Source organism: Coregonus lavaretus (genome assembly GCF_964263955.1).
Source record: "Coregonus lavaretus genome assembly, chromosome: 6".
NCBI classification, from domain to species: domain Eukaryota; kingdom Metazoa; phylum Chordata; class Actinopteri; order Salmoniformes; family Salmonidae; genus Coregonus; species Coregonus lavaretus.
In genome coordinates this window covers 44429438-44573616 of record NC_139993.1, presented here as the reverse complement: position 1 = coordinate 44573616, position 144179 = coordinate 44429438, and the positions used below count along the sequence as shown (strand labels likewise).

At 44.1% G+C, this 144179-nt stretch overlaps 3 protein-coding genes across 3 annotated transcripts in view; 1 reads left to right on the top strand and 2 right to left on the bottom strand.

Moving 5' to 3' along the window:
• The window catches only part of LOC311130960 (glycosaminoglycan xylosylkinase), a 23513-nt gene extending 5817 nt beyond the window's left edge, over positions 1-17696 (bottom strand). Inside the window, exons 1-7 of the mRNA XM_084163791.1 lie at positions 17566-17696; positions 14375-14707; positions 14040-14287; positions 13728-13814; positions 13494-13603; positions 13095-13266; positions 12829-13020 (exon numbers count right to left, since the gene is read on the bottom strand). Of these exons, the coding sequence (XP_084019917.1) occupies positions 12829-13020; positions 13095-13266; positions 13494-13603; positions 13728-13814; positions 14040-14287; positions 14375-14503 (938 nt within the window). The 5' untranslated portion in view covers positions 14504-14707; positions 17566-17696. The remainder of the gene's footprint in view (positions 1-12828; positions 13021-13094; positions 13267-13493; positions 13604-13727; positions 13815-14039; positions 14288-14374; positions 14708-17565) is intronic.
• Positions 17697-37724: 20028 nt separating this feature from the next.
• On the bottom strand, positions 37725-138073 carry LOC311131294 (ras-specific guanine nucleotide-releasing factor RalGPS2-like). The gene is made up of 18 exons (XM_084164191.1): positions 137961-138073; positions 137466-137570; positions 119235-119285; positions 107798-107881; positions 103249-103338; positions 103020-103112; positions 101564-101690; positions 44489-44626; positions 44311-44401; positions 43974-44177; positions 43657-43808; positions 43513-43567; positions 42945-43022; positions 41697-41802; positions 40426-40518; positions 39607-39712; positions 38995-39086; positions 37725-38915 (listed from the first exon to the last, which is right to left on the bottom strand). The coding sequence occupies exons 1-18, from the start codon at positions 138012-138014 to the stop codon at positions 38886-38888; spliced, it is 1749 nt and encodes a 582-aa protein (XP_084020317.1). The 5' UTR covers positions 138015-138073; the 3' UTR covers positions 37725-38885.
• LOC311131295 (angiopoietin-related protein 1-like) lies at positions 70310-95429 on the top strand (the record flags this gene model as incomplete). The annotated part of the gene is made up of 6 exons (XM_084164192.1): positions 70310-70517; positions 70599-70927; positions 71171-71462; positions 90451-90644; positions 94763-95033; positions 95242-95429. The coding sequence occupies 6 exons, from the start codon at positions 70310-70312 to the stop codon at positions 95427-95429; spliced, it is 1482 nt and encodes a 493-aa protein (XP_084020318.1).
• Positions 138074-144179: the final 6106 nt, after the last annotated feature.

Here is a 144179-nt window from a genome sequence, read left to right as displayed (position 1 = left end):
GTTCTTCGGCTTGCAAGCGTCCCCCTTTTTCCTCCAAACATAACGATGGTCATTATGGCCAAACAGTTCTATTTTTGTTTCATCAGACCAGAGGATATTTCTAAAAAAAGTACGATCTTTGTCCCCATGTGCAGTTGTAAAGCGTAGTCTGGCGGTTTTGGAGCAGTGGCTTCTTCCTTGCTGAGTGGGCTTTCAGGTTATGTCGATATAGGACTCGTTTTACTGTGGCTATAGACACTTTTGTACCAGTTTCCTCCAGCATCTTCACAAGGTCCTTTGCTGTTGTTCTGGGATTGATTTGAACTTTTTGCACCAAAGTATGTTCATCTCTAGGAGACAGAACGCATCTCCTTTCTGAGCGGTATGACGGCTGCGTGGTTCCATGGTGTTTATACTTGCATACTATTGTTTGTACAGATGAACATGGTATCTTCAGGCGTTTGGAAATTGCTCCCAAGGATGAACCAGACTTGTGGAGGTCCCCAAAAAAATTCTGAGGTCTTGGCTGATTTCTTTTGATTTTCCCATGATATAAAGCAAAGAGGCCCTGAGTTTGAAGGTAGGCCTTGAAATATTTCCACAGGTACACCTCCAATTGACTCAAATTATTTCAATTAGCCTATCAGAAGCTTCTAAAGCCATGACATCATTTTATGGAATTTTCCAAGCTGTTTAAAAGGCACAATCAACTTAGTGTAAACTTCTGACCCACTGGAATTGTGATACATTGAATTGTAAACTTCCGACTTCAACTGTATGTTAAGTTAGCTGGAAAAAAACGCAGTTGACAGTGAGAGGACGTTTCCTTTTTTGCTGAGTTTATAAGGAAATAAATTATGAAGTGCAACGCTGGAGAGATGAGTTGCAGGCTCATGTCGATCAGAGCAGAGAGAGGTTATAGAAAGTGAAACTCATTCTAGTTCAGTGAGAGATACAGGCACGCTTCACACTGCCACGCTTTGATCTCAAACATAGGTTGAAATGTTGCGCAAGCCATAAACCATAATTTTAGTTGTTGTAATTTCTACCCCCCTTTTTCTCCCCAATTTCGTGAATACAATATTGTCTCATCGCTGCAACTCCCCAACGGGGTCAGGAGAGGCGAAAGTTGAGCCATGCGTCCTCCGAAACATGACCCGCCAAGCCGCGCTTCTTAACACCAGCTCGCTTAACCTGGAAGGCAGCTGCACCAATGTGTCGGAGGAAACACCGTTCAACTGAAGACCGAAGTCAGCCTGCAGGTGCACGGCCCGCCACAAGGAGTCGCTAGAGCGCGATGAGCCAAGAAAAGCCCCCCCCCGGCCAAACCCTCTCCTAACCCGGACGACGCTGGGCCAATTGTGCGCTGCCATATGGGACTCCCGGTCACGGCCGGTTGTGACACAGCCTGGGATTGAACCCCAGTCTGTAGTGACCCCGCAACACATGCGATGCAGTGCCTTAGACCGTGTTGGAGCTTCAGTCTTCTCTCCCGCTGCAATTTCGCTCCGGTAACGCTCAGCCCGAGCTCTGGGCATGGTTTGCCCAACATTTTTCATTTAATTCATCACTGTTCTTTTAATTAGGCTTATTCTGTTGTATTTATTTTGCCTGCCGCACCACTAATGCGTAGAGATGCTTATATGTGTCGACCAAGAAATAAGTCACACAGCTTGTGTAGCCTAATTGATAGCAAGGCAACGAATGAGCCCATGCAGCAGCACCGGAGATGTTTTGATTTCTATATAGGCCATTGTTAAAAAAAGAGCAGTGTAAGTTTGTAACAGTGCTACAGTTGCCTATCAACTGTAAAATGTGAGTGCAACAGAGCCAGTTACAACTGAAGTATCTGATCATCAATACATTTGAGAAAAAGCCATTTGTTTTTTTTTAAGTAGCCGCATATAAAATCAGGCAGGTCCTTGTTTAATAGCCTTCGACATGTTGTTGAAATGTTGAAGCTTCTTACGATAGCCTATTTCAAAACCAAATGGCACAGTCACAAAAGTAGATGGGCTCTTTGTTAAATATTCTTGTTAATTCATCCGTGAGGGATTTCCGACTGCTCCACTCGCTCAAATACTCTGCTCCAGCGGTTGCTTAGGCTACTTTTATTCCGGTAAAACAACATTTTCAACAGGACATTTAATAAAAACGAATAAAGTCTAATATCGCGCAAGCCATTTTACAAACATTTGAACATAAATCCGAGACACTGCATTTAGTATGATATGTTACATTTCGTATGGTATGTATTAATTTCTGGATGTCCATCACCCATTTCCTATGACATGTTACGAATTACAAATTGATTACAAATTAGCAAAATGTACAATATGTAACGAATTTGCAAAATGAATGATATGTTATGCATTCTAGCTAGGTGGCTAACGTTAGCTAGCTGGCTAATGTTAGCTGGGTTAGAGTTAAGGTTAGGGTTAAGTTTAGGAGTTAGGTTAAAGGGTTAGGGGAAGGGTTCGCTAAAATAGTTAGCATGTTAGCTAACCCTTCCCCTAACCCTAAGTATACTGAACAAAAATATAAAACGCAACAATTTCAAAGATTTTACTGAGCTACAGTTCATATAAGGAAATCAGTCAATTGAAATAAATTCATTAGGCCCTAATCGATGGATTTCACATGACTGGGGATACAGATATGCAACAAAAAATAGTTAGGGGCGTGGATCAGAAAACCAGTCAGCATCTGGTGTGACCACCATTTGCCTCATACCAGTGTGAGAAATCTCCTTTGCATAGAGTTGATCAGGCTGTTGATTGTCGATTTGCGAAGTTGCTGGATATTGGCGGGAACTGGAACACAGTATTGTACACGTCGATTCAGAGCATCCCAAACATGCACAATGGGTGGCATGTCAGGTGAGTATGCAGGCCAGGACATTTTCAGCTTCCAGGAATTGTGTACGGATCCTTGCAACATGGAGCTGTACATTATGCGGAAACATGAGGTGATGGCGGCGGATGAATGGCACGACAATGGGCCTCAGGATCTCGTCACGGTTTTTCTGTGCATTCAAATTGCCATCGATAAAATGCAATTGTGTTCGTTGTCCGTAGCTTATGCCTGCCCATACCATAACCCTACCGCCACAATGGGGCACTCTGTTTACAACGTTGAAATCAGCAAACAGCTCACTCACACAATGCCGTATACGTGGTCTGCGGTTGTGAGGCCAGTTGGACGTACTCACAAATTCCATAAAACAACGTTGGAGGCCGCTTATGGTACAGAAATTAACATTAAATTATCTGGCAACAGCTGTGGTGGACATTACTGCAGTCAGCATACCAATTGCATGCTCCCTCAAAATTTCAGACATCTGTGGCATTGTGTTGTGTGACAAAACTGCACATTTTAGAGTGGACTTTTATTGTTCCCAGCACAATGTGCACCTGTGTAATGATCATGCTGTTTAATCAGCTTCTTTATATGCGACATCTGTCAGGTGGATGGGTTATCTTGGCAAAGGAGAAATGCTCACTAACAGGGAAGTAAACAAATTTGTGCAAAACATTTGATAGAAATAAGCTTTTAGTGTCTATGGAAAATGTCTGGGATCTTTAATTTCATCTCAAGAAACATGGGACCAACACTTTACATGTTGCATTTATATTTTTGTTCAGTGTTGTTGCAAAGTAGCAAGTAGTTGAAAAGTTGCTAATTAGCTAAAATGCTAAAGTTGTCCATGATGAGATTCAAACACGCAACCTTTGGGTTGCTAGACATTCGCGTTATATGCCAACGCACCTTAACGGTGACTCGTTACATCCCTATTAAAGCACCTGCATACATATTGTCATAACACACAGTCTAGGACACACTCAGCTCAGCAGATTAATCAACAGGATCAGTGGGAAAAGAGTAGGGGTGTAATGGTAAACAGTTCGGTCCGCACTGTGAACCCAATGAATATATAAAAAATATATACTGCTCAAAAAAATAAAGGGAACACTTAAACAACACAATGTAACTCCAAGTCAATCACACTTCTGTGAAATCAAACTGTCCACTTAGGAAGCAACACTGATTGACAATACATTTCACATGCTGTTGTGCAAATGGAATAGACAACAGGTGGAAATTATAGGCAATTAGCAAGACACCCCCAATAAAGGAGTGGTTCTGCAGATGGTGACCACAGACCACTTCTCAGTTCCTATGCTTCCTGGCTGATGTTTTGGTCACTTTTGAATGCTGGCGGTGTTTTCACTCTAGTGGTAGCATGAGACGGAGTCTACAACCCACACAAGTGGCTCAGGTAGTGCAGCTCATCCAGGATGGCACATCAATGCGAGCTGTGGCAAGAAGGTTTGCTGTGTCTGTCAGCGTAGTGTCCAGAGCATGGACGCGCTACCAGGAGACAGGCCAGTACATCAGGAGACATGGAGGAGGCCGTAGGAGGGCAACAACCCAGCAGCAGGACCGCTACCTCCGCTTTTGTGCAAGGAGGAGCAGGCGGAGCACTGCCAGAGCCCTGCAAAATGACCTCCAGCAGGCCACAAATGTGCATGTGTCTGCTCAAAGGGTCAGAAACAGACTCCATGAGGGTGGTATGAGGGCCCGACGTCCACAGGTGGGGGTTGTGCTTACAGCCCAACACCGTGCAGGACGTTTGGCATTTGCCAGAGAACACCAAGATTGGCAAATTTGCCACTGGCACCCTGTGCTCTTCACAGATGAAAGCAGGTTCACACTGAGCACATGTGACAGACGTGACAGAGTCTGGAGACGCCGTGGAGAACGTTCTGCTGCCTGCAACATCCTCCAGCATGACCGGTTTGGCGGTGGGTCAGTCATGGTGTGGGGTGGTATTTATTTGGGGGGCCGCACAGCCATTAGGAGGTAGCCTGGCTGCCATTAGGTACCGAGATGAGATCCTCAGACCCCTTGTGAGACAATATGCTGGTGCAGTTGGTCCTGGGTTCCTCCTAATGCAAGACAATGCTAAACCTCATGTGGCTGGAGTGTGTCAGCAGTTCCTGCAAGAGGAAGGCATTGATGCTTTGGACTGGCCCGCCCGTTCCCCAGACCTGAATCAAATTGAGCACATCTGGGACATCATGTCTCGCTCCATCCACCAACGCCACGTTGCACCACAGACTGTCCAGGAGTTGGCGGATGCTTTAGTCCAGGTCTGGGAGGAGATCCCTCAGGAGACCATCCACCACCTCATCAGGAGCATGCCCAGGCGTTGTAGGGAGGTCATACAGGCACGTGGAGGCCACACACACTACTGAGCCTCATTTTGACTTGTTTTAAGGACATTACATCAAAGTTGGATCAGCCTGTAGTGTGGTTTTCCACTTTAATTTTGAGTGTGACTCCAAATCCAGACCTCCATGGGTTGATAAATTTGATTTCCATTGATAATTTTTGTGTGATTTTGTTGTCAGCACATTCAACTATGTAAAGAAAAAAGTATTTAATAAGATTATTTCATTCATTCAGATCTAGGATGTGTTATTTTTGTGTTCCCTTAATTTTTTTGAGCAGTGTATATTAACAAAACAAAAACACTAGGCCTATAGGCTATAAATAAAAATAAAAATAATATGCCATTTAGCTGATGCTTTTATCCAAAGCGACTTACAGTCGTGCGTGCATACATTTTTTTGTGTATGGGTGGTCCCGGGGTTCGAACCCACTACCTTGGCGTTACAAGCGCCGTGCTCTACCAGCTGAGCTACAGAGGACCACCCATACACAAAAAAATGTATGCACGCACGACTGTAAGTCGCTTTGGATAAAAGCGTCAGCTAAATGGCATATTATTTTTATTTTTATTTATAGCCTATAGGCCTAGTGTTTTTGTTTTGTTAATATACACTGCTCAAAAAAATTAAGGGAACACAAAAATAACACATCCTAGATCTGAATGAATGAAATAATCTTATTAAATACTTTTTTCTTTACATAGTTGAATGAAGGTTATGCGAACGATGGGGTGTAATGGACCTCAGTTCGGTCTCCTAGTTCTGTACGATGGCGAGTGGTGGGGTCGATAAACCAGAATTGGAGGATCCCCCATCATCGTTTAAATCTCCAGTTTGGGAATATTTTGGCTTCCCAGTAGATTACAATGGCGATGGACAGAGTTGTGGATAAAACGTTAACAGTATGTCGCCACGCTTAACGAGAATAGCATATGCAGCTGCCAACACCTCAAATATGTTGACACATTTACGCCGACACCAACCCAGTATACCAGAGCAAAAATGAAACGCAAAGAAACAACACATCGTCTCCCCTCTGCATTCAATCAACCCTTGGCAGCTGATTCTGACCGGGCCTAAGAAATTACACGAGAATTTGTACAATCTTTGGTTTATAGCCGTGGATATGCACCCATTCTCGGTGGCTGAGAATAGGGGGTTTCAGCACCTCGTGAAAGTGCTCGCGCCACATTACGAACTTCCCTCTTGCACCAATTTCAGGAAGACCAATTTTACCTGCTCTATTTGGGCTGTCCCCGACAAAAAATATATATTGGTAGTCCCGTTCTTTCGAGCAATCGATTGGTCAACATGTTTAAACTTATTTTTCCATATATAGACAGACACATCCTATGTGTTTGAATTAAACCAACTACATATGCACTGAGCTTGTCTGATGCTTTCAGCACACTGTTTGATTAAATAAACGCAAATTACTCAAGAAAGAGCCTGATGGTCACACTGTGTAAAAAAAAAAAAAAAAGACAGCGAGTGCCTGTGTGACTGGCGCACGTTGTCTCGCTCTCCTCCCTACTGCAGGGAAAAGGTACCACAGCAAGTGTTTATTGCGCTGTCCATGCTGAAGCTGCAACATCATTTCAGCCATTTAGTTTCTTACTTGTTTCTGACTGAAAAGTTCTGTTACCTAAATCCCATACACAAAGACTCCAGTCACCCAAGTCATAGACTGTTCTCTCTGCTACCGCACGGCAAGCGGTACCGGAGCACCAATTCTAGGACCAAAAGGCTCCTTAACAGCTTTTACCCCCAAGCCATAAGACTGATGAAAAATTAATCAAATGGCCACCCGGACTATATACATTGACGACCCCATCCCCCGCAGTTTGTTTTTACACTGCTGCTACTTGCTGTTTATTATCTATGCATAGTCACTTTACAAATTACCTCGACTAACCTGTACCCCCGCACACTGATTCGGTACTGGTACCCCCTGTATATAGCCTCGTTATTGTTTTGTAATTTTCTTGTGTTACTTTTTGATATATATTTTTTTACTTTCGTTTATTTAGTAAATATTTTCTTAACTCTATTTCTTCTGCATTGTTGGTTAAGGGCTTGTAAGTAGGCAATTCACGGTAAGGTCTACTACACCTGTTGTATTCGGCGCATGTGACAAATAAAATTAGATTAGATTTTGTTTAGGAAAACCCTTGCTCTCTTTACGTGAAACATGTAAACATTGCATGCATGTGACCAATAGGGCCTTAACTATAGCCTATCATAATCACATCAATAAATAGGTTATGCGAAATGGATGCGGAGGACGTGAAAAATAAACTTGAGTAGTAAACAGAATGTTTACTACTGGAGAAAAGGGAGGGTATAGGAGCAAGCGTTGCGTGAGTATTTTGTGTGCCAAACAGTTGCTGTCAGATTACAATATTATTTTCTCGGACCATTTGGAACAGTGTAAACAACACTAAATAAATAAGTGTACCAGAGAGTCTGCGCTAATGAAAAATAAATAAAATAAAGTCTTTATTACAGGAGACTAAAAACAGTTGCATGCATTCGTGAATTGCGGTTAATTTATGTTTACGCTAATTATTCAAAGCTCCATTTGTTATTTAATTTTAAAATGAAAATGATTGATTGCATTTCAAAGCATGTATGTCTCGTATACTGTGTGATGGCATGAACAAATGAATGATTGATTGATACAGTAGCTTATATATTGAAATATAGGCCTAAATACTGTAAGTTCCGGTATTAAGACTAAACAGGACGCGCTCTTATACCTACAGCTCGATGGGGGTTATACAAGGCTACTATACAAAGCCTACTAATGATAACGACATTACTTATTATTTTATTTTTTTACTTTTTTTAGTCATTTAGCAGACGCTCTTATCCAAAGCGACTTCCAGTTAGTGAGTGCATACATTATTATATATATATATATATATATATATATATATATATATATATATATATATATATATATATATATATATATATATATATATATATATATATTTTTTTTTTAAATTATACTGTTTATACCGTGGAAAACGAACCCACAACCTTGGCGTTGCAAACGCCATGCTCTACCAATTGAGCCAAATCCCTGCCGGCCATTCCCTCCCCTACCCTGGACGACGCTGTGCCAATTGTGTGCCGCCCCATGGGTCTCCCGGTCGCGGCCGGCTACGACAGAGCCTGGATTCATTTACATTTTACATTTTAGTCATTTAGCAGACGCTCTTATCCAGAGCGACTTACAGTTAGTGAATGCATACATGTTTTTTTTCATTCTGGCCCCACGTGGGAAACAAACCCACATCCCTGCCGGCCAAACCCTCCCCTACCTTGGACGACGCTGGACCAATTGTGCGCCGCCCATGGGTCTCCCGGTCGCGGCAGGCTGCGACAGAGCCTGGACTCGAACCAGGATCTCTAGTGGCACAGCTAGCACTGCGATGCCTTAGACCACTGCACCACTCGGGAGACATGATCATAATAATAATTGAATTATAACAAGAAGGAGATTAAGAAAAAGGCGGGTATAGAAACGAGAGCTGCGTGCATATTATGTGTGACAGAAATATGCTGTTAGATTATAATATAATTTTTCTGCCTGTTTGGAACAGTGTAAACAACACTAAATAAGTAATATCTGTCTGTTCTAAAGGGAAAAAATGGTAAAGCCTTTATTACAGCACAGCAAAGATTAAAAACAGCCACATCTGTGAAATTGCTTTATCCAACATTTTTCTGTTGCATGAGACTTGGTGCTCACGAAATCAGTAGGCTATTAAACAAACACTCAAACAGGCAAAACTATGAAATAACACATGGAATCATGCAGTAAGCAAAAAAGTGTTAAACAAATCAAAATATATTTTAGATTTTAGTAGCCACCTTTTGCCTTGATGACAGCTTTGCACACTCTTGGCATTCTCTCAACCAGCTTCATGAGGTAGTCACCTGGAATGCATTTCAATTAAACAGGTGTGCCTTGTTAAAAGTTAATTTGTGGAATTTCTTTCCTTCTTAATGCGTTTGAGCCAGTCAGTTGTGTTGTGACAAGGTGTGTGGGGGGGGGGGGGGGGGGGTATACAGAAGATAGCCCTATTTGGTAAAAGACCAAGTCCATATTATGGCAAGAACAGCTCAAATAAGCAAAGAGAAACGACAGTCCATCATTACTTTAAGACATGAAGGTCAGTCAACACAGAAAATGTCAAGAACTTTGAACGTTTCTTCAAGTGCAGTCGCAAAAACCATCAAGCACTATGATGAAACTGGCTCTCATGAGGACCGCCACAGGAAAGGAAGACCCAGAATTACCTCTGCTGCAGAGGATAAGTTCATTAGAGTTACCAGCCTCAGAAACTGCAGCCCAAATAAATGCTTCACAGAGTTCAAGTAACAGACATCTCAACATCAACTGTTCAGAGGAGACTGCGTGAATCAGGCCTTCATGGTCGAATTGCTGCAAAGAAACCACTACTAAAGGACACCAATAAGAAGAAGAGACTTGCTTGGGCCAAGAAACACGAGCAATGGACATTAGACTGGTGGCAATCTGTCCTTTGGTCTGATGAGTCCAAATTGGAGATTTTTGGTTCCAACCGCCGTGTCTTTGTGAGACGCAGAGTAGGTGAACGGATGATCTCCGCATGTGTGGTTCCCACCGTGAAAAATGGAGGAGGTGGTGTGATGTTTTGGGGGTGCTTTGCTGGTGACACTGATTTATTTAGAATTCAAGGCACACTTAACCAGCATGGCTACCACAGCATTCTGCAGCGATACGCCATCCCATCTGATTTGCGCTTAGTGGGACTATCAGCCAGGCTGCGTTAGGGCTATTTGACCAAGAAGGAGAGTGATGGAGTGCTGCATCAGATGACCTAGCTTCCACAATCACGCGACCTCAACCCAATTGAGATAGTTAGGGATGAGTCGGACCGCAGAGTGAAGGAAAAGCAGCCAACAAGTGCTCAGCATATGTGGGAACTCCTTCAAGACTGTTGGAAAAGCATTCCAGGTGAAGCTGGTTGAGAGAATGCCAAGAGGGTGCAAAGCTGTCATCAAGGCAAAGGGTGGCTACTTTGAAGAATCTAAAATCTATTTTGATTTGTTTAACACTTTTTTGGTTACTGCATGATTCCATTTGTGTTACTTCATAGTTTTGATGTCTTCACTATTATTCTACAATGTATGAGTAGGTGTGTCCAAACTTTTGACTGGTACTGTATATGGATGATTTATAAAGACAGGCACATTTAACAGTTAGGCTATTGATTATAGACCTAATTAAGTTGGGGTTTGCTCTATCCTCAATTTTCTTAGACAATTAGGCTAAGCCCTATTCGCATGGGACTAGTATTACTTTAGAACGTTGGTTATGTATTTATTACCCCAGAATGTCCGTTATTCCAGAGGATGATTTGGACAGGATTCGTTTTTCCAAACTGCCCCCTGTAATCTTTTCTTTTTTTCCAATAAATTGACAGTTATGATGGAAGCCTGGAGGTTATTTTCTAGGTGTGAAGATATTTCAAGTCCAGGCGATAACAGGGCTACACTGATAACTCTCGCTTGGTTCCCAAGTTAAACCATACCAAACCTCTTTGGTATAGTGCCCCATAATATTTGAATTGAGGAAGTGTTATCAGAATCATTAGGATATTTTAGTGATCCGCAATAGACGTCCTAAATGCCCCCAGCCTTCAGATGTGAGCTAAACAGTGCACTTGCACTTGAGATGCGTTTTAAGGCTATGAATGAGAAAGTGAACGTATCATTTCCAAACATTTAGGTAGGTTGTATGCTGCTTTGCGATCTATTAACAGCAAGGGTTACATTAAATAGGCACAATATGTTTTACTGATGCATTTGGCAATATTCTATTCATACGCACAAAACATATGAACAAAAGCATTCACTGTGAAAGTTGATACATGTATGCCCTTCATATATAGGCTATGCGCAGCACTTCATTCAATTTATCAAATCAATTATTGTTTTCTTGCTCAAACCGTGAACAAAACCTGTCAAACTCAGACATTTCTCTCAAAACACAGGGATGTCGATTCACACGGGACTTGTATTATCAGAGGACCTTGGAGTTCACCAAAAAAACAGTAGGTTATTCTAGCTGGAATTGTTATCTCTCATGCCATGTACAAATTACTGACATGGCAGATTCGGACAGGACTAAAATTACAGATGTGGTGTTTTGTGCTTGTGCACATAATTACATTACCGGACCACCCCCAGTAAAACTAATCCCGTCCAAAGAGGGCTTAAGGCAAGGGCTGTTTCCTCGTCTCGGCTGCTGTTGCTTCCACTGTATTGTTCTCAATCCCAATATGCTGGTTAATTTTGCTATTATGCACATAGCAAAATAGGGAAAGGCGGCAATTCTACAGCACACTAAAGATTATGTTTCAGAACCGCGGACAGCGACCATTTCCAAAGCAGGAGAAAGTGCATTTGTTATAAAATAATATTCAATTTATTAGTGTTGCACCATAATTTTTTTACATAATATAACCATATACAATTTCAGTATCAGATGTCTTAGAGTGATGGACTGTGCCATCGCTGTGGCCTCCACAATGGATTAGTCCAATGAGACAGGCATGAATTAGACAGGTGTTTTGTGCACCATAAAATTAAAATTGAGACTGCTCGACTAAAGAAATCTCGGTCGACCAACTGCCTATCAACCAAACAATCGGCCAGTCAACTAAACGGGGTCAGCCTTACGCTCTATATAAGCAAACTAAAGCAGGACGTTTTTAACCAATGCACCCTGTGTTGCGCTTACTTAACAGTGACAGCCCATCACAATACACCGGAGTGGGAGATGTACCGTGCTACAGACATGCCCCCTTTATGAGAGTCACAAGTGCGCATCTGGCACTGAAGGAGGCAGTGTCATGGTGCGTTCATAACCAAGTGGGAATTTACCACATGACTGGGAAAAATTCACTTGAACAGCTCTCAAACTGGTAATTACTAGTGGGAAACTCGTCAATCATCCTGAGCACCAACTTCTCTCACATGGTGACCTCTGACGTCCCCTACTTAGGAAATGGCCTCTATAACAGCATTTTCAGCAGTTAAATTTAACAAAACATTATTTATAAAAAGCTATCTATTAAATGTGGTTTTTGAACTCTATAATTTGTTTACAAGCATGATCACTGTACTTTAAGTTTATGGTTGACACAGCTTGTTGACCATTAGCCAATCTGCGTTTCTCAACAAGTTCAAATCACATGAATGCATACAACTGGTATCTACGACTTCACAACTGGTTAATTCCCACCTCCAACATGCAGCATCAGAGTGGAAACTTGAGAGGTCAATCATAACAATTCGGTCACAACAGACAATGCAAGGAACATTATGAATGTTGAACATTGTTAATTTTCGCTGTACCGAAACCGAACCGTAACCACAATATGTACCAAACCATTACACCCCTAGAAAAGAGGAGTGATGTGGGGGATGGAGAGATGAAGGCGGAGAGAGGTGAAGGAGAGGTCATCTTAGTCATCATGTCTAGAGTACCTAAATGTGTTTATACCATTCATGTGCTAACATTAGCTACAATAAGTAGAGTGTGTATGTGTTCCACCTCTTTGCGTTATCCAGCAGGATGAGCATGCTGGCTCCTCCATCGTCTTGGAAACTCTCATAATGATGTCGGTCTGCGTTGCCGATGAGATAATCAAAGATGGCCGTGTCGATGACGTCCAGCAGTCTGGGACCAGCGTCGTACGGAGGCATCTTCTTTACCGCATCACAGTAGTTCTCATCATACTCCCACCTACACACACACAAAATGAATACTCAACCACACACAGTTAACATATACCACAGACAAATAGTTAATACACACACCTGGCCAGTTTGCCCTCCCTGTAGGTGCGTCCCCAGGGGTGTCTATGTTTCTGGAGCGGCCAGACGTCTGGCAGCCAGAGAGTTATCGATCCCTCCATCTTCTCTCCCTCCGCACATGCCGGCTCACTCTCTCTACAGTAGTAACACTTCCCATAGAAACAACTATTATTACCTGGAGAGAGAGAGGGGGAGGGAGAGAGGTTAACCATTTCCATTTAGAGAGAGATCTAGCCCACTGCTGCTTGAACCCGGACACACATTATCTTATCAACGTTTAAGGAGTGGCATGTCTATTTGCAAACATATTATGGGTGGGACCGAACAGAGCCCTGTAGTGTGTGTGTGTGTGTGTCCAAGTGTGTATGTGTCTGTCCGTGTGTGTGTGTGCTAGCATCTCACCCTGCATTAGAAAGGTACTGAGTAGCTGGTCCGTAGTGACAGGTTTGATCTCAGTCCTCAGGTTGACAAACCTCCCTACCACTAGAGGTGCTCTCCTGAAGCCCAGGATCCTACAGCACATACACAGGACATACACTCAGATACAACTAGCAACACCAGTATCCAGATTCCCAATCCCTAATGTAAAATGTATATATTAATGCATAAGACCGATACGTGTGTGTGCGCGCGTACCTGTCCAGGTGAAAAGCTGCCACCTCTGCATTGTGTCTGTCATAACCTGCATACGGCTCTCCTTCTACCACATAGTCTCTACTATACCTAGAAAGAGAGGGAGGGAGGGAGAGATGGAAGGGAGGGAGTGATGGAGAGAGTTATCCTCTTACATAAACCACAGAGTAAAAGCACAGTGCCTATTCTGACCTAACAGAACCAGACAACAAACACACAGATGTCAGAGTGAAACAAGGACACTCAGTTCCTGAGGACTGTTCAGCAGCACAGAACCAAAGAATGGACTGTGTATGTGTGTGTTCTCGCTCTCACCGCTTGGGTTTAAAGACCACCTTCTGCCCCCCGTCCAGTACTAGTAGAGCTTTGAGCTGGGTGCCCTTGTAGCCCACGTCTGCCCGCTCCACCCTGGCAGTGCCCAGCGCGGTGAGGACGGCTGCCAGCTCAGGGGTCTCCTCAGGGTACACCTCCCTGGGGCCCACCCACTGGCCTGCAACCTCCCATGGAGACTGGAGAGTGTGTGTTAGCCGGGCACCGCGGGAGAGAGACAGGCCTGACTCCATCTGATAACACACACGGATAGAAATGTGTGTGTTACATGCAGGCACCAGCTACAATAAATACACACTGACACAAAGACACACCCCTACCTTGCGGAAAGCTCTGAGGTCTCGTCGGCTGGCTGCGGAACCTTCTCCTCCGTCCAACAGAAAAAGTTTGGCAAGCCCCAACAGGAGTAGCACGGCAACCAGCACCACCACGCGCTGCTTCAACTTCATCTCCTCTGCAACCTCAGCAAACACCCCTGACCTGTGTGTGTCCCCCTCTTCCCCACCTCACCCCTGGAGCATGGCACCTGCCTCCCACTCTAGTCGCCTCCCCCTTCCCAGCTCCCACACCCTTCTGTAGGGCAGGAGGTGTGGATCTCTGTCTCACCACAAGACCCACAGCTTGAACAGGCCCCTACTGTATCAGCAACCACCCTGTAGACAGAGGAGGAGAGAGGAGGTCAGAGAGGACATTAGTGATGAAAAACAGTTAGATATTTTTTTTAAAGTAACTTGTTGACAGACATACAGAAACAGCAGGAGCCTAGATGCTGGCCAGGCCGGCAAATGATAGGCAGGAGCATGATGACAAAGTAATGTATAATTATTGGGCTCAATTCATAACAGATTACAACTCTAATCTGTGTCATCAGAGCTCAGAGACACACCCATACCTAGACAAACCTGACTGACTCCTGGATCCACACCCGGGGTTTTAAACAATCACTTTACTGACAACATCAAACCCAGCCTAACCCACTGGCTGTTCTCCCACCAGTTACAGGATCAGTTACAGGATCCATCTAGCCTATCACTCCCTGTCTTTCAAAACAACGTTTTATGTTTTGAAATTGGATACCTTGCTTTTCTTCTCCCTTTTTATGTCTTCTCTGTTGTCGTCCCCCAACCCCTCTCTACTTCTTTCTTTTCCCGCCCTCTAGTCTCTGCTGCAGCCAGTCTGTTCTTCATGCCCAAACCCATGCAGTGTGATAAATGTACATTACTTGGTCATGTGTCAAGTGTAAGTAGACAGAAGGAGTATTATATGCCAGCTGAGCCTAAATTTACATTTACATTTTTGTCATTTAGCAGACGCTCTTATCCAGAGCGACTTACAAATTGGTGCATTCACCTTATGATAGCCAGTGGGACAACCACTTTACAATTATTATTTTTTTTTTAATAATTGTTTTTATGCTGCAATTGTGGTGGTGAACATGCACCCACATTACTGAAGTGTCCTGTTAGGGTGAAGGAGACAGAGGTGGCAAGAATAAGGGCTGTCCAGCATGTCTCCTATCCGGAGGCGGTGAGTAGAGTGGAAGAAAGGAGTGATGTTGATGAAGTAATGATAGTAGGAGTAGAGACACAAGACGATGTTCCTTGTCAACAGAGGGATCCTGACATGTTGCATGTTAAGAAGGTGGACTTTAGCGTTTAGTCATTTGGTTATCAACTGCACAGTGCAAACGGAGAGGAAATCAGAAAATAGGCTTCATTGTGAGTGCGGCTGAGCATTTCTTGGGACTACAAGGAATCCTGCTCCGTCCTCACAGGCACCTGAGCCTGTGTAGGGATGTGATTTGAATGTGACTGAAGGAGTGGGATGTTTTTATTTTGGGGGGTATTTTATATTATGTCGACCCCCCCCCTCCCACAATGGAATATTTTTTGTTTCACTACCCTGTACAGTCGGTGGCGGCAATACACCAATAGGTGTAGTCTGCCATAAAACTAAAAGAAAAAGAATAAGAAGCCAGTCTGTTTTGGGCTGTCAGACAGTGACCCTCGCCTGTCTGGCTCCACATCTCCAGGGAAACAGGAATATTATATCCTGTCCTCTCCCCCAACAGAGGAGAGTTGAGCTGGGGTAACAGACCCAGGACAGGACATGGAGGCTCCAGAGCAGGGCTCCTCTCATACAGACCCACATTAGCTGAGATGGATGTATTGATCGGTTGGTAATGGGTGTTTTCAGGACAAAGATATTGATGAGATTGTCCATAGATGGGGGTTGTTGTGCTATTTGGGGCAAATAAGCAAACTGCCTGCAACATGGCAAATGAGCCTGCATAACATGGCCAGAGCCATGTATTTATTCTAAATGTATGGCTCTGGTCCTTGCCATATGTCAAAGTGCCACTGTCAATGTCACAGAATCATCGCTGCTCTAGGCACCCCAATGGTGGAACAAGCTCCCCCACAACAGCGGAGTCACTGACCACCTTCCGGAGACACTTGAAACCCTACCTCTTTAAGGAATACCTGGAATAGTATAAAGTAATCCTCCTTCCCCTACCCCAATAATAAAAAAAAAAAAAGTGGTTGTCCCACTGGCTATCATAAGTTGAATGCACCAATTTGTAAGTCGATCTGGATAAGAGCGTCTGCTAAATAATGTAAATGTCAATCATCATAGCTAACAACAACATTCCAGTCAGCTAGATGATCAAATTGCCACCCTCATCAAAAACAGCAATCATGTTTCCACTCAAATTAAAGGGCTGTCATTTGAAAGGTTATTTAGGGAGCCCAAAATAGACAAGAAACGGACTTGTTGAGAATTAATAAAAATACATAACAGAAAAAGTAGATACTAGGTAGCTAACTACTGAGGACTCGTGAATTAGCCGGCTAAGTTAACATTAGCAACCCATGTCTAGCAGTGCCGGTGGCCACGCAGGCAGGAATGACTCGAGTTGCATTCCACACAATCGGTCTTTCATGGGACCAACAACATACACGTCCCAATACTGCGGAAACTCTACGCTAGTTGGCTAACTAGCTGTTTGGAAATCGCAAAGGCCCACAAAGTTAGTTTGCCATCTAGGAAACTCCTTGTTGGTTTTAGAATAAATCTGCATCGATAGCTGTTAACGGTACCGTGCAGTCGGTTTTGTTTTCGTCCAGCAATGCAGTAGTACTAGCTAGCTAGGTGGTTAGCTAGCCAGCTAGCAACGCAAATTAGCTAGAAAAGTAACGGTTAGTTATCTCACGTTAGCTAGCTGCTACTTAGAAGTTCAACCTGGTTAGCTAGCTAGTTAGTAGCTAACGTACTGATAGCTGACGAACTGCATCAATATTTTCCAAATCTAAGCTTGCGTTGAAAGCTGACAAGCGTTAGCTAGCTACCTAATTAGCGAGCAAGCTAACATCAGACATTATCAAACATTCTATGAATGTGATTAAAAGCTAACTTTACCGTTAGCTTGCCAACAACGTTGATTGCAAAGAAATGGCTGTTGTGAGGTAACGTTAGCTATCGTATCAGCAAGTCTGATAAAATGGCTTACCTTTACAATTACGGCTGCTGAGTGTCAAACCACATCAATGCAACGGTCAGTGTGTTTTCGATGTTTTGTTTGAAATTGTGTGTTATTCATCGATAGGCTGTCAAAAGAATCAGCGTCTCATCAGCAACACTAAAACAGGATTTCCGGGTCACGGAATTTAGCAAATTTTCCAAATAAAAGTCCCCCAGGTAATAGTAGAAAAGTGTAAATAACTTGTATTTATTTATGATATATGACAAATATTTGTCTAAACATTATTCAGGATTCATATTTGTTCATATTTATGTGACATTTGCATAAAATGTGGGTTTTAAAACAAGTTCCAAGGTCAAATAAATGCCCTCATTGCGAATCACTGTATATGGAATACAGTGGAGGCTGCTGAGGGGAAGACGGCTCATAATAATGGCCGGAACGGAGCCAATGGAATGGCATCAAACCATGTGTTTGATGTATTAGATACCATTCCATAAATTCCGCTCCAGCCATTACCACGAGCCCGTCCTCCCCAATTAAGGTGCCACCAATCTCCTGTGATGGAATACATATTGGCTTACAGAGCAAAAACTATTCTGGCTGCTGCAGTAAAAGTATTGTAAGGAATACTCAGTAGGGTCTGTAGAATGTATATATGGTGTCATTTCATGGGGCACTGAATTATATGGAGTGTTGCTGGCCTTTTACTCTACCCATTCCATTGGCCACAATGTGAATCACTGTATATGGAATACATATTGGCTTATAGAGCAAAAACTATTCTAGGTGCCACAGTAAAAGTAGTGTAGGGAATACTCAGTAGGGTCTGTGGAATTTATGTGTGGGTTTTAAAACATGTTCCAAGGTAAAATAAATGCCCCCAATGCAATACACTAGCTATAGTATAAATTACATATTGGCTTATAGAGAGAAAACTATTCTAGGTGCCAAAGAAAAAAGTGGGGTTGAGATTACTCACTAGGGTCTATAGAATCTATATATGGTGTTATTTCATGGGGGACTGAGGTCTATATGCCCAGCAACACTTTCTACTCCACCCATGTGTTTGTATATAAGACAACATGAAATGTATAGTGCATTCGGAAAGTATTCAGACCCCTTGACTTTTTCCACATTTTATTACGTTACAGCCTTATTCTAAAATGGAGTAAATCATGTTTTTACTCATCAATCTACACACAATACCCCATCATGACAAAGTGAAAACAGGTTTTTAGAAAAGTTTGCTAATTTATGTAAAAGAAAACTGAAATACCTTATTTACATAAGTATTCAGACCCTTTGCTATGAGACTCGAAATTGAGCTCAGGTGCATCCTGTTTCCATTGATCATCCTTGAGATGTTTCTACAACTTGATTGGCATCTACCTGTGGTAAATTCAATTGATTAGACATGATTTGGAAAGGCACACACCTGTCCAGATAAGGTCCCACAGTTGACAGTGTATGTCAGAGCAAAAACCAAGCCATGAGGTCGAAGGAATTGTCCCTAGAGCTCCAAGACAGGATTGTGTCGAGGCACAGATCTGGGGAAGGGTACCAAAAAATGTATGCAGTACTGAAGGTCCCCAAGAACACAGTGGCCTCCATCATTCTTAAATAGAAGAAGTTTGGAACCACCAAGACTCTTCTTGGAGCTGGCCGCCTGGCCAAACTGAGCAATCGGGGGAGAAGGGCCTTGGTCAGGTAGGTGAACAAGAACCCGATGGTCACTTTAACAGAGCTCCAGAGTTCCTCTGTGGAGATGGGAGAACCTTATAAAAGGACAACCATCTCTGCAGTACTCCACCAATCAGGCCTTTATGGTAGAGTGGCCAGACTGAAGCCACTCCTCAGTAATAGGCACATGACAGCTCACTTGGAGTTTGCCAAAAGACACCTAAAGGACTCTGTTACGGATACAGGTATCCTGTGTCTTTTTGTGTTTTTCCTCTCCTTCTACCCTAATCACAGGTGTCCTGTATGTTCCTGATTGGTGGTCGTTGGGGTGTCTGCTGATTGCTAAGGTGGACCAATCAGTGAACATTCCTCTGCATTGCACCACCTGTTTCTGATTTTTCAATCACACATCCCATTGTTTAAAAGCCGGTCAGTTGTGTGTGTTGTTAGAGACTATTTCCGTATGTGAGTATGGATACTGTGGTGTCCTGTGTTTTGTGTACGCACTCATTTGCTGGTTACTCTGTTTGGTAACTTTGTTAGAGACTATATTCCGTATGTGAGTATGGATACTGTGGTGTCCTGTGTTTTGTGTCCTCACTCATTTGCTGGTTACTCTGTTTGGTAACTTTGTTAGAGACTATATTCCGTATGTGAGTATGGATACTGTGGTGTCCTGTGTTTTGTGTCCTCACTCATTTGCTGGTTACTCTGTTTGGTAACTTTGTTAGAGACTATATTCCGTATGTGAGTATGGATACTGTGGTGTCCTGTGTTTTGTGTCCTCACTCATTTGCTGGTTACTCTGTTTGGTAACTTTGTTAGAGACTATATTCCGTATGTGAGTATGGATACTGTGGTGTCCTGTGTTTTGTGTCCTCACTCATTTGCTGGTTACTCTGTTTGGTAACTTCGTGTTTCTGGGAAAAGGGGAATTTAAGCAGGTTGCCCTTGGGCGTACATTACCCGTAGGAAGAAAACTGTCTAAAAACACTAGTTAGACCTGAGCGGACCACCTGCTGTATTTTTGTATGATTAGCAGTAGCTTAGCGGTTCTTGAGGCAGGCAAGATCAGTTTAGGGGTGTTTTACACTATTGTTTCATTTCTTGGGTCCTGCTCAGCCCTTTTTCCCAAACCTTTACCGTGTGTTCAAAAATAAACATTTTATGTTTGACGGTAGTTTATGGTTGTCGTGTAGTTTTTGTTCTCACTGTTCCATGTCACGCTTCTAATTTGCACGAATTATGTTACGGGTCTCTTGTCCATCCACCCTAGACGTTTAAAGCCACGGGGTTCGTAACAGACTCTCAGACAATGAGACACAAGATTCTTTGGTCTGATGAAATCAAGATTGAACTCTTTGGCCTGAATGCTAAGCGTCATGTCTGGAGGAAACCTGGCACCTATGGTGAAGCATGGTGGTGGCAGCATCATGCTGTGGGGATGTTTTTCAGTGGCAGGGACTGGGAGACTAGTCAGGATCACGGGAAAGATGAACAGAGCAAAGTACAAAGAGATCCTTGATGAAAACCTGCTCCAGAGCGCTTCAGGACCTCTGACTGGGGCGAAGGTTCGCCTTCCAACAGGACAACAACCCTAAGCACACAGCCAAGACAACGCAGGAGTGGCTTCGGGACAAGTCTCTGAATGTCCTTGAGTGGCCCAGCCAGAGCCCGGACTTGAACCCGATCTAACATCTCTGGAGAGACCTGAAAATAGCTGTGCAGCGACGCTCCCCATCCAAACTGACAGAGCTTGAGAGGATCTGCAGAGAAGAATGGGAGAAACTCCCCAAATACAGGTGTGCCAAGCTTGTAGCGTCATACCCAAGAAGACTTGAGGCTGTAATCGCTGCCAAAGATGCTTCAACAAAGTACTTAGTAAAGGGTATGAATACTTATGTAAAAATGTATGTATGTAAAAATGTAAAAAATCGTTTTTTTATTTTGTTTTTATTTTACAAAAATGTCTAAAAACCAGTTTCTGCTTTGTCATTATGGGATATTGTGTGTAGATTGATGAAGGAAAAATAAACAATTTAATCAATTTTAGAATAAGGCTGTAACGTAACAAAAATGTGGAAAAAGTCAAGGGGTCTGAATACTTTCCAAATGCATTGATTCACACTGCGGCCAATGGAATGGGTGGAAAGGCCAAAAACACTACTTATTATTCAGAGCCCCAAGAAATGACACAACATATACATTCTACAGACCCTACTGAGTATTCCGAACCCCACTTTTACATTGGCACATAAACGTTTTTTCTCTATAAGCCAATATGTAATTTATAGGCCTACAATGTATTACATTGCAGTGAATGGAGTGGGTGGAGTATAAATAATTGCTTGGTATTTAGACCTTAGGCCCCCATGAAATAACACCATATACAGTATATACTGAACAAAAATATAAACGCAACATCCAACAATTTAACGGAGTTACAGTTCATATAAGGAAATCAGTCAATTGAAATAAATTCATTAGGGCCTAATCTATGGATTTCACATGACTGGGCAGGGGCACAGCCATAGGCCCTCTCACCTGGGTGCCAGGCCCACCCACTGGGGAGCCAGGCCCAGCAAATCAGAATGAGTTTTTCCCCACAAAAGGCTTTATTACAGACAGAAATACTCCTCAGTTTCATCAGCTGTCTGGGTGGCTGGTCTCAGGCGATCCCGCAGGTGAAGTAGCCAGATATGGAGGTCCTGGGCTGGCGTGGTTACAGTTGGTCTGCGGTGTAAAATGCTTTTTGTGCATATGGAAAATTTTGGGGATCTTTATTTCAGCTCATGAAACATGGGACCAACACTTTACATGTTGCGTTTATATTTTTGTTCAGTATAGATTCTACAGACCCTACTGCAGTGCTCTCCAACATTGTTCCTGGAGAGCTACTGTCCTGTAGGTTTTTACTCCAACCCTAATCTAGCGCACCTGATTCTAATAATTAGCTGGTTGATAAACTGAATCGGTTTAGTTACAACTGGAGTTGGAGTGAAAACCTACAGGAGGGTAGCTCTCCAGGAACAGGGTTGGAGAGCCCTACTGAGTATTCCCAACACCCACTTTTACATCGGCAATTTCAAATCAGATCAAGCTTTATTTATACGGCACATTTCAGACATGGAATGCAACGTGCTTCACAGGGGAAAAAAACGAATACAAACTGAAATACTACACAACAAACATAAGAGGATAAAAAACGAAAGAATAACAATAAAAACTGAACGACTAAAAAGCACCCTAAGGAAAAGCAAAGCTAAAAAGGTGTGTTTTAAGATCTCTTTTAAATATGTTTCGGCCCCCCTCAGGTTCTCAGGCAGGCTATTCCAGAGGCTTCTATTGATTTAAAAACCAATAGAAGAATCTTAATATGAATTCTAAAACTCACAGGCAGTCAGTGCAGAGACCTTAAAACCGGTGTAATGTGTGCTCTCCGTCTGGTCTTGGTCAGTACTTGTGCTGCAGCATTGTGTATGTTTTGCAGTTGACCAATGGCTTTCTTGGGTAGACCAGACAGGAGAGCATTACAGTAGTCAAGCCTGCTTGTAATAAAAGCATGGATGACTCTCTCTTTATCAGCCTGAGAGAGAAACGACCGCACCTTGGCAATGTTCCTCAGGTGGTAAAAAGCTATTTTGGTCTCATTCCTAATGTGTGATTCGAAATGGAGTTCAGAATCTAAAATAACACCTAGATTTTTTACCTGCTGTTTTATCTTTATTGCCAGTGAATTAAAATGTGCGGCCAGATTCTCTCTCTGTGCTTTGGCTGCAACAATAAGTACCTCGGTCTTGTCTTGATTTAGCTGGAGGAAGCAGGGAGCCATCCAAGTATTTAAATCACTAATACAGTCTAATAATGTATCAGTGTAACTAAAATCCTCTGTTGACACAGAAATGTAAAGTTGTCTATCGTCTGCGTAGCAGTGAAAATCAATGCTGTGCTTTCTGATAACGCTGACAAGGGTAACATACTGTATATAAACTGAACAGTACCGGAACCAAAATCGAATCTTGTGGAACGCTACATGTGATATGTATTTTCTCTGAGTTATGTTCACCAAGAGTGACAAAAACTCTACACTGGTTAAATAGGTCCTAAACTAATTTAGAACTGGACCGGAGAGTCCAACCCACCTCTCCAGTCTGTCCAGAAGGACATCATGGTCAACAGTGTCTAATGCAGCACTTAAATCCAAGAGTACAAGGACAGAGAGCTGTTTGGCGTCTGTGTTGGCTCTAAGATCATTTATCACTTTAACTAAAGTGGCCTCTGTGCTGTGGTGGGCACGAAAACCAGTTTGGAATAATAAAAAAAATACAGTTGGCACTTAAAACAATAATTTAGCTGTTTGAAAAGCAAATTCTCCAGAATTTTGCTTAAGAATGGGAGGTTGGAGATTGGCCGAAAATTGCTAAGAGTTTAAGAATCTAGATTACTTTTCTTCAGAAGGGGTTTCAACATAGCAGTTTTTAGTGCAGCAGGGAGTGATTAACAATAGCCTGCACTTCTTCAGATATGCAATTAAAAACTGTTTTGAAGAAGGTGGTGGGGATAGGATTGAGAAGGCAGGTAGAATGCTTAAAATGTGATATCACTTTCCTGAGCATGTCTGTGTCAACCAGGGAAAATAAATACATAGTGCCTTTGCGTGGTTGGCTAAGGCACTCAAACTTCTCATCAGGTCTTGCTTGACTGATACCCAGCCTAATGTTTGTTATCTGACCTCTGAAATATGCCGCAAACTCATCACATTTAGATGTGGAGGAAAGTTCACATAGATTTGCAGGGGTAGGATTTATCAGGCCATCAATGGTCGAGAAGAGCACTCTCAAATTATTCTGATTATTCGTGATCAATTTAGAAAAATGAGCCTGTCTGGCATTTCTAATTGCCTTGTTATATATGCCAAGTTGCTCTCTCATAATATCATAATGGACCTGCAACTTTGACTTTCTCCACTTCCGCTCTGCAATTTCTCTTGAATTGATTAGTTTCCTCACTCATCCAAGGGGCTCTCCGTTTGAATGTGGCCTTTTTCAACTTTACGGGAGCTATGGAATCAATCGTTGCCCTTAATAATGCTATTAAAGTTATCAACTAAATCATCACAAGTGGAAGGCAGAATAGGTGGAGTATTTTTCATACACTCAATAAAATCTGTAGCAACTTCAGAGGTAAGATAGCGTTTCTTAATAATGCATTCAGTAATACCCTGTGCTATGGGCAACAAGGTAGTAAAAAATACACAGTGGTGATCAGATAAAGCAACATCAACAGTAGAGAATGTGTCAATAGAAAGCCCCTTGGTAATAACCAGATCCAGAGTAGGGCCGCGGTTATGGGTGGGCCCAGTAACATGTTGAATAAAGTCCATAGAGGTCAAAATATTCATTAATTGAATGGCCTTGGAGTCAGTCTCTTCGTCAACATGAATATTAAAATCGCCCAACACAATGATTTTATAATTGTTCTCAAGGACAATAGACAATAGTTCAAAGAAATCAGTAAGGAAAGTGGGGCAGTGCTTTAGTGGCAATATAGGGTTATGGCCAGCACTGGTGGCTGACATTTAAACAGTATAGCATGATGCACAAAAGACGTAAAGTCACCAAACGAAATGTCCTTACAGCTGAGAGCATTAGTACAAATAGAGGCTGTCCCCCCACCCCTTTTTCATTTTCTGATAGAGTATGAAAAGCTGTAGTCCGGGGGGAGGCTTCTATAAGAATGGCACTACAGTCTGAAGACAGCCATGTTTCAGTGAGAAACACTCAATCAACTTTGCACTCAGTAATGAGGTCATTCATGAGAAAGGTTATACTAGTGATTGCTCTAACATTTAAAAGCGCCATATTCAATGAGTGTGGACCACTCTGTCCCTGGGGCATCTGCCTCAAGGTAACTAATGGAATAACAACCAAATTATTAACATTACAACCACCTTTTCTGACAGTCTCCAATCTCTCAGAATGGTAGGAGATGACAGTTTGTATAAACTCACTAGAAGACATAGTTAAAGGAACATAAATTAGGTTACTCACAATAACCGTAGTGCCATTTCTACAGGAGTTGATATGGTTTCCAAGTCCTCTGTTGCTTATTCTGAAAGGGAGAACTGGAGCACTACCAGACCCTGTCCGTCAGTCTCTAAAACAGTGTGTGATGTTGCTGGAATTGAATAGTTCTCTCTATAAGCCAATATGTATTTTATAGGCCTAGTGTATTGCATTGGGACCAATGGAATGGGTGGAGTAGAAAGTGTTGCTGGATATTTAGACCTGAGTCCCCCATGAAATAACACTGTATATACAGTGCATTCGGAAAGTATTCAGACCCCTTCACTTTTTCCACATTTTGTTACGTTACAGCCTTATTCTAAAATTGATTTTTTTTTTTATTCCCCACCCCTAATCAATCTACACACAATACCCCATAATGACAAAGCAAAAACTGTTTTTTAGAAATGTTTGCAAATGTATAAAAAATAAATAAAATAAAAATCACATTTACATAAGTATTCAGACCCTTTACTCAGTACTTTGTTGAAGCACCTTTGGCAGCAATTACAGCCTTGAGTCTTCTTGGGAATGACGCTACAAGCTTGTCACACCTGTATTTGGGGAGTTTCTCCCATTCTTCTCTGCAGATCCACTCAAGCTCTGTCAGGTTGGATGGGGAGCGTCGCTGCACAGCTATTTTCAGGTCTCTCCAGAGATGTTAGATCGGGTTCAAGTCCGGGCTCTGGCTGGACCACTGAAGGACATTCAGAGACTTGTCCCGAAGCCACTCCTACATTGTTTTGGCTGTGTGCTTAGGGTCGTTGTCCTGTTGGAAGGTGAACCTTCGCCACAGTCTGAGGTCCTGAGCGCTCTGGAGCAGGTTTTCATCAAGGATCTCTCTGTACTTTGTTCCGTTCATCTTTCCCTCGATCCTGACTAGTCTCCCAGTCCCTGCCGCTGAAAAACATCCCCACAGCATGATGCTGCCACCACCATGCTTCACCGTAGGTATGGTGCCAGGTTTCCTCCAGATGTGACGCTTGGCATTCAGGCAAAAGAGTTCAATCTTGGTTTCATCTGACCAGGAATCTTGTTTCTCATGGTCTGAGACTGAGTCCTTTAGGTGCCTTTTGGCAAACTCCAAGCGGGCTGTCATGTGCCTTTTACTGAGGAGTGGCTTCCGTCTGGCCACTCTACCATAAAGGCCTGATTGGTGGAGTGTTGCAGAGATGGTTGTCCTTCTGGAAGGTTCTCCCATCTCCACAGAGGTACTCTATAGCTCTGTCAGAGTGACCATCGGGTTCTTGGTCACCTCCCTGACCACGGCCCTTCTCCCATGATTGCTCAGTTTGGCCGGGCAGCCAGCTCTAGGAAGAGTCTTGGTGGTTCCAAACTTCTTCCATTTACGAATGATGGAGGCCACTGTGTTCTTGGGGACCTTCAATGCTGCAGACATTTTTTGGTACCCTTCCCCAGATCTGTGCCTCGACACAATCCTGTCTCGGAGAAAAAACCTATTTTTGCTTTGTCCTTATGGGGTATTGTGTAGATTGATGAGGAAAAAATGTCATGTAATCAATTTTAGGATAAGGCTGTAACGTAACAAAATGTGGAAAAAGAGAAGGGGTCTGAATTTGAGCAACTAGCAAATGACAGAGCGATTTCCACTAGATAACACAGCCACAAAGTCCGAATTTTTACAACAAATGCTGCTCTGGCGGGAGAAATCAATAGGCGAATATCACAGCCAATCACAACACTGGCAGGTAAGTAATATATTATGGACATTTTCTGAAATTACAATGCAAAAATCCTGAAAAAGTATATGTGTAGCACCTTTAAAAATAAATTAGGAGCTCCACATAAAATTTAGGCGCACCAGAATGGTTTATATTTTTATTAATTGAAATATAGCCTACATTGGGTCTAGTCTGAGTACCATTCTCTTTAGCTAACATTCCACTCCTTGTCACTGCCAAAGAGACTTTCGGCAATAGTCACAGTCGGTATTAGATAAAAAGTCGCAGCCCTGCTTGCATGTGGGGAAAACAACCTGTGGTTACCTAGGTTTCTCCATTTGGCTCACAGCAAAAACTTGACCTTTTTCAAACGCAATTTTCTTGTTGTCTGCTTGTTTTAGTCCAATACAAAACTACATTTAAGAAAAGTACAACATATCTAAAGATTTCTTTTCAACATTGCATTCTCACAACTTAGAAAAATTGAATATTGTAGGGCTTCCCTCATGCCCCTTTTCATGACGGTGCTAGCAGCCACGTGAATGCTAGCTAGCTACCGACTGGAACATTAAGCTAGCCAAGACCAACAACACAAACAGACTATACAGCTATAAGTAGTGGGTGGAGTTAAACTGACTATACTAAACAAGTTAAATGTCTTACCTGTGATGAAATGTTTTCTACGTGTAGCCTACTTGGACACCGGGTCCCCACATTTCCCACTCTCCCATGCCGAATAGCCTGAAGCCACAGGGTTCTTCTCGCAGGCTCTATTTCGTGGGACGATTTGGAACCGTAGGTTGTTATTTTTTACCTGTTTACATGTACATTGAACAACACAGCAGCTTTTCGGCATGTTTTGTTATACAAACAAAAAACTGTTGATTAGCAACCGGATATCAATGTGTTCTGTGGAGAGGAAAAGAGTACCAATATTTGCTTAATCATTGTGATTTGAGGTTAGCTGTGAGGGTATCGAATCAGGATCACATCTTCTGTTCTCCTTTATCTCATTAATGGTAGAATGTTCATATTTGTAAATGGCAGAAAGGCCAGTCTCTTTGGCACATGACAAGGAGTACAGGGAGTACATTGTTAGCTAAAGAGACTGGTACCCTGGCTACATTGGACCTATATGTATCTTGCTTACTTTTGAAGCACATCTCTTGATGACATCACTTTTCCTTTCCTTCTTTGCCACCAAATGTTTGCATATACTGGTGAAGTTACCAGGTTGTTAGTAGGGCTGCACGATATGGGGAAAAAATGTAATTGCGACTTTTCAACCAAATATAGCGATTTGACTTGCGATATAGATCAAAACACTCAGTTTGGCTGGGCAGCCAGTTCTAGGAAGAGTCTTGGAGTTTCCAAACTTCTTCTATTTAAGAATGATGGAGGCCACTGTGTTCTTGGGGACCTTCAATGCTGCAGACATTTTTTGGTACCCTTCCCCAGATCTGTGCCTCGACACAATCCTGTCTCGCCGCTCTACGGACAATTCCTTCGACCTCATGGCTTGGTTTTTGCTCTGACATGCACTGTCAACTGTGGGACCTTATCTGGACAGGTGTGTGCCTTTCAAATCATGTCCAATCAATTGAATTTACCACAGAATCTTTTTAGATAAGGCTGTAACGTAACAAAATGTGGAAAAAGTCAAGGGGTCTGAATACTTTCCGAAGGCACTGTATATTTCGAGTCCTCCTAGCAAAGACAGTACTACTAATGCTACGTTCAAGACAACTAGGATCCCACCTAGTGATCTTCAGGTGGGAAAGTCAGAGTTCTAGAAAGATGCCAGAGTTTCCGACTTAAATTCAGAGTTGGATGACCTTTCAAATAGATTTTTCCCAGTCTGAGATTTCCCAGTTGTCTTGAATGCACTGAAGACGGATATTTCCGAGTTCCCAGTTGTTTTGAATGCGACAAAAGACAACACTGGGCTGTGTTCAGTACGTTTTTACATTCTGGAACGTTCAATTGTAATGGAAACGGTGGTGTACTGAACGACCAGTTGAAAAATGGGTCGGGTTGGGTTGTGGTTTGGGGAACGCTGTCAGCATGGTCACTACCCTTTAAAAAGTCACTCATTGCTTCAAGCCACACTCACCAACGGGAGCAAACGTACCTCAATGTCGGTTCAAGAACGTACAATAACATTTAGGAGGAACGTGTCATTCAGTACAAACTGTTCCGCAATGTAGCAAATGTTCAAGCGAACTGAAGTCACGTCTGTGCTCCTAGCTTGGCGTTTACGCCTTTATTCACACTAACCAATCACGCTGCCACCCCAATCTTAAAGTAACCACGACCCATTTAATTGTAGACTAATTCATTCAACACCCTGCTACCATTTAGAAGCGGAGACAGTACAGGTGCATCAAAGCTGGGACTGAGAGACTGAAAAACAGCTTCTATCTCCAGGCCATCAGACTGTTAAAGTCACCACTAGCCGGTCTCCGCCTATTACCATGACCTGAACTTTAGTCACTTTTACTAGCCAGCTACCACCCAGTACTCAATCCGGCACCTTAGAGACTGCTGCCCTATGTACATAGACATTGAACACTGGTCACTTTAATAATGTTTACATACTGTTTTACCCACTTTAGTCAGCCACCAATTGTGCAAGTTCTCCCACTTAAAAAGATGAGAGAGGCCTGTAATTTTCATCATAGGTACACGTCAACTATGACAGACAAATTGAGATTTTTTTTCTCCAGAAAATCACATTGTAGGATTTGTTATGAATTTATTTGCAAATTATGGTGGAAAATAAGTATTTGGTCACCTACAAACAAGCAAGATTTCTGGCTCTCACAGACCTATAATTTCTTCTTTAAGAGGCTCCTCTGTCCTCCACTCGTTACCTGTATTAATGGCACCTGTTTGAACTTGTTATCAGTATAAAAGACACCTGTCCACAACCTCAAACAGTCACACTCCAAACTCCACTATGGCCAAGACCAAAGAGCTGTCAAAGGACACCAGAAACAAAATTGTAGACCTGCACCAGGCTGGGAAGACTGAATCTGCAATAGGTAAGCAGCTTGGTTTGAAGAAATCAACTGTGGGAGCAATTATTAGGAAATGGAAGACATACAAGACCACTGATAATCTCCCTCGATCTGGGGCTCCACGCAAGATCTCACCTAGTGGGGTCAAAATGATCACAAGAACGGTGAGCAATAATCCCAGAACCACACGGGGGGACCTAGTGAATGACCTGCAGAGAGCTGGGACCAAAGTAATAAAGCCTACCATCAGTAACACACTACGCCGCCAGGGACTCAAATCCTGCAGTGCCAGACGTGTCCCCCTGCTTAAGCCAGTACATGTCCAGGCCCGTCTGAAGATTGCTAGAGTGCATTTGGATGATCCAGAAGAGGATTGGGAGAATGTCATATGGTCAGATGAAACCAAAATAGAACTTTTTGGTAAAAACTCAACTCGTCGTGTTTGGAGGACAAAGAATGCTGAGTTGCATCCAAATAACACCATACCTACTGTGAAGCATGGGGGGGGAAACATCATGCTTTGGGGCTGTTTTTCTGCAAAGGGACCAGGACGACTGATCCGTGTAAAGGAAAGAATGAATGGGGCCATGTATCGTGAGATTTTGAGTGAAAACCTCCTTCCATCAGCACGGGCATTGAAGATGAAACGTGGCTGGGTCTTTCAGCATGACAATGATCCCAAACACACTGCCCGGGCAACGAAGGAGTGGCTTCGTAAGAAGCATTTCAAGGTCCTAGAGTGGCCTAGCCAGTCTCCAGATCTCAACCCCGTAGAAAATCTTTGGAGGGAGTTGAAAGTCCGTGTTGCCCAGCGACAGCCCCAAAACATCACTGCTCTAGAGGAGATCTGCATGGAGAAATGGGCCAAAATATCAGCAACAGTGTGTGAAAACCTTGTGAAGACTTACAGAAAACGTTTGACCTGTGTCATTGCCAACAAAGGGTATATAACAAAGTATTGAGAAACTTTTGTTATTGACCAAATACTTATTTTCCACCATAATTTGCAAATAAATTCATAAAAAATCCTACAATGTGATTTTCTGGAATTTTTTTTCTCATTTTGTCTGTCATAGTTGACGTGTACCTATGATGAAAATTACAGGCCTCTCATCTTTTTAAGTGGGAGAACTTGCACAATTGGTGGCTGACTAAATACTTTTTTTCCCCACTGTATATACTGTATTCTAGTCAAGGCTATATATACACTGAACAAAAATATAAACGCAACATTCAACAATTTCAAAGATTTTACTGAGTTACAGTTCATATGAGGAAATCAGTCAATTGAAATAAATTCATTAGGCCCTCATCTATGGATTTCACATGACTGGGAATACAGATACAGTTGAAGTCGGAAGTTTACATTTAGGTTGGAGTCATTAAAACTATTTTTTCAACCACTCCACAAATTTCTTGTTAACAAACTATAGTTTTGGCAAGTCGATTAGGACATCTACTTTGTGCATGACAAAGTAATTTTTCCAACAATTGTTTAGACAGATTATTTCACTTATAATTCACTGTATCACAATTCCAGTGGGTCAGAAGTTTACATACACTAAGTTGACTGTGCCTTTAAACAGCTTGGAAAATCCCAGAAAATGACGTCATGGCTTTAGAAGCTTCTGATAGGCTAATTGACATCATTTGAGTCAATTGGAGGTGTACCTGTGGATGTATTTCAAGGCCTACCTTCAAACTCAGTGCCTCTTTGCTTGACATCATGGGAAAATCAAAAGATATCAGCCAAGACCTCAGAAAACAATTGTAGACCTCCACAAGTCTAGTTCATCCTTGGGAGCAATTTCCAAACACCTGAAGGTACCACGTTCATCTGTACAAACAATAGTACGCAAGTATAAACATCATGGGACCACGCAGCCGTCATACCGCTCAGGAAGGAGACGCGTTCTGTCTCCTAGAGATGAACGTACTTTGGTGCGAAAAGTGCAAATCAATCCCAGAACAACAGCAAAGGACATTGTGAAGATGCTGGAGGAAACAGGTACAAAGATATCTACAGTTGAAGTCGGAGGTTTACATACACCTTAGTCAAATACATTTAAACTCAGTTGGGTCTTCCAAATGGACAATGACCCCAAGCATACTTCCAAAGTTGTGGCAAAATGGCTTAAGGACAACAAGGTATTGGAGTGGCCACACAGCCCTGACCTCAATCCTATAGAAAATGTGTGGGCAGAACTGAAAAAGCGTGCGCGAGCAAGGAGGCCTACAAACCTGACTCAGTTACACCAGCTCTGTCAGGAGGAATGGGCCAACATTCACCCAACTTATTGTGGGAAGCTTGTGGAAGGCTACCCGAAAGGTTTGACCGAAGTTAAACTATTTAAAGACCATGCTACCAAATACTAATTGAGTGTATGTAAACTTCTGACCGACTGGGAATGTGATGAAAGAAATAAAAGCTGAAATTAATCATTCTCTCTACTATTATTCTGACATTTCACATTCTTAAAATAAAGTGGTGATCCTAACTGACCTAAGACAGGGAATTTTTACTAGGATTAAATATATGGAATTGTGAAAAACTGAGTTTAAATGTATTTGGCTAAGATGTAAACTTCCGACTTCAACTGTACACATCCTTCGGTCACAGATACCTTAAAAAAAAAAAAGCTCTCACAATGGGCCTCAGGATCTCGTCACGGTTTTTCTGTGCATTCAAATTGCCATTGATAAAATGCAATTGTGTTCGTTGTCCATAGTTTATGCCTGTTTACAACGTGGACATCAGCAAACCGCTTTCCCACACGATGCCATACACATGGTCTGCGGTTGTGAGGCCAGTTGGACGTACTGCCAAGTTCTCTAAAATGACATTGGAGGCGGCTTATGACAGAAATTAACATGAAATTCTCTAGTGACAGTTCTGTTGGACATTCCTGCAGTCAGCATGCCAATTGCACGCTCCCTCAAAACTTGAGACATCAGTGGCATTGTGTTGTGTGACAAAACTGCACATTTTAGAGTGGCCTTATATTGTCCCCAGCACAAGGTGCACCTGTGCAACGATCATACTGTTTAATCAGCTTCTTGATATGCCTATTGATATGCCCTTGACACATCTATCAGGTGGATGGATTACCTTGGCAAATGAGAAATGCTTAGTAACAGGGATGTAAACAAATTTGTGGACAACATTTGAGAGAAGTAAGCTTTTTGTGCGTATGGAACATTTCTGGGATCTTTTATTTAAGCTCATGAAACATGGGACCAACACTTTACATGTAGACACTGTTGCCCTAGAGCACACAGAATTACACCTCGGCCTAAACATCAACAAGACAGCACTTCCAGAAGGATGTGAACAATCTAAGAGACAAGACAAGGGCCTTCTATGCCATCAAAAGGAACATAACTCAACATCCCAATTAGGATCTGGCTAAAGATACTTCAATCAGTTATCAAACCCATTGCCCTTTATGGTTGTGAGATCTGGGATCCACTCACCAACCAAGAATTCACAAAATAGGACAAACACCCAATTGATACTGAATGCAGAATTCTGCAAAAATATACTTTGTGTACAACGCAAAACCCCAAACAATGCATGCAGAGCAGAATTAGGACTCTACCCGCAAGTTATCAAAATCCAGAAAAGAGCGGTTCAATTCTACAACCACCTAAAAGGAAGCGATGCCCACACATTCCACCACAAAGCCCTCACCTACAGAGAGATTACCCTAGAGAAGAGTCCCCTAAACCAGCTGATTCTGGGGCTCTGTTCACAAACAGACCCTCAGGACAGAAACACATTTAGACCCAACCAAATTATGAGAAAGCAAAAAGAGAAGTATTTGACACACTGGAAAGAATCAACCCAAAAAATGGACCAAATTGGAATGCTATCTGGCCCTTAACAGAGTACACAGTGGCAGAATACCCCAAATGAAGAAAATCCTTGACTATGTACAGACTCAGTGAGCATAGCCTTACTATTGAGAGAGGCCGCCATAAGCAGACCTGGCTCTCGAGAGAAGACAGGCTATGTGCCCACTGTCCACAAAATGAGGTGGAAACTGAGCTACACTTCCTAACCTCCTGCCAAATGTATGACCACATCAGACATATTTCCCACAGATCACATAGACCCACAAAGTATTTTGAAAACAAATCAAACATTGATAAACTCCCATATCTGTTAGGCGAAATACCGCTGTGTGCAATCACGGAAGCAAGATTTGTGGCCTGTTGCCATGAGAAAAGGGCAAGCAGTGGAGCACAATCATTGTAAATACAACCTATATTTATCTGTTTATTTTCCCTTGTGTACTTCAACTAATTTCACATTGTTACAACACTACATAGCCAATAATATAACATTTGAAATGTCTATATTCTTTTAAAACTTGTGTAATGTTTCCCTTGTTTATTTCCCTTTTGTTTGTCTATCCATTTGCTTTGGCAATGTAAACATGTTTCCCATGCCAATAAAGCCCTTTGAATTGAATTGAGAGAGAAATTGAGATCGAGAGTCAATTGAAAAACCATAACACCAGTTCAACAATTCAAGTAGGTTTATTTCAGTAGGAAAGATTGTAGATCAATCAGTACCTAAAGTGTATTAAACACCAGCATACACACACACAAGTTTTTTCTAATCACAAGCACTGTCCAGGACATTTAACAGTTCATGTTGTAGGTCAAAATTCCTGGCCCTACACACACATTCATACACCACATTTAGCTGAAAGCTGAAACCATGTTTAAATAAATAAAAAGCGAACCAAAGGGGCAGAGTATAAAAAGCGCAGTGTGTTTATTGGTTGTCTGGCTGAGACTCGGGTCACATCACTCAGTTCAGAGGTCATAGTGCAAACCTGGGCCACCTGACATGGGTGGGTCCTCACCAGGGTCAGGGTACAGGAGGTAGAGGGATGGCACATGGACACAACCCACAGGTCATGGGACATGGACACAACCCACAGGTCATGGGACATGGACACAACCCACAGGTCATGGGACATGGACAGAGCTTCAACACATCATAAACATCACTCTCCAACTGAGCCATATTTTTTACATTTTAATAATTTAGCAGACGCTCTTATCCAGAGCGACTTACAGTTAGTGAGTGCATACATTTTCATACTGGCCCCCCGTGGGAAACGAACCCACAATCCTGGCGTTGCAAGTGCCATGCTCTACCAACTGAGCTACAGGGGACCATATGGAGTAGAGTAGGTAGATATCACCCTAGACACTGATCCAAGGTCAGTTTCACATTTTCCCTATGGTTAAAGTTAGGATTTGGAGGGAATATGCTGAACTATGGCTACGGGCAACTTCTCCATCCCTACAGCACACATACAACACCACGACGCCCCCCTCTCTTGTAAACCAGTCACCTCAGCTGAACTGTAAAAAAATAAAAATACAAAAAATAAAAGAGTGCTGCAGACAAATCCAAAAAGCAACTTCACTCACAGTACACACACGGTTACGCATTTGTACATAGACACAGAAACCGCGTAAACTCTGGTTACAATGTGGAAACCTCACAAACCTTTTTGACATTCAGATAGTTCTCAGAAACAAAAGGCCCACCCTAACGGATTATAAAAACTCACTCCTAACCCTTTACATATAATAGTTAGTTATGACACTGGTATACATGCATCCACATCACTCACGCCCTGTTTGACACTACACTAACATGGGGGAATTATTTTCTTGCATTTCATCTCTCGCCCTCTTCATCCTGCATTGAAGCCCTCTATGTCCAGAGGAGAAAGATAAGGTGAAGAGTGATGTGAGAGGAAACGAGATGGGAGCCCAAAAGAGGACAACAGAGGGGAAACAGACTGCTTTCGCCTCTGCTGGTCTTCTGTGGGCAGCTTCTGTCCGATTGCTTCGCTGTCCAGCTCCTGTTGCATCAGAGTTCACTACACCCCTCCATCTGTACTAGATTCATTCAACTCTGTTCATACTCACTCCACAGAATATGCTATTCCACTTCCCATAGAGCTCTACCCACTGCTCAACAGTGAGGAAATAGCCTAGAGGCTCTGCCTATCTAATCCTAAATAGCAGGTTAAAAAAATTAGAGGTTTTACACACTCATACAATTACAACTACCTTCCTCTCTCATCCCTTCGTACCACTAACACTACCCCCTCTCATTCCTCTCTTTCTTTCTCTGGCTTCCCCATCCACTCATCTGTGTATGACAGAGCCCTGCTGGAGCGTAGCTGTTAATGGAGCTGGAGCTGATGCTGTAGATGTGTGTCTGTGTCATGCTGGGATAACTACCGGGAGCTGAGGAGTTGAACATCTGAAATGAGCCTCTGTAGGTCATTGAAATGGAGTATGTAGAAGTTGCCCTTAGCCACAGATCTAGGATCAGATTACACCAAATCCTAACCTTAACCATTAGGGGGTGAATAAATATCTGACCCTGTATCAGTGGTTAGGGTTAGGTTCTACCTACCTACTCCCATTAGCTCAGCCTCTAGAGGACCTAAGAGACAACGGCTGCCCCACTAGGCCCATGGGAGATGGAGTCTCTTGCTGCTAGAGTTCATAGTGTCAGTTTGAGGTATGTTACGCGAACTTGCTGGACCTCTGATTGTGTGTAGACAATAGACATGCTAACTAAACAGACAAACATAGCTATAGGAACAGATGGGAGATGTAAACCATTGTTACAAGTCAGGACCTAACCTGACTGTCAGGTTGAGACAGAGACACGAGAGAATGTAGGATTAACCAATAGTATAGCGTTAAGTCCTTTCTGAGATTACTCTAGTATCAGAATATGTTACTACACCATCCTTCATCCTTTCCCAAGAACGTATTCATTTAATTTGTTCTAATTGTAACACTTGCTCCCAAATCTGAATAAAAATGTGTGTTTGGTACATTGGCACACCCCTGTGAAGATGCCAGGAGTATGGACCAGGGGAAGGGTCTAGCGGCTGCCATGGAACTCAGTGGAGTAGGTCTGTACCGTACCCCTATGTGAGAGTCTCATAGGTGAGAAAACATTAAAAACGACAACAATAAAATCAAAAACAAGTAAATAAAAGGTATAAAATGTTTAAAAAAAGTGAAGAAACCAAAAATGAAATGTAACAGACAATTAAAACAAGCTAGACATGTGCAAGTCATCTACAGGGTAATACTGCCAATACATCCCACACAATGACACACCAAGGAAACAAACACTAAACAACAAAATCATTCAAATGAATTCTGAATAGCTCCAGATAGCTTCATGTGTTTGTCTGCAGCAGTGTGTGTGTAGCAGTCTGTGCGTATAAAACACACACACAGAGTTGTGAAGCAGGTTAGCTCAGGACCTGAATCTCCCACTCATGTTAAAGCAACAACAAAACAACAAGTTGAGATAAAAATCATTTTTCTGGAGTTAAAGGGACACTTGGGGATTTTGGCAATGAGGCCATTTATCCACTTCCCCAGTCAGATTAACTCGTGGATACCATTTTTATGTCTCTGTGTCCAGTACGAAGGAAGTTAGAGGTAGTTTTGCGAGCCAATGCTAACTAGCGTTAGCGCAATGACTGGAAGTCTATGGCTATCTGTTAGCATGCTAGTAGAAACCCATAGACTTCCAGCCATTGCGCTAACACTAGTTAGCATTGGCTTGCGAAACTACCTCCAACTTCCTTCATCCTGGACACAGAGACATAAAAATGGTATCCACGAGTTCATCTGACTGGGGAAGTGGATAAAGGGGCTCATTGCCAAAATCCCGAAGTATCCCTTTAACACTCCCCCATCTTTCACTCTGTCCTATCGTTCACCTTTTCACAGCTTTCAAGTCTTTAGTGTTAATGTGTGTGTGTGTGTTCTGGGGAATCTAGAGCCTTAACAAGTGGACAGCACAGACAGCTGTCCAGAGAACAACCCAAAAGCCTGTTTATAAAAGAGTTATAACTGGGTCCATAACAGTGGAATAGAGGAAAGCTTAGAGACTGGGTTTATCGTACCGATGATGTGACCTAGCATACGCGCTCACACACACACACACACGCTCTCACACACACATAGGGCAGAGAAGGGGAGGGGAGACTCTGGAATATAAAACAGTAGGAGACATTCAGGACATGTGTGTGGGAGCAGTTTCTGCTGGAATAGATTGAGAATCAGAGCCCTTAATGTTTACAATGCTGCAATCACACGCTCTCTCCCCCCGTCCGAGTGTGTGTGTTTGTGTTTGTGTGTACGTTTGTGCATATGTGTGTGAGTGTGTGCGAAAAGTGTGTCATAGTTTTGTGAGCCCAACTCATGTCAAGTGTGTGAAGACACCATTGGGGCCTTGTGTGTGGGTGTGAGTCAAAGTGTGATAAAGAAAAGTGTTTAAAATCCCGTTCCATTGAGTTAGTCCAGTGTTGTATGTGTGTGGTTGTGTATGTGTGTGAGTCCAGCCCTAGAAAGGGCAGAGTCTGTCTTCCACCAGACCACGGTGTGTCAAGAGTGATGGAAAAACGAGGATAAAGGATATACAATGTCCATACATCCCAAGAAAGAGGAGGAGACATCCCATAGTTCCACAGGGTTGATAGTCCACTGGAAAAAACTATGGAGAGAGAGAACGAGAAAGGAGAAGTGGTGTCGTTCCCCATTCAGTAATCTATGCAGCCAAATTAACCACTGCTTCAACACACACACACACACACACACACACACACACACACACACACACACACACACACTCGCACTCGCACGGCTCCTTAGGTTAAGGCAGTGGTGGCAGGTGGGGCTGCAGTGGGGCTGGGGTCAGGGTGTATAGGTCAGGGGTCATGGCAGTGAAAGCTCCTGCTGCTAAGTCACTAACCCTCCTTTCTTCTCCTCTCCTATTCCTTTATTTTATCTCTCTCCATCTATCATTCCGTCTTCTTCAGCAGCACTTATTCAAAGGACATCAGATTGGCTGGGACCTGGAGAGAGAAAAAAGTGTGAGGGCTGGTGGGTGTGGGTATATGTGTGGGTGATTGTGTATGTGTGTGTGTCTGTTACCTGTTGTCTGTTGCTCTGGCAGGCAGCACTGAGGTGTTTGAACCACAGCAGGGCATTCATTTTGTTCCCTGCCTGGTATTTATAGGTGTTACCTAGGAAACAGAGACACACGGTCACAAAATGTCACTGTAGCAGAGAACTGGGATTCAGCCCAGAGACTCTGTATCAGCCTTGCCCAGTCCAGCCGTGTACAGTTACAGTAATCTAGTCTCCCATCCCCATCTGTGTACAGCAGGAGCCGTAAAGCTGCCGCAATGCAGAACATATGAGCGACGGAGACTGTGTGTGTGTAGACAGAAAAAGACAGACGGTCAGATATGAAAGGCATGCAGTCCACATAGCAGACAGGGTTACTGCTGGGTCAGACAGACAGGAACCTGTGTGTGTGTGCGTGCGCTTGTCTTCATCTGTGTGTGTCTGTGCACACGTGTGTATGCATGTGATTGCATTTGCATACAATATGGGTGTATAGTGCGTGTGAGAGAGTATGTATGGGGTGTGTTGAGGTTTTACACTAAGGACATCCAGACCATCTGAGGAGTGGAGATAAGTAGTTTGGCGGAACACTCCTGTCTGTATGTGATTGGCTGTTTGATTGACAGGTAGTCTCACCATGTTCAGAGTCTGTGAGCAGGAAGATGTCGGGATGTTCAGGGTCGTCAGCCATGATGGCCATCAACCCCACGACACACACACTCTTACTGCTAGATGACTTGAACTGGAGAAAGAGAGAGAAAGAATTCTGATATTATTGCTGATAGTCCTATACAAGTATTCTTTCTGAAACCTAAGACAAACTACAGAAAATGTTTATATTTGTGCGAGTTTGAAAACAATTGTCTCTGCAGACTGCACTCAGTTTGTAGGGAAGATGGCGCTGTGTGTGTGTGTGTGATTGTGTGTGTTTCCCTGCCACGAGGTTCCCATTACCCTGTGAGTGACACGGAGGACTAGGATTATATCCTTGGTCTCATTATCCAATGAGTGCTACCAGCTGCCGCTCCACTCGTTTAAAATACTTCCATCCCTCTCTCCATCTCGCTCTCCCACTGCGCTAGCCCCCAGGCCCATGACAACATCCCTTCATCAGGCGCTCCACTAGTTTTCATTCCTCTCACTCCCTCCTTCCTCTGAGCTCCTGTGCAGTTTCCAATCTGCTGTGTGAGTCCTGTTCCCCTGTCAAACTGATACTGTCCAAACACACACACTTGTTTGCACCCTCCCTCTTTCCCTCTGCTTCATTTGCTGGCTGGCTTTATCACACTGGAACAATGAGGCAGCAACGGCCAGGTCTGGAAACCCAGTGTGTGTGGAAGGGGATGGTGTGAGGGAGGGAGACTGGATGATGGTGGGAGACTGGATGATGGAGGGAGGGAGGTGTAGAGTGGGAGGGCTGAGAAGATTTGATGTGAAGGGGTGAGAGAGACTTACATGCTTTCTCTCTGTGGCCTTTAGGGACTTCGCAGGGTAGAAGTAGAGCTGAGTTCCACACAGAGCCACCCAGAACTTGGTCCACGATGCCACCTATACACACAGGGGTCAGAGGTCAGTGTTTATAGGTCACACGCAGTAGTCACTTACACCAGTCTATCAATTCAATACAACTTTATAGATACAGCTAATATACACACAACTAGTTTCAGGGCAACATACCGTACACATAAATCAATAGGATATGCTTATAACTGTAGTCCATTATTGAAGATTGACATATCAGAGTTTAGGCTAACTACATAGACCAGTATGGACGCAAATATACATTATTTTAAGAGTGCTGTTATAGTGGAAATCTGTGGGTTATGTTGGCTGTAGATATAATTCTGTTTTCGCTTGTTTGCTTCAGCAGAGAGACCGGGACAAAGAAGTAAATATGGAGAGAGAGTGAGACGGAGAGCAAGACAGAGAGAGGGAGGGACGGAGAGAGAGAGAGTATGTTCATTGATGGTTTGGGTGGAGGTTTTTCCAGGACTGGTTGGTTGGAGAATAACATTTATGTTCTAAACTGCTGAGAGGAAACACAGGCTCAGAGATGAATAAAAGACTAATGGAGTGTGGCTTTGACTGTGTGTATGTTGCGTGTGAGCATATGCGAAAGAATGAGAGAGAGGGAATCATACAGATAGACCAAGAAGTTGTTACATCAAAGAAAACAGGTCTTACGTCACCTACAGTAACCCTTATGCCACCCTTACGTAACCTTATGTCAGCCCTGCCAGCCTCAGACATATAACCATGTCCAGATGAGTTTCCATCCCAGAGAGACAGCAGAGAGAAGCTCATTTAACACAAATAAGAGTCAGGATGATGGCAATAGATGAGACAGCCGAGAGAGCGGGAAGAGAAAGAGAGAGCAGGAAGAGGGCAGGAATACTGCAGAGAAAGAGCACAGAGAACAGAGGTAGCACAGTAACAGAGGTAGCACAGTGACAGGGCAGAGAAACAGAAAAGGGAGCTGGTGGTTTTAATGTATTTACGGGTCTCTGAGGTGTACTATTATGTTTAGTATTCAGAGTGTTTCTACAGCCTGGCTGTTGGCTGTTCCACACATCTCTACACGTGCAGCACTGCTGGGCTACAGGGACAAACCTGACAAAACAGATGGCTGGCTGTGTGTGTGTGTCCTTATCTGTCTGTACAGTACAAGTTTGGGTGTTTTCTCTCTGTCTGTACGTACAGTATGTTCTGTGTGTGCGTGTTCTCACCGTGGGTTTCTTGCCCTCCTTGAGGACAGTCTTGCGTCGTAGGACTCCCTGTACAGTGACGGCTCCAGGGTACAGGTGCACCGCTAACTCCTCAGACTCTGCCGAGCTACAGCAGAACACAGCAGGGTTACAACACACACACACTCAGAGAAACACACACAAACAGAGACACACACACTGTGATAAGGACATAAACACACACACACACACACACACAGAAACACAGGCACAAACAGACATGCACTCACACATGTGCAGAAATACAAAAAGTACTTTGTCTGAAGTAGGGCCAGTCGAAATCAGCAGGGAAGTTACCTAATTAATCAATATGTGAACTGTACTATCTGCATATTCAATCAACTGTGTAGCAGCAATATTTGGTTTGCTTTGAATCAATTCCACAGATGCATTTTCCTTTCAATAGATTCCTGGGAGGTTCTAGTGCAGAGTCTGTCTGGCTGTGATCACAGAGAGTAAGAAGAGGACAGCCAGTGGGAGCAAGAAGGAAACCAGTGAAGCATTAGAGAACACAATCCGTCATAACTGTATGGAGCTAGAATAGAAGTCTATGGCAGGTCATCCCTGACTGACACAGAGCACTGGAAACTTACTGGAACATTCTGAATCTGTCATCTCTTACAAAACCTGCAGGGTCCATATTGCATAATGATTCATTGACAATCCCATATAAATGTTTGAACAGTAAACAAGTCATTAAAATGTGTGTGAGAGATGCCATACAGGGAGAGCGAGAGTGTTGCTAAAATGGTCTGGTTTAGCGGAGAATCAACCACAGAGGCCCACCACCTGATTATAACACACACACACACACACACACGTTATGTTCTTCTTTCCTCGTGGGAACCTACAATTAATTTCCAATCAAAATCCTATTTTCCCTAACACCTAACCCTTACCATAACCCTAACTTTAACCCTAACCCCTAAGCTTAAAATAGCGTTTGTCCTCATGGGGATGTGGGAAAGGTCCCCACAAGGGAGAATTTTCCTTTTTACTATCCTTGTGGGGACTTTTGGTGATTTTAGGTCCCCACAAAGATAGAAGAAGCACCCCCCCCCCCAAACACACACACACACACACACACACACACAAGCACAGTGGCCCCAGGCAGAGATGGGGGCTGTGGGATATGGGGGCAGCAGATGGCAGGGTGGAAAGGGGGTTGAGAAGGGGGCGAGGGTGTTGAGAGGAGTGTAGAGGAGGAGAAGGGGCATAATGTGTGTGTACCTGCTGGGCCTCAGGCCTCCTCTGTAGGGGATTCTGGCCACGCGGGTCACAGGCCCCAGAGAGTGATAGAACCGAGTCCTGTTCAGCAGAGGATAGGGTGGGACAGGCACAGGGTGGGGGCACGGAACACTGTTAAGGTCGGGTTCTCTCAGCTCATTGTAGCACAATGTTAAGGTTCAGATTAGTGTTAAGGTCGTAAAGGTTAAGGTTGTTGTCGTTTTGGCAAAGTGTGAGGGTTGGGTTCAGGACGGTTGTTCTTTTGCAAAAGGTTTTTCAGGTTCTTTCAGGACTGGTGTTTTTGGTACAGAGCAACGGACGGTCGGACATAAGGGCTTCTGTGACCTGTTACTGGGATTGAACCTCAATAGTCTGCACACACCAAGACTGTGTTCGCCCACTGAGCTGAAGCCTAGGCATTACTAAAGCACTTCAATCACACTAGTATGGAGCCAGTGAGAGAGACTAGTAGAGGAGAGCAGCTCAGAAGGCAGCGAGTGCTGCTTGCCTGTAGGCTAAATTTTGGTCAAAGAGCTTCACAAATCGTGTGTGTGTGTGTGTACAGACTTACCTCTCGAAGGCTGGCCAGGACATCTCTTCACTGAGTTCTGAACCTTCACTGCTCCCTGCAGACAGACAGACAGACAGACGTGTTATTGTCAAAGTCAACAGACAGTAATCAAAACACAGTTGTGTGTGTGTGTGTCTATCTAACCCAGTGAGATGCCGCTAGAGAGCGTTGAGCTCTCGGCCTGTCCTCTTGTAGGGGTGTGGCTCTCCATGACGCTGTCGTCCAATAGATGACGAGAACCAGCATTGGGGAACGTAGCGCTCTTAAACTCCACTGTATTCATCTTATGGATAAAACTACAGAGAAACAAAAGAACTATTAGAAAACATATGATAATGAACCAATACAGTAAAATTTGCGAAACCACTAAAAAAAGCACATAGGGGTGATTATGGCATAGAATTCAGAGGATTATGGGGTAATGGATGCTAAAGTGAGCCTGCAGTGTTGAGGTGACTCACTTGTAGCCCAGGCTGTGACACTTTCTGTGTCCGTAGGGGAGGAGGTTCCTAGGGGAGGGGGGCGTGGGAGGGACTTTGGTTCCGTCTGCGATGGGGCCCTTATGGCCACACAGAGGAGACGCAGAAGCGTCGGGACCTACGAGGTCCTCTCTAGAGGCAGTAGAGCGAGGGGTGCTGGTGGCTGGCTCAATCTTCAACGACAACCTGAACACAACATTACACATGAGGACCACATTACATTCCACACACCTGAAGTAGACACTAAACACACCTGATTATGACTTCCAATAAATGTCACCTTATCAAACTCCATTAACGTAACAGAGCCACTACTCACTTGTAGTTGTCATCCTCCACAAACTTCTGTAGCTCCTCGATGTACCTGACTGAGTTTAGATACTTCTGGACATGAGGCAACACTGGTATATCTACAGAGACCGAGAGAATGGTCTTAGGATATGGAGCAGGGAGGTGTGTGTGTGTGTGTGTGTGTGTGTGTGTGCGCGCGCATGTACCGTAGGTGCAGGAGCGTTGCAGGTCAGATATAATCCTCAGGATGTTGTTCATGAGGTTGGATCTTTGTTCGTTCTCCAGGATGCTGCCAGTAGAGGGATACGCTGAGTCTATATATGTCAGGTCAGACAGATACATACCTACAGAGAGAAAGAGAGCGAGAGAGAAAGAGTAAAAGACTTGTAGACAACGTCATGGTTAAACACTCTTAAACACAGGAGATCCTAGGCTAAATAGAATCCTAGAACACTAACAAATACAAGAGTAACAAATGCAATGGCGAAGGTGCATAAAGATGTAGGAATTCAGATATTACAACATTGTTTTAGCACTACCCACAGAGTTCTTAAACTAAGGCACGCAACATGGTTCAATGTGCCAATCTAGTTTTTATTTTTTATTTTTGCCGCTGTCTTGGAGCTAGGATTGGGATCATGTGTAGTGCGCTAATGCCTTTACAAAAAAAGAGTAATGAGAGCAATGTACAATATGGCGAACTTAGCAAAAAAGGCATTTGTGGTAAGTACACGGAGGCCGCCATTGCCATGGGAACTAACATCACTTCAGCATTGATTTTCTTACAAACACACACACAAACAAACAAACATGAATGTAAACAGAAAACAGAAACTGCTGACTCAGTGAAAAAGATTGCATTAGTTGCCCTGCAGACCAACCAATCTTTCCTTCACTCCCTCCCTCTCCATTTCTCTTCCTCTCCATCTCTCAGACCTCTGTCGTTCCAGCCAAATGAGGACACGGCCCATCTGTCCGAGGCATGATACAAAACAACACCAGGGACCATTCTGATCACACACACACAGTTTAGTGGCACGATGGAGCTTGGCTGCCATACAGCTCTCTGTGTGTGTCTCCTGGAATGAGGACTCATGGGTAATTAATATGGCTGCCAGTCTGATGACATCACACTGGAGTAGTCATAAAACGGACATGAGTGGAATGTGTACCACACAAATACCACTAATAAACAAAACCACCCATGCAATTTTCTATCCTGCTGTCATTCATATATACATAAACATGAGTGTTGAGTGATGGTGTTAACTATACTGTATACAGTACCTTCAGAAAGTATTCACACCCCTTGACTTTTGTATCATATGATTGGCGGCAGGTAGCTTAGTGGGTAAGAGCGTTGTGCCAGTAACCGAAAGGTCGCTGGTTCTAATCCCCGAGCCGACTAGGTGAAAAATCTGTCGATGAGCCCTTGAGCAAGGCACTTAACCCTAATTGCTTCTGTAAGTCGCTCTGGATAAGAGCGTCTGCTAAATGACTAAAATGTAAATGTAAATGTAATGATTTACACAACATGCCTACCACTTTTTTTTGGGGGGTGAAACAAACAAGAAATAAGACAAAAAAAACAGAAAACTTGAGCGTGCATAACTATTCACCCCCCCCCCAAGTCAATACTTTGTAGAGCCACCTTTTGCAGCAATTACAGCTGCAAGTCTCTTGTGGTATGTCTCTATTAGCTTGGCACATCTAGCCACTGGGATTTTTGCCCATTCTTCAAGGCAAAACTGCTCCAGGTCCTTCAAGGTAAAAAAAAAAAAAAGTCATTTAGCAGATGCTCTTATCCAGAGCGACTTACATTATTTTTAATAAAAAATGTATATACCCCTCGTGGGAATCGAACCCACAACCTTGGCGTTGCAAACGCCATGCTCCACCAACTGAGATACATCCCTGGAGCTCGATTCGAACCAGGATCTCTAGTGGCACAGCTAGCACTGCCTTAGACCACTGCGCCACTCGGGAGGCCAAGTTGGATGGGTTTCGCTGGTGTACAGCAATCTTTAAGTCATACCACAGATTCTCAATTGGAATGAGGTCTGGGCTTTGACTAGGCCGTTCCAAGACATTTAAATGTTTCCCCTTAAATCACTTGAGTGTTGCTTTAGCAGTATGCTGAGGGTCATTGTCCTGCTGGAAGGTGAACCTCTGTCCCAGTCTCAAATCTCTGGAAGACTGAAACAGGTTTCCCTCAAGAATTTCCCTGTATTTAGCGCCATTCACCATTCCTTCAATTCTGACCAGTTTGACAGACCCTGCTGATGAAAAACATCCCCACAGCATGATGCTGCCACCACCATGCTTCACTGTGGGGATGGTGTTCTCAGGATGATGAGAGGTGTTGGGTTTGCGCCAGACATGGCGTTTTCCTTGATGGCCAAAAAGCTCAATTTTAGTCTCATCTGACCAGAGTACCTTCTTCCATATATTTGGGGAGTCTCCCACATGCCTTTTGGCAAACACCAAACGTGTTTGCTTATTTTTTTTATTTAAGCAATGGCTTTTTTCTGGCCACTCTTCCGTAAAGCCCAGCTCTGTGGAATGTACGGCTTAAAGTGGTCCTATGGGCACATTGGATACGCCAATCTCCGCTGTGGAGCTTTGCAGCGCCTTCATCTTTGGTCTCTTTGTTGCCTCTCTGATTAATGCCCTCCTTGCCTGGTCCGTGAGTTTTGGTGGGCAGCCCTCTCTTGGCAGGTTTGTTGTGGTGCCATATTCTTTCCATTTTTTAATAATGGATTTAAATGGTGCTCCGTCGGATGTTCAAAGTTTCTGATATTTTTTTATAACCCAACCCTGATCTGTACTTATCCACAACTTTGTCCCTGACCTGTTTGGAGAGCTCCTTGGTCTTCATGGTGCAGCTTGCTTGGTGGTGCCCCTTGCTTAGTGGTGTTGCAGACTCTGGGGCCTTTCAGAACAGGTGTATATATACTGAGATCACGTGACAGATCACGTGACACTTTATTTAACTAATTATGTTACTTCTGAAGGTAATTGATTGCACCAGCTCAAGTGGATATTTGGCCTTGTGTTTTAGGTTATTATCCTGCTGAAAGTTGAATGTCTCCCAGTGTGTTGGAAAGCAGACTGAACCAGGTTTTCCTTTAGGATTTTGCCTGTGCTTAACTCTATTCTGTTTCTTTTCATCCTAAAAAGCTCCCTCGTCCTTGCCGATAACAAGCATTCCCATAACATGATGCAGCCACCACCATGCTTGAAAATATGAAGAGTGGTACTCAGTGCTGTGTTGTGTTTGCCCCGAACATAATGCTTTGTATTCAGGACAAAGTTAATTTCTTTGCCACAGCGTTTGCAGTTTTACTTTAGTGCCTCATTGCAAACAGGATGCATGTTTTGGAATATTTGTATTCTGTACAGGCTTCCTTCTTTTCACTGTCATTTAGGTTAGTACTGTGGAGTAACTACAATGTTGTTGATCCATTCTCAGTTTTCTCCAATCACAGCCATTCAACTCTGTTTTAAAGTCACCATTGGCCTCATGGTGAAATCCCTGAGCGGGTTCCTTCCTCTCTGGCAACTGTGTTTGGAAGGACGCCTGTATCATTGTAATGACTGGGTGTATTGATACACCATCCAAAGTGTAATTATTAACTTCACCATGCGCAAAGGGATACTCAATGTCAGATTTATTTTCTTTCCATCTACCAACAGGTGCCTTCTTTGCGAGGCATTGGAAAACCTCCATGGTCTTTGTGATTTAATCTGCGTTTGAAATTCACTGCTCATCTGAGGGACCATACAGATAATTGTATGTGTGGGGTACAGAGATGAAGTAGTCAATCAAAAATCATGTTAAACACTATTGTTACACACAGAGTCCATGCAACTTATTAAGCTAATTTTTACTCCTGAACTTATTTAGGCTTGCCATAACAAAGTGTTGAATACTTATTGACTCAAGACATTTCAGCTTTTCATTTTTTATTAATTTGTATACATTTCTAAAACATAATTCCACTTTGACATTATGGGGTATTGTGTGTAGGCCGGTGACGCAAAATCTAAATGTAATACATTTTAAACTCAGGCTGTAACACTCCTCTTCTGAGCCCAGCCAGCTCCCTCTTTCTCGGTCTCTCTCTCCCTGGCAGTACTACAGCTCTAAGCTTCTCAGTCTCTCATTACACAAATATTATCATTAGGAGACAAAGGCAGTAGCTGGTTTTCATCTCTGGAAATTGAGATGAATTTACAGCACCATTTAACTGCCCGTCTCCTACATCTTCCTCTCCGTGTATCTGTCATTATCTTCTCCTCTCTACTGCCTTCTATCCCTGTTCTATTCATCTCCCCTTTCCCAGCACCACTCAACATAGAGCCTTATGACTGTCATACCATCATACTCTGATTAGAAGCAGAGAGAGAAGGGGAGGAAAGGAGGGAGATATAGGGAAGAAGAAAGAGCGGTAGAGACAGTGAAGGCTTAACCGCCATTACTGGTCATTTCATAGCGGATGACCACAGTTAGTCATGCAAGAGTGAAGTCTGCCCAGAACGCACGTGGACACACACACAAATCTGGGACAAGAGCAGGAAGCAGTTACTAAGTCCTAGGGAAAAAAGGGCCCTCTTCTCCTACTTTACTCTCCCCTGATTCCCTTCTTCTCATTCCAGCGTTCTATCTGGAAGTGTGTGTGACATGAAACTCCCCATCTGGTGGGTTACATGTACATCATCTGCTCTCTTTCTGACATCTCACATGGCTGAGGGAGGGAGGAGGGGAGGTGAGGAAGAGGGTCTCTCCATACACCTGGGGTCTCCTTTGCATCTCTCTACAAATCAGTGTGACCTACAAACACCACACAAACATCCACTCACGCACAGCTGTCTGTATTACATAGTGTCTAAAGGAAGCTGCTGTAAACCCAGAGACGACATCAGGATTACTGTGGCACAGCATGAACTCTATCACTACAGCCTGGGGAGGAAGGGATGGAGGGAGTCTGACTGACTCACACAGAGGGGTCTAAGCACAGAGGAGTAACCCAGAAAGAGGCTGGTGAGTTTGGAGTACTAGTGCGATGGGGGTTACTGGGGCAGACCTGGACCTGTGTGTGTGTGTGTGTCTGCTGTCCCTACCCCCAAACAAAGAGAGTTCAAACTGATTTCCTTAAAAAAAAGAAACCGGGACAGGAATGGTGGAAGATGTGAAACTTTTAGGAGGAGGTTCTTCTGATATTTACTATTTTTCTCAGACCAGTGACATCAGAGGTGGGCTGGGTCATTCTAAAAAAGACAGGGAGAAAAGGAGGTAGAAAAACAGCCTCCCTCCCCCAAACCCTCCTCTCTCCCTCCCTTCCCTCTCCAGCCAATCCTTTGTGAAAACCTTGAGGCACCAGAGCTCAGTAAGTAGAAGTAACCGGTAGTTTAGCCATGGACAGAGAGCTCCAGCTCTAACCCCTAACCCTAGCCTCACTGAGCCCACAGAGAGGAGACTTTGCTGGGCAGCAGGCTTCAGACAGCGAGCCTCTAGATTCTGAAGCTCTGGAGATCCAACCACAGGACAGAGATGAGCACCTGTGTAAGATGGGAGAAGTGTAGATGAGCAGAGCCTGAAGAGGGGACTGAACTGGAGCACCGAGGCTCACTGAGGATTGCCTGACTGACATACTGACTGACGACACACACCTACATCTGCTGCAGGATACGCTCTTGCAAACACACACTGAGGTAAGCAGCTGCATGTCTCCAAGTTTGTTGTCCCACCCTCCCCCTCCCCTCTCTTTCTCGCTCCCTGCATTGTGTTGTGTAGCTATGTGAGCAACTGGGAGAGCTCTGCTCTGCAGGAGAGGTTAGAACGTTCTGTTAGGCAGTTATTTTCTGGGTGCAGAAGAGTTAGAGGAGTTTAGCAACGCTCTGCTTCTCCAGGGGACTGGGATCTAGATTGGTCTAGCTTTACCGTGAGACTCTGTACCGTGTGAGTGAGAAGGATTCCTCAGACAGAGAGCCTGAGACAGACGGGCTGTATGTGGACGTCACTCATGGTTTGAGTTGGACTGCAGGAGAAAAGGGAACTAGCTACACACAGGAGCTCAGCAACAGGTAGCCTGCTACACTGTACATGTCCATTCACTGCTGCTAGAGCCTTTATTGGGCTTCTGAAACTTTACCATTCAAGTACCTCTAGATCAATAAAGGGCATATAGGGAACAGGAATGAGTCAGTGGACATTTACTGTATTTCACTGGAGTAACTTCCTTCTCTCGGTCGAGCTGGAATTTTTCCATAACTCTTATTGTTCCAGAGGAGAGGGAGGAAAAGAGGAAAGAGGGAGTCAAGTAGGCCAACAAACTGAGTTCAGAGCACAGCATTCCTCTCTAACACTTCAGAGAGAGCGAGAGCGAGAGAGAGAGAGAGAGAGAGAGAGAGAGAGAGAGAGAGAGAGAGAGAGAGAGAGAGAGGTCAGATGGAGAGATCCGAGATATGGTGGTGGTGTGTGTGTCGACTCTTGCTCCTGTTTATTTCTTTAAGCTTTGGTTTCCTAATATCCTTTCTGCCTGAGAATGAGAAATGGTTGTTAAATTAACCAGGACAGATTAGGGTTAAATAAACAAGTCAACATAATGAGGTGGTGACACGCTCTACAGTGAGTGGCTGAATGTTACTCACACACACACACACACATTTTGTGACCACCAATAGTGAATGGTGTTGTTTCTGAGTGAATAGAGGGTCCCATTCATGGCGTCTTGTTTGAAGAAAAAGAACCCTGATAATACAATGTAATTCTACTCTGACCACATCCTCCTACAGCCAACGCAACCCTCCATCCATACATCAGATAGCAACCGCTCTAACCCTCACCATGACACTGGGGGCTTGGAACGCTAATAATATCAGTCTGCTAGCGTTCATATCGCCACTCACAATTATGTTAAACTGCTTTCATTTACACATGCTCTGCTGTCAAGTGAGATCCATGGAAAACTCTCCACTCACTGTGGATGCACATCTGTTAATGCTGTATGACTGGGGATAGGGAATGCACGTACGAGCACAGCCACACAGTTCACATAGGCAGTCTTAACAGCTAAAGCAGATCTTAAAGAGAAAATGAGGGCAGGGCTAGAGGTTATGAAAACATTTCGTGAGGCGGAGGGTTTTTCAACGATCGATAAATCAGAGCAAATCACAGCACTAACTCATCTGACAAACACACAGAGGGGAGGGAGAGATAGAGGGAGGGACAGAGGGGGTAGAGGGAGGGATAAAGAGGGGGGGAGAGAGTTTATATCCAGTGTGTTTTGTCCAGTACATTCTGTGCAGAAGGAGAAGTGCTTGGCTCCCAGTTCACCTGAAACACGTGTTGAGGGACATAAAATGGGTCAGCACTCTGGCTACAACAACCCTAACCAATCCATAAACAATTTTAGATGATGTGGCTTGTGAAGGTCCTGTAGTTGAACTACAGACAGACAGATGGCTAGTGGAGTTGGCTGGCCATAACAGCAGGCATGGGGCCAACCAAAACTATACCTCACAGTGGGGTGCTCCCTGTGCTGCCCACCACAGGGGCCACACATGGCCCCAACATCACTCTCTCCCTACCTCAGTAAGACACACAAGAGCTCGTGGTTCCCAGCACAAACATGACTTGACATCCAAGTTTTGGAGAATATTCAAACGTAGACTTTGGAGGAATAGGTGTATTCATTCGTGAATCTGAGCAACTTAAACACACAGAGCGGTCAGCCCACAAACACAACAGGTTTACGCTCTCGCTCTGACCACAAGCGGTTTACCCAGCCACAACATACACACACACACACACACACTCGTATAACTGACCTTGTGGAGACACACAATTCAGTCCCATTCAAAATCCTATTTTCCCTAACCCCTAACCCCTCTATAAATAGCATTTGCCCTTGTGGGGACTAACAAAATGTCCCCACAAGTATAGTTAAACAAGTACACACACTGTGTTGTCCCCTGAGCCTATAATCCATCACCTCTTTAAAGTGGAACTGACAATGTTTTAGTGACATGAAATCTTAAAATCTGTTTATATACACCCCCAGGAAAAATGACATTTTCTGACAAGGGAGCACTTAGATATGGTCATTTTCACGTCTTCATAAATTCATAGAATGTTTGGGAATTACATATAGTAAGGCATTTGTGAAAATTCTATAGCAATAGCCAAATCAGAGCTACAGTAGGACATTATGCAAATAAGCCATTTGCCACACGGGCCTGCCTTCATTCACTTTTAACTGGATTGTGTGTTTACAGTCAGTAGCAACAGCGCGACTTTAGATCATTAGAATGCATTCGCCAAAAGCCACAAAATACACCTGAATGGATTTCTGTAAATACCACAGGTGTCCTCTTACATTTGGGAACTTCACAGTCCTATTGATCAAACAACCATGAAACGGTTGACTCACTCGCCCTCAGTTGCTTGTGCACATCAACAAGATGAACAACTAATGCTAGCCAGAGCGAGATGAGCTAAAATCTAACAAGAGAACATTAGATAAACCCTCTCAAACTGTTCAGTTAGTTGGCCGTCAAAATTGCACTGATAAACGATGGGGAATAGTAGCCTGCTCGTGCTTCTGCAGCTTGCCTGCCAATGCATGCTTGTCCCAACTGAATGGGAACTTGCCTGCCAGACCATTTGATCGGTGCCAAATACATTTGATTGACAACTAAGAGATATGCTAACTGTGGATAACAGTCGTTCCAAGTTCAGTATAGCTAGCTAGCAAAGCGATTCACATTTCTTGCTAGCTAACCAAATGACACCTTAATCTCTAGCTGTAGCCAGCGAAAAACGATGAGGGGAAAAAGTCAGTCACTCACCCACTCCTCCAATGACATGACATCCTCCCAGCAGCTAGCTAGCTAACGTTAGGCTCCGTGTTTTTAGCTTGCTAAATAAATAGCTATCTACATAAATAGATACACAAGCCCAGATTTGTTTTTACAAAAAAACGTGCAACTGCGACCCAAACTGCCCATTATTTTATTCGAAAAAAGATGGCCCTTTATAATGTCTACTGCTGTATATAGCATTTTAACATATTGTAATGACCTGACTAGATCATAAAAGAACAACTGTCCAGACAGAGGATTGAGTTTACGAATGGACGGTTTATTAAACCAACTTTACACAGGCTACTGTTTGGCCGTAGCCCACGCCAAATAAATGAAAGATAACCCACAAGCCAATCATGACCTTCTCTTGTGAAGCCCAGACGTAAAGAGAGAGAACAAAGGCTAAACCTGGTCTTAACTTCCAATGCTCCATCCCCCTGCCCAACCCCCCTCCACGCCACTCCGCCAACCGCCAGGATGCCCGGCATCAGAACATTCCAGGCATTCCCGTGATTGGCAGATAGCAGGTTGATTGACATGTCGGACCCCGCGAACACTGGGTACTGGTAGGTACAACACAAGCATCTACTAGCCTAACACATAACACACAGCTGTCTGTGCGGGTCGCTACAATATTAAAACAAGAGATAAATAAAATGTGTCCAGCCTTTGCTGCTATGCTTGCTGCGATGCTAATCAAAAAGTATTAACTCCAAATAACAAAAACGTAGTTATAGGTTGTTGTTAAACTTAAAACATGTTTTACATTTTTTTTGCACTGCATGGCTCACCGGTGCGGTTGAATGCAGCATTGTTGTATAGTGCACTCAAAATGTATTGTAGTTGAGTAGCCAGCCTAGGCTACTGCTCAAATGTTGCTGTAATAGGCCTACATGTTTCTCCATTGCATGGTGTTTTGTTTCTGTACACTTTCCCTCCGCTGCACGCTGTAAACCGGACACGAAAGCAGCGTAATTTAAATTGAATTCACCGATGCTAGTGCATCAGTTTGTAATTTCATAAAGTAGATGACTCAACTGTTGACTCATTTATACGCGCTTGTGTGTCCTATACGGCCCGCGGGCCTTGTGTTCGACACATGTGCGTTAGCCTATTAGCCACGTTATGACTGACTTGTGATCATTGCCCTTGCTAGTTTGATTGTATTGACATTCCCAGCCTTAGTTACAGTCGTCCATTTTTGTTTCAAAATATTGAGTCATTGGAACTGAAACAGTTCATCCCGAATGGGTGGAAGCAGCAAACAATGTGCCAGAACAGCTGTGATTTACAACCTGATTGCAATCTTTTTTGGGGACTACCAAGAAATGTATTGATTAATTATATAAATCATGCATTGAACTGTATCCATCTATTCTGCCAACAATGCCTTACTGTACGTCATGGAATTTGTCAGATAGAAACGATTTTTAGAGATGAGAGTGATATAGCAGATGAAAAGAGGTGTTAGAGCCATTCCAGAGCTCATTCAAAGATCTGTTATATGTTAAGGAATAATCAAACAGAGATGAGTTGAGTGTGTGGAGTCAAAACTACTCTGGTAGGAAAGGAGAGAGGAGGAACAAAGAGTTAGAGGAAGGAGAGCAGGAAGAGGACAGACGCAAGACACAGGCACACACAAACCAAGAGTCAGAGGGCACTGTGTGTGTGTGTGTGTGTGTAGCGGAGTACATAGAGGTTGTGTTCGGGGTGAGAGGACAGTTGTTATCTTGAGAGTGAGTGTGTGTGATGGAGAGAGTAAGGGAGGCCTTGTAGACACAAACAAACATGGTGAAGCCCACGAGGGAGCTTTGTGTGAGTGTGTGAGACATGCTAGGGCTTACGCCACACAAAGAGTGATTGATTTTGGTGGAGGGTGAAGGCAGAGTGGGGCCACACCCTACTACTCTGAGACTCCCACATTTGAAACTGAAACTCAACTAGGGTTCCAGTCTACACGCACACACACAGTAGAAGAACCAAAACATCTTGACTCCAGTCTCTTAAAAGGCTTTCTGGGTTTGGGAGATCCAACCAGAGACCCAAAACCATATCCTTATAGCGCTCTTCCTCTTCCTCTCGTTCCCGTTTTCCTCTTCTTCATCCTACAGGTCGGCTCTAGGACCAATTACAGTTGTGGTTTAGATTGACTTTCACAACATAAGTCTTTTGGACAGTTTCTCTCTCTACTCCTCATTCGCTTCCCCCTTCCTCTCTCGCTTCCCCCTTCCTCTCTCGCTCCCCCCTTCCTCTCTCGTCTCTCTCCCTCGCTCGGTGGCGAAGGACTCGGTCGACTATCATTTCCCCCAGCGCTAGTTTACACAATGACTTAAATCCCCCTACTCAGGAAGAGGTGACCACTATAACCCCACTTTCCCTCTCCCTTCCATCTCTGGTTCTATCAGTTAGTTGTTAGTATGACAGGGTGTCTAGCGTGTGGAGGTTGCCTGGGCTGTTGATCCTTTGCTCTCTCCTCTGACTGTTCCAAGTAATTGCTAACATGTTGAGGGTGCGTGACGGGACGGGACCAAGTGTGTGTGTGTGTGTGTGAACAGTAGGGTTCTGACATGGCCATGTTTGTAGTAAACCTTTTTACAACTGTGCTAAAGCATCCTCTCCCCTTCCTCTGATCCCTCTCTTCTCTCCTACTCCCTCTGTTCTTTCGGGAGATGGATGTGTTGTGTGTTTGGGGGGTTTGGAAGCGGACTGGGAATGTCTGAAGGCCAGATGGGATGTTGGAAGCTGGAACCGCCAGGCTGGGAAAAACATAGTCTCTAAAAAAATATAGATAAAATATATCTTCCAAATATGGCCCCTCTCTTCCTGGTGTTGCCATCCATCAGACTGGACACTGACACATAGATGGAACCTGCTCCATCTGAATCACAGCTGGGCATGACTCATACACAAATCTGATGACTTCAATAAAAAATGAAGGGGAAAGATGGAGGGCATCCAGCCACACACACATATATATATATATATATATATATATATATATATATATATATATATATATATATATATATATATATATATATATAAAAAAAGATTTCATATCTCTATATATGGCGTAGGAATGGGGGTTGGAAATAATTTCACTATTCAAACAGTATTATTCATTTTTGCCAGATATCTGGATATTCGAAATTCATGTGTTTATTAAAAAGCATGTTTTTAACCTGAGCACTGATGCTCGAGGGAGAATCTGGCGCTCTATTGCTGCAGCTGCGGTCAGAGGTATATAGGGCGGTGTGTGTAGCGAGCAGACGGAGAGCGAGAGAGACCCCAAGGCAACTCTGCTACAGCCAAGACTAGCTAACTTGTAGCAGCCAGTGTTATTTATCATCCCATATAGTACCATATAACCAAATATTTGTATAACTAACCCAACATAGACCACAGCCTGTCGTTTCCAATGGGAGCAAATGAATCATAGTGGGCAGAACAAGCAAGGAGGTGGGCAGAGCCAAGCACGAGCTAGCGAGATCCTATTGGCACGTTATAGCGACTACTCTGAAGTGTTTGTGTGCATTAACTCAATTCGCCCTTGCACTCCGAAACAACGCAATATTCTGAAACTTTGGCAAAGGGTAAAGTCTACAAAACCTGTCGTAACAGATTGTAATTTATTAAGCTAGCTAGGCTTTTGAGGTCACATGCTGCGCTTTCTCCCCAACTCCATTCATATAAAACAACAGCTGGTTGCTCGTTGAAGCCTACTCCTTCTCATTTCGCTAAATTTTTATTCCGTAATTTTATTCAGTCTTGCATTTCATTAGTGAACTCCCAACATAAACAACAAGTTACACATGAAGGCTACCGGTCTTTTTCTGGTGCGCACCGTGCACGTCATAAAAACGGCATTCTATTTTTTAAATTAATCATTTTAAATGACAAGGTATATCCTTGTATGTAACAATGTCACATGGATACTTTTTTTCATTTAGAAAAAGCCTTTCCAGTGTTAAAAATCAGGTTAAAATAGGCCTATACATTTTTTGCTTGCTAAAATAAATACACACAAGTATTTAAATACTAACTTTAACATTTAGTTAACTTTAACACTGGTTGATAGCAGCAGCGATAACACAATCCTTCTCATTCATGATTGTCAGACTGAGTGGCCAGAGCAGCTCTCGCCCTCTTCCCAACCCCCCAAAAAAGTGTAGCATAGGTTGTGAGTTCTGCAAACACAAATTACCTTAACCAAACAAACATTGCAGATGAGAAATTATGGGAATTAACGGTAAATATAGGCTACTACTTGTGATATATGTAATGGGGAATTGATAGACACAGCAAACAATGCACACAATGAAGTTATGAAACAATGAATATGCACAAAATGGCGAGAGAGAGCACATTCTGGAGAGAGACGTGCCTTCTGCATCTGCGCCACACTCCCCTTATTCTTGGACCATGGCATCCCCGCGGCCTCCTCAATGGAATAATCTACTGAGACGGGTGCAAATTATGTCCCATAAAAACAATTATATTTGCGACTGCTGGACTAAAAAAATCCTAGCTCGACCAACAGCCTATCGACTAAACAATCGTCCAGTTGACTAAATGGGGACAGTCCTAATTCAGTAATACTGTAACAGAGAGAAAGGGCGAGATGGTGAGATAATGTCTCGTTCCGTGACTGCTCCATTAACAGCTCGTTGTGTAAGTGAATGGGAGCATATGGCTGAGAGAGAAACAGAGGTTTGTGGCCAAAGTCATAGGTCAGCTGCCTATTAATAACCATTAGCAAGGTGAGCAGCCAGAGAGACTGATGGAGGTCCCACTGTTTCCATCGTGTAAGGCTGGGAGAGGGAGACAAGCCAGGGCAGTTCCAGAACATATAGGCACAGTTTCAACACACACACACCACTAAGCTAGTTTTCCTTTGGCTGGGGTTGGACATTGCCACATCTGTTAGGGGATACACGAACCGTCCGATGTGGCTGATTTGCCTGAGACAAAAACACATTTTTATTGAATTTAGTTGAGAAGTGGGAGAAAGGGAAGAAAGGGTTGTGATTTCTAACTGGCTGTGTTTTCTGCTTTTCCAAGTCTGTCCATCTTCCCTCACTCTGTCACCACCCATTATCTACTACAGCCTCAATACTGACCCAGAAAGAGGGGGGAGGGAGGAGAGGACAGAAAGGGGACAGAGAGAGAGCAAACCAGAAGAGAGGTAGAACAGCGTTACATCAGTACAATACAATATAGGTGATTGTTGGGGCGTAGTGTTCTGGAGAGACAGCCAGGGAGAGGAGTAGTGTATAACACACTTTCTCCAGATCCAACTCTCCATCTTACAGTCAGTCTGCATTTACCTACGTCTGTTTGCCTGCCTCCCTTGTCCTCGTCAGCTATGCGGCTCTGGGTGTGTTGTGCAGGTCGGAGTCGCTTTCGTTTAGTCGGCTCTGGTTGGTCTGACTGGTCTGTGATTTAATCTGGCCTTGATGTCTAACTGAAAGAGACACTTCTCTTCTTCAGCTCTTCTCTACACTAACCTCTCAAACCTCCACCAGTCTCTGTGTATGTCCCAAATGGTACCCTATTCCATATAAAGTGCATTCGGAAAGAATTCAGACCCTTTCACTTTTTCCACATTTTGTTACATTACAGCCTTATTCTAAAATTGATTAAATAAATGTTTTTCCTCATCAACCTACACACAATACCCCATAATGACAAAGTGAAAACAGCTTTTTAGAAAAAACGGAAATACCTTATTTACATAAGTATTCAGACCCTTTGCTATAAGACTCGAAATTGAGCTCAGGTGCATGCATCCTGTTCCGATTCTTCATCCTTGAGATGTTTTTACAACTTGATTGGAGTCCACCTGTGGTATATTAAATTGATTGGACATGATTTGGAAAGGCACACACCTGTCTATATAAGGTCCCACAGTTGACAGTGCATGTCTGAGCAAAAACCAAGCCATGAGGTCGAAGGAATTATCCGTAGAGCTCAGGGACAGGATTGTGTCGAGGCACAGATCTAGGGAAGGGTACCAAAACATTTCTGCAGCATTGAAGGTCCCTAAGAACACAGTGGCCTCCATCATTCTTAAATAGAAGAAGTTTGGAACAACCAAGACTCTTCCTACAGCTGGCGGCCAAACTGAGCAATCGGGGGAGAAGGGCCTTGGTCAGGGAGGTGACCAAGAACCCGATGGTCACTCTGACAGAGCTCCAGAGTTCCTTTGTGGAGATGTGAGAACCTTCCAGAAGAACAACAATCTCTGCAGCACCCAACCAAATCAGGCCTTTATGGTAGAGTGGCCAGACGGAATCCATTCCTCAGTAAAAGGCACGACAGCCCACTTGAAATTTGCCAAAAGGCACCTAAAGGACTCTCAGACCATGAGAAACAAGATTATCTGGTCTGATGAAACCAAGACTGAACTCTTTGGCCTGAATGCCAAGTGTCAGGTCTGGAGGAAACCAGGCGCTGCTCATCACCTGACCAATACCATCCCTACGGTGAAGCATGATGGTGGCAGCATCATGCTGTGGGGATGTGTTTCAGCGGCAGGGACTGGGAGACTAGTCAGGATCGCGGGAAAAATGAACGGAGCAAAGTACAGAGAGATCCTTGATGAAAACCTGCTTCAGAGCGCTCAGGACCTCAGACTGGGGCGAAGGTTCACCTTCCAACAGGATAACGACCCTAAGCTCACAGCCAAGACAATGCAGGAGTGGCTTCGGAACAAGTCTCTGAATGTCCTTGAGTTGCCCAGCCAGATCCCGGACTTGAACCCGATCGATAGCTGTGCAGCGACACTCCCCATCCAACCTGACAGAGCTTGAGAGGTCCCAATCTGCAGAGAAGAATGGGATAAACTCCCTAAATACAGGTGTGTAGCGTCATTCCCAAGAAGACTTGAGGCTGTAATCGCTGCCAAAGGTGCTTCAACAAAGTACTGAGTAAAGGGTCTGAATACTTAGGTAAATGTGATAGCAGTTTTTATTTTTTAATACATTTGCAAAAGTTTCTAAAAACCTGTTTTTGCTTTGTCATTATGGGATATTGTGTGTAGATTGATGAGGGGGAAAAAAAACAATTTAAGGCTGTAACAAAATGCAGAAAAAGTTAAGAGGTCTGAATACTTTCCGAATGCACTGTATAGCGCACTTCTTTTGACCAGAGCCCTATGAGCCCTGATCAAAGGTAGTGCACTAAATAGGCAATAAGATGCCATTTGGGAGGTAGTCTGTGGCTGAGAGCTGGTTCTATTTACATTCTGCCCCCCGCTACAGACAGGCCCTTCTTGTAGGCCTTCACTAGGCGTTAGGACACAGTGTACTGACACAGAGTACAGGCCACTGACAGGTCTGGTCTGGATGCTCTACTGCTGTGTTGTGCTTTACTTAGTGTAGACAGACAGACAGACAGACAGTGACAGGTATGTGTATTGGTTTGTATGGAGTTAAAAAGGTAGAGTAAAACTCCTTTCTCTCACAACCTGGAATGTCTTTCCTCTGGTGTTCCAGTTCTGAGAACCGCCCCAGAGGAAATAAAATGAGACTAAAGCATAGAGGGGGAGAGACCGAGAGATGAAAAGAGAGAGAGTAAAAAAGCAGTGACACTCAGGAGAGGGAGCAAGAGTGCAAGCATGATGGATGAGAGAGAGAAACATGTGCATGTGAGAGACAGAAAGAGAGAACGAAAGAGATCGAGATGAGGCTTGCGAGTGAGTGAGAGTGGGTCCATCCTGTAAAATTACCTGTCACATTCCAGACACCTCCACCCCTGCAGAGTGTCTCAGAGGGAGCCTGATAATGGAGCAATATGGGCATGGATGAAGTAGCTGCTAAACTACACTGATCAAAAATATAAAACGCAACATGCAACAATTGCAAATATTTTAATGAGTTACATTTCACATCAGGAAATTAGTCAATTGAAATAAAATCATTAGGCCCTAATCTATGGATTTCACATGCCTGGGACTGGTCACAGGTACCTACATTTTTTAAATCAGAAAACCAGTCAGTATCTGGTATGACCACCATTTGCCTCATGCAGCGTAAAACATATCCTTCGCATAGAGTTGATCAGGATGTTGATTGTGGCCTGTAGAATGTTGTCCCACTCTTCAATGGCTGTTGCTTCAGTTGCTGGATATTGGTGGGAACTGGAACATGCTGGTCATATACATCGATCCAGAACATTCCAAACTTGCTCAATGGGTGACATGTCTGGTGAGTATGCAGGCCATGGAAGAACTGGGACATTTTAGCTTCCAGGAATTGTGTACAGATCCTAGCGACATTGGGCCGTGCATTATCATGCTGAAACACGAGGTGATTGCGCAGATTAATGGCATGACAACGGGCCTCAGGATCTCATCAAGGTATCTCTGTGCATTCAAATTGCCATTGATCAAATTAAATTGTGTTCGGTGTCTGTAGCTTATGCCTGCCTATACCACGATTATTCGCAAATGGAAGAAACACAAAATAACTGTCAATCTCCCTCGGCCTGGGGCTCCATGCAAGATCTCACCTCGTGGAGTTGCAATGATCATGAGAACGGTGAGGAATCAGCGCAGAACTACACGGGAGGATCTTGTCAATGATCTCAAGGCAGCTGGGACCATAGTCACCAAGAAAACAATTGGTAACACACTACGCCGTGAAGGACTGAAATCCTGCAGCGCCCGCAAGGTACCCATGCTCAAGAAAGCACATATACAGGCCCGTCTGAAGTTTGCCAATGAACATCTGAATGATTAAGAGGAGAACTGGGTGAAAGTGTTGTGGTCAGATGAGACCAAAATCGAGCTCTTTGGCATCAACTCAACTCGCCGTGTTTGGAGGAGGAGGAATGCTGCCTATGACCCCAAGAACACCATCCCCACCGTCAAACATGGAGGTGGAAACATTATGCTTTGGGGGTGTTTTTCTGCTAAGGGGACAGGACAACTTCACCGCATCAAAGGAACGATGGACGGGGCCACGTACCATCGAATCTTGGGTGAGAACCTCCTTCAGCCAGGGCATTGAAAATGGGTCGTGGCTGGGTATTCCAGCATGACAATGACCCAAAACACATGGCCAAGGCAACAAAGGAGTGGCTCAAGAAGAGGCACATTAAGGTCCTGGAGTGGCCTAGCCAGTCTCCAGACCTTAATCCCATAGAAAATCTGTGGAGGGAGCTGAATATTAGAGTTGCCAAACGTCAGCCTCGAAACCTTAATGACTTGGAGAAAATCTGCAAAGTGGAGTGGGACAAAATCCCTCCTGAGATGTGTGCAAACCTGGTGGTCAACTACAAGAAACGTCTGACCTCTGTGATTGCCAACAAGGGTTTTGCCATCAAGTACTAAGTCATGTTTGGCAGAGGGGTCAAATACTTATAATAATAAATAATAATAATAATAATAATAATAATAATAAGCCATTTAGCAGACGCTTTTATCCAAAGCGACTTACTTATTTCCCTCATTAAAATGCAAATCAATTTATAACATTTCTGACATGCGTTTTTCTGGATTTTGTTGTTGTTATTCTGTCTCTCACTGTTCAAATAAACCTACCATTAAAATTATAGACTGATCATGTCTTTGTCAGTGGGCAAACGTACAAAATCAGCAGGGGATCAAATACTTTTTCCCCTCACTGTATCTACATAGGCGTAGAGGCCCATTATCAGCAACCATCAGTCCTGTGTGGCGCAGTGGTCTAAGGCACTGCATCGCAGTGCTAACTGTGCCACTAGAGATCCTGGTTCGAATCCAGGCTCTGTCGCAGCCGGCCGCGACCGGGAGACTCATGGGCGGCGCACAATTGGCCCAGCGTCGTCCAGGGTAGGGGAGGGAATGGCCGGCAGGGATGTAGCTCAGTTGATAGAGCATGGCGTTTGCAACGCCAGGGTTGTGGGTTTGATAAAAAAAAAATATATATATGTATTCACTAACTGTAAGTCGCTCTGGATAAGAGCGTCTGCTAAATGACTAAAATGTAAATGTAAATGTAAAATGTGTTCCAATGGCACATTGTGTTTGCTAATCCAAGTTTATCATTTTAAAAGGCTAATTGATCATTAGAAAACCCTTTTGCAATTATGTTAGCACAGTTGTGCTGATTAAATAATCAATAAAACTGGCCTTCTTGAGACTAGTTGAGTATCTGGAGCATCAGCAATTGTGGGTTCGATTACAGGCTCAAAATGGCCAGAAACAAATAACTTTCTTCTGAAACTCAGTGTATTCTTGTTCTATTCCATGCGAGAAATTGCCAAGAAACTGAAGATCTCGTACAACGCTGTGTACTACTGCCTTCACAGAACAGCGCAAACTGACTCTAACCCGAATCGAAAGAGGAGTGGGAGGCCCCGGTGCACAACTGAGCACGAGGATAAATACATTAGAGTGTCTAGTTTGAGAAACAGACGCCTCACAGGTCCTCGACTGGCAGCTTCAATAAATAGTACCCGCAAAACACCAGTCTCAACGTCAACAGCAAAGAGGCGACTCCGGGATGCTGCCCTTCTAGGCAAAGTCGCAAAGAAAAAGCCATATCTCAGACTGGCCTATAAAATGAAAAGATTAAGATGGGAAGTCTGAGATATGGCTTTTTCTTTGCAACTCTGCCTAGAAGGTCAGCATCCCGGAGTCGCCTCTTCACTGTTGACGTTGGGTAGTCACATAGGCCAAACTCAGATTGTAAAATGGAGCCGTGTGTGTCTGTGTGACAGACAGAGGTGTTGATGAGAAGCAGACACGGTAGGCACCAGCAGAGAGACAGAAACCACAATGGGAGTCAGAGCAGGGCTAGGGAACTAGGGCAGAGTGGTGGGGAGGGCTGGGGAGGAGCAGACACTTCCAGAGGTAAATTACATTTTCTACTTAACATACCTGTGTGCTATGGTGTCTGGAGCCATGGTCTGTGTGTGCATGCGTGGGTGTTTGTGTGTGTGTGTGTGTGTGTGTGTGTGTGTGTGTGTGTCTGGGTGTTGTGTGTGTGTGTTTGTCTGGGTGTTGTGTGTGTGTGTGTTTGTCTGGGTATTGTGTGTGTGTTTGTCTGGGTGTTTTGTGTGTGTGTGTGTGTTTGTCTGGGTGTTGTGTGTGTGTGTGTGTGTATGCTGGTGTCTGGAGCCTCGTTGTGCTGAGGTGCGTGTTTACAAAACCTGTCTGGCAGGAGGAGCCAGAGCAGACGAAGGGTGTACAGCCAGGGGTTAAGAGGGGGGCAGTGGGGCGGGGTGGAGGGTTGGAGTCAGTCAGGGGGTTAAACCCTGGGAGGGAGCAGCCAGGCAGAGAGCGCTCCTCTCCTCACTCATAGAACTGTCCTGTTAACACTGCTCCATCTGCAGGGAGAGGATGTATGTCTCAGAGCCCTGCAGCACCAGGGAAGCCCAGGGGACTCAGCAGTCTGAGTGTTTAGGAATCAGCTCTGACAGAGAACAGACCTCCTCCTGCAGAATGACTGAACGGCAATTTGTTCCCCAGCTCCCTGGGAGACCAGCTAGCCCTCCTACTGCTTGGTTTTAACATCCTAGATCATTAGATCATTACAAAAACCCTGTTTGTCCGAGTATTGTTCTGGACTAAATGTCTGGCTTTAGTACTAAAACGTCTGTTATTGGGAATTATTCTGCCGCATGACTAATCGACTGCCTTGGGGATCATTGACGTTTTATACTACAACTCCATTTCCGCCAGGGCATTCACATAACGTCTACCCCTACCCTGGTGTTTAAGTTGTATACGGTCTACTGTAAATGTCCACTGTTGGCGAGCTGGACTATTACTTCTGACTGAGGGAATATGTCTGCTAGTAATAAGCTGTAAACATTTGTTGAACTCCAACCCTGTGTGTGCAAGCTACTTGTGTTCTTCACATATTGCTGTTCACAATATCCAGCATATCCAAGATGGCGTAGCAGTGCGGTCGTGTTCTCTTGTGTGTCCATGTAAATAGCCTGTTTTTTGTATTTTACGTATATATTTCCCTATCACACTTTTCATCCTTCTACTAAATATACTTTCCTGCAACCCGCCTCACTCAATGTGGAATGGATTCTATTATTTACTCATCTTTATCTATAATCTCCAGTTGAAACTAGCCAGCCAGCCAGCTAACTAGCTACATGCTATTAGCCACCGTTAGCGGTTTTCACCCAGAACATCGGATTTTCTGCCGGAATAACTGAATCACTGGACCTTAACACCGGATCTTGCTAGCCGCAACCGAATGGATGTTGAATGGATGTTGCTGTAGGCCAATCACCACTGCCCGAAGCACCAGTTAGCCTTGAGCTAGCCTCGAGCAGGCCCATATCCCGGCTATCTACATCTCTGTCTACCGGACGGGAGTAGCCAGCTAACCAGCTAACTAGCTACTTGCTATTAGCCACCGTTAGCGTTTTTTCACCATTGTCCGTGGCCTGCACTACCTACCAGCCAGCTCTAGCCTGGACTATTATCGGCCAGTCTGCACTGTCTGCACAGCGCGTTATCGACCCAGAACCTATCGGATTTCTGCCGGAATCACTGAATCACTGGACCTTTAACACTGGGTAATCGCAACTAGCTAGCTGCAACCAAATGAACGTTGTTGTTGGCTAATCAGCCTTGAGCTAGCCTTGAGTCAGGCACATCTCCCGGCTATCTACCTCTCTGTCAACCGGACGGGACCTCCTAGAGTCGACACGGAGCCCCGCCGATCCATCACATTTTACATTTACATTTTAGTCATTTAGCAGACGCTCTTATCCAGAGCGACTTACAGTTAGTGAATACATGTTTTTTTATACTGGCCCCCCGTGGGAATCGAACCCACAACCCTGGCGTTGCAAACGCCATGCTCTATCAACTGAGCTACATCCCTGCCGGCCATTCCCTCCCCTACCCTGGACGACGCTGGGCCAATTGTGCGCCGCCCATGAGTCTCCCGGTCGCGGCCGGCTGCGACAGAGCCTGGATTCGAACCAGGATTTCTAGTGGCACAGTTAGCACTGCGATGCAGTGCCTTAGACCACTGCGCCACTCAGGAGACATCACGACTGGTCTGCCGACGTAATCGTCTGTGGTTTCAACAGGCTTCCCGTTGCGACGACCACGAAGATCCATCTGCTAGCCCCGGCCCGCTAGCACACGCAAACAACAACAGTGCTTCCTGCTCGCTGTGCTGTAGCACCAATTCGAACTGTTCTCGGACTCACATATTGCTGTTCACTGGACCTTATGATCACTCAGCTGCACAGCTGATGCCTGCTGGACTGTTCCTTTACACGGTACCCTGTCCTGTTTATCTATTTAGCCTAAGCCCAAACTTTATCGCCATTACCAGCTGTTGTCTTAGCTCTCTCTAATAACACCTGTGATTGCTTTATGCCTCTCTCCCATGTCAATATGCCTTGCCTATTGCTGTTCCAGTTAGTTCTTATTATACAATTTCACTGTAGAACCCCAAGTCCCTCTCAAACTGCCTCAAATAGTTCATTTTTTCCACCCCCCATACACGCCGAGACCGGCTCAATCGGTGCCTCCAGTGATGCTATCGCTTTCATTGTTACCCAACGCTTAGGTTTACCTCCACTGTACTCATATCCTTCCATATCCTTGTCTGTATATAATGCCCTGAATCTTTTCTACAACGCCCGGAAATCTGCCCCCTTTATTCTCTGTACCCAACGCACTAGAAGACCAGTTCTTAAAGCCTTTAGCCGTATCCTTATTCTAGTCCTCCTCTGTTCCTCTGGTGATGTAGAGGCTAACCCAGGCCATGCAGCCCTCAGTATCACTCCTACTCCCCAGGAGCTATCATTTGTTGACTTCTGTAACCGTAAAAGCCTTGGTTTTCTGCACGTTAACATCAGAAGCCTCCTTCCTAAGTTTGAGTTATTCACTGCATTAGCACACTCCGCCAACCCTGATGTTCTAGCAGGGTCTGAATCCTGGCTTAGGAAGGCCACCAAAAATTCTGAAATTTCCATCCCCAACTACAACATTTTCTGTTTAGATAGAACTGCCAAAGGGGGTGGAGTTACAATCTATCATACTATCCAGGTCTGTGCCCAAACAGTTTGAGCTTCTACTTCTAAAAATCCACCTTTCCAGAAATAAGTCTCTCACTGTTGCCGCTTGCTACAGACCCCCCTCAGCCCCCAGCTGTGCCCTGGACACCATTTGTGCCCTGGACACCATATGATTGCCCCCCATTTATCCTCAGAGTTCGTACTGCTTAGTGACCTAAATTGGGATATGCTAAACACCCCGACCATCCTACAATCCAAACTAGATGCCCTCAATCTCACACAAATTATCAACAAACCTCCCAGGTACAACCCTAAATCCGTAAACATGGGCACCCTCATAGATATCTTCCTGACTAACTTACCCTCTAAATACACCTCCGCTGTCTTCAACCAGGATCTCAGCGATCACTGCCTTATTGCCTGCGTCCGTAATGGGTCCGCGGTCAAACGACCACCCCTAATCACTGTCAAACGCTCCCTAAAACACTTTAGCGAGCAGGCCTTCCTAATTGACCTGGCCCAGGTATCCTGGATGGATATCGATCTCATTCGGTCAGTAGAGGATGCCTGGTTGTTCTTTAAAAGGAATTTCCTCTCAATCTTAAATAAACATGCCCCATTCAAAAAACACAGAACTAAGAACAGATATAGCCCCTGGTTCTCCTCAGACTTGACTGCCCTTGACCAGCACAAAAACATCCTGTGGCGTACTGCATTAGCATCGAATAGCCCCTGCGATATGCAACTTTTCAGGGAAGTTAGGAACCAATCTACACAAGCAGTTAGGAAAGCAAAGGCTAGCTTTTTCAAACAGAAATATGCATCCTGTAGCACTAACTCCAAAAAGTTTTGGGACACTAAAGTCCATGGAGAATAAGAGCACCTCCTCCCAGCTGCCCACTGCACTGAGGCTAGGAAACACTATCACCACCGATAAATCTACAATAATCGAGAATTTCAACAAGCATTTTGCTACGGCTGGCCATGCTTTCCACCTGGCTACCACTACCCCGGCCACCAGCTCTGCACCCTCCGCTGCAACTTGCCCATGCCCCCCCCCCCGCTTCTCCTTCACACAAATTCAGACAGCTGATGTTCTGAAAGAGCTGCAAAATCTGGACCCCTACAAATCATCTGGGCTAGACAATCTGGACCCTTTCTTTCTAAAACTAGCCGCCGAAATTGTCGCAACCCCTATTACTAGCCTGTTCAACCTCTTTCGTAATGTCTGAGATCCCCAGAGATTGGAAAGCTTCCGCGGTCATCTCCCTCTTCAAAAGGGGGTGACACTCTAGATCCAAACTGTTACAGACATATATCCATCCTGCCCTGCCTTTCGAAAGTTTTTGAAAGCCAAGTTAAACAGATCACCGACCATTTTGAATTCCACCGTACCTTCTCCGCTATGCAATCCGGTTTCTGAGCTGGTCATGGGTGCACCTCAACCACGCTCAAGGTCCTAAACGATATTATAACCGCGATCGATAATAGACAGTACTGTGCAGCCGTCTTCATCGACCTGGCCAAGGCTTTCGACTCTGTCAACCACCGCATTCTTATTGGCAGACTAAATAGCCTTGGTTTCTCAAATGACTGCCTCGCCTGGTTCACCAACTACTTCTCAGATAGAGTTCAATGTGTCAAATCGGAGGGCCTGTTGTCTGGATCTATGGCAGTCTCTATGGGAGTGCCACAGGGTTCATTTCTTGGGCCGACTCTTTTCTCAGTGAATATCAATGATGTCGCTCTTGCTGCTGGTGACTCTCAGATCCACCTCTACGCAGACGACACCATTTTGTATACATCTGGCCCTTCATTGGACACTGTGTTAACAAACCTCCAAACGAGCTTCAATGCCATACAACACTCCTTCAGTAGCCTCCAACTGCTCTTAAACACTAGTAACGACTAGAATCACTACTCTCGACGGGTCTGACCTAGAGTATGTGGACAACTACAAATATCTAGGTGTCTGGTTAGACTGTAAACTCTCCTTCCAGACACACATTAAGCATCTCCAATCCACAGTTAAATCTAGAATCGGCTTCCTATTTCGCAAAAAAGCCTCCTTCACTCATGCTGCCAAACATGCCCTCGTAAAACTGACTATCCTACCGATCCTTGACTTCGGCGATGTCATTTACAAAATAGCCTCCAACACTCTACTCAGCAAATTGGATGTAGTCTATCACAGTGCCATCCATTTTGTCACCAAAGCCCCATATACTACCCACCACTGTGACCTGTACGCTCTTGTTGGCTGGTCCTCACTACATATGACGGCAGGTAGCTTAGTGGTTAAGAGCGTTGTGCCAGTAACCAAAAGGTCGCTGGTTCTAATCCCAGAGCCGACTAGGTGAAAAATCTGTTGATGTGCCCTTGAGCAAGGCACTTAACCCTAATTGCTCCTGTAAGTCGCTCTGGATAAGAGCGTCTGCTAAATGACTAAAATGTAAAAATATTAGTCGCCAAACCCACTGGCTCCAGGCCATCTATAAATCACTGCTAGGCAAATCCCCACCTTATCTTAGCTCATTTGGTCACCATAGCAACACCCACCCGTAGTATGCGCTCCAGCAGGTATATCTCACTGGTCATCCCCAAAGCCAACACCTCCTTTGGCCGCCATTCCTTCCAGTTCTCTGCTGCCAATGACTGGAGCGAATTGCAAAAATCTCTGAAGCTGGAGACTTATCTCCCTCACTAACTTGAAGCATCAGTTGTCAGAGCACCTTACCGATCACTGCACCTGTACACAGCCCATCTGAAATTAGCACACCCAACTACCTCATCCCCATATTGTTATTTATTTTGCTCATTTGCACACACTGTATATATATTTTCTGTTGTATTTTTGACTTTATGTTTTGTTTTACCCCATATGTAACTCTGTGTTGTTGTTTTTAAATCGCTTTGATTTATCTTGGCCAGGTCGCAGTTGTAAATGAGAACTTGTTCTCAACTGGCTTACCTGGTTAAATAAAGGTTAAATAAAAAAATTATTCTGCTGCAAAACTATTTTCTCTTTTTAGGGATAAAATATACACTAGCACTCCTGATACTTTGTTGGGAACAGTAAGCCATTATTTCACACCAACTCCTGTTCCTTCATCCATTGCAGGGAAGCCCAGAGGAAGTCCAGGAGTCATCCAGCCAGCCAGTAGAAGTACACTATGCAGTGTGTGGTGGGTGTGAGGCAGGGGGTGTTGTGGAGCCTGTGTGCCCTGCTTTGCCTCTCTTTCTGGGGGCAGAGCCAGTGCAGAGGCTCCAGACAGGCCAGAGAAACCAAGGTCTATCCCCTGCTCAGGGTCAAACGAGCTCCAGCAGAGGACGTCAAGAAGTGCTCCTACACCTTTCTGATTCCCCAGCAGAAGATCACAGGTCAGTGTTGTCTTCTGTGAAGACGTAGTCTATTTTACATCTTGTCACGTTACTTTGAATTAATCTAATGTCCATCATCAGGCCCCATCTGTGCCAGTGCAACGGGCCCCGAGCCGGACAAGGAGCGCGTGACACGGATGGACATAGCTGACGTAAGAGGGGTGCTGTCCAAGCAGAGACGGGAGATTGAGACCCTGCAGCTGGTGGTGGACGTGGACGGCAACATGGTGAGCGAGATGAAGCTGCTCAGGAAGGAGAGCAGGAACATGAACTCCAGGGTGACCCAGCTCTACATGCAGCTGCTTCACGAGATCATCAGGAAGAGAGACAACTCTCTGGAGCTGGCCCAGCTGGAGAACCGGGTTCTCAACGTCACCTCAGAGATGCTGAGGCTAGCCTCGCGCTACAAGGTTAGAATGTCAAGGTGGAACTTGAACGCAACGTTACTTTCATGTAGAGGTAAAATCGAATGAAGAAGTGTGCTAGAAGCAGAACAACAGTGCCATAATAGGGAACTTTAGAAGTCCATCACTCACTTGATATAGCTGGGGACAATATTTAGATGTCCCTATAGCACATGTAATGTTGATAAAATATCTGTTAGAACTATATCACTTCTGGCCTTTATGTTAACTTCTCTGTCCTGCCACAAGGAGCTGGAAGGGCGTTTTGCAGCGATGGCGGGGGTGGTGAACAACCAGTCGGTGCTGATCGCTGCTTTGGAGGAGCAGTGTCTGCGGACCCTGGGGCGCAGTGAGTTGCAGGTGGTCCCCCCGCTGGTCCAGGTGGTCCCGGAGAACATACCCGTCAACAGCCGCTTCACCAACGAGATACAGAGGGATCACAACAACCGGGCATTCCCACGGGGGTCACGCATGGACTCCCCCACCGCCTCCCCATTTGAATTCAACCCACCGCCGCCACAGGGCACACTCACCTCAGACGGTACGTACCAAGTAGCTCCAGGAGGGGTGGTTAGTGTTATTGAGAAAAATATTGAACAATTGTGTCCATTTATCAGAGCATGTGGAGTTGGTTGGAAGCAGTGCTGGTACGGCAATTTCTGAATTGGGCAGAAGCTAAACTCACAGTAGGCCGTGCAGACATTTCACGTCTAATTGTCAGAGACGCTAAATTAGCATTGCGGCGACCAATGGTGCATGTAATTCGATGAATGTCTGGCGAATGGGGAAACGATCTGGACAATGGGCCGGCTGTGGTCCAGTGGGTTCATCCCTGGCAGGACAGACAGCGCAGTGAGATCACACATTCCTCTCAGTGCCTCTGCGACAGCTGGACTGGCTATAACCTACTGCTTCTGCTGGTGTGGGAGTGTGCCTGTGTGTGCGTACCTGTGCCTGTGTGTGTGTGCGTGCGTGTGAGCATATGGAGTGAGTTCTGGAGAATTACACAGGGACCTGAGAGTATGGGTTCATCTGAGCTCTGGACGTAAATATGTCTTTCTGGGCGTATGGCCGGACTAAGCTCAGTGCTGGCTTAAATGGGCCTTTGTGAGGACTGGCAGATATACAAACCAATAAAGAGAGCTCTAACTGCAGTGCAACACTGAGCAGGCACTCACAGTCGCAAACACATTCACACAGCTGGCTGGTTGGAGCCAGGCTATAACCTGACCTCTGGGTGGATGATGTGGGCATATTTTGGCGTATGGGCCAGCTTAAGTATGCCTTTTCTGAGACCAGGCAGATATACAGTTGGGATAAAGACAGCTCTACCTGCAGTTAATCACTGACCAGACACCCACACCACTGAAAACAAATCATAGAAATCTGGATGCAGGCCCCTATATGTATAGGCACATGGATAGAAGGAAATGTATGTGCAACATATAGGCCTAAATACAGTCGCTAGTAAAAGTCTACAGACCCCTTGCACACACTTTTCATTTTGATGTTTAAAATGTAATCTAAAAAGGGATTAAATTAAATTAAAAATCCTATTGATCTACACAACCTACTCTACATTGAAAGATGAAATGAAATACAAATAAGCAATGAAAGAAATACAAATAAGCAAGTATTGTTTACGTATGTCTTCATACTCCAGAGTTAATACTTGGTGGAAGCATCTTTGGCAGCCATTACAGCTCCGAATAATTTTGAAAAAGATTCTACCAACATTGCACAACTCTTACGGCAACATATATCCACTTCGCGGCTGAGCCGTTGTTGCTCCTAGTCGTTTCCACTTCACAATAACAGCACTTAACAGTTGACCGTGGCAGCTCTAGCAGGGCAGAAATTTGGCTAACTGACTTGTTGGAAAGATGGCATCCTATGACAGTGCCACATTGAAAGTCACTGTGTGCTCGATTTTATACACCTGTCAGCAACGGGTGTGGTTGAAATAGTCGATTCCACAAATTTGAAGGAGTGTCCATATACTTTTGTATATATAGTGTATATTCCGGGATTCATCTGATGGCATTGAGGAATTTACCACATCAGTCACCGGCTTCAATAATAAGTGCATCGTCCCCACAGTGACCATACGTACATATCCCAACCAGAAGCCAGGGATTACAGGCAACATCCGCACTGAGCTAAAGGCTAGAGCTGCCGCTTTCAAGGAGCAGGACACTAATCCGGACGCTATAAGAAAATCCAGCGACTGTGTGATCACGCTCTTCGTGGCTAGTAAGACCTTTAAAGAGGTTAACATTCACAAGGCCGCAGGGCCAGACGGATTACCAGGATGCGTACTCAGCGCATGCGCTGTCCAGCTGAGAAGTGTCTTCAATGACATTTTCAACCTCTCCCAGACCCAGTCTGTAATACCTACATGTTTCAAACAGACCACCCTGTGCCCAAGAATGCCAAGGTAACCTGTCTAAATGACTATCGCCCCGTAGCGCTCTCATCTGTAGCCATGAAATGCTTTGAAAGGCTGGTCATGGCTCACATCAACACCATCATCCCAGACACCCTGGACACACTCCAATTCACATATCGCCCCAACAGATCCACAGACGACGCAATCTCTATTGCACTCCACACTGCCCTTTACCACCTGGACAAAAGGAACACAGAATGCTGTTCATTGACTACAGCTCAGCGTTCAACACCATAGTGCCCTCCAAGTTCATCACTACGCTAAGGACCCTGGGTTTAAACACCTCCTCTGCAACTGGATCTTGGACTTTCTGATTGGCCGCACCCAGGTGGTGAGGGTAGGCAACAACACGGGGGCCCCTCAGGGGTGTGTACTCCTTGTTCACCCACGACTGCGCATGACTCCAACACCATCATGAAGTTTGCCGACAACATGACGGTGGTAGGCCTGATCACCGATGAGACAGCCTATAGGGAGGAGGTCAGAGACCTGGCAGTGTGGTGCCAGGACAACAACCTCTCCCTCAACATCAGCTGAGCTCCCTGACATCCAGGACCTCTATTCCAGGCGGTATCAGAGGAAGGTCCTTAAAATTGTCAAAAAGACTACAGCCACCCAAGTCATAGACTGTTCGCGCTGCTACTGCACGGCAAGCGGTACCGGAGCGCCAAGTCTGGGACCAAAAGACTGCTGAAGAGTTAATCAAATGGCTACCTGGACTATTTGCATTGACACCCTTTTTTTGCACTGACTCTCTTGCACTGGCTCTATGCACACTCTCCGGACTCTACCCACGCACATACTACACTGACACGCCAACACACACATATACACACTACATACGCTCTCACACACACACACACAAAACACATGCATATTGATGCCACACACTCACACAGACACTTCACATACGCTGATGCTACTCTGTTTGTCTATCCTGACTGGCTAGTCACTTTTACCCCTTTCTACATGCACATTGACTCGGTAATGGTACACCTTGTATATAGCCTCGTTATTGTTGTTTTATTGTGTTACTATTTCCTTTTTTTGTGCTAATTGTTCTTACTTTTTAACTCTGCGTTGTTGGGAAAGGGCTTGTAAGTAACCATTTCATAGTAAAGTCCACTATACCTGTTGTATTCGGCGCATGTGACAATTAAAATTTGATTTGACATAGTATTCTTTCTAACAGAGCTACAGTTGAAGTCGGAAGTTTACATACACCTTAGCCAAATACATTTAAACTCAGTTTTTCACTAGTAAAAATTCCCTGTCTTAGGTCAGTTAGGATCACCACTTTATTTTAAGAATGTGAAATGTCAGAATAATAGTAGGGAGAATTATTTATTTCAGCTTTTATTTCTTTCATCACATTCCCAGTGGGTCAGAAGTTTACATACACTCAATTAATATTTAGTAGCATTGCCTTTAAATTGTTTAACTTGGGTCAAACGTTTCGGGTAGCCTTCCACAAGCTTCCCACAATAAGTTGGGTGAATTTCGGCCCATTCCTCCTGACAGTGCTGGTGTAACTGAGTCAGGTTTGTAGGCCTCCTTGCTCGCACACGCTTTTTCAGTTCTGCCCACAAATTTTCTATAGGATTGAGGTCAGGGATTTGTGATGGCCACTCAAATACCTTGACTTTGTTGTCCTTAAGCCATTTTGCCACAACTTTGGAAGTATGCTTGGGGTCATTGCGACCAAGCTTTAACTTCCTGACTGATGTCTTGAGATGTTGCTTCAATATATCCCCATAATTTTCCTTCCTCATGATGCCATCTATTTTGTGAAGTGCACCAGTCCCTCCTGCAGCAAAGCACCCCCACAGCATGATGCTGCCACCCCCGTGCTTCACGGTTGGGATGGTGTTCTTTGGCTTGCAAGCAGCCCCCTTTTTCCTCCAAACATAACGATGGTCATTATGGACAAACAGTTCTATTGTTGTTTCATCAGTCCAGAGGACATTTCTCCAAAAAGTACGATCTTTGTCACCATGTGCAGTTGCAAACCGTAGTCTGGCTTTTTTATGGCGGTTTTGGAGCAGCGGCTTCTTCCTTGCTGAGCGGCCTTTCAGGTTATGTCAATATAGGACTCGTTTTACTGTGGATATAGATACTTTTGTACCCGTTTCCTCCAGCATCTTCACAAGGTCCTTTGCTGTTGTTCTGGGATTGATTTGCACTTTTCGCACCAAAGTACGTTCATCTCTAGGAGACAGAACGCGTCTCCTTCCTGACGGCTGCGTGGTCCCATGGTGTTTATACTTGTGTACTATTGTTTGTAAAGATGAACGTGGTACATTCAGGCGTTTGGAAATTGCTCCCAAGGATTAACCAGACTTATTGAAGTCTACCATTTTTTTTCTGAGGTCTTGGCTGATTTCCTTTGATTTTCACATGAGGTCAAGCAAAGAGGCACTGAGTTTGAAGGTAGGCCTTGAAATAAATCCACAGGTACACCTCCAATTGACTCAAATGATGTCAATGACATCATTTTCTGGAATTTTCCAAGCTGTTTAAAGGCACAGTCAACTTAGTGTATGTAAACTTCTGACCCACTGGAATTGTGATACAGTGAATTCTAAGTGAAATAATCTGTCTGTAAACAATTGTTGGAAAAATTACTTGTGTCATGCACAAAGTAGATGTCCTAACCGACTTGCCAAAACTATAGTTTGTTAACAATACATTTGTGGAGTGGTTGAAAAACGAGTTTTATTGACTCCAACCTAAGTGTATGTAAACTTCCGACTTCAACTGTATCTACATATATTTCAGGATGTTGTGTATCTCTGGAAATAGTCAGAATTCATGTAAACATTGCAGTTTTGAAAACATATTTTATCCAAAATAAGTGGTCTCTTGGCACAACTTACCCCATACCCGGGGTAAGTTGTGCCAAGTTGAGCCATGGGACAGGGTAAGTTAAGCTGCCTACAAATGTCTGTTTGTGGTGGCAGCATCATGTTATGGGTATCCTCGTCATTGGCAGGGACTGGGGAGTTTGTCAGGATCTAAATAAATATGAAAGGAGTAAAGCACATGTAAAAAGTAAAAGGAAAACCCGCCTCAGACTTCTGAAAACCTATTTTTCATTGAGACAATTACACACATTTTAATGCCAAAGACACACAAAAATGGCTTTCCAAGAAGTGTTGAATGTTCCTGAGTGGTCTAGTCTCAAAATCAGAGCCAAGATTTGAATATTGCTATCCATCAATGATTCCCAACCAAATTTACTGAGCTTGAGCAATTTGGACAAAAACAAATGGATATTATACGTTACCCTAAGAGTTGTCCAAACTTGGTATAATATGATTCAAAATTATTCACGGCTATAAAAGGTCCTTCCACTAAGTATTAACTCTGGGGTGTGAAGACATACGCAATCAAGATAGTCTGTTGTTGTTTTTTTACAGTGGTGTAAAGTACTTAAGCAAAAATAATTTTAAGTACTACTTAAGTCGTTTTTGGGGGGTATTTGTACTTTACTATTTATATTTTTGACAACTTTTACTCCACTACATTCCTAAAGAAAGCAATGTACTTTTTACTCCATACATTTTCCCTCAGCAAAAAGTATGTTACATTTTGAATGCTTAGCAGGACAGGAAAATGGTCCAATTCACACCCTAATCAAGAGAACGTCCCTATTCATCCCTACTGCCTATGATCTGGCGGACTCACTAAACACAAATACTTTGTTTTTAAATTATGTCTGAGAGTTGGAGTGTGCCCCTGGTTATCCATCAATTTTTTTAAACAAGAAAATCGTGCCGCCTGCATTGCTTAACATGAGGAATGTGAAATCATTAAAAAAAAATTACTTTTGATACTTAAGTATATTTTAGTAATTACATTAACTTTTGATACTTAAGTATATTTAAAACCAAATATTTTTACTCAAGTAGTATTTTACTGGGTGACTTTCACATTTACTTGAGTCATTTTCTATTAAGGTATCTTTACTTTTACTCAAGTAAACTCAGCAAAAAAAGAAACGTCCTCTCACTGCCAACTGCGTTTATTTTTAGCAAACTTAACATGTGTAAAAATTTGTATGAACATAAGATTCCACAACTGAGACATAAACTGAACAAGTTCCACAGACATGTGACTAACAGATATGGAATAATGTGTCCCTGAACAAAGGGGGGGCGGTCAAAATCAAAAGTAACAGTCAGTATCTGGTGTGGCCACCAGCTGCATTAAGTACTGCAGTGCATCTCCTCCTCATGGACTACACCAGATTTGCCTGTTCTTGCTGTGAGATGTTATCCCACTCTTCCACCAAGGCACCTGCAAGTTCCAGGACATTTCTGGGGGGAATGGCCCTAGCCCTCACCCTCCGATCCAACAGGTCCCAGAGGTGCTCAATGGGATTGAGATCCGGGCTCTTCGCTGGCCATGGCAGAACACTGACATTACTGTCTTGCAGGAAATCACGCACAGAACGAGCAGCATGGCTGATGGCATTGTCATGCTGGAGGGTCATGTCAGGATGAGCCTGCAGGAAGGGTTCCACATGAGGGAGGAGGATGCCTTCCCTGTAACGCACAGCGTTGAGATTGCCTGCAATGACAACAAGCTCAGTCTGATGATGCTGTGACACACCGCCCCAGACCATGACGGACCCTCCACCTCGATCCCGCTCCAGAGTACAGGCCTTGGTGTAACGCTCATTCCTTCGACGATAAATGCGAATCCGACCATCACCCCTGGTGAGACAAAACCGCGACTCTTCAGTGAAGAGCACTTTTTGCCAGTCGTGTCTGGTCCAGTGACGGTGGGTTTGTGCCCATATGTGACAACGTTGCCGGTGAGGACCTGCCTTACAACAGGCCTACAAGCCCTCAGTCCAGCCTCTCTCAGCCTATTGTGGACAGTCTGAGCACTGATGGAGGGATTGTGCGTTCCTGGTGTAACTCGGGCAGTTGTTGCCATCCTGTACCTGTCCCGCAGGTGTGATGTTTGGATGTACCGATCCAGTGCAGGTGTTGTTATACGTGGTCTGCCACTGCGAGGACGATCAGCTGTCCATCCTGTCTCCCTGTAGCGCTGTCTTATGCGCCTCACAGTACGGACATTGCAATTTATTTCCCTGGCCACATCTGCAGTCCTCATGCCTCCTTACAGCATGCCTAAAGCACGTTCACGCAGATGAGCAGGGACCCTGGGCATCTTTCTTTTGGTGTTTTTCAGAGTCAGTAGAAAGGCCTCTTTAGTGTCCTAAATTTTCATAACTGTGACCTTAATTGCCTACCGTCTGTAAGCTGTCAGTGTCTTAATGACAGTTCCACAAGTGCATGTTCATTAATTGTTTATGATTAATTGAACAAGCATGGGAAACAGTGTTTAAACCCTTTACAATGAAGATCTGTGAAGTTATTTGGATTTCTACTAATTATCTTTGAAAGACAGGGTCCTGAAAAAGGGACGTTTCTTTTTTTGCTGAGTTTATGACAATTGGGTACTTTCTCCACCAGTTTTTTTTATTTATTTGGACAATTTTCTATAACTTTCTTTCACTTTTAAAATGTTGAGTAGGTTGTGTAGATCTGTAGAGAAAACATTTGAAGACTGTGCAAGGGGTGTGTAGACTATGCACTGTATTCTATCCCTACTCAATCAAACCCATCTGGTGGGCCAGGCCTAGATTACAGTAAGCCAGAAGCAGTAAACCAGAGACCAGCTGCAGAAAGCTGAGAGACCCTCTCCTTATCCAACTCAACTATCTCTTGACTAGCGCCCACAAAAACACAACATCTCCCATGTGAGCAAGATCATTTTCAGCATAAAACCAATTTGCAGGGTCATAATGCTTCTTGGAAATGCCTCTGAAAGATTGGGAAAGAGCATTATATTATGACTGGAGATTTGACCGTGGAGGTTTGAAGACCGCAGAGTGGGTTTAAACAAACAGATGGCTGACAATGAACTTAGTGCCACTGTCACTTACTAGAATAATGAGCAAGGGCTTTCAGATACAGTGGGGAGAACAAGTATTTGATACACTGCCGATTTTGCAGGTTTTCCTACTTACAAAGCATGTAGAGGTCTGTAATTTTTATCATAGGTACACTTCAACTGTGAAAATACAGAAAATCACATTGTATGATTTTTAAGTAATTAATTTGCATTTTATTGCATGACATAAGTATTTGATACATCAGAAAAGCAGAACTTAATATTTGGTACAGAAACCTTTGTTTGCAATTACAGAGATCATACATTTCCTGTAGGTCTTGACCAGGTTTGCACACACTGCAGCAGGGATTTTGGCCCACTCCTCCATACAGACCTTCTCCAGATCCTTCAGGTTTTGGGGCTGTCGCTGGGCAATACGGACTTTCAGCTCCCTCCAAAGATTTTCTATTGGGTTCAGGTCTGGAGACTGGCTAGGCCACTCCAGGACCTTGAGATTCTTCTTACGGAGCCACTCCTTAGTTGCCCTGGCTGTGTGTTTCGGGTCGTTGTCATGCTGGAAGACCCAGCCACGACCCATCTTCAATGCTCTTACTGAGGGAAGGAGGTTGTTGGCCAAGATCTCGCGATACAAGGCCCCATCCATCCTCCCCCCAATACGGTGCAGTCGTCCTGTCCCCTTTGCAGAAAAGCATCCCCAAAGACTGATGTTTCCACCTCCATGCTTCATGGTTGGGATGGTGTTCTTGGGGTTGTACTCATCCTTCTTCTTCCTCCAAACACGGCGAGTGGAGTTTAGACCAAAAAGCTCTATTTTTGTCTCATCAGACCACATGACCTTCTCCCATTCCTCCTCTGGATCATCCAGATGGTCATTGGCAAACTTCAGACGGGCCTGGACATGATCTGGCTTGAGTAGGGGGACCTTGCGTGCGCTGCAGGATTTTAATCCATGACGGCGTAGTGTGTTACTAATGGTTTTCTTTGAGACTGTGGTCCCAGCTCTCTTCAGGTCATTGACCAGGTCCTGCCATGTAGTTCTGGGCTGATCCCCTACCTTCCTCATGATCATTGATGCCCCACGAGGTGAGATCTTGCATGGAGCCCCAGACCGAGGGTGATTGACCGTCATCTTGAACTTCTTCCATTTTCTAATAATTGCACCAACAGTTGTTGCCTTCTCACCAAGCTGCTTGCCTATTGTCCTGTAGCCCATCCCAGCCTTGTGCAGGTCTACAATTTTATCCCTTATGTCCTTACACAGCTCTCTGGTCTTGGCCATTGTGGAGAGGTTGGAGTCTGTTTGATTGAGTGTGTGGACAGGTGTCTTTTATACTGGTAACGAGTTCAAACAGGTGCAGTTAATACAGGTAATAAGTGGAGAACAGGAGGGCTTCTTAAAGAAAAACTAACAGGTCTGTGAGAGCCGGAATTCTTACTGGTTGGTAGGTGATCAAATACTTATGTCATGCAATAAAATGCAAATTAATTACTTAAAAATCATACAATGTGATTTTCTAGATTTTTGTTTTAGATTCCATCTCTCACAGTTGAAGTGTACCTATGATAAAAATTACAGACCTCTACATGCTTTGTAAGTAAGAAAACCTGCAAAACCGGCAGTGTATCAAATACTTGTTCTCCCCACTCCCCACACCAGTACCAGTCAAAAGTTGACAGACCTACTCAAGGGTTTTTCTTAATTTTTTTACTATTATCTACATAAAAAATATGAAATAACACATTTGGAATCATGTAGTAACCCCAAAAACTGGTAAACAAATTCTTCAAAAGTAGCCACCCTTTGCCTTGGTGACAGCTTTGCACACTTGGCATTCTCTCAACCAGCTTCATGAGGTAGTCACCTGGAATGCATTTCAATTAACAGGTGTGCCTTGTTAAAAGTAATTTTTGGAATGTATTTCCTTCTTAATGCGTTTGAGCCAATCAGTTGTGTTGTGACAAGATAGGGTTAGTATACAGAAGATAGCCCTATTTGGTAAAAGACCAAGTCCATATTATGGCAATTACAGTCCACCATTAAAGAAATTGCAGCCCAATTAAATGCTTCACAGAGTTCAAGTAACAGACATCTCAACATCAACTGTACAGAGGAGAGGCGTGAATCAGGCCTTCATGGTCGAAATGCTGCAAAGAAACCACTACTAAAAGGACACCAATAATAAGAAGAGACTTGCTTGGGCCAAGAAACACGAGCAATGGACATTAGACAGGCGGAAATCTGTCCTTTGGTCTGATGAGTCCAAATTTGAGATTTTTGTATCCAACCGCCGTGTCTTTTTGAGACGCAGAGTAGGTGAACGGATGATCTCCGCATGTGTGGTACCCACCTTGAAGCATGGAGGAGGTGGTGTGATGGTGCTTTGCTGGTGACACTGTCAATGATTTATTTATAATTCAAGGCAACTTAACCAGCATGGCTACCACAGCATTCTGCAGCGATACGCCATCCCATCTGGTTTGGGCTTAGTGGGACTATCATTTGTTTTTCAACAGGACAATGACCCAACACACCTCCAGGCTGTGTAAGGGCTATTTGACCAAGAAGGAGAGTGATGGAGTGCTGCATCAGATGACCTGGCCTCCACAATCACCTGACCTCAACCCAATTGAGATGGTTTGGGATGAGTTGGACAGCAGAGTGAAGGAAAAGCAGCCAACAAGTGCTCAGCATATGTGGCTACTTTGAAGAATCTAAAATATATTTTGATTTGTTTCACACTCTTTTGGTTACTACATGATTCCATTTATGTTATTTCATAGTTTTGATGTCTTCACTATTATCCTACAATGTAGAAAATAGTGAAAAAAAAGAAAAACCCTTGAATGAGTAGGTGTCCAAACTTTTGACTGGTACTGTATATATATGGGAGATTGGAAATTATGCAGACAATTACATTGATGGAAGCCACAATCTATCTGCAATATTAAAGCTTATCTACTTTTTTTTACTCAATCAAATAAGCTTGAGCTGCTGAGCGCAGACCAATCAGATTTTTTTTTTAGGGGGTAGATCAGCTTTAATATTGCAACTTCCATCAATGTAATTGTCTGCATCACTTCCAATCCCCCATATGTTTTTTTTCTCTCGCATATATATATATATATATAAATATATATATAGTGAGGGAAAAAAAGTATTTGATCCCCTGCTGATTTTGTACATTTGCCCACTGACAAATAAATGATCAGTCTATAATTTTAATGGTAGGTTTATTTGAACAGTGAGAGACAGAATAACAACAAAAAAACCAGAAAAACACATGTCAAAAATGTTATAAATTGATTTGCATTTTAATGAGGGAAATAAGTATTTGACCCCCTTTCAAATCAGAAAGATTTCTGGCTCCCAGGTGTCTTTTATACAGGTAACGAGCTGAGATTAGGAGCACACTCTTAAAGGGAGTGCTCCTAATCTCAGCTTGTTACCTGTATAAAAGACACCTGTCCACAGAAGCAATCAATCAATCAGATTCCAAACTCTCCACCATGGCCAAGACCAAAGAGCTCTCCAAGGATGTCAGGGACAATATTGTAGACCTACACAAGGCTGGAATGGGCTACAAGACCATCGCCAAGCAGCTTGGTGAGAAGGTGACAACAGTTGGTGCGATTATTCACAAATGGAAGAAACACAAAAGAACTGTCAATCTCCCTCGGCCTGGGGCTCCATGCAAGATCTCACCTCGTGGAGTTGCAATGATCATGAGAACGGTGAGGAATCAGCCCAGAACTACATGGGAGGATCTTGTCAATGATCTCAATGCAGCTGGGACCATAGTCACCAAGAAAACAATTGGTAACACACTACGCCGTGAAGGACTGAAATCCTGCAGCACCCGCAATGTCCCCCTGCTCAAGAAAGCACATATACAGGCCCGTCTGAAGTTTGCCAATGAACATCTGAATGATTCAGTCCCTCAACTTCTTGGCGCTGACGGAAACATGGATTACCACTGAAAACACTGCTACTCCTACTGCTCTCTCCTCGTCTGACCATGTGTTCTCGCATACCCCGAGAGCATCTGGTCAGCGGGGTGGTGGCACAGGAATCCTCATCTCTCCCAAGTGCACATTCTCTCTTTTTCCCCTGACCCATCTGTCTATCTCCTCATTTGAATTCCATGCTGTCACAGTCACTAGCCCATTCAAGCTTAACATCCTTGTCATTTATCGCCCTCCAGGTTCCCTTGGAGAGTTCATCAATGAGTTTGACGCCTTGATAAGTTCCTTTCCTGAGGATGGCTCACTCCTCACAGTTCTGGGTGACTTCAACCTCCCTACGTCTACCTTTGACTCATTTCTCTCTGCCTCCTTTCCACTCCTCTCCTCTTTTGACCTCACCCTCTCACCGTCCCCCCCTACTCACAAGGCAGGCAATACGCTTGACCTCATCTTTACTAGATGTTGTTCTTCTACTAATCTCACTGCACCATCAAATCTTGGGTGAGAACCTCCTTCCCTCAGCCAGGGCATTGAAAATGGGTCGTGGATGGGTATTCCAGCATGACAATGACCCAAAACACACGGCCAAGGCAACAAAGGAGTGGCTCAAGAAGAAGCACATTAAGGTCCTGGAGTGGCCTAGCCAGTCTCCAGACCTTAATCCCATAGAAAATCTGTGGAGGGAGCTGAATGTTCGAGTTGCCAAACGTCAGGCTCGAAACCTTAATGACTTGGAGAAGATCTGCAAAGAGGAGTGGGACAAAATCCCTCCTGAGATGTGTGCAAACCTGGTGGCCAACTACAAGAAACGTCTGACCTCTGTGATTGCCAACAAGGGTTTTGCCACCAAGTACTACGTCATGTTTTGCAGAGGGTTCAAATACTTATTTCCCTCATTAAAATGCAAATCAATTTATAACATTTTTGACATGTGTTTTTCTGGATTTTTTTGTTGTTATTCTGTCTCTCACTGTTCAAATAAACCTACCATTAAAATGATAGACTGATCATGTCTTTGTCAGTGGGCAAACGTACAAAATCAGCAGGGGATCAAATACTTTTTTCGTCTGTCTGTCTGTCTGTATATATATATATATATATATACACACACACACACACACACACACACACACACCTTAAAAAAAATAAAAAATATTTCCCTTTATTACTTTCCAACCCCACCACCCCATTCCCTAATTAGAGTAAACTAGTGAACAACAATGCTTAGGCCTCTACTTCCAGCTTATACATACTATATACAATTTATGGACAGTCAATTTTACAATAATTCTATTTTGTTTGTTTTTACTCCTGAACTTCATCTACCCTCAACCTCTCCGATCATTTTCATGATGTCCATCCGGTTTGCTTCTACATGCCATATCTTTCTAACTGTGCTCTTTCACAAAAGCTCTCAACCTATAACCTATATACTTATTATGGTCAGAAATACAACTTGATTGGACTCCACCTGTGTAAATTCAATTGATTGCACATGATTTGGAAAGGCACCCACCTGTCTATAAAAAGGTCCTACAGTTGACAGCGCATGTCAGAGCAAAAACCAAGCCATAAGGTTGAAGGAATTGTCCGTAGAGGTCCAAGACAGGATTGTGTCGAGGCACAGATCTGGGGAAGGGTACCGAAAAATTTCTGCAGCATTGCGGTCCCCAAGAACACAGTGGCCTCCATCATTCTTAAATGGAAGAAGTTTGGAACAACCAAGACTCTTCCTACAGCTGGCTGCCTGGCCAAACTGAGCAATCAGGGGAGAAGGGCCTTGGTCAGGGAGGTGACCAATAACCCGATGGTCACTCTGACAGAGCTCCAGAGTTCCTCTGTGGAGATGGGGGAACCTTCCAGAAGGACAACAATCTCTGCAGCACTCCACCAAATCAGACCTTTATGGTAGAGTGGCCAGACTGAAGCCATTCCTCAGTAAAAGGCACGACAGCCCACTTGGAGTTTGCCAAAAGGCACTTAAAGGACTCTGACCATGAGAAACAAGATTCTCTGATGAAACCAAGATTGAACTCTTTGGCCTGAATGCCAAGCGTCACGTCTGGAGGAAACCTGGCACCATCCCTACGATGAAGCATGGTGGTGGCAGCATCATGCTGTGGGGATGTTTTTCAGTGGCAGGGACTGGGAGACTAGTCAGGATCGAGGCAAAGATTAATGGAGCAAAGTACAGAGAGATCCTTGATGAAAACTTGCTACAGAGCGCTCAGGACCTCAGACTGGGGCGACTGTTCACCTTCCAATAGGACAACGACCCTAAGCACACAGCCAAGACAACGCAGGAGAGGCTTCGGGACACGTCTCTGAATGTCCGTGAGTGGCCCAGCCAGAGTCCGGACTTCAATCCGATCTAACATCTCTGGAGAGACCTTAAAATAGCTGTGCAGCAACGCTCCCCATCCAACCTGACAGAGCTTGAGGGGATCTGCAGAGCTTGTAACGTCATACCCAAGAAAACTTGAGGCTGTAATCGCTACCAAAAGGTGCTTCAAATGAGTAAAGGGCCTGATTACTTATATAAAAATGTCTAAAAACCTGTTTTTGCTTTGTCATTATGGGGTAGTGTGTAGATTGATGAGGGGAAAAAACAATTTAATCCATTTTAGAATAAGGCTGTAACCTAACAAAATGTGGATAAAGTCAAGGGGTCTGAATACTTTCCGAAGGCACTGTATATACACAGACACACCCTAGGTGTTTGAATAAAACCAACTACATATGCACTGAGCTTGTTTGATGCTTTAAGCACAATGTTTGATAAAATAATTAAGACACACAAATCACAATGGTCACACTGTTAAAAAAGTGCCTGTATGACTGGCGCACGTCGTCTCGCTCTCCTCCCTACTGCAGCAAAAAGGTACCACAGCACAGCAAGTGTTTATTGCGCTGTCCGTGCTTTAGCTGCAACAATTTCAGCCATTTAGTTTCTTTCTTGTTTCTGAAAAGTTCTGTTACCAAAATCCCTAATTTGTTTAGGAAAAACATTCCCTATTGCCTCAACCCTTGATCTTTTTACATGAAACATTTACGCGTCGCATGCATGTGAACAATAGGGCCTGACTTATAGCCTATCATAATCACAACAATAAATTGGTTATAACAAACTCAGAACACAGTAATGTCGACAGAAAAATGGATGAGGAGGACGTGAAAAAGAAACTCTAAACAGGTGAATGTTTACTGGTTGCTCAGGAGGGAAAGTCAGATCTGTGGAAGATTTTTGACTTAGTTGTGGAAACTGCTGGAGATCAAGAAAAAGTAGGGTATAGGAGCAAGCGTTGTGTGAGTATTATGTGTGCCAAGCCAAACAGTTAGATTACAATATAATATTTTTTTTCTTACCATTTGGAACAGTGTAAACACTAAATAAATTAGTGTACCAGAGTATTTTCTAACAAAATAAAAAGATAAAGCCTTTATTACTGCAGACTAAACACAGTTGCATGCATTTGTGAATTGCAGTTTATTTATTGTTTAGGCTAATAATTCAAAGCTCCCTTTGTTATTTACTTTAAAACTAAAACGCTTGATTGCATTTCAAAGCATGAATGACTCGTATGCTGTGTGATGGCATGAACGAATGAATGATTGATACTGTATCTTATACAGTGCATTCGGAAAGTATTCAGACCCCTTGACTTTTTCAACATTTTGTTACGTTACAGCCTTATTCTAAATGGATTACATTGTTTTTTCCCCTCATCAGTCTACACACAATATCCCATAACGACACAGCAAAAACTGTTTTTTAGAAATGTTTAAAATGTATTAAAAATCTAAAACTGAAATATCACATTTACGTAAGTATTCAGAACCTTTACTCAGTACTTTGTTAAAGCACCTTTGGCAGCGATTACAGCCTCAAGTCTTCTTAGGTATGATGCTACAAGCTTGGCACATGTACAGTTGAAGTCGGAAGTTTACATACACTTAGGTGGAGTCATTAAAACTTGTTTTTCAACCACTCCACAAATGTCTTGTTAACAAACTATAGTTTTGGCAGGACATCTACTTTGTGCATGACAAGTAATTTTTCCAACAATTGTTTGACAGATTATTTCACTTAGAATTCACTGTATCACAATTCCAGCGGGTCAGAAGTTTACATACACTAAGTTGACTGTGCCTTTAAACAGCTTGGAAAATTCCAGAAAATGATGTCATGGCTTTAGAAGCTTCTGATAGGCTAATTGACATAATTTCAGTCAACTGGAGGTGTACCTGTGGATGTATTTCAAAGCCTACCTTCAAACTCAGTGCCTCTATGCTTGACATCATGGGGAAATAAAAGGAAATCAGCCAAGACCACAGAAAAAAAATGGTAGACCTCCACAAGTCTGGTTCATCCTTGGGAGCAATTTCCAAATGCCTGAAGGTACCACGTTCATCTGTACAAACAATAGTATGCAAGTATAAACACCATGGGACCACGCAGCCGTCATACCGCTCAGGAAGGACGCGCGTTCTGTCTCCTAGAGATTAACTTACCTTGGTGCGAAAAGTGCAAATCAATCCCAGAACAACAGCAAAGGACCTTGTGAAGATGCTGGAGGAAACAGGTACAAAAGTATCTATATCCACAGTAAAACGAGTCCTATATCGACATAACCTGAAAGGCCGCTCAGCAAGGAAGAAGCCACTGCTCCAAAACCGCCATAGAAAAGCCAGACTACGGTATGCAACTGCACATGGGGACAAAGATCGTACTTTTTGGAGAAATGTCCTCTGGTCTGATGAAACAACAATATAACTGTTTTGCCATAATGACCAACGTTATGTTTGGAGGAAAAAGGGGGTTGCTTGCAAGCCGAAGAACACCATCCCAACTATGAAGCACGGGGGTGGCAGCATCATGCTGTGGGGGTGCTTTGCTGCAGGAGGGACTGGTGCACTTCACAAAATAGATGGCATCATGAGGAAGGAAAATGATGGGGATATATTGAAGCAACATCTCAAGACATCAGTCAGAAAGTTAAAGCTTGGTCACAAATGGGTCTTCCAAATGGACAATGACCCCAAGCATACTTCCAAAGTTGTGGCAAAATGGTTTAAGGATAACAGTCAAGGTATTGGAGTGGCCATCACAAAGCCCTGACCTCAATCCTATAGAAAATGTGTGGGCAGAACTCAAAAAGCGTGTGTGAGCAAGGAGGCCTACAAACCTGACTCAGTTACACCAGCTCTGTCAGGAGAACTTATTGTGGGAAGCTTGTGGAAGACTACCCGAAACATTTTACCCAAGTTAAACAATTTAAAGGCAATGCTACCAAATACTAATTGAGTGTATGTAAACTTCTGACCCACTGGGAATGTGATGAAAGAAATAAAATATGAAATAAATCATTCTCTCTACTATTATTCTGACATTTCACATTCTTAAAATAAAGTGGTGATCATAACTGACCTAAAACAGGGAATTTTTACTAGGATTAAATGTCAGGAATTGTGAGAAACTGAGTTAAAATGTATTTGGCTAAGGTGTATGTAATCTTCCGACTTCAACTGTATTTGGGGAGTTTCTCCCATTCTTCTCTGCAGATTCAGGCCCAAGTGTTCAATCTTGGTTTCATCAGACCAGAGAATCTTGTTTCTCATGGTCTGAGAGTCCTTTAGGTGCCTTTTGACAAACTCCAAGCGGGCTGTCGTGCCTTTTACTGAGGAGTGGCTTCTGTCTGGCCAGTCCACCATAAAATTTCTGATTGGTGGAGTGTTGCAGTGATGGTTACCCATCTCCACAGAGGAACTCTGGAGCTCTGTCAGAGAGACCATTGGGTTCTTGGTCAGCTCCCTGACCAAGGCCCTTCTCCCCCGATTGCTCAGTTTGGCCGTGCGGCCAGCTCTAGGAAGATTCTTGGTGGTTCCAAACTTCTTCCATTTAAGAATTATCGAGGCCACTGTGTTCTTGGGGACATTCAATGCTGCAGAAATGTTTTGGTACCCTTCCCCAGATCTGTGCCCCGACACAATCCTGATCATACATATCACAGAGCTTCTCCGCTCTGAAACTCAGGCCACATAAATCTACTAATCTCCTTTCGTTCTGGACACGGACTGTTTGGTCCCAAAAGCAACAAGCGAGAGGAGCAATGAATTTGTCCTGATGTGTGAGGAAAAGCAACGCAATCATCTATTACGAATCACTCAGAGGGAGTGGAGCCCGGCCGAAACCGTTCCTGTTCAGGGTTTAGCCCTCAGACCACACATAGCTGGTTCACCTCAATACACAGACCTGCACCACACTGACGGGCTGGCCAACCCCTGCTCAAACCACTAGGGTCACATTAGATATTCCCCTGTTTTTTACTTGGGAGAGAGAGGGGGAGGGGGAGAGAGAATGAAAGAAAGAGTCCAAGAGAGCTGTAGACAGAAAGAAAGAGCCTCTCAAGAGAGAAGTAGTCTAGATGAAGATGTATGGTTACTGGAATAATATGTCCCTGTGCAGTGGGGTTTCAGGTATGTGTATGAGGCCCTACCGTGGCCCTGTGTCCTCCCTGTACACAAATAGCTGAGAAAACCATCTTCTCTGTGCCTCGGAGGCCCCATCACAAAGCCTGTCTTCATGGCTGCTCAATACACATCATTCACTCAGGGGAGAGAAGGGGAAACAAGCTGGGTTAAGATACAGCTGGGCCTCTAGGTACTGATCTAATGTTGGGATCTCTGTGTGTGTGTGTGTGTGTGTGTGTGGTAGTAGTAGTAGTAACGTATGGCTGTATGGTGATCTGGGCAAGAAAAGGGGTTCACTGACTGCTATAGCATCCTGACCACTCAAATCCATCCCCATTAGCTAGGGGGTCTTGGTGATCTCTCTCTCGCGCCCCCTCTTGCTCCCCCCTCTCCCCCTCGCTCCCCCTCCCTTGTCTTCCCCCCCCTCTCCTCTCACTCCTCTTCCTCTTCCCCCTCCCCTCATTCTCCCCCTCAGCGAACACTACATGATGTATTTTGCATCTCTGATGAAAGAAGACATCTTGTTCACCTAAGGCAGGTTATGGTATGGTAGGGTGATTAGTGAAGAGGATGTTATGACAGAGGCAGCACTGAAGGACTAACAGAGTAAAGACATTGGCTTTGGGCCCTGGTCAAAAGGAGTGCCAATAGGGTGCCATGATGACGCAGGCACTGACCCATTTCTTCTCCCTCCCCCTCTCTCCATCATCTCTCTCAGGTCCGTTTAAGGACTGCTACCAGGTGCGCCAGGCGGGCCACAGCACCAGTGGGATGTACCTGCTGAAGGCAGAGAGTAGTGACAGGCTGATCCAGGCCTGGTGTGAACACGGCCTAGACAACGGAGGCTGGACTGTGCTACAGAGGAGGAAGGACGGATCGGTCAACTTCTTTAGGAACTGGGAGAACTACAAGGTAGTGTAGCGTAGACGATCACACAATGACACACACCGAGAGAACAAAAGCATCTGCATCTGTCTGTCTATTGTTAACCACTGAGCCATTGGCACTAACCCATGGCCTGTAAAGTCCAGCCCTCTCCCTCTGACCTCCAATCAGCTGTGACCCCAGCAGGGACAGGGAGGGAGGGGCTGATGTAGGAGGCTCCACGTCCCCCTAATCTCCCCTCCGATGTTACATAACCAAGCCCATTCCGCCAACACATTCTGGGCTGCTAACACACTCCATCACTCAGGAGAAAGCCCTGGCCCTGCCAATTAGCTACACACCACAAACACAAGTACACACACAGCCAGAATGCCCCCATGGGCAGGAGAAGAAATCAGACTCCTTCCCTCCTCTCTGTCTCTCTCCCTCCATCCTCTCGGTATCGTCACTGAGATTCTGGACCCAACACACTGCCATTCACACACTATGTATACAGTGGGGAAAAAAAGTATTTAGTCAGCCAACAATTGTGCAAGTTCTCCCACTTAAAAAGATGAGAGAGGCCTGTAATTTTCATCATAGGTACACGTCAACTATGACAGACAAAATGAAAAAAAAAAAATCCAGAAAATCACATTGTAGGATTTTTAATGAATTTATTAGCAAATTATGGTGGAAAATAAGTATTTGGTCAATAACAAAAGTTTCTCAATACTTTGTTATATACCCTTTGTTGGCAATGACACAGGTCAAATGTTTTCTGTAAGTCTTCACAAGGTTTTCACATACTGTTGCTGGTATTTTGGCCCATTCCTCCATGCAGATCTCCTCTAGAGCAGTGATGTTTTGGGGCTGTCGCTGGGCAACACGGACTTTCAACTCCCTCCAAAGATTTTCTATGGGGTTGAGATCTGGAGACTGGCTAGGCCACTCCAGGACCTTGAAATGCTTCTTACGAAGCCACTCCTTCGTTGCCCGGGCGGTGTGTTTGGGATCATTGTCATGCTGAAAGACCCAGCCACGTTTCATCTTCAATGCCCTTGCTGATGGAAGGAGGTTTTCACTCAAAATCTCACGATACATGGCCCCATTAATTCTTTCCTTTACACGGATCAGTCGTCCTGGTCCCTTTGCAGAAAAACAGCCCCAAAGCATGATGTTTCCACCCCCATGCTTCACAGTAGGTATGGTGTTCTTTGGATGCAACTCAGCATTCTTTGTCCTCCAAACACGACGAGTTGAGTTTTTACCAAAAAGTTATATTTTGGTTTTATCTGACCATATGATATTCTCCCAATCCTCTTCTGGATCATCCAAATGCACTCTAGCAATCTTCAGACGGGCATGGACATGTACTGGCTTAAGCAGGGGGACACGTCTGGCACTGCAGGATTTGAGTCCCTGGCGGCGTAGTGTGTTACTGATGGTAGGCTTTGTTACTTTGGTCCCAGCTCTCTGCAGGTCATTCACTAGGTCCCCCCGTGTGGTTCTGGGATTTTTGCTCACCGTTCTTGTGATCATTTTGACCCCACGGGGTGAGATCTTGCGTGGAGCCCCAGATCGAGGGAGATTATCAGTGGTCTTGTATGTCTTCCATTTCCTAATAATTGCTCCCACAGTTGATTTCTTCAAACCAAGCTGCTTACCTATTGCAGATTCAGTCTTCCCAGCCTGGTGCAGGTCTACAATTTTGTTTCTGGTGTCCTTTGACAGCTCTTTGGTCTTGGCCATAGTGGAGTTTGGAGTGTGACTGTTTGAGGTTGTGGACAGGTGTCTTTTATACTGATAACAAGTTCAAACAGGTGCCATTAATACAGGTAACGAGTGGAGGACAGAGGAGCCTCTTAAAGAAGAAGTTACAGGTCTGTGAGAGCCAGAAATCTTGCTTGTTTGTAGGTGACCAAATACTTATTTTCCACCATAATTTGCAAATAAATTCATAACAAATCCTACAATGTGATTTTCTGGAGAAAAAAATCTCAATTTGTCTGTCATAGTTGACGTGTACCTATGATGAAAATTACAGGCCTCTCTCATCTTTTTAAGTAGGAGAACTTGCACAATTGGTGGTTGACTAAATACTTTTTTTCCCCACTGTATATGTACAGTACCAGTCAAAAGTTTGGACACACCTACTCATTCAAGGGTTTTTCTTTATTTTGACTATTTTCTACATTGTAGAATAATAGTGAAGACATCAGAACTATGAAATAACACATATGGAATCATGTAGTAACCAAAAAAAAGTGTTCAACAAATCAAAATATATTTTATATTTGAGATTCTTCAAAGTAGCCACCCTTTGCCTTGATGACAGCTTTGCACACTCTTGGCATTCTGTCAACCAGCTTCATGAGGTAGTCACCTGGAATGCATTTCAATTAATAGGTGTGCCTTGTTAAAAGTTAATTTGTGGAATTTCTTTCCTTCTTAATGCGTTTGAGCCAATCAGTTGTGTTGTGACAAGATAGGGGTGGTATACAGAAGATGGTCTTTTACCAAATAAGGCTAAGTCCATATTATGGCAAGAACAGCTCAAATAAGCAAAGAGAAACGACAGTCCATCATTACTTTAAGACATGAAGGTCAGTCAATACGGAAAATTTCAAGAACTTTGAAAGTTTCTTCAAGTGCAGTCGCAAAAACCATCAAGCGCTATGATAAAACTGGCTCTCATGAGGACCGCCACTGGAAATGGAAGACCCAGAGTTACCTCTGCTGTAGAGGATAAGTTCATTAGAGTTACCAGCCTCAGAAATTGCAGCCCAAATAAATGCTTCACAGAGTTCAAGTAACAGACATCTCAACATCAACTGATCAGAGGAGACTGCGTGAATCAGGCCTTCATTGTCGAATTGCTGCAAAGAAACCACTACTAAAGGACACCAATAATAAGAAGAGACTTGCTTGGGCCAAGAAACACAAGCAATGGACATTAGACTGGTGGAAATCTGTCCTTTGGTCTGATGAGTCCAAATTTGAGATTTTTGGTTCAAACCGCCGTGTCTTTGTGAGACGCAGAGTAGGTGAACGGATGATCTCCGCATGTGTGGTCCCCACCGTGAAGCATGGAGGAGGTGTTATGGTGTGGGGGTGCTTTGCTGGTGACACTGTCTGTGATCTATTTAGAATTCAAGGCACACTTAACCAGCATGGCTACCACAGCATTCTGCAGCGATACGCCATCCCATCTGGTTTGGGCTTAGTGGGACTATCATTTGTTTTTCAACAGGACAATGACCCAACACACCTCCAGGCTGTGTAAGGGCTATTTGACCAAGAAGGAGAGTGATGGAGTGCTGCATCAGATGACCTGGCCTCCACAATCACCCGACCTCAACCCAATTGAGATGGTTTGGGATGAGTTGGACCGCAGAGTGAAGGAAAAGCAGCCAACAAGTGCTCAGCATATGTGGGAACTCCTTCAAGACTGTTGGAAAAGCATTCCAGGTGAAGCTGGTTGCGAGAATGCCTAAAGTGTGCAAAGCTGTCATCAAGGCAAACGGTGGCTACTTTGAAGAATCTCAAATATAAAATATATACACTTTTTTGGTTACTACATGATTCCATGTGTGTTATTTCATAGTTTTGATGTCTTCACTATTATTCTACAATGTGGAAAATAGTAAAAGTAAAGAAACACCCTTGAATGAGTAAGTGTGTCCAAACTTTTGACTGGTACTGTATGTGTGTGTGGTGTCTGTGTAGCCCCCATAGTCTTTCTCCCCTGCCACAGCCAGTTAATTCACCTTGACTGGGAAAGCAGAGGCAGAACTTTGACACATTACCTTCTCCAACAGAGAACTGATTCAACATGTTCCATTGATTCTGAAGGTTTGGCTTCCTTTAACACGATGTGGCGAGAAATCACATTAGTGGAGTCTACCCTCTGATTTACCATCTCTTTGTCCTCGGAGCGTGACTGTATCGACTGTCTGCAGACAGAGGTGTGGTTCCTTCTGCTCCTGACTGGAAAAACTGCTGCCGTTTAGGCTAGTTGGTGGGTGACAGGAACATTCTAAACGCTTTAGGTGGGAAACCACACAATCACCACACACCTCACAGATCTGTAACAGTTTACTAGAAAACCTTGGAACCTGGAAAGCATATATAATATAACCTGCTCTGTGTGTCTCCCCCTACAGAAAGGCTTTGGGAACATAGACAGTGAGTACTGGCTGGGTCTGGAGAACATCTATAACCTCGGGAAGCAGGGGGACTACAGGCTGCTGGTAGAGCTGGAGGACTGGGTGGGGAAGAAGGTGTATGCTGAGTACAGCAGCTTCCACCTGGAGTCTGAGAGTGAGGGCTACCGCCTGAGGCTGGGCACCTACCAGGGAAATGCTGGAGACTCCCTCAGCAGCCACAATGGGAAAATGTTCACCACGCTGGACAGGGACAAGGACGCTTTCTCAGGTAAAACTAGGGAGAAACAGTGTATTCTAGAATATGAGTACAACAATGTAATAGTACACCAACACATTGCTATGCTACACTACTAGTTTCCCAAGCACACTGTTGCTCAAGCTACTCTGTACTGTGGTCCATCTCTGCTCAAGTGACAACTAGCACTAGAATATTCTGTACCACTAAGTCCCCTTCTCTCCTCCTCTCCCATCGCTAGGTAACTGTGCCCACTTCCATAAGGGAGGCTGGTGGTACAACGCCTGTGGTCAGACCAACCTGAATGGAGTGTGGTACAGCGGAGGGGTTTACCGCAGTAAGTTCCAGGATGGAATCTTCTGGGCTGAGTACGGAGGAGGATCATACTCCCTCAAGTCTGTCCGCATAATGATACGACCTATTGACTGAGCCTGGAGCAGGCTCCACCCCCTAACTACCTACGCTATGACCTTTGACCCATCCTAATCCCTAACCTCCCACCCCCCTGTGACGCCTCTCAACTTCTCCACCAAGCTACCCTTCATCTTCACGTTCTTTTCCATTCTTACATTTTTAAGTGGAGCAGAGAAGCTGATTTCAACTGTCGAGGCCCAAATCCCAAATTCAACTGCTTCATGGAAACACTGGTTCTTCTTCAGCCTCTCTGAACAGAAGATGACACAGCGTTCTGCCATTGTTTCAGCTGTGCTCCTATTGCGTCCTCTCTAGCATGGCTAGACAGCCATATGATAGTGCTGTGCCAGACAGCAGTGGACAGAGAGTATGAACTCGAACACAGAGCTAGCTGCCACTGCCTTCTACAACAGTCACTATGTTATACTCTGTATGCTCCTCCACCTTGTCACACTTCAGTACGCTATGAAAGTGGTTACATTAGGAATTTCAGATGCTTATTTCACAAATGTTGACTGGAAAATAAATAGTTAATTTTGCCGTTCTGTTTTGCTTGTCTCTAGCTGGGTTTGTTGCTAGTGAAAGCCTTTCTTCACAGCGTACTAAGGATTTAATAAGAAGTTCCTTATGATGTCATCAGTTAAAAACAGAATGAGAACGTTCCACAGGTTGAGAGGCATGTCCCCCCCAGGCTTACAGGACTTGGGACGGTCTTCATGTACATTTAACTCTCCCACTTTTGCTTTGTTTGGGCTTGTTGTTTCGGGGTTCCCACTGAGAGGAAACGGACTGTAGCAATGTGCTTTGTGATGTGGAAACAGCCCAGCTCGCTATGGTATGTAAATATATTTGGTTTTATTTGCGAGAGTTAATTTAAGACCTTTGATTCTGAAGCCAAATGTTTCCTCCATGTTCTCCCTGCCATCTCTCCCTTCTGTTATTTATCAACATATTTATAATGAGTATAGTCACAGTCACACCCTGCTGTAGTTAGCCCTGGTATGGCCTTTGTTTATTCCAGTAAAAAAGAAAAATCACTCACACAAAAACACACCCATCACAGACAAGTTGATGGAGGTAAATACCTGCCACGCTCTGCCATCAGTTTCCATGTAGCTCAATACTAAATAAAACCGTTTGTAAATACCCTCTGTTCTCACGACTCCTCACTCACACCTGGTCTCTGTCTCTTATTCAACCACGCCATGGCAAACATTATTAAGTGAACATGGTGTTCAGTCATTCAAACTAGTAAGTCTGCTCTGTCACGGCTGGCATATACATTCTACATTTGATTACACCGCTGTAAGGAACAGAGAGGTAGTAAAAATGGAGGGTGATGAGTCTTCTTTGGAGGACTTCATAATGAAAGAATGCAGCCGTGGGGAGTAGAGGAGGAGAAGCGAGGGGGAGAGAGAACATGAGGAGGAGAGGAGGAACAATCAGAACCACATTTCTGTAGTTCAGAGAGAGCGAAAGAGAGCTGGGAGTCAGGGCTACAAAGACATAGAAATGGAGGGAGAGAAAGAGAAGATGGGGAAAGATGATTCTGAAGTAGAGGGGAAATGAAAGATAAATGGATAGATCAACAGAGAGGGCATGAACATAGTGGCTTGATGGAAGACAAATGGGACAAGGACACAGAAGAGAAAAGGGTAAGGGGGGGGGGTGAAAAAAAGACAGGAGGAAGGAGGGGGACATTCTTTCCGTGTAAAATGCTAGGCTTCCAGTTTTACAAAGATATATGTCCTGAAGTTATGATTCTCTCCTGACCCAGGTCCCAAAGGAGCCTTCAGTCTTTACACACAACACACACTGCAGCTAACACCGCAGGGACAATGAGCTAATACACACACACACACACACACACACACACACATACACACACTTACTTGTGAAGACTTTTTGGGGACCAACAATTGATTCCCATTCAAAATCCTATTTCCCCTTAACCCTAAACCTAACCCCATCTCTAACCTTAACCCCTAAACCTAATTCCTAACCCTAATTCTAACCCTTAACCTAACCCCTAAGCCTAAAATAGCCTTTTTACAAGTGAGGATCAGCTAAATGTTCTCACTTCTCTGAATTTTAGTTGGTTTACTATTCGTGAAGTATAGTAAAACGTGTCCACACACACGGGCCGTAGCCAATATGAAAGTCAGGCATCTAGGGTACAGGACAGTAGATCCATGCAGTGTTATCTTCTGCTGTGGTGTACTGGCTCTAATACACACGTGCACACACACACACACACTGCAGCTGTAGTACTGGCTCCTATACTGTGGCTGTAGGTCATGGAAACAGAGGAGGGAAATTGAAGAGTTGGTCTGGAGAGTTAGCTAGCAGCTTGGCATAGTTCTCTCATCTGACACTTTGCCCTCACATTTCCATTATGTTGGTTCCTCCACAGCCCAGCTCCAACCCTTCTGCAGCACAATGTACCACACACACCTTGCCAATCAATGGCCCTGGCTCCATCTGTGCCTCAGAACATGAGTCACTCCCTTCTGTAACAGCCAATTCTATAATGGCCTGTAGCGTAAAGCGGAAGTGTGGTTCATTTCAATAAGCTTTGAATATGTGTGTCCCACTAGTGTCCTTTTACACACAAACACACCTTATTCGATTCAACCAACACCTCTACTGACGTCAACAGGCAGACTGGGCTTCTCAGACCACAATGTTAATCTCAAGCCAGTGTGTGTGCGCACATCTCCCCGTACAGAAAGTCTGCTATGTGGCTGTGTGTGTATGTGTGTGTCCAGCTGGAGTCATGTTGTGTTCTGATCTGCAGCCACAACAGGGTCACAGCAAATTCAGCACTTCAACAAAAGATTCCCATACTATTACATTCCCATATCCCATTCCCATTTCCTCTTCTAATATCCCAGACTATCATATCTCTGAAGTCATTCCCAAATCCCTTTCCCAGTACTGAAATGGAGCAAAGGCCCCTCATGAGTACTGCTACGGATGTACACTTCTCAAAAAAATAAAGGGAACACTAAAATAACACATCCTAGATCTGAATGAATGAAATAATATTATTAAATACTTTTTTCTTTACATAGTTGAATGTGCTGACAACAAAATCACACAAGAATTATCAATGGAAATCACATTTATCAACCCATGGAGGTCTGGATTTGAGGTCACCCTCAAAATTAAAGTGGAAAACCACACTACAGGCTGATCCAACTTTGATGTAATGTCCTTAAAACAAGTCAAAATGAGGCTCAGTAGTGTGTGTGTGGCCTCCACGTGCGCCTGGGCATGCTCCTGATGAGGTGGCGGATGGTCTCCTGAGGGATCTCCTCCCAGACCTGGACTAAAGCATCCGCCAACTCCTGGACAGTCTGTGGTGCAACGTGGCGTTGGTGGATGGAGCGAGACATGATGTCCCAGATGTGCTCAATTGGATTCAGGTCTGGGGAACGGGCGGGCCAGTCCATAGCATCAATGCCTTCCTCTTGCAGGAACTGCTGACACACTCCAGCCACATGAGGTCTAGCATTGTCTTGCATTAGGAGGAACCCAGGGCCAACCGCACCAGCATATGGTCTCACAAGGGGTCTGAGGATCTCATCTCGGTACCTAATGGCAGTCAGGCTACCTCTGGCGAGCACATGGAGGGCTGTGCGGCCCCCCAAAGAAATGCCACCCCACACCATGACTGACCCACCGCCAAACCGGTCATGCTGGAGGATGTTGCAGGCAGCAGAACATTCTCCACGGCATCTCCAGACTCTGTCACGTCTGTCACATGTGCTCAGTGTGAACCTGCTTTCATCTGTGAAGAGCACAGGGCGCCAGTGGCGAATTTGCCAATCTTGGTGTTCTCTAGCAAATGACAAACGTCCTGCACGGTGTTGGGCTGTAAGCACAACCCCCACCTGTGGACGTCGGGCCCTCATACCACCCTCATGGAGTCTGTCTCTGACCGTTTGAGCAGACACATGCACATTTGTGGCCTGCTGGAGGTCATTTTGCAGGGCTCTGGCAGTGCTCCTCCTGCTCCTCCTTGCACAAAGGCGGAGGTAGCAGTCCTGCTGCTGGGTTGTTGCCCTCCTACGGCCTCCTCCACGTCTCCTGATGTACTGGCCTGTCTCCTGGTAGCGCCTCCATGCTCTGGACACTACGCTGACAGACACAGCAAACCTTCTTGCCACAGCTCGCATTGATGTGCCATCCTGGATGAGCTGCACTACCTGAGCCACTTGTGTGGGTTGTAGACTCCGTCTCATGCTACCACTAGAGTGAAAGCACCGGCAGCATTCAAAAGTGACCAAAACATCAGCCAGGAAGCATAGGAACTGAGAAGTGGTCTGTGGTCACCACCTGCAAAACCAGTCCTTTATTGGGGGTGTCTTGCTAATTGCCTATAATTTCCACCTGTTGTCTATTCCATTTGCACAACAGCATGTGAAATTTATTGTCAATCAGTGTTGCTTCCTAAGTGGACAGTTTGATTTCACAGAAGTGTGATTGACTTGGAGTTACATTGTGTTGTTTAAGTGTTCCCTTTATTTTTTTGAGCAGTGTATTTGACTGGAGGGGTTTTGTAAGGTACAGTAGCTACCTCTTGTTAACAGAGCAGGCCTGTTTGTACCATGAGTATTATACATCTCTGGTTTGCACACGTTCAGATGAACAAACCTCTACTTTACTGCCTGTTCAGGAGCCAATCACAGGTGGACAAAGAGCTCTCATAGCAGAAGGGTTCCACTGAAGAACACAAACGGAACAACGCACGCACACACTTTTCACTAATCTGTCTTTTGACCATTCAGATCAGCTCTTAAAAAGATCTTATGTGATAGTTTAAAGAAATAAACAATTAGTGGAAAAAATATCAGAATTGTGCTGGCTGTGTGAACACAGTCTATGATAACAATCAGAGGAAGTCAATCAATCACTCCACACTCTGTACACACACTTTAGGATATGGCTGCTTCCATGCCAGCACTGTGCCTCTCTCTTCATCTCATCCTCTCCCTCGGTTTCTTTCTCTAACGACGTGGTAGATTTATGGCAGTAGAGAATGACAGAGTATTAATGCGTTTCAGATCTGCTGTACAACAACACACACTGCAGCATTTTCCGCCCAGTCTGCCAGAGCAGCCCAGCACCCAGCATGAACTTTAATTCATCCACACAAAACATAAAATGTGCATCTGTACTCTGAAACACACGTGCCTGTGCAAGCACGCACACACACTGCCTTTGTGTTTTAGCGCTACGTTTTATTACTCTCTTCTCTTCTAGAAAGCCTCTGACAGGCATGCTGGCCAGGCTATAAAGAGAAACGCAAAGCAATGTGCTCAGAAATGGCACCAGCCCGACTGGATCTCTCCACACACTGTGTGAAGAGAAATGCAAATCTAATGCTGTGAAACAGTATGCACCAATCTGACTTCTTGTCTTTACAGAGCTGAGAAACCCCTAACACCTGGGGGTGGTGTGTGTATGTGTGTGAGAGAGAGAGACATTCCTGCCTTTCCCATTCATCCTGTATGAACCACAACAAGAACCAGAGAGAAACATGAGTGAAGTCTGGTTTTACTAGCTTTAATAAAATAGGAGACCTCCCATCTAGTCCTCAAAGAACACAGGTAGAAAAACATGTCCTACAATAAAATCCAGGAAAACAACCACACACAGAGAGACAGAGGGAGAGAGAGAGACAGCGAAAGAGCGAGAAGAGGGATGGTGCTGTAGACATCCCCTGTAGTTCATAGGGGATTCCTGGGCTTTGTTAGTGCTCAGACAGTCTGTGCTGCCAGCTCCCAGAGAGGAAAGGAAGGAAAGGGGGAATACATTTAAAACGGATGGAGCAGAGGAAATAAAATATATAAACTGTGATTTTAATGATTTCTCCATGACTCGTGTTTGTCCAGCTCTCAGCGGCACATGGTCACACACTCCTCATGCAAGCTCTCTCCCTCTCTCTCTCCCTCTCTCTCTCCCTCTCTCTCTCCCTCTCTCTCAGAGGGTGGGACTGAGGATTGGGAAAGAGGGGTGTACTGTAAATTGTGATGACTTTTACCAGTGGGTGCAGCTCATCGTGGCTATGGGTGATTGCTGGGGACATAATATGTGGGACTCATGAAAATGTAACTTTAAAAGAGAAATTGTGTGTGTCTTACCCAGGTATGGTATGCAGGAGTTCATGCTCTGGCTGCGTATGTAGTCTCTGAGACGCTTGTAGTTGTCTTCTTTGGCCATGAGATACTCCAACCGCTCAAACGTTGCTTTGTCCTTCCGACTCAACAACTAGACAGAGAGACAGACAGACAGAGTGACAGATAGAGAGAGAGCGACAGACATCTTTGAGTTGAGTTATTGTACACATACTAGGGCCGGGACGATACCTATAGCTTGAACAATAAATTAATGTGACTGGATGACAACATAATGATGTTTATTTCAAACATTAGGGCTGTTTTCCTATAGAAGTTAAATTAGCTTTGTGTTTTGATACTCACTAGGATCGTGGCAAGGTATCTACTATTTCAATCATATTGAAATCAATTTAATGTTCAATCAATTGAGTTCTATTTCAATTTCATGTTCAATCAATTGAGTTCTATTTTGTGTCTAGACTACTGTCTGTAATTTTTGCCTCAATGTGTTTCATGTGTGACAACATGAGCACAATAACGTGCACAATCTGTGATTCAGTGCATTATTTTTGGGTAAACATAATAAGCCGCCTCAATAGCCTATTTGCAGCCACAGGTGGTAATATCGCTCTAGGAGCTGATCTGTCGTCAGTATTGTGGAATAATTCCAATGTTAAGGTAAGATTTGAATAGCGAAAGCTGATCCGAGAGCAGCACTGCTTTTCTTTCGATCTATCAGTATCGACACAGTCTAACAACGCACTTAGCAAACTTTCTCTCTACGTGCTTGTTTGGGAAACACTTAAAAATGTGGCTCGTAAATAACGATGCATCTGGTATGATCATCATAATGCTTAAGTTCCATTGCAACAGGGCGGTAATGCAACAGCTGTCATAACAGTCCAGCAGCCTAGGAGGGTCTCAGGAGTCGTGGTAATAACACTCCTGATGATATCCACAGGAGCTATGGGTGAGGGTAAGCTCTGCTCTGGCCACGGCCTAATGATATCCACAGTGTGTGTGTGTGTGTTGACTAGGAGCAGGTGTGCCTGTCTCTCTGGCCAGGCAGGTCTAGTGGTCCAGGGGATTTTCTGGCTGCCTGCTGTGTGTACTCCTGCGCTACTGGGGTTTAGATCACTCACATTCTTATTACATTTCCACCATGACATCACCGCATCAGTATGTCATTATGTCAGCCCTACTCCAAGGCCCTGTCCGTGTGTGAGGATGGATCAGAATGAGACCGTCCCCTCTCTCTTGTTCTCTCTATTCTGAGGTTTCTGCACAGATGCCTCCAATACACAAGCCCATTACATATTCCAGCAATGTAATGACAGTGTAATAACTGGTGAAATAGAGACGGACCATTTACATATGCGACTGCTCTTCACACCGTCAACACATCTCAGTTTTTTGTAGAGTGCGGTTAAAGAAGGATCATTGTTTTGAGCTGCATGGACACATACACACAGTAACTCACCGCCCATGTCTTGGAGAGTCTATAGATGGGAGCGCTTTGTAGACCTGACACCACAGCCATCACTGCATGAAGGTTGTTTATGTCACACAGTTTCTGTGTGGAACAGAGAACACTTGGATGAATACACACACACTTTCACATTACAATATGTTTATTGTCCACTCAAGAATCTGTGGTTCTTGCTTCACAAAGTAACACTGTAGAGAATAAGCAGCATAGTGTTCCTTACCTTGGCAGTTTTGATGTAGAGACTGAGTACCTCAGCTCTGATCTTCAGGGTCTGAGCATGCAGGATCTCCCTCACCACCCAGAAAGTCGTCTGGAGACACAAAATCAATCAATGGCAATAAATGCATTATTTTGCATAGCACAAAGTGCGTAACAACCAGACACAGATAGTTAAGCAGCACTTCCCAACAGAGAAGACACACACACTCATACATGTGATTGCTGGCTGAGACCTAACCATAATAGCCATTTAACATCAGGTACTGTGCAACGTTCCTTAAGGCACAGACAGACTCAGATTGGCCCTGCCATGGTTCCTGACACCTTCTGCCAAAGCCTACATCACACAGCTCTCAGATCTGATCACAAAACAGTGTTACAGAGAAGCTGAACAAACGGGAATGTTCCTTCAGATTAGCGGTTTTGTCTACAATGAGATATTTTATTTGGGAAAATAAGAGGTCTGGAGGAGAGGGGTGAGAGGGCTACAGGAATGGAGGAAAGTTGACCAGACTCCAACTGATTCATCAACAGATAACCTTAATAAGTAATATGTGAGAAAATGAGGTATGTGTGTGTGTAGTGTGTGTTAGATAACCCCAAGACAGAACAAAGTGATCTGACCGAGACATCAATGGCCATTGGCCAAGAGCTCTCTCTCACACATGCACTGATCTCCTCTCATAGCAAAGCAAATAAGGTCAATAAATCAGTCAGCATCTGGTCCAACAGCCCTCCGGAGAGAGTGAAGGAAAGAGAAGATGAGAAGTAATGGGGAAAGAATAAGCTGATATCAGGCCTCCTGAGTCTTTTATAGTCTACAGCTGTCTGTACATTGTTCTAGAGAGCGAGAGAGAGGAGAGACAGGAGAAAGAGAGCGAGAGAGGAGAGACAGGAGAAAGAGAGCGAGAGAGAGGAGAGAGGAGAAAGAGAGCGAGAGAGAGGAGAAAGAGAGCGAGAGAGAGGAGAGAGGAGAAAGAGAGCGAGAGAGAGGAGAAAGAGAGCGAGAGAGAGGAGAAAGAGAGCGAGAGAGAGGAGAGAGGAGAAAGAGAGCGAGAGAGAGGAGAGACAGGAGAAAGAGAGCGAGAGAGAGGAGAGACAGGAGAAAGAGAGCGAGAGAGAGGAGACAGGAGAAAGATAGCGAGGAGAGACAGGAGAAAGAGAGCGAGAGAGAGGAGAGAGGAGAAAGAGAGCGAGAGAGAGGAGAGAGGAGAAAGAGAGAGAGAGAGAGGAGAGACAGGAGAAAGAGAGCGAGGAGAGACAGGAGAAAGAGAGCGATGGATAAAGAGAAAGACAACAGAGTGATCAGTGCAGATCCGAGATGAAAGCGATCTAGAGTGCTGATGTCACCTAACCACAGGATAAACAAAGGAAAGAGATCCAGCCTGTGTAATAGACCAACTATGTAATCAACTATACACAATATACACAGTACTGATGCTCCCCTCTGCAGCCATCTCTCCCCTTCGCTCCATAATTATCTCATTCTCCATCCCCCTCTTACACTTCCAACTCTACCACTCAGTCCCGCTCTTCCTCCCGCTCACTTTCTCTCTTCCCTTCTCCAAACATTTAGATCCTCCCCTTTTTAGTGTGTGTGTGTGTGTGTGTGTGTGTGTGTGACTACGGTCTACTATACGGTGCAGGGTTGTGCTGAAGATGAGAATCCCAGACAGGCCCGGAGAGGGAAAGATGCATGGGGGAGAGGGGGGTTGCTCTGGTTAACAGACTGACCAAACCCCCCCACAGGGACAGTGTGAGATATTAGCTAACTGCAGGTGGCTCTGTATAGAAACCCATTGTGGGAAAAATACTCCACTTCTACACTCTGGCAACACTGAGGATCACTGAGGATCACAGCCACGCAAGAGATTAGAGTGCCTGGAGAGTAGCAGGGTAGGAAAATCACTGTATTTCCTCTAACAGCCTAGACTCCAAAGCCTAGCAAGCTATGAACTACACCCAAAGGGTCCAATGCTATGAACTAGACCAAGGGTCCTTACAATAAGTGCGACAGTCACATCACTACACTACCCCCTGGTTCAGGAGTTGTCCATGCACCTTGACTCTCTTTCAAAATGTCAAGTTATACACTGGCCTGCATCTGGTTTGAGTGCCTCTTCTCAGAAAAGTCAGCGTTTTTGCTCCATGGATGTCAAGACGAAGGGAAGAATAAACAGGAAGGGAAGAATAAACAGGAAGGGGGCACAGACTATAATCTAAAACACTGCAGTAAATAACAGAAAGAGAGAGAAAAGAGAGACCGGCAGATACAGACAGAGAGAGAGAGAGAGAGAGAGAGAGAGAGAGCAGAGAATAGAGATCCACTAATAAAACACATCCCTAATTCCAGTGAGGCAGTACTGTTCACCTGAACAAGCTCTTCCCTCTAGCACGCACACACACACCTGCCCTCAGCCACAGGTGCAGTGCAGACACGGAGGTCAGTGGTGATATTATAACCCACTACAGTCTCATATAATATCAGCAGCCTTGTAATGCTACTCCTAGCAGAGAAGGTTTACAGGCCTGTCCAATATGGACACTACACTGTCCTCATGTCACTGTAAATCACCCCGCTGCATCTGGGGGCTGTTACAACACAGGTACTCTGTGTCTATCTCTCTCTCTCTCTCTCTCTGCGTGTGTGTGTGTGTGTTCATATATCTGTGTGTGTGCACTCTACAGGCCAGGCCAGAGGAAAAGGTAGAGGTTCTTAGATGTCTTTCCTGTAGTGTTTATGGTCTTATAAAGCTCTGCTGTTTCAGGCTGCCCTGCTGTGCTCTGCAATAAATAGCATGGAACATAGACACCAGCTGATAGCTGTGGATCAGCTCTGTAGTGCCCTGAGTGGCTGGATCCCTCATAAAAGCAGGGCTGTGGAGTTCATGATAGCTCTCTCTCACTGCCTGGGTAAGGAGTGCTGAAGAGGCTACAGCTGGGCCTGGGGGGTTAGACTAGGGGCTGATGCCTTCAAATACTTCTAGTGACTCACTAAACAATTCAAATCATGACCCAGTCTAAAGTAGCCATCCAGTAGTACTGGCTGTGACCCACCTAGAGGGTCTGATCCTACATTAGGGGAAACACTGGACTGGGTTTAGGAAACAGCCTTACCTCAGCCCCCTCCACCCAGAACATTCTCTACCCCTCTTCAACCTTAGTTAGCTCTAACCCTAACTTCCCCCATTCCCCTTTATCCTCTTCACCCCTCTCCATCCCTGTACCCTCCTCTCCACTCCATCCCACTCTACACCTACCCCTCTCCAGTCATACCAACCTATACACTCAATCCAAAACCTTTATCAGAGAGCAAGGTGGAACAATTACCTTTTTGCTTCCAATAATCCAGTGTTTTCAGATCAACATGAAGTCATGCCTTAGCATTATGGAGCTAGCTAGGGATTGATTTCGTCTTGAGCAGTACTAGACTGAAAGAATGTGGCTTCCCCTTGTCGTCCAAAGCCTGCAGCCAACAACAGAGTTAAAGGAAGAGTGCTAAGACTGGAGCTCATGCTAAGGACCCATCTCTGGGACTGTCTCTTCTCCCTGTCCAAGCCCCATTATACACAAAGCTCACTTTCCTTCGCTGATGCCTGTCTGCTTGTCTGCTTGCCTGCCTGCCTGCTGCTTGTCGGCCGGGCCTGTGGTGTGCAGCGAACTAACATCTGTAACGGCCGCTTGGGCTCGCCTATAAAATGGGGAGGTTTCCACAGAAACACATTCCTCTAACATCATCTCATACTGAGACAGCAAGGTCTTACAGACACTTAAATGGGCAGGGGGAGACTGGGGAGATTAGAGAGAGGGAGGGGGCAGAAAGAGAGAGAAAGAGCAGGATTAAAGGTGAAGGCTGCCCGTGCGTCATGAGAGGGCTTGTTGTGGATGACTTCACAGGGCACTGAGAGTGCTGGCCACACACATACACACGCTCAATTGTACTCACGCATACATGCTCAAAACACACACACACTCTCAAACATACTAAAACCATGCACAAACACATTATCAGACCACAGAGAAATGCGTCCAAACAGTTAAACACTAGAGACAGTGAGGGAAAGAGTCTCTTCTGAGCATTTATTAGCCATATCAGGGACAGAACACAGTCTGATGAGGCTAAACAATGAGACTGATGGGATTTAAGTGTGTGTGTGTGTGTGTTTGTTCCCTATAGGAGATGAGTCAACAAGTCAGCAGGAGGTACGTTTTGTTACCATGACATCCTCCAAGCTCAAAAACAAAGGATTAGGGAAGAGGGGATGATTTGGGATGTGGTGAAGAGAGGATGTACTTGCTCCATTACCTGCTAGCCAAGACTGAAGGCTCATTATTCATTTTACATTTTAGTCATTTAGCAGACGCTCTTATCCAGAGCGACTTACAGTTAGTGCATACATTTTTTTTCATACTAGCCCCCTGTGGGAATTCGAACCCACAACACTGCCGTTGCAAGCGCCATGCTCTACCAACTGAGCTACACGGGGAACATATCTCCCCCTATCCACCCCCCGCTTTTCTGCCTGCCTGTGTGCGTGTGTGTGTGTTACCTGGTTGAATCTGCGGGTGAAGGACACAGCATTGGGGGCAGAGCTGTGCTTCTCCTTCTTGTTCCAGCCACAACTCGACAGCTCCTAAACACACAAACTCAGTTAAGAGATAGAACAGACACACACAGTCAGATTTACATGACACACAGCCAAACACACAGCAGATCCTAAAGCAGTCACACACACACAGATTCATACAACTAACAGTCGGTCTTGAACGTAGTACAGAGTTAGTGTTTTCCACAAAAGACAAACCCAGTCTGTTCTTAACAGTTCACTGAGAGAGAAGGGGTAAAGGGCATATAGGAACACCAATGTTTCTGGCTAAGCAGCATACTACCTTTCAATCAAATCACTCTGCACCATCATGTGCTTCCTCAGAGCAGAGGGTGAACAATCATCCCAGTCATCAGAGGTGAGCAGTCAGATACTAGTGCACTTGGACAGACCCTGAATCAACCCTGAGAGGGGGGAGACCACACAGACAGACACAGCAGGGGAGGAGAGACTTCTCTGGGCACAGCAGACTGGATCAGGGGCCAGGGATATTATCAGGGACACAGTGATGGAAGAGTAGGAAAATGTGGTGTAATCTCTACTAATCAGCTGAACTACTCCCCTGATGACGACCTCTGACACAGTCTGTCTGGAGGCAGCAACCTCCTCCAACACTCAGCCAAAGACTACCCCCCTCCGTGCGCAAAGAAACATACGCAGTGTCCCTGTGTGTGTGTGTGTGTGTGTTTGTGAAGGGGAACAAGTCTTTCACAGATATTAAAAACAGATGTGTGCTTTCAACATTCAGCACCATCAGTTCTAAGACAGCAGAGGAGATGGCCCCTGTATTGCGAACAACAGGAGCTCAGCTGAGTGGGAGTTGGTGGGTCGGAGAGGAGAAAGGGAGAGGTAGTGGCGAGAGAGAGGTGGTGAGGAGTCCAGAGCCTCCTGACAGCAGCTTTCAGCAGGCCTCAGTAAACTGTTACACTGCTTCCCTGACAGACACACTCTACACCACTCAGAGAGAACCAACTGTTTGTGTTTGTGTGTGTTAGCCTCCAATTTGTAAGTCACTCTGGATAAGAGTGTCTGCTAAATGACGTAAATGTAAATGTAGTAGCTAAGTCTCTTACGACTCATTTATTTAACCTACACTCCTCTTTAAACATGCGACCCCTCTGCCTGTCACTCATCCCCCTCTCTACCCCTCCATCCCGCTCTTGTTATTCACGCCTCCAGCATTCTCCTTCCCCATCGCCTAATAATGGCTCCCAGATTGGGATGTTCCACTGGGAGACTGACTAAAGGCGTCCGCATGCTTCCCAGCCAAAACAGTTCGGATGAGTTTGTGCATATATTATGATGTTCATTTTGGACTTTGTTAAGGGTTTTTTCGGTTGTTCGGGCAGACATTCTTCTTGAGGCAAGCCGAAGAATTCGGCAGCCGAAGTCTACGCCCCTTCGTCTGTGATTGGTCAACAGCAGGGATTCTTCAGTAAAGTCTGTTGTCATTCAATGAGACGACTCGTTTTCATTCACATTATTTCATTGAGAAATACTGCACCAAAAATACAGTGGGGAAAAAAAGTATTTAGTCAGCCACCAATTGTGCAAGTTCTCCCACTTAAAAAGTTGAGAGAGGCCTGTAATATTCATCATAGGTACACGTCAACTATGACAGACAAAATGAGATTTTTTTTCCAGAAAATCACATTGTAGGATTTTTAATGAATTTATTTGCAAATTATGGTGGAAAATAAGTATTTGGTCAATAACAAAAGTTTCTCAATACTTTGTTATATACCCTTTGTTGGCAATGACACAGGTCAAACGTTTTCTGTAAGTCTTCACAAGGTTTTCACACACTGTTGCTGGTATTTTGGCCCATTCCTCCATGCAGATCTCCTCTAGAGCAGTGATGTTTTGGGGCTGTCACTGGGCAACACGGACTTTCAACTCCCTCCAAAGATTTTCTATGGGGTTGAGATCTGGAGACTGGCTAGGCCACTCCAGGACCTTGAAATGCTTCTTACGAAGCCACTTCTTTGTTGTTTGAGATCATTGTCATGCTGAAAGACCCAGCCACGTTTCATCTTCAATGCCCTTGCTGATGGAAGGAGGTTTTCACTCAAAATCTCACGATACATGGCCCCATTCATTCTTTCCTTTACACGGATCAGTCGTCCTGGTCCCTTCGCAGAAAAACAGCCCCAAAGCATGATGTTTCCACCCCCATGCTTCACAGTAGGTATGGTGTTCTTTGGATGCAACTCAGCATTCTTTGTCCTCCAAACACGACGAGTTGAGTTTTTACCAAAAAGTTCTATTTTGGTTTCATCTGACCATATGACATTCTCCCAATCCTCTTCTGGATCATCCAAATGCACTCTAGCAAACTTCAGACGGGCCTGGACATGTACTGGCTTAAGCAGGGGGACACGTCTGGCACTGCAGGATTTGAGTCTCTGGCGGCGTAGTGTGTTACTGATGGTAGGCTTTGTTACTTTGGTCCCAGCTCTCTGCAGGTCATTCACTAGGTCCCCCCGTGTGGTTCTGGGATTTTTGCTCACCGTTCTTGTGATCATTTTGACCCCACGGGGTGAGATCTTGCGTGGAGCCCCAGATCGAGGGAGATTATCAGTGGTCTTGTATGTCTTCCATTTCCTAATAATTGCTCCCACAGTTGATTTCTTCAAACCAAGCTGCTTACCTATTGCAGATTCAGTCTTCCCACTTGGCCATCGTGGAGTTTGGAGTGTGACTGTTTGAGGTTGTGGACAGGTGTCTTTTATACTGATAACAAGTTCAAACAGGTGCCATTAATACAGGTAACGAGTGGAGGACAGAGGAGCCTCTTAAAGAAGAAGTTACAGGTCTGTGAGAGCCAGAAATCTTGCTTGTTTGTAGGTGACCAAATACTTATTTTCCACCATAATTTGCAAATAAATTCATTAAAAATCCTACAATGTGATTTTCTGGAGAAAAAAAATCTCAATTTGTCTGTCATAGTGGACGTGTACCTATGATGAAAATTACAGGCCTCTCTCATCTTTTTAAGTGGGAGAACTTGCACAATTGGTGGCTGACTAAATACTTTTTCTCCCCACTGTAGATGTAAAATTGTGCGACTAAGATCTCCTTGGCAAAAACTTTCTTAGATTAATTCTGTCTATTTTGAGGAAGTGTATACTGGCTACAGCGTCTCAAAATAGACAAACAGTACTATTGCCGCTTTTTTCTCATTTTTCAAGCGAAGGTCTTCTAAGGGAGTATGCGAGCACATTCGTTTGGTTCACTAGCTGACAGCCAAACAGAAGCATGCGGACGCCTTTAGCAAGACAGAGGGAGGGAGAGAGAGAGATGTTCTATAATGGAGTGTTGAAGATCCCAGGGTAAGACTTACAAATGTAGTGAGAGAGTCTCAGAGGAGATGTCCTTTATTACCACATCTCTCACACATGCACGCACCCCATACACTCAGCTCACCTCTACCCTATTCAACTTTAAATAACCTACATTTAATGGAACAATAATAATGGATTGTATTTCTAATTTCTATAAAACATTTCACTACGTCTCAAAGCAACTTACATGGTGTGGGGGTATAACTCCATCCACCTCCAGTGTGTACCAGGCAGCACCCTGCCACCTGGCATCCCTCAAACATAACATCCTAAAACCCAACGCTTCCTTCAACAACACATTCCTCTCATCTGAACTAAAGGAAAGGCTAAATTATATCTTGTAAAGACAGAAAGGGCCCTACTTTCCCAGCTACCTCATAAACTCTCCCAATTACAATCTGTGTGTGTAAAACCAACGGCGAACTGTTGTACAGCTAATCCAAAAGCAGTTACGATTTTATGTACAATTGTGTCATCTCATTTCACTCTAAAGGCATTAAAAACAACATACTTTAAACAGCTATGCAGATGGCCCTTTAGTCCATGTGTTTGACAAGGTAGTCCTGGTGTGTGTGTGTGGAGAGGTTTGACGAGTTAGAAGCGTTCAGTAGAGGACTTTAATGGGGCTAGTAAAGTACAGTCAGCCTGCTGAACCAAACCACAGATGGGTTTCACTAGTTTCCACATCGTCCAGGCCTAGAGATCAAGTACCAGAATCAATCAGTCAGAATCAATCAATGATATTCCCCTACCACATAGCTGTTGCGTTACGTACAATTGTCAATTGGTCTATTTGATTGGTTATGTCTGTGCCAAGCCATTGTTGAATTGGTGCCAATGCCTTGTGCGTAAAGCATTAAAAAAAAAATTCACCACAAATTCGGGATCATTATTTGAGAGGCAGTGGTTTGCCTTGGCGGTTGAAGTTGGTCACAGACCAGTCCTACCCTCACCTCAACGTTTTCCATTGCTAATGCACAGACGATTCCACAGCATGCGTTTTCAAGTACACACACACGGCTAAATCAACTCCAGCCAAACCACTAACAGAGCTGATCTAATGTGAGATACCACAGCCACTTCTCCGCTCTGGGCCTTGTTTCAGTCAACACAGTGGAAACCTGAAGCTCCACAGGCCCTGTGGACCAAAAGAGCATCAGCTACAGCTGAGAAGAGAAGGACGGGGGAGAGAGAGAGGAGTAGAGAGAGCGAGGAGGGGGACATTAGCTCCAGCTTGTGGAGAGATGGGGAGGGGGAGAGAGAAAGAAAGAAAACGAGAGGGAGAGAGCAAGAGCTAGTGAGGTTGACTTAGGTTGACAGCATTCGTATTGGAAAGTTAGTGTGTGGTAATATTACATGGAGGGGTCAGGTCTGTGCTTTAAGGCCAGGAGAGAGAAAGGCAGTAGGAGACCCTCCTAATTGCCTGAGCCGAGTGCCTCAATACCACAGCAACATTACCTACAGCTCTGACACCTGATTGGCATTCAGACCATTACCTTAGCTGCCTCTAGGAAGCCCTATGAAATGTATCTGTGTGTGTGTGTTGTACATTCCCCTTCTCATTCAAGCCTATGAAAATGTCTCTCTCTCTCTGACAGCTTAATTCCAGAGCCCTGCATGCCAGCCCCCTATTGGCTAGTTTTATATGTTAGGTGGTTAGCTCATATCCTGCGAATATGTATGCATCCCTACATGACTAATTTTATATGATGTGTAGGAGATTAGTTTTCCAGAGACACTCCATCTAGAATGCCTGTAGTGTATGTTATACTACTGTCCTGGGCCCGGTTTCCCAAAAGCATCTTTAGGCTAAGTTCATTGTTAGAACCTTCATAAGAGCATCATTAAATCTCTGAGCAGTTTCCCAAAAACCATCGTTATTAATGTTGCACTTGAAAACGCTCGTAATCCAACGGCTGCCTCACACCACTAGAATAGCTAAGTGCCCCCCCGTGTCCCTTTATACACAGATCTCCGCTAAACATAGAATCACGTGGTTTATCCACATCTCTGTGGCCGCCGATAACTTCAGAACAAAGTTGACTACATACAAAGTTGCCAATGCCTTTGCAATTGATACAAACAAGCGACGTATAAAAATATCCTTAAAATGAAAACCGAGATGACTGCATTAAAATACAATGTACAAAACATTAAGAACACCTTCCTAATATTGAGTTGCGCAACACCCCCCCACACCCACACCCAGATGAGTCCACCAGATCAGAGGCAGTAGGGATGACCACAGATGTTCTCTTGAGAAGTGCGTGAATTGGACCATTTTCCACCCTGCTAAGCATTCAAGATGTAATTGGTAGATTTGCGTGTCAGGGAAAATGTATGTTGTAAAAAGTATATTCTCTTTAGGAATGTAGTGGAGTAAAAGTTGTCAAAAATATAAATACTAATTTAAAGTACAGATACCTCAAAAAACGCCTTAAGTAGTACTTCAATGTATTTTTACTTAAGTACTTTACACCACGGCTTACAACCATACCCCGTTCAAAGGCACTTAAATATTTTGTCTTGCCCATTCACCCTCTGAATGGTATACAGTGCATTCGGAAATTATTCAGAACCCTTGGCTTTTTCCACATAGTTAAATTACAGCCTTATTCTAAAATTTATTAAAAAGTGTCCCCCCCCCCCCCCCCCCCCCAATCTACACACAATACCCCATAATGACAAAGCAAAAACAGGGTTAGAAATCTTTGCTAATTTATTGAAAATAAAAAACGTATACATCACATTTACATAAGTATACAGACCCTTTAATCAGTACTTTGTTGAAGCACCTTTGGCAGCGATTACAGCCTCAAGTCTTCTTGGGTATGATGCTACAAGCTTGTCAAACCTGTATTTGGGGAGTTACTCCCATTCTTCTCTGCAGATCCTCTCAAGCTCTGTCAGGTTGGATGGGGAGCGTTGCTGCACAGCTATTTTCAGGTCTCTCCAGAGATGTTCGACCGGGTTCAAGTATGGGCTCTGGCTGGGCCACTCAAGGACATTCAGAGACTTGTCCCGGAGCCACTCCTGCGTTGTCTTGGCTGTGTGCTTAGGGTCGTTGTCCTGTTGTAAGGTGAACCTTCGCCCCAGTCTGAGGAGCAGGTTTTCATCAAGGATCTCTGTACTTTTGCTCCGTTCATATCCTGACTAGTTTCCCAGTCCCTGCCACTGAAAAACATCCCCACAGCATGCTGCTGCCACCACCATGCTTCACCGTAGGGATGATGCCAGGTTTCCTCCAGACGTAACGCTTGGCATTCAGGCCAAAGAGTTCAATCTTGGTTTCATCAGACCAGAGAATCTTGTTTCTCATGGTCTGAGAGTCCTTTAGGTGCCTTTTAGCAAACTCCAAGCGGGCTGTCATGTGCCTTTTACTGAGGAGTGGCTTCCGTCTGGCCACTCTACCATAAAGGCCTGATTGGTGGAGTGTTGCAGAGATGGTTGTCCTTCTGGAAGGTTCTCCCATCTCCACAGAGAAACTCTAGAGCTCTGTCAGAGTGCCCCTCGGGTTCCCTGACAAAGGCCCTTCTCCCCCGATTGCTCAGTTTGGCCGGGTGGCCAGCTCTAGGAAGAGTCTTGGTGGTTACAAACTTCTTCCATTTAAGAATGATGGAGGCACTGATGTTCTTGGGGACCTTCAATGCAGAAATGTTTTGGTACCCTTCCCCAGATCTGTGCCACAACACAATCCTGTCTCGGAGCGCTACGGACAATTCCATCGACCTCATGGCTTGGTTTTTGCTCTGACATGCACTGTCAACTGTGGGACCTTATATAGACAAGTGCGTGCCTTTCCAAATCATGTCCCAATAAATTCAATATACCACAGGTGGACTCCAATCAAGTGGTAGAAACATCAAGGATGATCAATGGAAACAGGCTGCACACAAAAGATTGCTGAGATTTATTTATTTAATCCATTTTAGAATAAGGCTGTAAAGTAACAAAATGTGGAAAAAGTCAAGGGGTCTGAATACTTTCCATTTAATCCTAGTAAAAATTCCCCTTAGTTAGGATCACCACTTTATTTTAAGAATGTGAAATGTCAGAATAATAGTAGAGAGAATTATTTATTTCAGCTTTTATTTCTTTCATCACATTCCCAGTGGGTCAGAAGTTTACATACACTCAATTAGTATTTGGTAGTGTTGCCTTTAAATTGTTTAACTTGGATCAAACATTTCGGGTAGCCTTCCACAAGCTTCCCACAATAAGTTGGGTGAATTTTGGCTCATTCCTCCTGACAGAGCTGGTGTAACTGAGTCAGGTTTGCAGGCCTCCTTGCTCGCACACGCTTTTTCAGTTCTGCCCACACATTTTCTATAGAATTGAGGTCAGGGCTTTGTGATGGCCACTCCAATACCTTGACTTTGTTGTCCTTAAGCCATTTTGCCACAACTTTGGAAGTATGCTTGGGGTCATTGTCCATTTGGAAGACCCATTTGCGACCAAGCTTTAACTTCCTGACTGATGTCTCGAGATGTTGCTTCAATATATCCACATAATTTTCCTTCCTCATGATGCCATTTATTTTGTGAAGTGCACCAGACCCTCCTACAGCAAAGCACCCCCACAGCATGATGCTGCCACCCCCGTGCTTCACGGTTGGGATGGTGATGCAGTGGTCTAACTAACGGCTAGATAGCTCTGCCACCTGCCTGCCCAATAAAGGGTAACAGCATTCATAAACCCCGTTATAAAATCATTATTAGAATTTTAACCAATGACCAGGACAGCTTAAACTATTGGATGGAAAAGGTTACTTATTTGTTCATTAATTTTGACGTCTTGCATATGAATAGTAATGTCTTTATGAGGGTCCGGTGTTGTGAGAAAAAGGTACAGTTGGGACGGACTCTAAAGAAGAGAAGTGATCCACGGTTAAACTACTGCATCACTGGTCTGGTTAAGACTTTCAAAGCATCACTTCATGGAAAACAAACGTCATCATGTCATCCAGAGTCATATTAATTTCTTTCCCAAGCTATAACACACAATATTTTACATACAGCAGGTTTTTAAAGGACCAAAGAGTTGTGTTTTCATTTTTGCCAAGAAAATAATTATTTGATACGGGTATTGTCACAGCCCTAGCTTCACCATTATATAAAACATGTGCCATGTCATGTACCATTAATGATGATGAGTATTTAAACCCAAACTGGGAGTGAGAGCGAGACGGAGGGCTTTGTACTGCTTGCGTAACTCTGAATTTGTGTATTGACATCAATGAGAGAGTTCCAAAAAATATATATAGTTAGGCATCTCCAGTAAGGTTTTGGCCAGTGTGAGAGTCAGTCAAAGAGATCAGGCTCTAGTCGTGGCTAGTGTCCAGAGTGGTAGCAGAAGGCCAATATATTTCAGTATCATAACAGGACATACTTTATAGGACACTAAAAGATAAGGAGAAAAACTCTGTCTGTCAGTCACAGTAAAATTCTAACTACATCCCAGCCTTCAATGTCTCTCCAGTCATGTTATTCACCATTTTCATACATTCAGTTAAACCCACTGAGTGATATAACAGAAGACACAGACACACACATTCATACCATGGACGCACAGACAGACAAGTTTTTTCCCCATTCTAGATGTGAGTGGAAGGAGAGTGACAGGAGTACAAATTCCAGCTGAAGTCAGCTCAGTGACGGCTCTGTATTACGGAGCTCTCACACACACACAAACAGAGACAAACACATAGTCAGAGCAGGAAGAGCCCTCTGTCCGTGCCAACGCACACTAGGTAACTCTGCTCTCTTCTCCCTCACTCCAGCCCACTCACCTCTACAGTCCCCCTGTTCCCTGTTCCCTGCACCCCACCTTTCACCTTATTTAATGTAACTTCTGCTCCCCCCCCCTCCTTTCTCTTTTCCTCCCATACCCCATCTCCCTCCACTCTCCTCCTTCCATCCCCTCTTCTCCACTCCTTCCATCTCCCTCTCCAGCAATCATAAAAGTGAAGGGCCCAAAACGCTACATTGGGTTTCAATGTGAGGAGAGATCATCAAATGCATTCTAAAACTCAGTCAGTCAGTAACAGGAGTACAATGAGAGCATCCTGACTGGTTGCATCACTGCCTGGTTTGGCAACTGCTCAGCTTCCGACCGCAAGGCACTACAGAGGGTAGTGCGTACGGCCCAGTACATCACTGGGGCCAAGCTTCCTGCCATCCAGGACCTCTATACCTGGCAGTGTCAGAGGAAGGCCCTAAAAATTGTCAAAGACTCCAGCCACCCTAGTCATAGACTGTTCTCTCTGCTACCGCACGGCAAGCGGTACCAGCGCACCAAGTCTAGGTCCAAGAGACTTCTAAACAGCTTCTACCCCCAAGCCATAAGACTCTTCAACATCTAGTCAAATGGCTACCCAGACTATTTGCATTGCCCCCCCCTCCCCCCTCCCTCCTTTACGCTGCTGCTACTCTCTGTTTATTATCTATGCATAGTCACTTTAATAACTCTACCTACATGTACTTATTACCTCGACTAACCGGTGCCCCCGCACATTGACTCGGTACCAGTACCCCCTGTATATAGCCTCGCTATTGTTATTTTTCCTTTTTTCCTTTTATTTCGTATTATTTTATATTGTATTTTTTTGTGTGATTTTTTTTGGGGTATTCTTTCTTAAAACTGCATTGTTGGTTAAGGGCTGTAAGTAAGAATTTCACTGTAAGGTCTACACGTGTTGTATTCGGCGCATGTGACAAATAACATTTGATTTGATAAGTCTGTCTGCAGTCAGGCAGAACAGAAAACAAGGGCATGTTAGTCTCCATAAATCCTTCGGTAGCAAGCTGTGGAAAGGCACCAACAGAGACAACAGTAAAACTGTCTTTCATTGGAGGTACACTTTGGAGGTGTGTGGCCACTTGCAGACACCAGTTAATCCTCTCAATCAAACAATTTTTTTGTCTTATGTTGCACCTACCCGACATCTTCCAGGAATATTCTTATCATGTTGCTGAATGTATCCAAAGTATTGTCAGACTTCGTTATCAACAAATGCGTCGAAAAGTACAGTGCCTTCCGAACGTATTCATACCCATTGATTTATTCCACACATTCCAAAAGATTATTTTTTTTTTTTACAAATCTAACCATCTTCACACAATATCCCATAATGACAAAGTGAAAACATGCTTTTAGAATTTTTTGCAAATGTATTGAAAATGAAATACAGAAATATCTAATTTACATAAGTATTCACACCCCTGAGTCAATACATGTTAAAATCACCTTTGGCAGCGATTACAGCTGTGAGCCTTTCTGGGTAAGTCTCCAAGAGCTTTCCACACCTGGATTGTACAATATTTGCCCATTATTATTTTCAAAATTCTTCAAGCTCTGTCAAATTGGTTGTTTATCATTGCTAGACAACCATTTTCAAGTCTTGCAGGTTTAAGTCAAAATCAAATGGCTAAATGTTCCTTGGTATGACCATCTTAAAACAATTCCATATGTTAGCTTAGTAGAACCCCCCCGGCAGCCAAATGTAGTTTGAGCATAGGTGGAATGAATAGGCCTACACTGCTAGCCAGTCAGAACCAAGAGTGATTCCTAGTTGCAGCGGGCCTGTGTTGTATCTGGCCTCAGGGTGGTGGTGTGGTGTGGACGTTGCTTTCACTGGTGGGCTGTGGCCAACCCTAGACACAGGTTAGCCCTGAGGCCTGTCAACTCCCTTAACAAGGCTACAGAGAGGAAGCACGCACACACTTACACTGGCTTTCACAGAGGCCTTTTATAGGGTGAGAATTAGTGTGTGTGTGGGCTTGTACTACTATCATTGTGGGTTCTGGAAATCCCCATAAGTCCCCACAAGGATAGTAAAACATTTTGCACTTCCCATGAGGACAAAGGCTATTTTAAGCTTAGTGGTAAGGTTTAGGGTTAGAATTACGGTTAGGTTTAGGAGTTAGGGTTAGGGAAAACAGTTCCCCACAAGGATAGTAAAACTGTGTGTGTGTGTGTGTGTGTGAAGTGTGTAAGAGGAGAAGCAGGAACACAGACGGTCAAGTACTGTAACGCACCTCAGGCTGGATGGCTTTGAACACTGGAGCATCCATGAGAGTGATCTGACCCTGGAGAAAAAGAGATGAGAGAGAAGAGATAGAGAGAGAGGGGAGAGGGAGAATGGGAGGTACAGAGCTGTAATTAGGGCCACAGAATTGGAATGAAGAGTTGACCAGACATCATTGCAGTGCTTCCCAAACTGTATTCAACACTTCCAGAATAACCAGGAGAAATACCATATGTTGGGGAGAGGTAGCATAGCGGTTTAGAGTGTTGGACCAGTAACTGAAAAGTTGCTAGTTCAAATCCCTGAGCCAACAAGAAAAAAAGAAATCTGTCGATCTGCCCTTGAGAAAGGCACTTAAGGGCATTTCTATCGAAAAGGACACGAGCATCAACCTGTGAAGTTCATAAGGACATATCAAATTGGGTGTCAAATGAAAGTTAAGAGACTATATTTTAGGGAAATGAAGGCATAGATACATTTTTCAACCATTTTCCACCTAAAATAAAATCCATAAGTAAAGACGTTGATTTCTTGATAAACAGATGGAAAAGAGGTATTAGAAAACATCTACCAGAAAAAGTCTTAAACGCTATCAGAAATACATCAAAATACAATAATGTTGACTTAAAGATGCCTGCCAAATAATATCAACACATATTTAGTTGGAGAGATTGTTTATCTTATTTAAGTTTAAGATTGCCTTGCGCCTTTTAATTCCGTTAGCAAAAACCCACATATCTTAAAGATATTTTCTAATTTCTCTCCATCATGAGGGAGGATAATGAAAGTTCACAGAAGTAACAAGTAATGGTAGACCTACCAATTAGTTACTGATTTTACTGATATCAATTTTGTTTATGAAGTAATAGGTCATTCAAACTCGTAATTCCGTTACCAAATTGGTAATGGAAATACCCCAAAATCTGTAACGGAAATACTGCAACTGAACTGGCTACAAAGGGATATGATAGTAGTCACAATCACAAACCACATTTGGGTCACCTGCTACTGTCCTCCCTTCCACTGACATACTGGTATGTTCAGCTCATAATTGTTTTCTGTTTTCTGTCATCTTTGTCTTTCTGTTGTTTGCTGGTCAAATCAAAAGTGTTACAGTCTGAGTCTGGACAACCCCTCCCTATCTCTGCCTTCATCTCTCACTATCCACTTAATGTCACCTCTCCCAGCTCTTGACACACCTACCCATGAGGCCCCTCTCTTTACATTTACTGTAACCAGCATCCTCACCCACTGAGCACTGACCGACACCAGACGTCCATGGACGTTGAACAGTAATTGAAATTAGTCGTACAGTACAATACAGTAAAGAAAAGTAAAGTATAATACAGTACAGTATATTGTACTGTACTAAACAAAAATATAAAACGCAACATGTCAAGTGTTGGTGTCACGACTTCCTCCGAAGCTGCCTCCCCATCCTTGTTCGGGCAGGCTTCGGCGTTCGTCGTCACCGGCCTTTCTAGCCACTGCCGCTCCATATCTCATCATTCCATTTGTCTTGTCTTGTCAATTACACACACCTGGTTCATATTCCCCTCATTAGTATGTGTTTAAGTGTTCCCTCTGCCCCCTTGTACTTGTGGGTGATTGTTTCATGTGAGATGAGTGTAGCTCGGTGAAGCTACCTGTACTTTGTATTGCCGGGATATATTTTCCCCTGTGTGCCTGTATTTGTTCCAGTGCGCCTGTTTTGCGCACTGGACTGTTGACGCTATCCAGCGTAACTGTGTACTACGGAATAAACTCTGTATTCTGTGATTTACCCTCCTGCGCCTGACTCCTTCAAATCACACTCTCACAGTTGGTCACATGTTTCATGAGCTGAAATAAAAGATCACAGAAATGTTCCATACGCACAAAAAGCTTATTTCTTTCAAATTTTGTGCAGAAATTCGTTTACATCCCTGTTAGTGAGCATTTATCCTTTGCCAAGATAATCCATCCACCTGACAGGTGTGGCATATCAAGAAGCTGATTAAACAGCATGATCATTACACAGGTGCACCTTGTGCTGGGGACAATAAAAGGCCACTCAAATGTGCAGTTGTCACAACACAATGCCACAGATGTCTCAAGTTTTGAGGAAGTGTGCAATTGGCATGCTGACTGCAGGAATGTCCACCGGTGCTGTTGCCATTGAACTTAATGTTGATTTCTTTACCATAAGCCGCCTCCAACATCGTTTTAGAGAATTTGGCAGTACGGCCAACCGGCCTCACAACCGCAGACCATGTGTAACCACGCCAGCCCAGGACCACCACATCCGGCTTCTTCACCCGTGGGATGGTTGGAGACCAGCCAACCGGACAGCTGATGAAACTGGGTTTTCACAACCGAAGGATTTCAGCAAAAAAATGTCAGAAACCGTCTCAGGGAAGCTCATCTGCGTGCTTGTGGTCCTCACCAGGGTCTTGACCTGACTGCAGTTCGGCATCATAACTGACTTCAGTGGGCAAATGCTCACCTTCGATGTCCGCTGGCACACTGGAGAAGTGTGCTCTTCACGGATGAATCCCGGTTTCAACTGTACCGGTCAGATGGCAGGCACTGTGTATGGCGTCGTGTGAGTGAGCCGTTTTCTGATGTCAACATTGTGAGAAGAGTGCCCCATGGTGGAGGTGGGGTTATGGTATGGGCAGTTATAAGCTACGGACAACGAACATAATAGCATTTTATTAATGGCAATTTCAATGAACAGAGATACCAAGATGAGATCCTGAGGCCCATTGTCCTGCCATTCACCTGCCGCCATCACCTAATGTTTCAGCATGATAATGCACTGCCCCATCCATGTCGCAAGGATCTGTACACAATTCATGGAAGCTGAAAATGTCACAATTCCTGGAAGCTGAAAATGTCCCAGTTCTTCCATGGCCTGCATACTCACCAGCCATGCCACCCATTGAGCATGTTTGGGATGCTCTGGATCGACGCGTACGACAACGTGTTCCAGTTCCCGCCAATATCCAGCAACTTCGCACAGCCATTGAAGAGGAGTGGGACAACATTCTACAGGTATAGATAATTTTCTAATACAAATGTTGTGAAATGATAAAGGTAAAACATAGTAAACATGATTGATACTTTGTAATCCAGATGCATGCCTGAATAGTGAATATAGTCAATGCAGTGTGTAACTGTTCTTTAATGTGTGTATGAATATTATTTTTTAAGAAAGTGTCTGAGTCACGCCACCAATATAATAGGATAAGAGACAGACGCCCCACCTAGAGAAGCGCACATAGCCCTTGTAAGAAAACTGTGTGTGGTACTTGGACTTTGGAAGATGGTGGTGGCGTGACACCGAAATATGTTAATCATGTACATTTAAGGGAGTAACTGTGTAGGTTGTATAAACATGACTATGCACTGATTCTGTGTAAAAGGAGAGCTCAGAGTCAGGGCAGACAGTTGCTCCATGGACCAGCTCGGTTTTGTTGCGCTATAATAAAGTATATTTTTGAATTCACAAGCTCCGTTTTTTTGAGATATACTTTTGATTTAAATATTTCTACCACATAAATGGCGAGCTTGCAAGGAGTGACAAACAGGGACCAAAGACGGTGAATACCTGCGACTGTGAACGGCTTGGACGGACTACACAAACAAAGTGGCCACTGAAAAAAGGTAAGCAAAGTTCTTACTTAATAGTATAAAGTTTGTGTGGGTCGCGCCGGGGCCCGACCTCAGTTGCAGTACACCAAGTAGGTCTCTCCAAATTTAAGAACTAGAAAACCAGAAACTGGGAGCTTTTGAATTCAAAATGCATGCTAAAATGATAAAGGGATAAAAAGCCTTGAGGGTTGCAATACATAGAAAATAGTTTAAGTAAGAGTAGATCTGCTCGGTCCGGGCAGGTGGGTGGTTTGCTTGGGTCGTTATGGTTCATTCAGTTGTGGTCGGGTTGGGTGTTTTATCTGTCTCGTTCATGTTGCTCATCTGGTCGGTTTGATCAATCCGCTTGATTCGATTGTTTTGTCTGACTTGTTTTGTACTCATCGAGGTCACTCGGTTGTTCGTCTGAACCGCTTGTTCAAATCGTTTGATTCATTTGTTCGTCCTGCTGGTCATTCTGTCTGATTCATTGTGAATCATCCAGTTGTGATCGAGTTGGATGGTTCATCAGTCTCATTCAGGTTGCTCATCTGGACAGTCTGATCAATCTGTTTGATTCGATTACTAAATTCGTGCATTCAATCATCGAGGTCACTCGGTTGTTCAGCTGAGGCATTTGTTAAATTCGATCGATTCATTTGATTAATCCTGCTGATCCTTCTGTCTGGGTCGCCTCAGCGTGAGCGGCTGTCCATCGGTTTGAGCGATCAGAAAATAAATAAGAAGTCCCGCGAATACCGCTCTAGGCGTGTCGAGGAAGTGAATTGCTTAGAGGTCTGCATAGGTGGGCAAAAACCCTGTATAATACCGCTTTTCTTGTGTTGAGGAAGTGAATCAGGAAAGGGGCTGAATTTACAGGTCGCTTTGGAAAGCGTATGGTATATCACTAGAATAACTACATTAGGTAGGCAGAAGTCCTGTGAATACCACTCTAAATGTGTTGAGGAAGTGAATCAGGAAAGGGGCTGAATTTACAGGTCGCTTAGAAAAGCGTATGGAAGAGTGACAGTGCAAGTGAGTGTGAAAATAATTCTGATCTGGTGGGGAAAGGTTGGCGCACCTCTTCTGGGCCGTTGATTGAGTGTAACCTGGTAGAGAGGACGCACCCGGTCTGCACCAGGGGTAAAAGTGTGAATGCATGTGTGATTGAAATACTAAAAAATAGAGAGTGAACGGTGTGTGAATGCCCATTAAAGTACTAGGGGTAGAAACACACATACAGTTAAGTGGTTTGAAGTTAAGAAAAACACAAGCAAAGGAACGATTCATGAAGTGTTCCACACAAAAGAAAAGTGGACATCTGGAAAGATAAGAGAAAAACCGAACATATATTTATGACAACTAGATATTCAGTAGTTGGGAAATAGGAGAAATACGCAAAGGAAAGATTCATGAGGTGTTCCACACAAAAGAAACATGGAAATCAGGAGATATAAGAAATAACCAAACACACATTTATAAGGGTAGTCTGCAACCAAGAAGTAAGGGAGGAAAGAGTGCAGAATAGGAGAAAAATATGAGGGGCAATATCCAATCTTAATAAAAGGCACCCAGGCACATTATGTTCCATGGGGATCGCAGGACCTGGAAGGATTGGTTGTCCGCCTGCCAGATTTGCATGATGGGGCAGGAAAATGGATAAGAACCTTTGAGGAGCAAACCATGGGGAAACTGCTGGCTGTGGGGGATCTGAAGGCACTGTTGGCAAGGGTGGTAGGAAAGGCAAAAATTGAGGATGTACTGAGGAACAGTAACCTTGAGAGAGAAGTGAGTGACCCGCAAGGAGAAGGGATGGATTTTGACTCACACCGCCCTGAAGTCTGGCGAGCACTGAGACTGGAATATCCGGCGAGAATTGACCAAGTCACTAAAAGGGGGAACACTGGGGGAAACGGAGAATCCAGCTGCCTACCTACACGAACAGATGAAACAATGGAGACTGGAAACAGAACGAGACCCAGAAGGGGACCCACTAATGACAACACTGTTCCGAAACCCACTGAAAAGCAGGCTGGAGGATGTGGTAGGACTAACCTCAAAGTCACACAAATAATTCTGTGACCATGTGATACATGCAGAAGAAAAACACAGAAAGGATGAACAGAGACTCACAGAACAGGGGAGAGACATTCAGAGAAAGCTGAATCAACTCCAACTGGAAGAACTGACAGGCAGAGGGAAGAAGAAAATCCAGGCTCCAGTAACAGCACCTATGACTGAGACAGGAACGGTGGCTGCAGTCTCCTCCGGAGGGCCACAACTGCTTCCCGCGCCACAGGCCCAAGTGCAACCCACACCACCAGTAGTGAATGTATATGCACAACAACCCCAGCAATGGAATAATAACAATAGATAACAAAAACCTCTGCAAAACAATCAAAAAGGAGGAAACCGGGGCCCACAACGGCCACCTAGAACCTGCTGGGGATGCCAACAGCCAGGGCATACCAGACGAAACTGCCCCACAAACCCCTGGCAACAACAGGGGAACAGAAACCAAAGTAATTGGAAACAAACTGGCGGCTGGCAACAAAATCAGAATCAATTCCAAGGTCCTGTGAACCCATGGGCGGGGCCCAATCAGGGGTACTAGGGGTGCCCAGAGAATCCTACAGGGGAGGGTCAGTTTCCAGTGTTAACTACGTGAGCTGATCAAGAACCTATGCTGCAGGTTCAAATAGAAAATAGAGGCACACCCATGATGATAGATACTGGAGCCACTTACACTTGTGTAAGTCCAAATTATGCCTCTCACCTCCCCATGTCTGGCAAATACGCCAAAACTGTAGGATTCTTGGGACAAACACAGTTAATTCCAATAACAGCTCCAGTTCGCCTGACAGTGGATGACTAATCCGCAACACTCCCTATACTCGTATCAGAACACACCCCTGTCAACTTATTAGGAAGAGATGCCCTATGCAAAATGGGTATACAAATTCGGTATTCCTCTGAAGGGGTAATTATAGATAAGCAGGGTTATACTTACAAATGGTAATGACACAGGGCACAGCAAATGTATATTGGTTAGGGGGCATTGAGACAGAAGTAGATAAGACAGTCAAGAAGTGGGGTAGGTTTATTCAGGCTCAGACACCAGTAGCAGATAGAGGAAAATCAGAATATCATTGCACAATGCAATACGATCCCTATCGTGATGATCTTTTAGAACAGTTGTGGTTGTTAAACACAAATGGGATATCAGTACCAATTATGTCTCAGTACAAAGTCATTGGAAAACAGGGAGCAGCAATGGAGGTAACAGACAGGGACGGCTCAGACTTAGTGGCAAAACGGTATAATGTTTCTGGTGCTGCCCCACACATTACTTTACTAATAAACAAGGGAATGGAGGCCAAGGATTCAGTTTTCTCTGATGGAACACCCATACAACACCACGAGCAGATTGTAACATTTATGACGACGTTAATGTACCCCACAAAACTGGCGATAATAAAGTATCAGGCGCATAAGAAAGGAAATGGGCTTGTAATCAAAGGAAACAATGCGGCTGATGAAGCTGTCAAAAAGGCATCTAAATAAACCATCCCAGTGTTAACGGCACCAATGGTCATTATTGAATCTATACCACAACCAGACAACATAATTAGGATGCAGGAAAGAGCAGGACTTTATGAACAAACAATGTGGCACCAAAGGGGGGCCACCAAAGGAGGTCTCATGAAGGAACCATAGTAGCGCTCATTTTGTTGCTCAATCTACTGATAACTGATGCGCATGGTTTTGACCATTGCGCAAGGGGGGGAAGTGATAAGGAAAATTTAAAAAACAGGGATACTCACCATATCTACAGGCAACGGTAGATGAGGCATTAACAAAATGTGAGGTGTGCGCACAAAACAATATACGAAAAGGAATAACTACACCTATAGGTCACATACCAGTTCCAGAAGGACCATTTCGACACCTAGTCATGGACTACGTACAGTTGAAGTCGGAAGTTTACATACACTTAGGTTGGAGTCATTAAAACTCGTTTCCAACCACTCCACAAATTTCTTGTTAACATACTATAGTTTTGGCAAGGCGGTTAGGACATCTACTTTGTGCATGACACGTAATTTCTCCAACAATTGTTTACAGACAGATTATTTCACTTAGAATTCAATGTATCACAATTCCAGTGGGTCAGAAGTTTACATACACTAAGTTGACTGTGCCTTTAAACAGCTTAGAAAATTCCAGAAAATTATGTCATGGCTTTAGAAGCTTCTGATAGGCTAATTTACATCATTTGAGTCAATTGGAGGTGTACCTGTGGATGTATTTCAAGGCCTACCTTCAAACTCAGTGCCTCTTTGCTTGACATCATGGGAAAATCAAAAGAAATCAGCCAAGACCTCAGAAAAAAATGTGTAAACCTCCACAAGACAGGTTCATCCTTGGGAGCAATTTCCAAACGCCTGAAGGTACCACGTTCATCTGTACAAACAATAGTATGCAAGTATAAACACCATGGGACCACGCAGCCGTCATACCGCTCAGGAAGGAGACACATTCTGTCTCCTAGAGATGAACGTACTTTGGTGCGAAAAGTGCTATTCAATCCCAGAACAACAGCAAAGGACCTTGTGAAGATGCTGGAGGAAACCGGTACAAAAGTATCTACAGTGGGGGAAAAAGTATTTAGTCAGCCACCAATTGTGCAAGTTCTCCCACTTAAAAAGATGAGAGAGGCCTGTAATTTTCATCATAGGTACACGTCAACTATGACAGACAAAATGAGGGAAAAAAATCCAGAAAATCACATTGTAGGATTTTTAATGAATTTATTTGAAAATTATGGTGGAAAATAAGTATTTGGTCAATAACAAAAGTTTCTCAATACTTTGTTATATACCCTTTGTTGGCAATGACACAGGTCAAACGTTTTCTGTAAGTCTTCACAAGGTTTTCACACACTGTTGCTGGTATTTTGGCCCATTCCTCCATGCAGATCTGCTCTAGAGCAGTGATGTTTTGGGGCTGTCGCTGGGCAACACGGACTTTCAACTCCCTCCAAAGATTTTCTATGGGGTTGAGATCTGGAGACTGGCTAGGCCACTCCAGGACCTTTGAAATGCTTCTTACGAAGCCACTCCTTCGTTGCCCGGGCGGTGTGTTTGGGATCATTGTCATGCTGAAAGACCCAGCCACGTTTCATCTTCAATGCCCTTGCTGATGGAAGAAGGTTTTCACTCAAAATCTCACGATACATGGCCCCATTCATTCTTTCCTTTACACGGATCAGTCGTCCTGGTCCCTTTGCAGAAAAACAGCCCCAAAGCATGATGTTTCCACCCCCATGCTTCACAGTAGGTATGGTGTTCTTTTGGATGCAACTCAGCATTCTTTGTCCTCCAAACACGACGAGTTGAGTTTTTACCAAAAAGTTCTATTTTGGTTTCATCTGACCATATGACATTCTCCCAATCCTCTACTGGAACATCCAAATGCACTCTAGCAAACTTCAGACGGGCCTGGACATGTACTGGCTTAAGCAGGGGGACACGTCTGGCATTGCAGGATTTGAGTCCCTGGCGGCGTAGTGTGTTACTGATGGTAGGCTTTGTTACTTTGGTCCCAGCTCTCTGCAGGTCATTCACTAGGTCCCCCCGTGTGGTTCTGGGATTTTTGCTCACCGTTCTTGTGATCATTTTGACCCCACGGGGTGAGATCTTGCGTGGAGCCCCAGATCGAGGGAGATTATCAGTGGTCTTGTATGTCTTCCATTTCCTAATAATTGCTCCCACAGTTGATTTCTTCAAACCAAGCTGCTTACCTATTGCAGATTCAGTCTTCCCAGCCTGGTGCAGGTCTACAATTGTGTTTCTGGTGTCCTTTGACAGCTCTTTGGTCTTGGCCATAGTGGAGTTTGGAGTGTGACTGTTTGAGGTTGTGGACAGGTGTCTTTTATACTGATAACAAGTTCAAACAGGTGCCATTAATACAGGTAACGAGTGGAGGACAGAGGAGCCTCTTAAAGAAGAAGTTACAGGTCTGTGAGAGCCAGAAATCTTGCTTGTTTGTAGGTGACCAAATACTTATTTTCCACCATAATTTGCAAATAAATTTATTAAAAATCCTACAATGTGATTTTCTGGATTTTCTTTTCTCAATTTGTCTGTCATAGTTGACGTGTACCTATGATGAAAATTACAGGCCTCTCATCTTTTTAAGTGGGAGAACTTGCACAATTGGTGGCTGACTAAATACTTTTTTTCCCCACTGTATATCCACAGTAAAACGAGTCCTATATCAACATAACCTGAAAGCCAGACTACGGTTTGCAACTGCACATGGGGACAAAGATCGTACTTTTTGGAGAATTGTCCTCTGGTCTGATGAAACAAAAATAGAACTGTTTGGCCATAATGACCATCGTTATGTTTGGAGGAAAAAGGGGGTTGCTTGCAAGCCGAAGAACACCATCCCAACCGTGAAGCACGTGGGTGGCAGCATCTTGCTGTGGGTGTGCTTTGCTGCAGGAGGGAATGGTGCACTTCACAAAATAGATGGCATCATGAGTGGCGCAGTGGTCTAAGGCACTGCATTGCAGTGCTAGCTGTGCCACTACAGATCCTGGTTCGAATCCAGGCTCTGTCGTAATTGGCCCAGCGTCGTCCAGGGTAGGGGAGGGAATGGCCGGCAGGGATGTAGCTCAGTTGGTAGAGCATGGCATTTGCAACGCCAGGGTTGTAGGCTCGATTCCCACGGGGGGGCAGTATGAAAAAATAATGTATGCACTAACTAACTGTAAGTCGCTCTGGATAAGAGCGTCTGCTAAATGACTAAAAATGTAAATGTAAAAATGAAGGAAAATGATGTGGATATATTGAAGCAACATCTCAAGACATCAGTCAGGAAATTAATGCTTGGTCGCAAATGGGTCTTCCAAATGGACAATGACCCCAAGCATACTTCCAAAGTTGTGGCAAAATGGCTTTAAGAACAACAAAGTCAAGGTATTAGAGTGGCCATCACAAAGCCCTGACCTCATCCTATAGAAAATGTGTGGGCAGAACTGAAAAAGTGTGTGCGAGCAAGGAGGCCTACAAACCTGACTCAGTTACACCAGCTCTGTCAGGAGGAATGGGCCAAAATTCACCCAACTTATTGTTGGAAGCTACCCAAAACGTTTGACCCAAGTTAAACAATTTAAAGGTAATGCTACCAAATACTAATTGAGTGTATGTAAACTTCTGACCCACTGGGAATGTGATGAAAGAAATAAAAGCTGAAATAAATCAATCATTCTCTCTACTATTATTACTTAAAATAAAGTGGTGATCCTAACTGACCTAAAACAGGGAATTTGTACTAGGATTAAAAGTCAGGAATTGTGAAAAACTGAGTTTAAATGTAGTTGGCTAAGGTGTAACTTCCGACTTCAACTGTAGATATGATTTTAAAAAAGGTGAATGGCAGAAGATACAGTGAGGGAAAAACGTATTTGATCCCCTGCTGATTTTGTATGTTTGCCCACTGACAAAGAAATGATCAGTCTATAATTTTAATGGTAGGTTTATTTGAACAGTGAGAGACAGAATAACAACTAAAAAATCCAGAAAAACACATGTAAAAAAAAATATGAATTGATTTGCATTTTAATGAGGGAAATAAGTATTTGACCCCTCTGCAAAACATGACTTAGAACCCTTGTTGGAAATCACAGAGGTCAGACGTTTCTTGTAGGTGGCCACCAGGTTTGCACACATCTCAGGAGGGATTTTGTCCCACTCCTCTTTGCAGATCTTCTCCAAGTCATTAAGGTTTCGAGGCTGACGTTTGGCAACTCAAGCCTTCAGCTCCCTCCACAGATTTTCTATGGGATTAAGGTCTGGAGACTGGCTAGGCCACTCCAGGACCGTAATGTGCTTCTTCTTGAGCCACTCCTTTGTTGCCTTGGCCGTGTGTTTTGGGTCATTGTCATGCTGGAATACCCATCCATGACCCATTTTCAATGCCCTGGCTGAGGGAAGGAGGTTCTCACCCAAGATTTGACGTTACATGGCGCCGTCCATCGTCCCTTTGATGCGGTGAAGTTGTCCTGTCCCCTTAGCAGAAAAACAACCCCAAAGCATAATGTTTCCACCTCCATGTTTGACGGTGGGGATGGTGTTCTTGGGGTCATAGGCAGCATTCCTCCTCCTCCAAACACGGCGAGTTGAGTTGATGCCAAAGAGCTCGATTTTGGTCTCATCTGACCACAACACTCTCACCCAGTTCTCCTCTGAATCATTCAGATGTTCATTGGCAAACTTCAGACGGGCATGTATATGTGCTTTCTTGAGCAGGGGGACCTTGCGGGCGCTGCAGGATTTCAGTCCTTCACGGCGTAGTGTGTTACCAATTGTTTTCTTGGTGACTATGGTCCCAGCTGCCTTGAGATCATTGACAAGATCCTCCTGTGTAGTTCTGGGCTGATTCCTCACCGTTCTCATGATCATTGCAACTCCACGAGGTGAGATCTTGCATGGAGCCCCAGGCAGAGGGAGATTGACAGTTCTTTTGTGTTTCTTCCATTTGCGAATAATCGCACCAACTGTTGTCACCTTCTCATCAAGCTGCTTGGCGATGGTCTTGTAGCCCATTCCAGCCTTGTGTAAGTCTACAATCTTGTCCCTGACATCCTTGGAGAGCTCTTTGGTCTTGGCCATGGTGGAGAGTTTGGAATCTGATTGATTGATTGCTTCTGTGGACAGGTGACTTTTATACAGGTAACAAGCTGAGATTAGGAGCACTCCCTTTAAAAAATGCAAATCAATTTATAACATTTTTGACATACGTTTTACTGGATTTTTTTGTTGTTATTCTGTCTCTCACTGTTCAAATAAACCTACCATTAAAATTATAGACTGATCATTTCTTTGTCAGTGGGCAAACGTACAAAATCAGCAGGGGATCAAATACTTTTTTCCCCTCACTGTACATGCTAGTGATCATAGATAGATTTAGCAGATGGGTAGAGGCGGTACCGTCAGCAGATCTAGGATCAGGGACAGTAATCACATTTCTAACCAGAGGGGTAATACCCAGATTTGGAATACCGACAGAAATCAGTTCAGACAATGGATCAGCATTTATTCAGAAAACGGTGAAGCAAGTACTATAGCAGTTAAAGATTAAGCAGAGACTAGGGTGTGCATATCAACCACATCCTGGATGATTCAGATGGTACCACGTTGTACTTCCTTACACCTGTATCGCCGTGGGCGTCGCTCGAATCACTGTGTATGGTCCTTCTCTCCTGGATCCCAGGAGACCAAGTCTACATCCGAGTGTTCCGCAGAAAGTGGAACGAGCCCAGGAGAGAAGGACCATACACAGTGATTCGAGCGACGCCCACGGCGATACAGGTGTAAGGAAGTACAACGTGGTACCATCTGAATCACTGCACCAGGGTCTCGAAGGGAACCGGCCTGCCACCGGCGAGCCATGAGTAAGCTGAGGATGTCAAGGCACCAGGCGGAGTCCAAGAAGAAGAAGCAAGTACGAGCCTCAGCACCAACATCGAAGGCCAGCAGGCACTCCCTCCTGAAAATCCGGAGTCAGGAGATGGGACCTGATGATGTGGGGAATACTTCTGATAGGATACCTGCTATGTCAGATGCCCCAAGCACATGCGATCACCCAGGCAATGGAGGGACAACAGGAGATGGAGGGGAGAGTGACTTCCCCGCCATTGAAGAAAGTGACTCCTCTGCCATTGAGGAGAGTGACTTCCCTACGATTGACTTCTCTGCCCTCTTATGGTCCCCAACAACTGAAAAGCTGTGGAATTACTCTAACACTAATAGCAGTTAACCTAGGAAAGATGGTAGTGAGCCTGCCCACAACTATAAAGTATTCTAGAGATAGCCTTACTGAACCAGGAAGAGTATCTGTTGTGAACAGAGACCAAATTGTACACAGGCTGGCCTAGACTAGGCAGATGTCAGATAGAAGGATATGCACTGTTTAAAATAAAATGCCTAAAAAAAAATCATTGGGTGGAAGTTAAGCCAAAAATAAATAAAAATTGAAAACTTGTAGGGAATAGATATGCAAAAATAATGGATATAAAACAAGCCAAACATCTTATGATCTCACCAGTACTTAAGGAATTGGCCCCTGAAGCTAGAATAAAAAATAATAAAAAAGCAGGTACCATTGGAAACAGCTCGAACTAGTATTTTTATTCCAGCACAAGAAATGACAGCTACAGAAACTCAAAGATCCTTTTCAATACGGAGGATCAAACCTCTGCCAGAACTATCACTTTGTGGGTGGGCTAATCATCAAACAATAGGAGAAGCAATATGGGATGAAGATGGCTGTAAAATAGAAATTAACAAAAAAGACACCACTTGGGAAATTACCGTAGAGGAATTGACACAAGAAAACGATGCACGTTTTGGAAATAGTTAGCACTAAATGGTCAGAAGGGAATAATATAACAACGATTGATATTACTCATATTCCCACATGTCAATCTAGACAGGAAGGAGAAATAGGGACAGCTAATGTAACTATGGCAATCACCCAAGGACCGTCAATTATTGTAACACCTAAACCAATAAAGACAGAATTAGAAACAACAGAATCAACTGGGTTCTTTCAAAATGTATGGGAGTCTTTGACTAATTGGGGAAAACAGGAAAATAAACAAATCTAGCTCAGCCCCAGCAGTAATACCGGAAATAATGAAAGCACCAACAAAACTAAGGAGACTATGGGAGGGAGCATTACAAAATGATTGGTACAGATGGGCACAGTATTCAGCTAAAATAATTAATAAGAAAACAAATTGTCTAGTATGCGCCCCCTCCCCATTAAAGGAACTGATAGTAATACCAAGTCCACATAGCCACAGGGACCGTGCTGACTTTAAACAAACATTCTGTCACCTCAAAAGATCAGAGAGACCCTATTGCCCTGCAGAACGCTTATCCTTCTTAGGAAGTCCTGACTACCACAAATACTATAATCAAGCAGGATTGGGGGAGTGGTGTAAAAAATTAGATGTCAGAATAGAACCAAGAAAAATGGAAACACCAGAGAAATATCAAATAGATTATGAGCAGAAGTATGAATGCTACAACAAAACAAACGGGGAACATGATTTGGGAAAATGTATGGGTGAGACCACATGGCACTTATATAGCGATATCTCCTGGAATGCAGACACCCCTCAAAGAGCAAACTATCAGGTGGCAGGGTCAAGCACTGTAGTGATAGTGACTAATGGAGGGCCTTGGTGACCCTGGGGAATGCGAGAAGCAGACACTATCACTGCCACTGATCTCTCCTTATGAGGAGCAATCGGTAGCAGTGGCAGATTTATTTTGGGTATGTGGAGAACAAAGAATTAGAGCCACTTTGAGAGGATGGATGGGAATATGTGCTAGAGCACAAATGCTTCAGGAAGTTATTATATCAGAATGGGAGGTAGCAAAAACAACAAACCAGGACGCACAGAATAATAATAAAAGGGTAAAAAGAGCGTATGAACATGACCCCAATGTATATTTGGATTCAATAGGTCAGCCTAGAGGAATTCCAAATGAATACAAGGCAAGAGATTAAATTAAAGCAGGATTTGAATCAATATTCGTCTGGATATCACCCAACATAAACCTAAAATGGATCAATTATATTTACTATAATCAACAGAGGTTCATTAATTACACAGACTCTGCGTTAACAGCTCTGGGAGAGCAAGTACAGACTACAAGTAGAATGACATGGCAGAATAGGCAGGCTTTAAACTGGCTGTTGGCAGAAAAAGGTGGAGTTTGTGTTATGTTTGGGGATGAATGATGTACCTTCATTCCCAATAATACTGCCCCGGATGGTTCATTCACTGAAGCAATGACTAAGCTCAAAGGACTACGAAAATAAGTTAAGGACAATGCTGGGAATGACGCTCACACTTGGGATTGGATGGACTTAACTTTGGGAAAGTGGGGAGCAATGTTTACAAAAATGGCGATCATGATAGGCATAGCACTTGTAGTAATGGGAATGTTTTTTTGCTGTATACTACCTCTGTTGAAGTCACTTTTGATCCAAACCACAATAAAGCAAATGACTGTACAGACAATTGTTAATAATTCAACCAAAGAAATACACCCTGTTCAGGACAGTATGTTAACGAATATGGAAAGCCCTGTAATATTAAAGGAGGACCAATGGACTGCCCATTTGGGAATCCTGAATGTCTGTATGGTGTTGTCCCTGGGGGTGGATGGGCCTGTCATGGTTACAAAGCTCAACAGCGACAATTGGAGGTTAGCTTAGAGGGAAACCTTCCGGATTTGTACCCAGTACCCGACTGGGCTCCTCGTCCTCATTGAGATGGGTCAGACAATGAGGAAGATACATTGGTCTGAATATATTCTTATAAAATGTAACCACAGATGGCAAAGCTAAGAATAAGTATATGCACATGCTTACATTCATTTTATGTTAACTTTTGTTTTAATGATTGGGACTTTGAAAGTCCCAAAGGAGGGAATATATAGATAATTTTCTAATACAAAATATTGTGAAATGATAAAGGTAAAACATAGTAAACATGATTGATACTTTGTAATCCAGATGCATGCCTGAATAGTGAATATAGTCAATGCAGTGTGTAACTGTTCTTTAATGTGTGTATGAATATAATTTTTTAAGAAAGTGTCTGAGTCACGCCACCAATATAATAGGATAAGAGACAGACGCCCCACCTAGAGAAGCGCACGTAGCCCTTGTAAGGAAACTATGTGTGTTACTTGGACTTTGGAAGGTGGTGGTGGCGTGACACAGAAACTCTATGCGAAGGAGATACGTCGCACCGCATGAGGCAAATGGTGGTCACACCAGATACTGACTGGTTTTCTGATCCACGTCCCTACCTTTTTTAAAAAGGTATCTGTGACCAACAGATGCATATCTACACTCCCAGTCATCCATAGATTAGGGCCTAATGAATTTATTTCAATTGACTGATATCCTTATATGAACAGTAACTCAGTAAAAATCTTTGAAATTGTTGCGTTCATATTTTTGTTCAGTGTATTATCTACTGCACTGAACTCAACCCTACTCTGCTGTGCTGTGCTGTATTGTACTGCACTGTGATGTCCAAACTTCAGGAGAATATCATTCATATCCATAATTATGCATTTCTGTGTAGTACAGATCAGGGACCCATGATGTAATTCCATTCCTGTAATTCCGTTACCGGGTGTAAATCCACTTCACTTACTTAATAACCAAAATATATTTTTTCAAACTCTAGGTGCCATGTCATAGTTGACACCCCATTCTTTCTGTAGACATCTGTGAATCTTAATTCGGAGCAGATATATGAAGAGTTTTTGGAAAAACGTGGTCGCATACAAACCTGAGAGATTTTACCGTAATTCTGCAGTTGTTCCACTAAATTAGTTTTTGTACATCTTTCAGTGGAAATTGTTAAAAGTAGTCCTTGTATGGTTTGTTAAACTTTGAAATCAAATGGTTTTCTTTTTTCATACATTTAAAATAAAACTGAGTCAAAGCGTAATTCCGTTACCGTGGAATTGTCCTTAACCCTAATTGCTCCGGTATCTCAGGGAAAGTGGGATATACAAAAAACACACTCTGTCGTAGCCGGCCGCGACCGGGAGATCCATGGGGTGGCGCACAATTGGCCCAGCGTCGTCCAGGGTAGGGGAGGGAATGGCCGGCAGGGATGTAGCTCAGTTGGTAGAGCATGGCGTTTGCAATGCCAGGGTTGTGGGTTCGATTGCCACGGGGGGCCAGTATGAAGAAAATAAAAATAATTTGATGTATGCACTCACTAACTGTATAAGAGCGTCTGCTAAATGACAAAAAAATTTAATAATCTTGTACAGGTTACACAATCTTACATTTGTGAAACAGGACAAATAAGCACCCCCTATTTGACCTTTGACCATGAAAGGTTAGAGTGCTCCCTGTCTGTCTAGCTGGGTATGGCAGGGCAGCGGAGAGGACTCCCAACAGTGAGAAGAAAGGCTCAAACTACAGTTCTACCTAGAACATTGAGTATGGAACCTTCTTAAATACTTAACCAGAAGAACTGTGTCAGAATTAAAGAGCTGCTGCATTAATCACATCATAAATCAGCTGTGCTACATTAATGCTACTATACTGCCTACAGAAATACCAGTCAGACAGTGGACCTAAATATTCTATAAATAATATACAGCGCTTTGGCTTTTCAGGGAAAAGCAGGTAAATGACAGGGCCATTCGTTATACTCTACAGAGTGATAGCCTAGTCTACGCAGTGAGCTGGTTTATGTTGTCTGACATCATGGAAACTGACTGTAGGATATTAAGGAGGGCCGTGGTGATTCATCAGATGCTGGGAGCTGTAGCTTTTAGATTGGCCTTGTTCTATTGAGCATGTCAGAGGAAATTAGGGCCAGTGTGTCCTCCTGCCAACACACATCAATTATTCCTCAACTCACCCACTTACTCCTCCCATCTTCCTCTCTTTCTAAAAGACAGTCCAAGATGCATCATTCTCATTCCCCTTCCCTCTAGTGTCTCACAAGCACTATTCCTTACACACACACACACACCAGTATGTTGGATAGGTAGCTACTTACGGCATACTCCTCCGGGGTGACCTTCAGGACATCGAAGACGACGGCATCAAAACTCTTCTTTAGTTCAGAACCCTTCTCACTGAGAGATTCTGAGCTGCTGCTCTTCTAGAGACACACACACACACACACACACACACACACACACACACACACACACACATTAGGACAGGGAACATGGGAATCTAAAAGCTAAAAGAAATAGGGGTTTGATTGACACCCACAATGCTCTTTATATCAGTGTTTCCAAACCTCTCCTGGGGGAACACTAGACAGTTCACTTATGTTCAAGCCCTGCAGGGCCACACAAATTAAAAGGATACTTCGGGATTTTGGCAAGAGGCCCTTTATCTACTTCCTTTATATACTAAAAATGGTATCCACAAGTTCATCTGACTCTGGGGAAGTAGATAAAGGGCCTCATTGCCAACATTTCAAAGAACCCCTTTAAAATCATTAGAATGGAAGGAGTTAAGGGGGTAAAGGAGTGAGTCTCACCTCAGAGGCAGTGGCGGTGGTGATGCTTGATTGGCCATTGGGGAGGTCCATCATTCCCACACCATCAGTCTGTCAGTACAAGAGACCACTCCTCATCCTCATCCTCAGTGTGTGCACTCTGGACACAAAAACAATTACAATGACAGAGAGAAACTACATGTAAACCCATGTCTACTAAATGACTAAAATGAAAAACTCTAATGCTTCATTTTTCAGACCAATGTTGACAAAACCCTGGATTAACAGTGCCACCTTGTGGATGAAACTGGTAAGAGATTAATTTGAGAGAGAGAGAGAAGACGGACAAGAGAGAGTGGACAAGAGAGAGAGAGAGAGAGGAGACAGAGCGCGAGACCGACAAGAGAGAGATACGAGACGAGAGAGAGAGACACGAGAGAGATTGTTGCTACGGTACAGGTAACTGACAAAATAATGGAAACACTTGAGTAAATGAGTGATACAGAGTATATTGAAAGCAGGTGCTTACACACAGGTGTGGTTCCTGAGTTAATTAAGCAATTCACATCCCATCATGCTTAGGGTCATGTATAAAAATGCTGTGTCGGCCATTATTTTGCTACGACCCCATAGGATGACAATGACCCCCCCCCCCACAGTATGAAAAATGTATGCACTCACTAACTGTAAGTTGCTCTGGATAAGAGTGTCTGCTAAATGACGAAAATGTAAATGTACTAGCATGCCAGCAGTTCCCATAGACTTCCAGTCATTGCGCTAACTTTAGTTAGCAATTGAGCTAACGCTAGTTAGCAACTTCCTTCTCTAGACCACATTTCACCAGAGGGCTCTTCACAGAAACACAAGCCTGTGTCCATCTGCCCGCCTGCCCACCTGTCTGCCTGCCCAACAGAGTAGGAAGAAGTTACCACCTCTACCCACTAGCTCAGGATCAGACAAGTACTCATCCTCCAGCTGTTTCAGGTTACAACTGGGGTTGGGTAATCTGAACCCAGATCTGTGGTTGAGACAAACAGCTGCCTGCGCTGCAGGGGCCAGAGTTTCTACCGTGACCCCAGAGCAGAAGTCTGAGTTCACGTGACACGAGGGATTTAAGTGTGTGAATGGCTGTAAGTGCTCATACCAAAAGCCACAGCATTCCCATAGACTCTGAGGACCTAACAAGCCAAACCTAGCTGGAATAAACACCTCCCAGCCCCTCAGAAAAAAAGAACAGAGACCATCGCCCAAGGAATGGAGAGAAAATACACCCTGTTGATTAAATACAATGTCCCTGACGTCATAAAAACAATTTATTTCATCACACACGTGACAAACACAAATATGGAGTAGAGCCACGCACAGAGATGAGTCCACATTAACACAGCATCTCAGTGCTGTGATGAACATATCACCCCCCTCCCGGATCCCAGTCTGTTTAGCGACATCACATCACCTTTTAACAGACAGTGAGGGATAATGCGCTTTGTGTTTGGGAATGTGTGGATCAGCTGATGTTCCTGCCTCTGAGCAATTCAGAGATGAACCAGACAGCTCCTGAAAGGTGAAGAGGGGTAGTGGAGGAGAGAGGGTTGAAGACTCATGTTGGGTCATGTAGCAGGGGAAGTGCTGAAGGGGCAAGACAGGGGCCCCTGGAAACAAAATGACTCATCATCCTGGCCCTCAACAACTAGGCCTAGCAAATCCCTCTAATTCCCCTCCCCTGTTCTCTATCCCAGGACTCTCCAACCCGGTTCCTGGAGAGCTACAGTCCTGTAGGTTTTCCCTCCAACCCTAATCTAGCACACTTGATTATAATAATTAGCTGGTTGATAAACTGAAATCAGGTTCGTTACAACTGGGGTTGGAGTTCAAACCTACAGAAGGGTAGCTCTCTTGGAACAGGGTTGAGAGCCCTGCTCTATGCCCTCCTGCCCTGTCTCACACTAAACACTTCTTCTCTTCTCTCTACCCTGTTCTCTATCCAGTAGGGCTGACCCCATTTAGTCAACTGAACGATTGTTTGGTCAACCGAGATTTCTTTAGTCGAGCAGTAACCCAAAAAATAAAAACATGTAATGGTGTGTCTGAGTGGACTAATCCATTGTGGAGGCCGTGGGGATGGCACAGTCCATCACTAAGACATGTGCTACTGAAATTGTATATGGTTATATTTTGTAAGAACAATGCTGCAACACTAATCAAAATAATATTATTTTATTTTTAAAATGTGCTTTCTGCCGCGTTGGATAGCTGTCGCTGTTCGCGATTCTGAAACGTCAGTGTGCTGTTGAATTGGCGCCTTTACCTAGACCATGTTGCTATGTGCATAATAGTAAAGTTAACCAGCATATTGGTGTTGAGAACAATACTGCGGAAGCAGCAGCGGAGTTAGGAGACGAGAAAACAGCCCTTGCCTGAATTGTCGTAAGAACAGTGAGGAGAGAGGAAACCAACTTAATTAGGCCTATAATCAATAGCCTAACTTAAAATGTGCCTGGCTTTATAAATATCCATACATATACACACAGTGGGGAGAACAAGTATTTGATACACTGCCGGTTTTGCAGGTTTTCCTACTTACAAAGCATGTAGAGGTCTGTAATTTTTATCATAGGTACACTTCAACAGTGAGAGACGGAATCTAAAACAAAAATCCAGAACATCACATTGTATGATTTTTAAGTAATTAATTTGCATTTTATTGCATGACATAAGTATTTGATCACCTACCAACCAGTAAGAATTCCGGCTCTCACAGACCTGTTAGTTTTTCTTTAAGAAGCCCTCCTGTTCTCCACTCATTACCTGTATTAACTGCACCTGTTTGAACTCGTTACCTGTATAAAAAGACACATGTCCACACACCACACACTCAATCAAACAGACTCCAACCTCTCCACAATGGCCAAGACCAGAGAGCTGTGTAAGGACATCAGGGATTAAACTGTATACCTGCACAAGGCTGGGATGGGCTACAGGACAATAGGCAAGCAGCTTGGTGAGAAGGCAACAACTGTTGGCGCAATTATTAGAAAATGGAAGAAGTTCAAGATGACGGTCAATCACCCTCGGACTGGGGCTCCATGCAAGATCTCACCTCGTGGGGCATCAATGATCATGAGGAAGGTGAGGGATCAGCTCAGAACTACACGGCAGGACCTGGTCAATGACCTGAAGAGAGCTGGGACCACAGTCTCAAAGAAACCCATTAGTAACACACTACGCCGTCATGGATTAAAATCCTGCAGCGCACGCAAGGTACCCCTGCTCAAGCCAGCGCATGTCCAGGCCCGTCTGAGGTTTGCCAATGACCATCTGGATGATCCAGAGGAGGAATGGGAGAAGGTCATGTGGTCTGATGAGACAAAAATAGAGCTTTTTGGTCTAAAGTCCACTCGCCATGTTTGGAGGAAGAAGAAGGATGAGTACAACCCCAAGAACACCATCCCAACCGTGAAGCATGGAGGTGGAAACATCATTCTTTGGGGATGCTTTTCCGCAAAGGGGACAGGATGACTGCACCGTATTGAGGGGAGGATGGATGGGGCCACGTATCGCGAGATCTTGGCCAACAACCTCCTTCCCTCAGTAAGAGCATTGAAGATGGGTCATGGCTGGGTCTTCCAGCATGACAACGACCCGAAACACACAGCCAGGGCAACTAAGGAGTGGCTCCGTAAGAAACATCTCAAGGTCCTGGAGTGGCCTAGCCAGTCTCCAGACCTGAACCCAATAGAAAATCTTTGGAGGGAGCTGAAAGTCCGTATTGCCCAGCGACAGCCCCGAAACCTGAAGGATCTGGAGAAGGTCTGTATGGAGGAGTGGGCCAAAATCCCTGCTGCAGTGTGTGCAAACCTGGTCAAGACCTAGAGGAAACGTATGATCTCTGTAATTGCAAACAAAGGTATCTGTACCAAATATTAAGTTCTGCTTTTCTGATGTATCAAATACTTATGTCATGCAATAAAATGCTAATTAATTACTTAAAAATCATACAATGTGATTTTCTGGATTTTTGTTTTAGATACCGTCTTTCACAGTTGAAGTGTACCTATGATAAAAATTACAGACCTCTACATGCTTTGTAAGTAGGAAAACCTGCAAAATCGGCAGTGTATCAAATACTTGTTCTCCCCACTGTATATACACACACACACACACACACACACACACACACACATACATATATATATATATATATATATACACAGTGAGGGAAAAAAGTATTTGATCCCCTGCTGATTTTGTACGTTTGCCCACTGACAAAGAAATGATCAGTCTATAATTTTAATGGTAGGTTTATTTGAACAGTGAGAGACAGAATAACAACAAAAAAATCCAGAAAAACACATGTCAAAAATGTTATAAATTGATTTGCATTTTTTAAAGGGAGTGCTCCTAATCTCAGCTTGTTACCTGTATAAAAGTCACCTGTCCACAGAAGCAATCAATCAATCAGATTCCAAACTCTCCACCATGGCCAAGACCAAAGAGCTCTCCAAGGATGTCAGGGACAAGATTGTAGACCTACACAAGGCTGGAATGGGCTAGAAGACCATCGCCAAGCAGCATGGTGAGAAGGTGACAACAGTTGGTGCGATTATTCGCAAATGGAAGAAACACAAAAGAACTGTCAATCTCCCTCGGCCTGCGGCTCCATGCAAGATCTCACCTCGTGGAGTTGCAATGATCATGAGAACAGTGAGGAATCAGCCCAGAACTACACGGGAGGATCTTGTCAATGATCTCAAGGCAGCTGGGACTATAGTCACCAAGAAAACAATTGGTAACACACTACGCCGTGAAGGACTGAAATCCTGCAGCGCCCGCAAGGTCCCCCTGCTCAAGAAAGCACATATACATGCCCGTCTGAAGTTTGCCAATGAACATCTGAATGATTCAGAGGAGAACTGGGTGAAAGTGTTGTGGTCAGATGAGACCAAAATCGAGCTCTTTGGCATCAACTCATCTCGCCGTGTTTGGAGGAGGATGAATGCTGCCTATGACCCCAAGAACACCATCCCCACCGTCAAACATGGAGGTGGAAACATTATGCTTTGGGGTTGTTTTTCTGCTAAGGGGACAGGACAACTTCACCACATCAAAGGGACGATGGACGAGGCCATGTACCGTCAAATCTTGGGTGAGAACCTCCTTCCCTCAGCCAGGGCATTGAAAATGGGTCATGGATGGGTATTCCAGCATGACAATGACCCAAAACACACGGCCAAGGCAACAAAGGAGTGGCTCAAGAAGAAGCACATTAAGGTCCTGGAGTGGCCTAGCCAGTCTCCAGACCTTAATCCCATAGAAAATCTGTGGAGGGAGCTGAAGGTTCGAGTTGCCAAACGTCAGCCTCGAAACCTTAATGACTTGGAGAAGATCTGCAAAGAGTGGGACAAAATCCTTCCTGAGATGTGTGCAAACCTGGTGGCCAACTACAAGAAACGTCTGACCTCTGTGATTGCCAACAAGGATATTGCCACCAAGTTCTAAGTCATGTTTTGCAGAGGGGTCAAATACTTATTTCCCTCATTAAAATGCAAATCAATGTATAACATTTTTGACATGCGTTTTTCTGGATATTTTTGTTGTTATTCTGTCTCTCACTGTTCAAATAAACCTACCATTCAAATTATAGACTGATCATGTCTTTGTCAGTGGGAAAACGTACAAAATCTGCAGGGGATCAAATACTTTTTTCCCCTCACTGTGTGTGTGTGTGTGTGTGTGTGTGTGTGTGTGTGTGTGTGTGTGTGTGTGTGTGTGTGTGTGTGTGTGTGTGTGTGTGTGTGTGTATGTATGTATGTATGTATGTATATATATATATATATATATATATATACATACATACATACACACACACACACACACACACACACACACATATATACAAACACATACACACAAATAAGTCAGATCCAGCCTGCTTGAGTGTTTGATTAATAGCCTACTGATTCCGTGAGCACCAAGCCTCACGCAACCACATGTCGGATAAACAATTTCACAAACTTGGCTGTTTTTAATCTTTGCCATGCTGTAATAAAGGCTTTACACTTTTCCCCCCGGTTAGAACAGCCTCCTTGGTATTATTTATAATTTAGTGTTGTTTACACTGTTCCAAATTGTCCGAAAAATGATATTTATAATTACAATAAAAATAAGTAATGTCATTTTATTTAGTAGGCTTAGTATAGCAGCCTTATATAACCACCATCGAGCAGTAGGCCTATGAGCGCATCCTGTTTAGTCTTAATA

What these genes read in the sequence shown, in the direction of transcription:
- LOC311131294 (XM_084164191.1), bottom strand. Translation starts at nt 138,014, where the DNA reads ATGATGGACCTCCCCAATGGCCAATCAAGCATCACCACCGCCACTGCC. An exon ending in CCACCGCCACTGCCTCTGAG is followed by an intron (nt 137,571 to 137,960) that starts GTGAGACTCACT and finishes GTGTGTCTCTAG; the next exon opens with AAGAGCAGCAGCTCAGAATC. An exon ending in CTCTAGCGGCATCTCACTGG is followed by an intron (nt 43,568 to 43,656) that starts GTTAGATAGACA and finishes GTCTGTCTGCAG; the next exon opens with GGAGCAGTGAAGGTTCAGAA.